Raw genomic sequence first — 144,179 nt, forward strand, 5'->3', positions numbered from 1 at the left:
TGATCAACTCTAGCCTTAGGATTATCCTTTGTCTTCCCATCTATGTTGAACAATGTACCAAAAATGGCCTCTCCGATATTATTTTCAGTGTGCATCATGTCGATGTAGTGTGGAAGAAGGAGGTCTTTGAAGTAAGGCAGATCCCACAAGCATAGCTTGTGAGTCCAGGCGTGTTCTGAATTATACCCCTTGAAATGGCCTAGACACTACAGGAATCTGAGACTTTGCCGTCTGCCATGGCTGACGATAAAGGGGGGAAACCCGGATGGCAAATGCTTTGCCGTCCTTCAGCTGATGGCAAACCAGACAGCAAAATATCTGGTGAAGAGGTTATTTGCCGTCTGCTTTTGGAGGGCGGACGGAAAAGAATCTTTGCCATGGCGGGGGGGGGGGGGCAGACGGCAAATAAAATGGGACGGCAGATCCGCAAACACTCTCCTTAAGTGCTAACGGTAGGCTGCTGGGCCCACCTTTTCTTTGCCGTCTGCCCTCCCCCCTTTGTCGTCTGCCCTCCCCTCTTTGCCGCCAGCAATGTTTGAGGCCGACGGCAAAGGGGGGCACCCAGCCCCTCTCTCCCTCCACCTTTGCTGTCAGCCCCTCCCACCTTTGCCGTCAGCCACTCCCCCCTTTGCCGCCAGCCGTGTTTGAGGCCAACGGCAAAGGGGCACTCCGAGCATGTTCCAGCCAGGGTGTGGAGCCTTTGCCGTCTACCGCAAGGCCTTTGCCGTCGGTGGGCGGACGACAAAGGCTCAAAACTGCACGTGTTTATTTTATTTTCTATTATATCCAGCAATTTTCACAATAATCAGGATATATATTTCACACAAATAATTTTGTTTCCATACTCATAACCATATTAATATAACTTTCAGCCATAATAGATACATATTATGCAACCTGCATCCGTACCAAACCATATATCACTACTGGAAAACAGTTTTTTGCCATCTGCCTAGTCTTTGTCGTCTGCTAGCTGGTGGAAAAACGTGTCTTTGCCGTCAGCTTCAGCAAAACAGACGACAAAGCACTGGCTAATGGCATAGAGTGTTTTTGCCATCAGTCACATATTTGTCGTCTGCTAGCGGACGGCAAAGAGTCCGGAGGCACACGGCAAAGATGTAGATGGGCCCACCTGACCGCGGGGTGGTTAGGTCAAACTGGAGTCCCTTCTTTGCCATCTGCTAGCGGACGGCAAAGAGTCCGGAGGCAGATGGCAAAGAGTCTAGACTCTTTGTCGTCCGCCGGCAGACGACAAAGCACTAACTCTGTTAACGGCTCCTTCCCCCCACCCCGCCCCTCTCTCTCTCTGTAACGGCTCACCCCGCGCGCCCCTCTCTCTCTCCCAATCCACGACGCCCACCGGCCGCTGCCACCACCGTACCGCCGCCGGCCCTGTCGCCCCCACCGTTCCCCTGTCGCCCCCGCTGCCACCGTCGCGCCACCACCACCGTCGCGCCGCCGCACCACCCCCAACACCCCGGCCCCTCCATAGCCGCCCCTCCAGGAGAGCCCCCACACCCCCACCCCCCACCTGCATTATTTTTTAGTAATTTTAGTAGTTTTAGTAGTTGTTATTGTTAGTAGTTTTAGTGGTAGATTTAGTTAGGTTAGTAGTATTAGTTAGGTTAGTGAGTTAGCTAGGTTAGTTAGGTGGAGGAGGAGAAGAGGAGAAGAGGACGAGGAGGAGGACGAGAAGAGGAGAAGAAGAAGAGGAGTAGGAGGAGGAGGAGGAGGAGGAGAAGAAAATGAAGAAGAAGAAGAAGAAAAAGAGGAGAAGAAAAAAATAAGAAGGAGAATAATAATAATAATAATAATAATAAGAAGAAGAAGAAGAAGAAGAGAAGAAAAAAATAAGAAGGAGAAGAAGTAAAGAAGAAGAGAAGAATAAGAGAAGAAGAGAATAAGAAAAAAATAAGAAGGAGAAGAAGAGAAAAAAGAAGAAGAAGTTGTTTTTTTATTGTTTGGTATTAGTGGTAGCTAGATTATTTTTTAGTTACTTAGTGGTAGATTCTGTTTTTGTTATAGTAGTAGATTCTGTGTTTCTTATTTTTTTGTTGTTTAGTGCTATCTATGTTTAGGATAGGTTTAGTTAGCTTGGTTAGTTAGGTTAGTTAGTTAGTTAGCTTAATAGAAAGAATAGGAAGAAGAAGAAGAGGAGGAGGAGAAGAGGAGAAGAGGAGGAGGAGAAGACGAAGAAGAAGAAGAAGAAGAAGATGATGAGGAGGATAAGAAAAAAATAAGAAGGAGAAGAAGAAAAGAAGAAGAAAAGAAGAAGAGAAGAAGAAGGGAAGAAGTGAAGAAGAATACCAACACTAGGATTTTCCTGGGAGCACTACCAGGCTGCGCAGGCCCCACCGGAGGAGATTATAGATGGTTTCTTGTGCCACACGAGGGCCAACATGGTGATCAAGAGCTTTTGGGTAAATTATCCTTTTACAGAATCTAAAATTAACAATATAGCTAATTATTGTACTAATCGGTGGTTTCACGTTTGATTGCAGACCTTCTATAGGTGTGAGGATGGATATGCGGAGGAGGCGGCCAGGGTTCTCGAGGCCGAGTGTAGACGGTTACTACAGAACTTACGCCACGAGGCTCGGCCGCAGGCTATTCGAGACTACTACGCCACGCGTGGTATTAAGAAGCAGAAGAAGGATTGCCGCGGAAAGTTTCTGAAGAAGGAGCAATACATGAAGGTAATTACCTATTCTTAAGTCCTTCTACGTAGTTTTCTTGATTTCATTCATAGGCGTAGCACTCAAAATTCTTTCTAATAACTTACAGGTGCCCCCGAGATGGTGTGCGGATAAGATGGATTGTTGGGAGGTGTTGGTTGATGAGTGGTGCACATGCAGCTGGCGAGCCGTCCACGAGAATGCGAAGGATCGGCGTAGCCAAATGGTTGGTGTGCCACACCATCAAGGCAGTGCCAACTTACTTCAGTTCGGACGAAACTGGGTATGTCATTTGCTTCATGATTCATGCAATTTATTCTTCATGCTAATATTTTGTTCCTCTCTTTTAGGCGCATCACAATAAGACGGAGATGCCACACTTATACGACCTTTATGGCATGGCCCATACTGCCTCGTACAAGAAGGCGAAGGCATTCTCTAGGTCTGACCTGGATGATCCCAATAACTTCACCAACATATCATCCCACCAGAAGCTCGTGGCATACAGGGACGCGGGGAAGGCTACGAAAGGGGATGACTTTAACCCTAGCCAGGAACCTTTGGATCCAAAGCTGGTGATGATATCTGGTGGCGGGAGGCCCCATGGATCGATAGCCATTGGAGATGAGATAATACGTTGTCCACTCACTCTCCCGGAGATCAAGGCACGCCAGTCGAGCAGCTGTCCTGAGATAACGAGTCGTCCACGGCAAGTTGATCTTGCCATCGAGGTTAGTTGTACGGACTAAGAACACTTTCATCCATTTCATTATGTGTGTCACCATAGATCATTACTGTGGTAACGAGGAATGGTGTTTCAGGCTGCTCTTCAGAAAGAGAGATTGGCAAACCAGGCTGCTCTTGAGAAAGAGAGATTGGCAAGCCAGGCTGCTCTTGACGCTGCTCTTGAGAAAGAGAAATTGGCAAGTTAGGCTGCTCTTGATGAGAGGGACCAGACCACGGCATGATTGATTGAGGAGGAGAGGTCCCGGAATGAGGCGGGTCAACAGGCCCTGTACGAGCATTTTGTGGTAAGTTTTTTTCACATTAGCCAAATCATGTGTGTAATGTCTGTTTCATTACTCACTAATAAGACCCACTCTTTAGGGTATGTGCAAGAAGAGCGGTCAAGTCCCTTCGCCGATGCCCGTCTTCTCTTCGATTGGCACGGTGACTTGCAAAATATCTATTCTGCAGAATAACTCCCGAGCGGCATCGCACGACCCTTCTCCAGGTGTTTCTCCTCGATGACCACTACGGTAAGTTTCTCTTATCCTCTTTCATATTCTCCTTGCCTTCATTTCCCACACAATGACATAATTAGCCCATTTAGCTCCAAAAAGACATAGTTAGCTAATTTAGCTCCAAGAAGAGGAGAAGAGGAGAAGAAATAGGGAAAATGAAAAGAAAGAAGAAGAAGAAAAAGAGAAGAAGGAGGAGGAGGAGGAGGAGGAGGAGGAGGAGAAGGAGGAGAAGGCCAAGGACCTTCTAGTCCTTCTCCTCCTCCTCCTCCTCCTCCTTCTTCTTTATTTCTTCTTCTTGTCCTCCTCCTCCTCTTTATTCTTCTCTTTCATATTCTCCTTGCATTAATTTCCCCAACAATGACATAATTAGCCTATTTAGCTCCAAAATGCCAAAATAAGCTCAAAATGGCATAAGAACCTTGGTTAGCTCATTAATATTATATACTTAGCTTGTTTTCCTCTAAACTGAGATAATTAGCCTATTTAGATGCAAAAAGACATAGTTAGCTAATTTATCTCAAAGAAGAGGAGAAGAGGAGAAGAAATAGGAAAAATGAAAAGAAAGAAGAAGAAGAAGAAGAAGAAGGAGAAGGAGGAGGAGGAGGAGGAGAAGGAGGAGAAGGCCAAGGACCTCCTAGTCCTTCTCCTCCTCCTCCTTCTCCTCCTTCTTCTTTATTTCTTATTCTTCTTCTCCTCCTCCTCTTTCTTCTCCTCTTTCATATTCTTCTTGCCTTAATTTCCCCAACAATGACATAATTAGCCCATTTAGCTCCAAAATGCCATAATAACCTCAAAATGGTATAAGAACCTTGGTTAGCTCATTAATATATATATATACTTAGCTTGTTTTCCTCTAAAATGAGATAATTCGCCCATTTAGCCCCAAAAATACATAGTTAGCTAATTTAGCTCCAAGAAGAGGAGAAGAGGAGAAGAAATAGGAAAAATGAAAAGAAGAAGAGAAAGAAAAGAAAAGGAGAAGAAGAAGAAGGAGGAGGAGAAGAACGAGGAGGAGGAGGAGGAGGAGGAGAAGGAGGAGAAGGCCAAGCACCTTCTAGTCCTTCTCCTCCTCCTCCTACTTCTCCTCCTTCTTCTTTATTTCTTCTTCTTCTCCTCCTCATCCTCTTTATTCTCCTCTTTCATATTCTCCTTGCCTTAATTTCCCCAACAATGACATATTTAGCCCGTTTAGCTCCAAAATGCCATAGTAACCTCAAAATGGCATAAGAACCTTGGTTAGCTCATTAATATTACTAGCAAAAAAGGCCGTGCGTTGCAATGGAAGAGAAAATAACACACGCTTTGAACATAATATATTTTCACATGGCATCACATTTGTGTTGTCGACGATGGCCTCAGTGCTCACCCAACGAAAACGCGTTTGAATTTACAATCACTCGGAATAAGATGAGAAATATGTTGTTTCTCCCCACGAGATTTTCCAAAGGTGTGCATGTGTGGTTAACGATGTTTTCTTTCCTCTCAATTTGGTTTTATTTTAATGGATATTTATTGCAATTCGTATGGTCGTCGGAAAGAGAGAAAAAAAAGACTATGCACTACAGATTAAGTTTGCACCAAAAATATTATTTAAGAAGTATTCAACAGCTCAAAATAAAATCTTATTTAGATTCTACACATTTTTTCAATCAAATTTCATATATAACATGTTAAAATCGGAGTTACGGTTTAAAAGATATGGATAATTTTGTTTTAGATAAAATATGGATTGATTAACTGAAAAGTCAGGGTTTTTTTGTTAAAACAAAAAAACGTTTCGACTGACTTAAATAGGGACGGCGGGTTGATTACCTGAAACATCAGGGAGTTTTCTATAAAATGCAAAAAAACGGTTCGGCTCTGACTAAAAGATGGACCGCGGGTTGATTATCTAAAATTGTGAGCACTTTTCTGCAAAACGATAGAAAACGGTTAGTTTTGACTTAAAGTTGGACTGCGGGTTAATTAACTAAAACGGCATAAGAACCTTGGTTATCTCATTAATATTATATACTTAGCTTGTTTTCCTCTATAATGACAAAATTAGACCATTTAGCTCCAAAAAGACATAGTTAGCTTATTTAGCTCCGAGAAGAGGAGAAGAGGAGAAACGAAAAGAAGGAAGAAGAAGAAGAAGAAGAGAAGGAGAAGGAGAAGGAGAAGAAGAAGAAGAAGGAGGACGAGAAGAAGAGAAGAAGAAGGAGAAGGAGGAGAAGAAGGAGAAGGAGCCCTCCTTCTTCTCCTTCTTATTATCTCCTCCTTCTTCTCCTCCTTCTCCTTCGTCTTTTCTTCTTCTTTTTTATTCTTCTCCTCCTCCTTCTCCTTCTCCTTCCCCTCCTCCTCCTCCTCCTCCTCCTCCTCCTTCTTGTTTTTCTTCTCGTTGTTCTCTTCTTGCTTCTTCTCTTTCTTCTTCAATTTAGCTTATTTGTCATATATATGTTGTTGTTGTTCTTCTTCTGACTTTCCTATTCCCATTTGGCAGATTGGATGTACCACATGCATGGAAGCTGGCATTGGAGTGCTTTAGTTTCCGCTTTTATTTGAGTTGATGAACAATGTGGAAATACATGTATATGTATATATGGATGAACAATATATGTGCAACTATATGTATGTATATATGGATGAAACTTTGTATGTGTTGGTTCTTTTGATATATGGGATGTACGTTGATGAACAAATGGCATTGATGAGCTTTATATGTATATCATATATTTGTTGTGACCTATTTATCATATATGTGGTATGAATTATATGTATTTGTGTTGTGAAATAGAAAAAATAAACAAAAATGTGACAATATAGGCTCTTTGCCGTCTGCCAGCAGATGGCAAAGGCCTTTGCCATCAGTTGGCCGACGGAAAAGGTGCCACGGCTTCCAGGGGGGCAGACGACAAAGAAGAGGGCACAGAGGAGGGGGTGGAGGAGCTGGAGGTTGACAACAAAGAAGAGGGGAGGCAGACGGCAAAGAAGAGGGGGGAGGCAGACGACAAAGCCTCCGTTAGCCCCTAACGGAGGCAACGCCTATAGGCTGCCGTCTCGACCACTTTGCCGACGGCTCCTATGAAAAGATGACGACAAAGCTCTTTGTCGTCCGCTTTGGGGAGACAGACGGCAAAGAAGCTACAATGCCGTCGTAGGCTGACGCAGAAATTTTTCCGGCCGTGAGATTCTTTGCCGTCTGTGATATTCTCTTTGCCGTCCGGGATTTACTCTTTGCTGTCTGTGATGGAAGACGGCAAAGAAGCTAATTCTTGTAGTGTATTACACCAGTTTCATCCATGCATACAAAGTTTCATATATATCCATACACTACAATAGTTTCAATCCAAGCTTCCACGACGCCATGGTAGAAGAAACTATATCCAAGCATTCCATCAATATAATCCAAGCTTCCCTTGAAGTGAATGTAATCTGCAAATTAGCAAATAAGAATGTTAGAAGAAGAAGACTAGATGAAGAAGAGAACTATAGGTAATTTCGGAGACTTAGCTAAGTATAGGCCATTTAATAGCTAAGTTAGGTGGAATAGGTCATCTTGGAGCTACATAGCCTTATTATGTCATTTAGGAGAGAACTTAGCTAAGTATAGGTCATTCTAGAGCTAACTTGGATAAAATATGTCATTTTGTAGCCAACTATGATTATTAAGCCATTTTGAACTTATTATGTCATTTTGGAGCTGAATTAGTCATTTTAATTAGCTAACCAAGGTTCTTATGATGTTTTTACCAAAATAAGCTAATTACGTCATTTTGGAGGATAATTCGCTACGTATGTCTTTGTTGGGGAAAATAAGCCACGTAGAAGAAGAAAGAGAAGAAGCAAGAACAGAAGAAGAAGGAGAAAAAAAGGAGGAGGAGGAGGAGGAGGAGAAGGAGAAGGAGAAGGAAGAGGAGAAGAAGAAGATAAGAAGAAGGAGAAGAAGAAGGAGAAGAAGGATGAGAAGAAGGAGAAGTAGCTTCTTTCCTCCTTCTTCTCCTTATTCTTCCTCCTTATCCTTCTTCTTCTCTTCTTCTTCTTCATTCTTTTCATTTTTTCGCTTTCTTCTCCTCCTGTTCTCTTCTTCGGGCTAAATTAGCTAATTATGCCTTTTTGGAGCTAATTATGTCATTTTGGAGGATATTTAGCTAAGTATGGGTCATTTTTTATTTAATAGGTCATTTTGGAGCTAACTAAGCTAATTACGTCATTTAGGTGGAAGCCAAGTTAAGTATAGGCCATTCTAGAGCTTACTTGGGTAAAATATGTCATTTTGGAGCCAACTATGATTATTAAGGCATTTTGGAGCTAAATTGGCTAATTATGTCATTTAGGTGGAAGCCAAGCTAAGTATATAATATTCATGAGCTAACCAAGGTTCTTATGCCATTTTGAGCTTATTATTTCACTTCAGAGCTAAACTAGTCATTTAAGTGAGCTAAACAAAGTTCTTATGATGTTTTCACCTAACTAAGCTAATTATGTCATCTTGTAGGATAATTAGCTAAGTATGTCTTTGTTGGATGAGTCTAAGCTACGTAGAAGAAGAAAGAGAAGATGCAAGAAGAGAACAAGAAGGAGAAGTAAAAGAAGAAGAAGGAGGAGGAGGATTAGGAGGAGGAGGAGAAGGAGAAGGAGAATGAAGAGGAGAAGAAGAAGAAGAGAAGAAGGACAAGAAGAAGGAGAATAAGGAGGAGAAGAAGGAGAAGGAGCTTCTCTCCTCCTTCTTCTCCTTCTTCTTCCTCCTCCTTCTCCTTCTCCTTCTCTTCCTCTTCTCTTGTTCTTCTTCTTCCTTCTTTTAATTTTTCCTCTATGTTCTCCTCTTGTCCTCTTCTTCGATCTAAATTAGCTAATTATGCCTTTTTGGAGCTAATTATGTCATTTTGGAGGATAATTAGGTAAGTATAGGTCATTTTCTATTTAATAGGCCATTTTTGAGCTAACTAAGCTAATTATGTCATTTAGGTGGAACCCAAGCTAAGTATAGGCCATGCTAGAGCTAATTTGGGTAAAATATGTCATTTTGGAGCCAACTATGATTATTAAGGCATTTTGGAGCTAAATTGGCTAATTATGTCATTTACGTGGAAGCCAAGCTAATTATATAATATTCATGAGCTACGAAGGTTCTTATGCCATTTTGAGCTTATTATTTTATTCATGAGCTACGAAGGTTCTTATGTCATTTTGTAGGATAATTAGCTAAATATGTCTTTGTTGGATGAGTCTAAGCTACGTAGAAGAAGAAAGAGAAGAAGCAAGAAGAGAAGAAGACGGAGAAGAAAAAGAAGAAGAAGGAGGAGGAGGATGAGGAGGAGGAAGAGAAGGAGAAGGAGAAGGAGAAGGAACAAGATAAGAAGAAGAAAAGAAGAAGGACAAGAAGAAGGATAAGAAGGAGGAGAAGAAGGAGAAGGAGCTTCTCTCCTCCTTCTTCTCCTTCTTGTCCTTCTTCTTCCTCCTTCTCCTTCTCCTTCTTCTTCTCTTCTTCTTCTTCTTCCTTCTTTTCATTGTTCCTCTATCTTCTCCTCTTGTCCTCTTTTTCGAGCTAAATTAGCCAACTATGCCTTTTTGGAGCTAATTATGTCATTTCGGAGGATAATTAGGTAAGTATAGGTCATTTTTTATTAAATAGGCCATTTTTGAGCTAACTAAGCTAATTATGTCATTTAGGTGGAACCAACCTAAGTATAGGCTATTCTAGAGCTAACTTGGGAAAAATATGTCATTTCGGAGCCAACTATGATTATTAAGGCATTTCGGTGCTAAATTGGCTAATTAGGATATTTAGGTCGAAGCCAAGCTAAGTATATAATATTCATGAGCTAACCAAGGTTCTTATGCCATTTTGAGCTTATTATTTCATTTTGGAGCTAAATTAGTCGTTTTAATGAGCTAACCAAGGTTCTTATGATGTTTTCACCTAACTAATCTAATTATATCATTTTGTAGGATAATTAGCTAAGTATGTCTTTGTTGGATGAGTCTAAGCTACGTAGAAGAAGAAAGAGAAGAAGGAAGAAGAGAAGAAGAAGGAGAGAAAAGAAGAAGGAGGAGGAGTAGGAGGCGGAGGAGAAGGAGAAGGAGACGAAAGAGGAGGAGAAGAAGAAAAGAAGAAGTACAAGAAGAAGGAGAGGGAGGAGAAGAAGGAGAAGGAGCTTCTCTCCTCCTCTTGCCTTCTTCTTCGTCTTCTCCTTCTCCTTCTTCTTCTCTTCTTCTCTTCTTCTTCTTCTTCCTTCTTTTCATTTTTCCTCTATCTTCTCCTCTTGTCCTCTTCTGCGAGTTAAATTAGCTAATTATGCCTTTTGGAGCTAATTATGTCATTTTGGAGGGTAATTATGTAAGTATAGGTCATTTTTATTAAATAGGTCATTTTAGAGCTAAATAAGCTAATTATGTCATTTAGGTGGAAGCCAAGCTAAGTATAGCCCATTCTAGAGCTAACTTGGGTAAAATATGTCATTTTGGAGTCAGCTATGATTATTAAGGTATTTTCGAGCTAAATTGGCTAATTATGTCATTCAGGTGGAAGCCAAGCTAAATATATAATATTCATGAGCTAACCAAGGCTCTTATGCCATTTTGAGCTTATTATTTCATTTTGGAGCTAAATTAGTCGTTTTAATGAGCTAACCATGGTTCTTATGATGTTTTTACCTAACTAAGCTAATTATGTCATTTTGTAGGATAATTAGCTAAGTATGTCTTTATTGGATGAATCTAAGCTACGTAGAAGAAGAAAGAGAAGAAGCAAGAAGAGAAGAAGAAGGAGAAGAAAAAGAAGAAGAAGGAGGAGGAGGAGAAGGAGAAGGAGAAGGAGACCATTATGGAGCTAACTTGGGTTAAATCTGTCATTTCGGAGCTAAGTATGCTTAATAAACCATATTGGGCCATTATGCAGTTGTTAAGCAAAACGCTAGAAATAACATACCATTATCGTCATCACAACGGTGAAGCACGATGAACCTAAAAACAATAAGAGCAGGAGGAGCCCACTGGGTATGCCAGCATCCCACTGGGTCTCTAGGGACGTACCCTCATGTCTGCATTGCTCCAGAGTCGCCTAGAACGAAGCCTCTCGGACACGAGGCTCGTTGACCTGAGGATCGCGAACCGGAGACCGTGTAGCCTATACCTCAGACGAATCCACCCTAGAAGTCATGTGCTCAGGTAACCGCTCCATGATTTGCGAGAAGCTCATACTCTTCGACGGAATCCTTTTCAATGACCGCTCCATCCGAGAATTCGGCGACGTATCGACTATATCAAATATCAAATAAGAGTAGTTGAAAGGAATTAGAAGTTTCAGAACGATAATTTACAGAGAACTCAGTGCCAGGTGCCAGTTTGTGTTTTTTCCGTGTTTTTGACCTTTTTCACAGAAGAATATTAAACGGAGTCCAAACGTAATAAAACCTGCGGAATGATTTTTTCCATAACAGAAGATACGCACTGGACTTGAGAACCAACGCAAAGTACCCCGGGGGAGGTCACAAGCCCCCTAGCCGCGACCTAGGGGGCGCGCCTAGCAGGCTTGTGGGCCCCCCGTGGCTCCTTTGCCCTACTTCTTCCGCCTATAAATTCTCTAAAAACCCAAAACTGCCAGAGAGAGAGCCACGAAAGTACTTTTCCGCCGCCGCAAGCTTCTGTCTCTGCAAGATCCCATCTGGGGCACGTTCTGGTGCCCTACCTGAGGGGGATTCGGACATGGAGGACTTCTTCGTTAACACCATTGCCTCTCCGATGATGCGTGAGTAGTTCACCACAGACCTTCGGGTCCATAGCTAGTAGCTAGATGGCTTCTTCTCTCTCTTGGATCTTCAATACAAAGTTCTCCATGATCTTCATGGAGATCTATCCAATGTAACCTTCTTTTGCGGTGTGTTTGTCGAGATCCGATGTATTGTGGATTCATGATCAGATTATCTATGAATATTACTTGAGTCTCCTCTGATCTCTTATATGCATGATTTCATATCCTTGTAATTCTCTTCGAGTTGTGGGTTTCGTTTGGCTAGCTTGATCTATAATTCTTGCAAGGGGAGAAGTTCTTGGTTTTGGGTTAATACCGTGCGGTGTCCTCACCCAGTGACAAAAGGGGTAGCGAGGCACGCATCGTGTTGTTGCCATCAAGTGTAAAAAGATGGGGTTTACATCTGTTGCATGAATTTATCCCTCGACATCATGTGATCTTGCTTAAGGCGTTACTCTGTTTGTTATGAACTCAATACACTAGATGCATGCTAGATAGTGGTCGATGTGTGGAGTAATAGTAGTAGACGCAGACAGTATCGGTCTACTTGTCTCGGACAAGATGCCTATATGTACGATCATTGCCTTAGATATCATCATGACTTTATGCCGTTCTATCAATTGCTCGACAGTAATTTGTTCACCCACCGTAATACTTGCTATCATGAGAGAAGCCTCTAGCAAACACTATGGCTCCGGGTCTACTTCACATCATATTTTCAGCTCTACACTTTTACTTTGTTGCACTTTCCACATTCAGATCTCACCTTGCAATTAATAGTGAAGGGATTGACAACCCCTTTATAGCGTTGGGCGCAAGTTTGTTTGTTTTTGCGCAGGTACATTGGTGACTTGTCTTGATACTCCTACTAGATTGATACCTTGGTTCTCAAACTGAGCGAAATACGTATTGCTACTGTGCTGCATCACCCTTTCCTCTTCAAGGGAAAAACCAACGCAATCTTAAGAGGTAGCACCGCACTTCTGTTAGGTTGGTGAAGATATACAATGAAATGGTCCGCCATTCTTCGACATCCAACGATTTCCCTTTCGAAGCACCGGATGGTGCGAGCTTCCCTTTGAATAGGCTTAGGTTGGATCGACCTTTTTTTGGATCGCCATCCTTGTACCGAGGCTTCGTGTTATGCAAATGATGATTTTTGGCTTCGTAGTGTGTTGTCATGAAGTTTGTCGCCTCCTCAGTAATGAATGCCTCGACCATCGATGCTTCAATTCTATGTTTATTTTTACACTTAGCTCGAAGCGTCTTCTGCATCCTCTCAGTTGAGTAGCACCATCGATTTTGAACGCCCCCCCCAATCTTGCCTCGGTCGCGAGATGCAAAACCAAATGCTGCATTGGATTAAAGAATCTAGGTGGCAAGATCTTTTCTAATTTTTAGATCCACTCCGCCGCCAACTCTTCCATTTCATCTAGCACGCCAGGCGATAGTTCTTTCGCACAAAGAGAATGGAAGAAATAGCTCATCTTTGCCAGTACTAGCCATTCATCCTCAAGGATAAAGCCACGCAACATCATCGGCATTACCCGCTCAATCCATATGTGTCAATCACGACTCTTGAGACCAAATATTTTCAATTTCTCAAGACTCGCTCCCCTCTTTAGATTCGCAGCATACCCATCGGGGAACATCAACCGCATTTTCACCCACAATAGCATTTCCCTGATAGCTGGCCTTTCAAGATTGAACCATGCCTTTGGCTTCGCTATGCTTTGCTTTCCTTTCCTCTGTCGCAAGTTATGTAATGGTCTATCACATAGAGCCTCCAGGTCCATTCTAGCCTTGGGATTATGTTTTGAATTCCCCTCTATGACGAACAATGTACCAATAATGGCCTCCGCAAGATTTTTTTCACTGTGCATCGCGTCGATGTTGTGTGGGCAAAGGAGGTCTTTGAAGTTAGACAGATCCCATAAGCATGACTTGTGAGTCCAGGCGTGTTCCGTATTATACCCAATGAAGTATCCTGGACACAAATAATCACGCTCGAGAGCATTTAATTGATCAAGGGTCTGTTGGCCTGTCAACGTAGCTGGTGCAGTGTTTTTGACAACTCTACCTTTGATGAAATTCTTCTTGTCTTTTCTGAACTTCGGGTCAGGATCCAGGTATTGTCTATGCATGTCGAAGCAAGAAAACTTCCGACCAGCCTGCAGCCAACGGAACTGACGAGCTGCCTTGCATGTGGTGCACGGGAACCTTCCATGCACACACCAGCCAGCGAATAGCGCAAACGCCGGATAATCAAGCGTCGTGTACGTGTACCACAAATGCATTTTGAAATTTGTTTTGGTAGCGGCATCGTAGGTCTTGATCCATTATCCCAGGCTTCTTGCAAATCATCCTTAAGCGCCTTCATGTACACAGTCATATTCTTCCTCGGATAGTTGGCCCCTGGAATTATCAACGTCAGGAAAATGTTCTTTCTTTTCATAATCTCTCCGGGTGGGAAATTGAGTGGAATGACAAATATAGGGCAACAACTGTATTGTGTTGCCATCATACCATACACATTGAACCCATTCGTGCTGATGGCAACTCTAGGATGCCTTGGATCTTCCGATTTATCCTTATGTAATGCATCGAAGTACCTCCATGCAAAACCATCTGAAGTGTGTACCAGCATTTTGTTCCCATCCGCATCTAGTTCAGTTCTTTTGCCCAATTTGTGCCATGTCATCTGTCTGGCCGTCTCCTTGACCATGAAAAGACATTGAAGTCTTGGAACGATTGGCAGATACCGAAGAACACTAATGGGGATTTTGGTCCGATTCTTGTCACCCATACCGTTGTCGACCACAATATACCTGGAAGAATTGCAAATGGGGCAATAGTTCAAGGCTGCATACTCAAGCCTAAATAAGGCACATCCATTCTCACAGGCATGTATCTTCTTATAGGGCATCTTAAGTACACGGAGGATTTTCTCTGATTGGTACAGGTTTGCAGGCAGTACATGGCCTTTGGGTAGAAAGCGTCCAAATATCGCCATCGTCGCGTCGTAGCATTCTCTGCCTAGGTTGAATTGAGCCTTCAGAGCCATTACTTGCGCGATGGCATCCAGCTGACAAAGCTTAGTATGCTCTTGGAGTGGATGTTTTGAAGACTCCAACATTTCATAGAAGGCCTTTGAAGATTCCGCCATCTCATCGTCCGAATCCCGAGCATCATCAAAGTCTTGCACCATGTCTTCGATCCCGGTACCATGCTCGTCGGTGCAACGATGAATCACCTCAGCTCTGGCACGTTGGTCAGACTCTCCATGAAAAGTCCACACCGTATAATTAGGCGTAAAACCCCACTTTTGCAGGTGTTTACCCGTTTCAGACTTTGTCTTCTTTTTCAAGTTGCCGCAGTTGGGACAGGGGCACCATGTTTTTTGCTCGGCATTTGCAAATGCGGCTCTCACAAACCCCTGGTTTTTGTTAACCATTCATTGGTCATTTATTTCTGACTAGGGTGACCAGTGTACATCCAAGCACGATCACTCATGTTGCCTAGCTACCTATGGGCGCACAAGAAATAAATATATAATTCATCATCTATATTCATCCGCTAATCAAGTTTGTCAGTTTTATTATGTCCATGCAACCTACACGCTAATAGGTAAAGATAGGTCCTAATCCCGCCCGAGTATGTGTAGATTGGGTTCGTTTTCCCATGCTCTGCTCTAGATGCGGCGCCGAATTTCAGCAGCACCTCCCCGCTGTTTTCCGGATACATGTCTCGGCAATAAGCAAAGAGGATGTGTACCCGGAGAACAACAGGGAGGCACTGACAAAATTCTGCATCCGATCCGGAGCACAACATGCGGGAAAACGAACCCAATCTACACATACTCGGGCTATCCATGGATAACGTTGGACAATTCGAAAGGATGGCAGTTATAAATATGCAAAGACATGCATATTTGTAGATGTCACCCTTTCGAACGGGAGACGCATACTGGTCACGCATACTCATGATTGAAGAAATCTATAGCTAGCAATTTTCATCGGCATGAAGACCGGAACAGAGCAAATTAAGGGGGTAGGAGGTGAAGTCATTTGTGCTCACCAACAAACGCAGGGGGGAGCTCGTCCAACGCACGTGGAGGTCTTCGAACAACTGCACATTGAAATTCACCCGATCAACACAAATATAATGTTTTTATAATTAACATAATCGGAAAATATGTGGCCTAACTCATAATTTACAAAACTATGACCCCGTCGGCCTCTAGAAGGCCGAAAAGCATCTTCTCGTTCAACAGTAGGCAGAAGAGGTGTCGGGGGTCGGGTCTTAGTGGCGTCGAGGTTCGGTGGTGTCGGGTGTCGGGTGTCGGTGGCGTCGGGGGTCAGTTGCGTCGGTGGTCGGGGGTCAGTGTCGTCGGGGGTCGAGGGTCACTAGCGTCGTGGGTTAGGGTCTTTTTGGTCAACAAGTGGCCGAATAGGTGTCGGGGGTCGGGGGTCGAGGGTCAGTGGCGTCGAGCATCGGGGGTCGGGGGTCAGTGGCGTTGTGGGTCGGGGGTCGATGGTCAGTGGCGTCAGGGGTCGAGGGTCGAGGGTCAGTGGCATCGGGCGTTAGTGGTCGGGGATCGAGGGTCAGTGTCGCGGTGTCGGGCTTCCTTTTTCCTCTTCTTTCTTTTTCTCATGTCTCTTCTTTTCCTTCTTCTTCTTGATCATTCTCTTCTTCTTATTCTTCTTCTTCTTCTTTTTTATCCTCCTCCTCTTCTTTTTCTTCTTTATTTTCTCTTTCTCCTCCTCTCCTCTTTCTTCTTCTTCTTCTTCTTTGTTCTTCTAGTTTATTTTATTCTATTATTTTCTTCTAAGTTTTTTATTTTCTGTCTATTTTTTTATTTTCTATCTACTTTATTCTACCTAATAAACTAACTATCTAATTTAACAGAAAAAGCCTAGCTATCTTACTTAAAAAACAGAAAATAGGGGTACCGAAGGCACTCACCGGATTTGGGGACGGCCGGTGAGGGGAGGGGCGTCGCCGGAAGCCGGTGAGGGGAGGGAGCGTCGATGGGAGCCGGTGAGGGGAGGGGCCAGCGCAGGGAGCCAGTAAGGGGAGGGGGCGGGGACGGGATCCCGTTAGGGGAGGGGGCGGCGCCTGCAGCCGGTGAGAGAGGGGCGGCGCCGGGAGAAGGTGAGGCGAGCGGGCGGCGCCGGGGGTGGGTGAGGGGAGTGGCGGCGCAGGGGTGGTACCCGCAGCCAGTGAGAGGAGCGGTGATGTCGGGTGGCGGTGAGGGAAGGGGGCGGTGTCGGGGGCGGGTGAGGGGAGGGGGCGGCGCAGGGGGCAGCACCGGGGGCGGTGGACGGGTGGCCGGCCGCCGATGGTGCTGGAGCGAGGCGCACACGGTGGAGAGAGAGACAATGGGGGAGTGGGGGTAGTGGAGCGAGGGGCCGGGGTAACGGCCGTTATATGCTCGTCCCCTTTTCCATTTGCCCCCGGACGGCAAAGAGGCCCATGGCGGACGGCAAAGAGCCCTTTCGTCGGACATGGCCAGGCCCAATGTCTACTGGGACCCATTTGTCCTCTTTGCCGTCTGCCATAGGTCTCTTTGTCGTCCGCTGGCAAACGACAAAGGACAGACCAATGGCAAATAGTCTGTTTGCCATCGCTCAGCCTTTACCGTCTGCTAGAAGTCAGCTGACGGCAAAGAGGTTCTTCTCCATCAGCCAGCAGACGGCAAAGAACTGGCTGATGGCAAATTACTGGATTCCAGTAGTGGGACGCTCTGGATCAGGCTCGAGGGTGTCTAACTGATCCAGGATCTATTGGCCTGTCAAGGTAGGTGGTGCCAAGGTTTTGATAACTTTACCTTTGGAAAAAATCTTCTTGTTTTTTCTGAACTGATGGTGAGGATCCACGAACTGTCTATGCAAGTCAAACCAAGAATAATTCCCACCCGCTTGCAATCAATGAAACGGAAGAGCTGCCTTGCACAAGGGGCACGGGAACCTCCCGTGCACACACCATGCAGAGAATAACGCATACGTCGACAAGTCATGCATTGAGTACATGTACCACACATGCATTTTGAAGTTTTCTTTTCTAGTGGCATCATAAATCTTAACCCCATTATCCCAAGCTTCTTGCAATTCATCCTTAAGCGCCTGCATGTACACATTCATATTCTTCCCCGGATAGTTGGGCCCTGGAATTATCAACATCAGGTATATGTTCTTTCTTTGCATAATCTGTTTAGGAGGGAGATTGAGTGGAATGACAAATACAGGCCAAGTACTGTTTTGGGTTGCCATCATGCCGAAGGGATTGAACCCATCCGTGGTGATGCACACTTGAGGATTCCTTGGATCTACCGCTTTATCCTGATGTAATCCATCAAAATCTGTCCATGCTTCCCCATCCGATGTGTATACCGCCATTTTATTCGCATCCGCATCTAGTTCTTTTCTTTTGTCCAATTTGTGCCATGTCATCTGTCTGGCTGTCTCTTCGACCATGAAAATATGTTCAAGCCTTGGTATGACTGGCATATACCGAAGAACATTAACTACGATTTTGGGTTGCCTCTTCTCACCCATACCGTTGTGTACCATAAGATACCTGCAAGACTTGCAATTTGGACAGTAGTCCAAGTGTGCACACTCCTTCCTAAATAAGACACATCCTTTCTCACAGGCATCTATATTCTCATAGGGCATCTTAAGTACACAAAGTATTTTGTCCGACTGGTACAGGTTTGCAGGCATGACATGGCCTTTGGGTAGAAAGCGTCCAAATAGTGTCATCTTCGCGTCGTAGCATTCTCTTCCCAAGCTGAACTGAGCCTTGAGAGCCATTACTTGTGCAATGGCATCCAACTAAGAAAGCAAAGTGTGCTCGTGCAGAGGATGTTTTGAAGACTCCAACATTTCAGAGAAGGCCTTTGCAGATTCCTCCGTCTCATCTTCCAAATCTCGAGCATCATCAAAGTGATGCACCATGTCTTCGATCCCAGTACCATGCTCATCGGTGCAACGATGAACCACCTCAGCTCTGGTGCGTTGCATAGACTCACCATGAAATGTACACACTTTATAATTAAGCTTAAAACCCCTGCTCTGTAGGTGTTTAATCATTACAACCCTTGTCCTCTTTTTATAGTTGTATAGACAGGGGCACCAGTTTGTTTCCTAGCCATTTGCAAATGTGGCTTTCACAAAGCTTGGTTTTTAGAAACCATTATTTCGTCATCTCTTTCTGACTACGATGAATGGTGTACATCCACGCACGATCACTCATCTTGCCTAGCTACTAAACACACAAGAAAAATATATATATAATTCATCATATATATTCATTAGTTAAACAAGTTCGCCAATTTTATTACACCCATGCAACCTACACGCTAATAGGTAAAGATAGGTCCTAATCCCACCCGAGTATGTGTAGATTGGGTTCGTTTTCCCATGCTCTGCTCCAGATCCAACGCAAAATTTTGGTAGCACCTCCCTACTATTCTCCTGATACACGTCTCACAAATAAACACAGTGGATGTGTATCCGGGGAACAACAGGGAGGCACTGATACAGAAGAAAGCATATGGGAAAACAAACCCAATCTACACATACTTGGGCTATCCATGGATAATGATGGACAATTCGGAAGAATCATGGTTATAAATATATGCTAATGCATGCATATTTATAACTATAACCTTTTCGAATGGGATGCACATACCGGTCACGCATACTGATAATTTAGTGTACCTATATCTAGCAAGTTTCATCCGAAGAGTGACCTAGAGCAAATTAAGGGGCGACGAGGAGATGTCATTTGTACTCACCCACGAACGCAGGGGCGGAGCTCGTCGAACACGCGGGGAGGTCTTCAAACAACATACCTCGCAGCGACAAGACAACTGCACATGTAAATCCACCCGATCAACACAAATATTTTGTTTTCATTAATAAAATCGAAAAATATACGACCAATATATATTTCATTTAGGGTTCCATCGATGTCGAGGAACCACCTAACTCGCTCGTCCTCGGCTCCCTCAGGTAGTGCCTACGATCCTTCATCACCTAAGGTAAACTTGTGTTTGACCTCTCTTCTTATATTCCATTCATGTTCTGTTATGGTTGCTATGCTGCATTTGATGCTCTATGAATGTAAATGAATCAGTAGGTGTGACAACATGAAGTGATAGTTTCCTTTTTTTTGGTTTACACTATAGTTTATTTTTGCTCCTTGACGCATGGATTTTTCTTATACAGGCTGCCATCGAGGAAACACAGCTCATGCAAATATCAAAGGTGGACAAAACAATAGAAAAATTAAGCGCAAAGTGTGTTGTAGCTAAATTATCTGCCCGAAGTGAACATGACAAAATTTGATTCTCCAGAGGCATTTGGATGATTCTTTGAGAGAGATATCTATGTTGCGCAGTAACATGATTCTGAAAGCACACCAAGAAAAACAGAACTCTAATACAAAGGTTTTTGAGGTATCCTCTATCTTTAATATTTTATCAGAAATATGTTTGGTTTGCCTCCATTTTCAGTTTGCTTCTCAGGCGTTTTTTCTTTCTTTAATGTTTTATATGGAGTGTATATTTTTGAGATGTCAGATTTGTTTACTAACTGGGTACTTCATGCATTCATGTGATAATTTCAAGCTTTCTTAATACTTTAGTCAGTGTGCATGATCTTAAATCATAATCTTACTTAGTTACTTCTGTTAAACCAGTTTTCTCAAGTTTCCAAAGAATATAGTCAAATCAATATCAAAGAAAAATTCGGTATTCAAAAATGAACTTAGCACAACGAAAAAAATAGTGATGATACGGAGAAACTGAAAGATGTGAAGGGAAAATGCTCCGTCTCTCCTGTATTGTCTTGTGCATTGTTTATTATTCCTTTATGAGCTTCCTGAGTCTTCATACTCACCCTTGTTGCTTTAATAATTTTAGGTAAACCGTGAGGACAACATCCATGTGAATTTTGGTAGTAGCACAATCACTTTCTTCACTACACAAATCTCATACATATTATCTTATCAGCACCATGTTTTGAGAAGTTAGTTTATCTTATACCTTCTATACGTCGTGGTTCAGTTTGGGAGTTTGAGAGTTAATATTTTGGTCATTGTGGTTTGATCAACGGTCAAGATTTACTTTATCACATATGGTTATCGGAGATGTTCTTCGTTGTGGTTGTATATATGTTTTCATAACTTCGTGGAGCATTGTGCTTCTATATGCTTGGGAATGTATTTGTACTAGGTAATTATATCGATTACATGTTGCAGATGACCTTTGAGTTATACTACAAGCGATATGGATTTCAATTGCTTTTTGATTATTGCAAACTATCTTTTTTATAAACATTGAAAATTTGATATGCATATATTTATATGTGCAATCAGAAAAATATATACATATGAAATTTGATATGCATTGTATTCATAGAGATAAGTAAAGAAAAAGATAAAACTCCCGTGGCAATGCACGGGCATTCTACTATTATTTTATAAAAATTATAATAAAACTATGAGAAGAAGTTTGACTTACGGGTGGCGGGTGGCGGGTGGCGGCAGGAGTCAGTGGGGGCGCCGGGCGGTGTCGGTGCACTAAAGACTGGGGGTCCGTAGTGCCCCAGACTTGAGCATGGGCGCAAAGAGCCCCTGCCGGCATGGCATGGCAGGACCCAGACAAGATGCATCCCCCAAGATAATTGAGGCCTCGGCAAGCCTGCCTTGTCGGGAAGATAATCAAGGTCTCGGCAAGCCTGCCTTGCGAGGAAGATGACCAAGGCCACACCCATTTGGTGGGCGTGATGAACTAACCGAGTACAAGACGTCAGCAAGCCTCCCTTGCCGGGATGACAACGGAAGCCCCCGGCAAGCTCCCATGCCGGGACAAAGGCCCAAGACCCCGGCAAGATCCCTTGCCGGGATGACGGGGCTAGGCATTGGAGGCCAACCGCCCTCGCCACAGTGCCACCGCCCCCCAAGTTCCAGCGTATCCCGCATGTGCCAGCGCAGCGTCCAGGTATCGAAACGCTTGGATACGTGTCTTCACCAGCACCTTGCTGACAAGGACAAGACATGCAATTAACGCACCTCACAGCGGTAGATGGATAAGCACCTCTCTAGGTTCACTATAACTTCTCGTGAACCTAGCACCGAGCACTATAGGTGACCCCTTTGTCTATAAAAGGAGGCCCTTAGCTCATTCACAAGGGGTTAGACTCTTTGGACATTGGCCCAGAAGAAGGTTATGGACAGTCACTGTACCAATCAACAACAAAATTCTTAATACAAACCAGAGAAGCAGGAAGTAGGGTTTTACGCGTAAGCGGCCCGAACCTGGGTCAAAAGGCTTGCCGGGTGCTGATCGTTAACCCTGCTCTTGACGTCACCTTTCCCCGCCCTACGATCATAAGGGTTTCACGTTGATTCCCATCGGTGTCGACCTAGCATGGCTGACATCTTCGGCACTCCAGGTAGGGGGTGCGGAGTTGTGCGTGAATCAAAGCAAACTCATACTCAGATTCTTCGAAGTTTGGGCGCTACGCCGCGTTCCCCCGTAAGCGGGGTACCGCGGCGGATGCTCTATTCTTCTATGGCTTCCCAAGGCCTGCATGAGCACATTGCTACGCAAGCGCGGGTCAGGGAGGCGGATGCTCCAAAGGCAGCGCCGTCAGGCCGATGCGTCGCTCGGGGCCAACACGCAGCTGTCGAGGGCGTGCCTAAGCGCTTCACACAGGCCTCGGCATATACTCCAGCGGATGCACCTTTGCGGATTGATGCATAGTCGATGAGGATCCGCCACACGGTCCCGAAGCCCCGGCGTGCGCCCAGTGTGGGTGTTGCGCGCCTGAGAGCGTTCGGGGGTTCCGCAAGCACACCCTAGCAAGAGAAAAGCAAAGGGGTTACATCCTGTCTAACTTTTCCTCCGAACGACGGTCGCCAACTGTCGGCAAGAAGACTTTGATAGAGCAAAAAGTCGCCATGAGCGGTGATTTCCTGCTTGCTGAGGGCTCCGACGCCTTTTCCTAATACTCAAGCACCATGCAACTGCGGCGTGAGCAGATAAGTTTTTAAATTTAAGGTTCAGATCTGAAGTAGATAGAAACTCTGCTTCCCCTTTGTAAGATCCCAATCTTTGTGTTTGGAGTTTGCGCATACTGGGACCTTTCCAAAGATCAGTGCACCTTGTCTTTGTTTCGAACTCGTTCAAACGACCTGAATGGCCACAGAGCGCCTTCAAACCGTTGTGAACCTGATCAATAGAGCAAGCGGCTATGGAGCACCCGATTTCGTCTCAAGCTGCGCTTGGTGATTTCTATGGTTGCACTGAGCGCGGCGAGGAGCCTTGCCGGTAGTTGCTGGCAAGCTCCCAGATTATGCAAAGACGAATCATACAAAGAACAGAATCACAAAAAGGGAAAACAGTCTTCTAATTCATTTGAATGGATACATTTGACTCCACTTAACCTATGTTATCCTAACCTAAAGACTCTATCTTTTGACGAGGATCAACCTATGTGGAGGAATTGGAGTTCATCAAGATTAGCCATGGCAAGGCCCGTGGTACATCCACGCTGGCTCCCCCAGCGCTGTACCAATGGAAGCGGGTTTGGCCTCGTCAAGCCGCAAGAAGGGGGCGACGGATCCGGTTGAGATCCCCCCTCCGAGGCGAGGAAGGGGCGTGACCGGGCCACGTCAGTGCAGGAAGCACTCAGTCCTAGCCAGGGGAATCGCCATCCAATCCAATTCCCCCGGGCTTGGGACTAGGCCCGGCACCGTCACTGCCGCTGCCCCCCCTCCCTGCCGTCGCTCGAAGCGAAGCACTCAATGCCACTCGAGCTGTCTTCGCAACAGCCGAGTTGCACACGTGGGCGCCCCTAAAGCAACATGGAGGAACGCCTCAGGAGAAAGCCCCGGGGAAGGCGGAGGCGCTCGAGTAGCGCTCTGCCTCCCCCGGCCTCAACCTCCATGACGAATTCAGTCCCTCGCCCTTCCTCCGCCACGGGCGCTCGGGCCGTCTTCCGTCGCGGCGCCCCTAGAAGTTGTGGCATGATCCAAACGGGATCCTCTCGCCGCCCTAGCATCCTACGTTGGCCGAACCAGTCCTCTAACCATGGTTAGGGGCGAGTGCCACCTGCAGACATAACAAGATTCTGAAGACCAAGGTTGAGTAGTTGGTGGACTCAGAAGGAGTTGGGTGAGCAAAACCCCTCGCAAACCCTCCCAATTTATCGGACGGGGCGCGGGGGGATAGCCTCCCTTACTCCATAAGCAACCACCCTTCCCGCCCAATCGCTCGAGCTCACGGGCGAACAGGGAACCACCCTTTTGCACCAATGCATGCACGGGCGGGCCCAGCCACTATAGCGCCTTTTATGGCCACGTCTACCACGTGTCTATCCATAACTGAGCATGCCACGTGTGTGGCAGAGGTGTCTCAGGAGGCGGAGAGGCCATGCCGTCCACGACCTCCCACTTCGCGCATCCAGCTATGAAGGCCCGTGCACCTCTTTGGGTCTGGCCCAACAACACTTCGCACACGTATGTGGCCCAGGCCCGGGGGCTCCTGTCGGTGCACTAAACACTAGGGTCCCTAGTGCCCCATACTTGTGCACGGGCGCAAAGAGCGCTTGCCGGCAGGGCATGGCAGGACCCAGACAAGAGGCATCCCCCGAGATAATCGAGGCCTCGGCAAGCCTGCCTTGGCGGGAACATAATCAAGGCCTCGGCAAGCCTGCCTTGCCGGGAAGATGACCAAGTCCACGCCCATTTGGTGGGCCTGAGGAACTCACCAAGTACAAGATCTCGCAATCCTCCCTTGCCGAGATGACAACCGAAGCCCCCAGCAATCTCTCTTGCCGGGATGACGGGGTTAGGCATTGGAGGGCAACCGCCCTCGCCAGAGTGCCAACGCCACCCAAGTTCCCGTGCATTCCGCATGCGCCAACGCAGCGTCCAGGTGTCGAAACGCCTGGATACGTGTATTCACCAGCACATCGCTGAGAAGGACAAGACGTGCATTTAATGCACCTTACAACGGTAGATGGATAAGCACCGCTATAGGTTCACTGTAACTTCTCGTGAACCAACCACCGAGCATTTTAGGTGACCCCTTTTCCTATAAAACGAGGCCCTTAGCTCGTTCACAAGGGGTTAGACTCCTTGGACATTGGCCCAGAAGAAGGTTATGAAAAGTCACTGTAACAATCAACAACAAAACGCTTAATACAAACCAGACAAGCAGGACGTAGTGTTTTACGCGTAAGCTGCCCGAACCTGGGTAAAAAAGCTTGTCGGGTGCTGATCGTTAGCTCTGCTCTTGACATCACCTTTCCTTGCCCTGCGATCATAAGGATTTCATGTTGATTCCCATAGGTGTCGACCTAGCATCGCCGACACGCGGTGGCAGAAGGCAGTGGGGACACCGTGCGGCGGCAGGGGCGCTCGCATGGGTAAGGAGGGATGAGTTGGGGTGGGTTGGGGTAGTGGCGCAGGGAGGAGGGACGGCAAGGGGTGGCCGGTTGTGGGGTGGAGTAGGTGGCGGGGGAGGGGTGGGGGCCGGAGCGGCAGCGGAGGTGCGGCGGCGGCGCTTGGGGTAGGCAGGGGCGAGAGAGATAGAGAGGCGGGTGCGCATGGGGTGGACAGAGTTGGAGAGAGAGTGGGGAGCGGGTGGGTGTCGCCGACCGTTATGGGGCGTCCCTTTGTCCTCTGCAGACAGACAACGAAGGTGTGGAGGGAGACGGCAATGGGGTGGGTGGGGTACGGTTGGCGCCGACCGTTAGGGTTGGCACCGTCCGTTCCCTTTGTCGTCTGCCTTCACCTTCTCTTTCGTCCACTAGCAGACAAAAAATGGTTGGGTGATGGCAAACATGTTCTTTGCGAACAGCCAACCCTTCGTCGTCTGCCTACACCTTCTCTGCCGTCTTCTCGCAGACGACAATTGAACGGCTGATGGCAAACATGATCTTTGCCAATAGCCATTACTTTGCCGTCTGTTCTTTGTCAGCTGATGGCAAAGAGGCTCTTTGCCATCAGCCAGCAGACGACAAAGAAGTGGCTGATGCCAAATTCCCAGATTCCAGTAGTGCTTCTTTAATTTTCTTTTTTCATGAAAAAATAAAAACTCTAAAAAGATTTAGTGTGTTTCTCTGAATTTATTTTACCTTCTTTGAGTTATACCCAAGGGGAATACCACGATGAATATATTGTGTCAGGGAAGGTTCCACTCGATCACCCATGGGACTATTGGCCCCTTCGTGGTTTGGCTGGGAGATCACGTTCCACAAAGAGAAGAAACTGTAAGGCAGCACGATGATGGGACTCGAGGCATTTACCTAGGTTCAAGCCACTGAGAAGCATAAAACCCTACTCCTGTTTGGTGGATTGATTTCGGTAATATGAAGCTCGCACGATGTTCTGCCCCAACAAGTTTCCGTGGAGAGCTACTATGTGCTTACAAATGCTCTAGGGTCTGAATCCTCTATGGGTCCGAATCCTCTCGTAGGTTGCCTTAGGCCCCCCTTTATAGCTCAAGGGGCGTCCACAGTGTCAAACATACATGATTAGATAGCTAACCATGCTATCATACCTAACTCTGCCACGTAAGAAAAAATGCCATAAATGTTGCCTTAGGTGGCGAGCTGGGGTGCATCCCCGGCAGGCTCATGCCACCACTTAGCTGGTTGTTGCTTGGTCTCAATTGGTCGTAATCTATATTCTGGTGCGTCAACATAGGTCTAGCGAGAGCCACTTAGCCATCTGGGAGCTTGACACCACAATGATGAGTCAGTGGTGTAGCGGTGAGGTGGAGCGGTGGCAGATAGGCTCGCACTTGTCGGATGGATGACTTGCCGGGTCTTCTTGAGAATGCATGTCCCTTATTCCTCGACAACTGTCGGGGGTTCTTGGCATGTCTTGGGTCTGTCTAGGTCTATTGTGTTGGTCTTGCCGCCGTCTGGTTCTGGATAATTGCTTGGGTTGGCGGTTACCTTCGACAGGTTATGCTCTTAATGCATGTGTATAAGTCAGGGGCACTGGGTACCCCATTACCGGTGCACCGATAGGAACCCCCGGGCCTGGCCCAGACACGCTTTCCCGGCACCGGTGGGCAGGCCCAAAGTTCATGCACATGCATGGAATTGCGAATGGGTAACTGCCAACCCGCTGTTCTGCACTGTCCCACCACTTCAAGCCGTATCCGCCAAGCGTGCCGCATGCATAGCGAGAATCTCGCAGTGGGTGCGCGTGTCTTAAGAGCCCGGTCATGGCAAGACTGTAGCGTCATAGATTGGGTTGATGGGGTGCTTACCTAAACGCCCGTGATGCCGGGCAACGACATACGTGCAGATGGGCGGCGACCCTTGGAGCGAAGGAGAGCCAGCCCCCCGCACCCTCCCTATAAAACCGGGAGGTGTGCGGTAGGGGATGCTCATCCATCATTCTCCTCTCCTCAAACCTAGGGTTTCCGGGCTTGCTCTTTTCTTGTTGCCTTCCCCTAATGATCAGGGGGACAGGTCTAGCAAATGTGTGTGGCACCATGACAACTTCCTCGAGTAACTATGCACTGGCCTTCTCCCGAATTGATGGCTCACGATTGAGAGTCGTTTGGAAGAGCTTCAGGTGGCGGAGCGGGTGGTCCAGTGGTTGTGTCAGGGACGATTGTGAGGGCACACCTGCTGCCGCATTTCCCGCTGTTTTGGTCTTGACGAAGCGCCATGTGGTCGGCGCCATGCTGATATCCATAAAGGAAATGCAGTACCGCAGTGTACCGTGGCTCGAGTGCTCCTTCTTCCAGGTGATGGAGAAAATCGTCGGCAAGGTTCTCGGTTACCTGCGGGTGGATATAGTGGCGATTCTGTTGGTACCGCGGTAGAGTCCCCTGCCCATGGCGCCATATTTAGTGCATTTGGGTAGGAGACTTTCTCCCGCATCTTCTTCTCAAGGACATGGGAATTCCCCACCTTTGGCCACTAGGGTCGACCATGCTCTCTGTGCGGCATCCCAGAGAGCATGGTGTCCACCTCGGCTATGCTGAGGGGCCAGACGGAGGCGGACGCACCCGCTCAAGTGGTGGAGATGATGGAGGCTGTGATGGCGGCGATCTTCATCACCCCAGGGGACGGGGGCGGCGACTTCGACTCGTTGTGATCGCCTGCAGCACCATCATCAACAGTTGCTCTTGACAGCGCCATCATCTGCACCTACCTTGTGGCGACTTCACCTCTGCCGGCTTTGTCCGCCCTTCCGGTGTGTAGTTCCCTTTTGGTTCTGGTGAGGAGACGTCCTTCTGGTCCTGGCGCGGAGGCACCGAATCCCAATCAGGCACTCCTCTTTTCCTCTTTTTTCCTCCATCTAATCCTTAAGACGAGAGGGACATGAAAGGCATTACGGGGCACTTATCTCTTTATAAAGCAAAAAAATGTAGGCTCTTGCCATTTTTTACTTGTGGAAATGTAATTTTGTTATCCATTTTGTACTGAAGAATCAATAAAATAAGCGCCATTCGTCCTTCTTGAGTACTGTCCTTTGGTCCTTCTTCTTGTATTGTGTTGTATGTATGCTCTCGCCGTACAGGACTCCTTGCCGGGTTGGTGGAGGACGTGACTGTTGAAGGGGGTGCGACCCCCCTGACAACGGATGGTAACCACCCCCCGGCAAAGCCCCTTGTCAGTATCAGCATAGTCCCCCCCAAGGCTAATAAGCGACAAGAGATGAAGGGTGGCTCATCCCGACAAGGATTGATGCCGTGTGGAGAATTCCATTGTACACAATCGAGAAGGAGTGGCAAGGATTTCTTTAAGGAAAGGAATGAAACCGAGCTTATGATAAGGTGCTTCTCTGTTGTCTCCTGTTAACCTAGAGGTCAACCATACAGAGCAAAAAAGAGGCTCTGTCCTCTGGAAAGAGGGAAGATGCGATAACAAGGATCATAAGTCTATGAAGCACTCTTAGTAACTTGTAAACTAAGGCAATAGTGACACCATAACACAAGTAGATGCATAATCCACATGCGAATGATGATATGATGCAATGCCTAGCTTTATTTACGCACAAGGTCTGCGCCTGGCTTTGTACAAAGGGCTAGATGCACTACGACAAAGCTGTACAAAAGGTGGTTGCCGGGGGCTAGGCCCGGCAACCGCGCCTTACGGGTAGAACTTACGAAGATACTCAATGTTCCATCAGTTAATCATTTTGATGCCATCTTCGGTCTCCCGATGGACTGCGCCCAGTCTGGTGACTTGTACTACCCGGTAAGGGCCTTCCCATTTCAGCGCCAACCTGTTAGAACCCTTGGTGGATTGAACGCGCCTAAGGAGAAGGTCGCCTTCCTCAAAGCTCTGGGCCGGACCCTACGGCTATGATAGCGGCGCAGGGCCTGCTGATAGCGTGCGACTTGCACAGCAGCCCAGAGACGATCTTCCTCGAGGAGAATGGCATCGTCATGCGGTAGTTGTTGTTGCTCTACTTCATCATAGGAAAGCACCCAAGCTGATCCGTATATGATTTCCTTGGGGAGAACTAGTTCTGCCCCATCTACTAGGGAGAAAGGTGTCTTCCGGTAGCTCGATTTAGTGTCGTTTTGAGGGACCAAAGAAACACCGACAACTCATCAAGCTAGCGCTTGCTGCATCTTCGCAATCTATCAAAAGTTCTTGTTCCGAGTCCTCGTAACACTTCAGCATTCATCCCCTCGACTTGCCATTTGCTCCTTGGGTGTGCAACACAGGCGAAGGAGACCTTGGTTCCGAGGTTTCAGATGTACTGCATGAATATGCGGCTTGTGAATTGGGTGCTGTTATCACTGATTACTCTGTTGGGCACTCGAAAGCAGCACATTGGTCCTTTCATGAAATTGATAGCTGACTGCACAGTCACCTTTGTCACTGGCTCCACCTCAGGCCATTTCGTGAACGTGTCGATTGTTGCGTACAAGAACTTGAAACCCGGGGCAGCGTGGGGAATGGGGCCCAGAAAATTGAGCCCCCAGATCGAGAATGTCCAGCATAAAGGGATCTTCTGGAGGGCTGGCGCTCACAGATGAATATTCTTGGAATGGAACTGGCAGGCCTCACACTTGGTGACCAGCTCAGTTGCATCTTGCAGGGTTGTGGGCCGATAGAAACCCTGTCGGAATGCTTTTCCGGCAAGTGCCCTTGATCCTATATGTGACCCACATATGCCTCCGTGAATCTCTGTCAATAGCTTTAGTCCCTCCTCCGTGTAGATGTACCTTAATTTCACGTCATTGGGTCTCCTTCTGTAGAGAGTGTTGTCAACAATTGGTACATACTAGACCGATGGGCTACTTTTTCGGCCTCTTCTTGCTCTTCCGGATGTTATCTTGTTTGAACGAATCGGACATTGTGTTGTGCCCAAGCTAGAGCATGTATCTCGACAAGAAGGACTAAAGGCATCTGCTTGTTCGTGGGAGCCCATACCTCTACCGCGAGAACCTAAGGTTCCGTGGGGGGGAGCGGCTCAATAGGTGAAACGGAACCGCCTCCAACAACTTCTCTACCGGGGGTTTCTGGAAGCTCTGTTGGGAAATCTTTGCCGGAGTTCTGCTTTCTTCACTTCCTGGTCATCGTTGAAGGGGTATAGACGATTGAGTGAGGTGAAGGACAACAATTCTTGGTGCCATAGGAAAATTCTGTGCGGCACACTTTGATAGGTGATCGGCAACAATGTTCTCTACACGTGGCACATGTTGTGCATGCAATCTGTCAAAGCGTTCCTCCAACTTCCGCACTTCGTGTATGTAATCCTCCATCCACAGACTATGATAGTCTTTGTTAATCTGCTTTACAATGAGATGGCAGTCTCCTCTGATGTCCAGCTTCTTCATTCCTAACTCTACAGCGATTCTGAGTCCTACAAGGATTCTTCATATTCTGCGGTGTTGTTGGTAACTTCCTTTGGGGGAAAGTGCATTTGGACCACATATTTGAGGTGCTCTATGGTGGGGGCGATGAGGAGCACGGCTGCCCCAGCATCTACGAGTGAGAAAGCACCGTCAAAATACATGACCCGTTCCTTAGGTGCTTCCCTACCGGGGAGGATTGTTTCTTGGACTTCTTCGTTTGGTGTGGGTGTCCATTCAACGATGAATCCTACCAACACTCTGCTTTGAATTGTGGAAATGATTGCGTACTTCAATCCAAAAATTGATAGCTCTAGTACCGAGTCAACTATCCCGCTAGTGGTTTCGGGGTTCCTCGGGATATGTTGTAATGAAAAATGGGTGACAAAGTGTGATATCATGGGCTTGGAAGTAGTGGCGCGGCTTCCTTGAGACCATGACGAGTTCGAGTATTAGCTTTTGCACTCCATAGTACCTGGACCTATCCCCTTGTAACAAGGAGCTGACAAAGTACACGGGCCGCTATACCACTTTCTGCTTCGCTATCTCCTTAGAACTCCCTTTGGTAGCATGCTGGGGTTCTTCTAAGGTCCTCATGGATACCTGTACTTCATCCCCGACAGCATATTCTGAAGTGGCTGCATCTTCATCTACTTCCTGCTATGACACTAGGGCTACGCTAACTACTTGATTCGTTGCTACCAAGTCCAGCAGCAATGGCTCTTGTGTCCTAGAAGCGACCAAGGTGGGAGCGGAAGAAAGATATGTTTTCAGATCCCGTAGCACTATTCGTGCTTCCGAGGTCCACTTCATCAGGCCGGCCTTCTTTAGTATTTTGAAGAACAACAAGGCATGTTCAGCGGATTTGCAGTTGAATGTGCTCAATAGCCTTGACTGTCTTTGGGTGTTTGTATCTGCTCGATAGCCTTGATCTTGTCGGGATTGGCTTCTATTACATGCTGAGACAGAAAGAATCAGAGTAGCTTGCCAGACGAAACACCAAACACACATTTTTTTAGGGTTCAGCTTCAGGTTGATCTTGTGCACGTTTGCAAAGGTGTCTTCCAAGTATGGTACAAGGGTAGCTTCCTCTCTGGTTTTGACCACTATGTTATCCATGTAAGCTTCCACATTTCTGTGCAATTGGGGTCCAAATCCAATCTGTACGACCCTGGCAAAGGTAGAACCAGTGCCCTTTAACCCGAAAGGCATACGTACAAATTAGTACATTCCACATGGAGTTATGAATGCGGTCTTTTCCTAGTCTTCTTTGCCCATGAAAATATGATGGTATCCGGAATACATATCCAGGAAGGAAAGCCGATCGCATCCAGAAGTGACATCAACTATCTGATTAATGCGCGTCAACGGAAATGGGTCCTTCGGGCATGCTTTGTTTAAGTTATTGAAACCAATGCAAAGCCTCCATTTCCCAGTTGCCTTGCGCACCACTATCGGGTTACCTAACCATGTTGGATGCAGTACTCCTCGAACTAAACAAGCTGCTTTTAGCTTCTTGATTTCCTCGGCAATAAACTATTGTTTCTCCAAGGCATGTTTCCTAACTTTCTGCTTGACTGGTCTGGCATGAGGGAAGATAGCAAGGTGGTGCTCAATTACCTCTCTGGGAACACCAGGGACGTCATAAGATTGCCAGGCAAACACATCGACATTCGCCCGCAGAAAGGCAATGAGCGCGCTTTCCTATTTGATGTTACGGGTGGCACTCATGGTAAACGTACCTTCAGAGCCATCCTCCCTTGCTGTGACTTTCTTTGTTGCAGGGTAGGAGACCTTGGATTTACTTCTAGTGGAACTCTCCGAAAGGTCATCGACAGGCGCAGCGAACTCCATGGAGGTGCGCTTCCCGGAGTCCTTGTTGGTGTTCCTTCTAGATTTACTTTCCATCCTTAGGCTTCTGGTAGGAGTGGGACCTTCTGTAGCCTCAGTTGCTGCCGCATCTCGATACATCTGGTCTACGCAAATAATTGCATCTTTATTGTCAGACTGGATGGAGATTACTCCCATGGGACTTGGCATCTTCTGAATGTTGTAAGCATAGTGGGATGCTACCATGATTTTTGCAAAGCCTCAGCGACCAAGAATTCTATTGTACGGTAGGGAGAGTTCGACCACGTCAAATACGACATTCTCGGTACGGTAGTTGAACTCGCCGCTAAATGTGAGAGGCCAAGTTATTTTCCCCTTGGGCTGGCCTCTACTAGGGTTAATTCCTGGGAATTAACCCGTAGGCTTGAGCTCGTCGTCATGGATTTGCTATCTCTTAACCACCTAGGGGGAAATGAGGTTCAACCGTGCCCCACCGTCAACTATCATCTTACTAACTTTGAGGTTGCAGACTGTCAGAGAAACCAACAGCGGCAGACACCCGACCATATTATGTGATCAGGTGATCCTCTCCGTCAAAGATGATAGGCGTGCGGGACCATTAGAGCGGTCTCCTGGACTCCTCCGTTGGCTCCATGGCCTTAACTTTTCGCACCCACTATTTGTGCTGGCGGCGAGAGGAGTGCAAGGATGCAGCCCCATCTGGAATTCTTTATCACTGGAATCCTCTCCATCATCTTTATCAGCCCTCATCTCATCTTCTTCTTTCTTATTACGCCTTGAGGTAAGCTTTTCCTTTTGCCGCGGTGGCCTCCTCTTCCACCAAGGACTTTCCCGGTAGCACCATCTTGGCCGTTCTCCTTGTCGCGCTTCTCGTACTCTGTTTTTTGCTTTTCAGCAAGCTTCTCAACTTGGAAGCATTCGTGGAGATCATGGACCTTGGTGTGATGGATCTTGCAATATGGCCTATCGGAATTTCGAGTCTTCACTGCCGTTGTGGCCTCCCAGCAATCAGCGCACGAGGCAGATCCCTTATCAGGGGTCTCTGATTTCACCAGATCCTTTGACGGACAATACTACCTTTCCCTTGCATTTTTTGTTCCTCCCCTTTGGTCCACGGGTATCTTGTCTTCATCATAATCGACTCTGACACGCGCCTCCTCTCTGGGGAATCACCTTCCTTCTTAAGCTTGAGCACACTTGTCTGCCAACGTGTACAACTCGTTGACGGTCTTGGGGAGTTTGACATTCATCTTGGCCCGCATCCTCATGTTGCGCACATTCGAATGGAACGCGGAAATCACGACCACGTGGTGTATCTCAGCAATGTTGTGGTGCACTCTCCTAAACCTCTTGATGTACTTCCGTCAGGTTTCCCCTCCTTCCGTGGGAGGACGTGCAAGTCGTTGGACTATCCTGGCTCCTGGTGACCACCTATGAATCTGCCAACAAAATCGTTGCACAAGTCAGCCCATGACGAAATGGATTTCTCCAGCAGGTGCATTAGCCACAATCTTACATTTGGCTTGAGTGCCAAAGCGAAATAGTTGGAGAACACCTTCTCATCCCTTCCTCCGGCAGCTTGGATGGCTATTGTGTAGATGCCCATGAATTCTGCCAGGTTGAAATTTCCACCATATGTCTTCGTTAGTTCAGGCTTGATAGCTTGGCTCGGCGGACGGCAGACCTGTCCCATCTCCCAAGTGAAGGCAGAACACCCGGCCTCATAAGGTAGGTATCCTGCAGCACTTGGCGCGGGGTTGCCAGCATCTATGTCGTTGCGCCTCTCAGATTGATGGTGTGTGTCGGGACCCCGATCCTTAGCCATAGGAATCCAGCCTGTAACACATCGCATCCCTTTGTGGTCTCACGCATGGTTAACTCCACGGCTGCAGCCTTACCTTAGCCGGGACCGTTTGCGTCTTTTGACTCACGTATGCGATAGTGTTTCTAGCAATCCAATGTCAAAGAACCCGGATCAACATGTCTAGTCATAAACAAAAGTGGCAGTACCGCACAAGGACAGGCATACATGACCCAACAAAGCAGGTGTCGGTCATCAGCGAATGTAGACGAGTCGTAGCAAGCTACAAGGACTCTCTTACATCGCGTGACATTTCCCCAAAGAGGACAGACGTAGCAGCTAAGAAGGACACATGCCGGTCAACCAAGGTGTCCGGAGCAGTAGCGAACTACCAAGGGTCGTTGGATCACAAAGGGGCATTTCCTTCTAAGGAGTGCTACACGTAATCGAACCCCATACATATCAAGCATGACACACGTACGCATGGCATACCAATATGTATAGATACATCGATGGCATCACAACATAACCATAAACATACAAGCATTATTTAAGAGGCTCGGAAGAGCCACACACATAATATTACACATTAAGGGTCTCACGAGCCATAATAGGAGTCATTCAGTTACAAGTCAGTGGAAGAGTTATAAACTATCTGAGTACAGACAGGGCAACTAGAAGGCACATGGCCTAACTATACTATAGATCCAACGTAGGGCCAGATCGTAGCTGGGACACCAGCTACTCGTCGTCGTCGATGTCTACGAAGAACCCTCCATTAGGGTCATTAGCAACCTCTGCAACATTTGGTAAACAAACATGAGTACGAAGGTACTCAGCAAGACTTTAGGATAACTAACTACTCATGCAAGGTATCAAAAGGGTATTGTGGGGTTTCATGCGGAAAGCGAGCATTTGACTCGTGGCTAGACAACTTGCATTTTGAAATTATTTTTGACAACTTGATTTCTAGCACACGAGTCCACTAACACCACAACAATACACTATCGTGGAATCATTCCGTCTCCATACGGAAATGCCGTCCACGACACTCACGCTTATCTTGACAATTTTATGAGTAGCCATTGAGGTTATCTATGAGCAACATATGTCTCCAAGTAGTCCATATCCGCGGACGCGGCTATTCGAATAGATCATAACCCTGCAGGGGTGTACTTCGTCACACACATCTCGCCACTTATCGCCATGTGCACGTCATGCACCTCGGCAACCTTCAAGCGGAAGCCCCGCGAGGGAGTCGGCCACGACCGCTAACCACACTAGTACCTAGTCCAGGTTTATCGCCTATCTAAGAGTAACCCGTACGGAAGTCCGGCCGGGGTTTCCGCCACGGCCTCAAATGATGTGCGCAGGGTTCCCAAGCCCACCATCCGGGTGCCACTTGGTACACCGTGCCACTACCTACCGCATCACAGCCCACCTCTCAGGTCAGCACCATGCACGGCCTCCAGCATTACTATAAACACCAGAAACTACTTGCAACTCCTGGACCGAGTACTACGCGATTAATAGGCCGAGCGGGGTCATATTTCAGGGCCCAGCATGTGGTAGTATCTAGTCTTGGATTACATACACGGAACTCAGTTCCTAAGAACGGTTCCAATGAAACAACCCGCCATGTACTCCTACACAGCCTTTCACCGGTACCTTTACCAAATCAGGTTCAACACACAACCTTTACTTACCGAACACATTCTCACAATTCTGTTCATCTCCCAGATGACAGACCATACACAACTCTAAGCATAGCATGCATAGTAGGATAAGGCACATCATAGCTCAGGCAACTACCAGGTATGCTAGGTTGCAAGGTTCGGCTATTTATTGTGACAAGGTTAGGTTATGCAAAGGAAGTGGGTTCAACTAAAGTGGCAAAAGGAGTTATAGCATTTGTCCTAATGCAATAAATAAGTGCAGGAGCAAGAACATGGGAATTATCGGCATGATCAAAAGGGTTGCTTGCCTTGTTGCTCAGAGGAGGAACGATATCCGTCAGACGGATATTCGGTGGAATCCGAGGGTGCGGAGCCTACCGAGATGAATGGCAACAATTAAATAACAATCATATGCAATCAAAATGATGCATGAGCATGGTATGAGAATGCAAGGTGATAAATATTATAATCAACATGTATTAGGTTTAGAGTTGATTTGAATCACAATCGAATATCAATTCAAACGGGGTATTCTCGGATATCGGTTTAATTGATTCGACCTGATGCTCAGATCAACTTCATGTTAGCATGCATGAGATGTCATGTTAATGTACTGATTTGTAATTAGGACAGTGTGTGATCATGGCATTCATAATGAAATTTGGATATTTTCCAAATTCCATTTAAAAAGTAATTATAAGGGTTGAATTATTCCTTATTCTACATGTTAGGGTTCTGTAACTTTTTCAAACATGATTGAAAATAGCATATTCAGATTCCTTGAATTTTTGTGATACTTTTTCATATATAAATTATTTTCATTGGAGTTACAGATTAATTTCTATGATTTTTACAAGTTTTAGCAATTTCCTGGATTTATTTCTATAGTGGAAATTCTCTTTATTGCATCAGCCTGACGTCAGCAGGTCAACCGACCTGTTCAGGTCAAACCTGACAGGGGGGACCCACTGGTGAGCCTCTCTGGGACTAATCCCGCGCTGACCAGTCCCTTAACTATGTTGACTTGGCCTTGGGCCCACTGTCAGCGAGTGATTAAGCCCCTAAGCTGCTGGGTTAACTTGGCCACGTCGGCCCCCACCGGAGCATGGCCGGCGGCGACCACGGGCGCGGCGGAGGGCTCGCCGGAGAGAGCTAGACAGCACATCGGCCGTCGGTTTTGGGCGCAGAAAGGAGCTACGGGTAGCTAGTGCAACGCCGCATCTAGTAGGGCCATCAGGGGAGGCTAGGGTCGCCGGGAGAGGCGCCGGTGACGAGCCGAAGCGGCGGCCGAAGCTCGGCCTTCTGTGAGTGATGGCTCTAGGGCAAGCGGAGGGCAGCTGAAGGGCTCACCACACTCCTCGAGGCTCCAGGAGCTCGATCCCTAGCTCGAGCGCGTGGAACAGACACCACAACGACGACGATGACATGACCGGCGGCGAGGAGCTCTCGGCCTTGGTGGGGAACGGGGCTACGGTGCACGGAAGAGCGTGGGGCGAGAGGGGAAATGACGACGAGATCACGGCGGTTCCGATGGTGTTGTTGAGGGGCTCGGGGGTACGCCGGAGGGAGCGAATCGACGGGAGAGGTCCGGCGGCCGGAGGTGGAAGACGATGGCGTTGGGGCGATGCAGAGCTCGGGGAAGCTTCGGCTTCTGCAGAGAGGACCAGACCAACGAGGCGAAGCTGCTGGACTACTCGGGGGAAGGTTCCCATGGCTAGAAGCGCTGCCGCTCGAGCTCGAGCTCGTGGTAATGGCGGCAGCAGCAGGGAGGAAAAGATCCGAGAGGAGGGGGAAACCGGTGCTGGGGAATGGATAGAGGAGGACTCGGGGAGCTTATCCCCGTTGTCGCGCTGTCCCGGGGGCTCTGGGGCATGCCACGGCGAAGCAAGAGGTGGAGGGGCCGTCGTGGTCGATCTCCCCTCTGCCAAAAGGCAGAGGAAGAAGACGACCCTGCCCCTGGTGGGCTGGGCCTCCTCAGGCGTCAGGTAAGGTTTTTCTTCCTCTTATTTCTTTTCTGTTTTGTTCTGTTTTGCTAACTAATGTTTTGCTATTTATTTCAGCTCCAAAATGGTGGTAAAAACTATTTTAAACACACCTGAATATTTGTTATAATATTCCCAACCATTTCCAAAGTTCTCAACATTTTTGAAAATTTAAAGTTTCTGTTTTCAAATTTAAAACTTGAAACTAGTAGCTTTTTGCATTTATTTAAAATGCTTAAAGTGTCAAGAAAATAGTTTTCTCCAATGCTCATTTACTTTCATGATTTATCAGAAAGTTTGAACATTTCTTGAGGCCATTTTGGGTTCATTGATTTTAACCACTTTGAGTTTTCCTTTATTTAAAGTAGTGGCTAGGGTTTTGAGTTTTTCCTTTGCCACTTTCTTGTTCTTGATGGAGAATTATTAGATGCAAATGCAAAGAAGACATGAGCACAAGACTAACTTGCTTAAGGTGTCAGGGATGTGACAGTGTGCTTCCTATCATCGATCATTGGTGATACACGCGTCCTCCTTCCTCCAGTCTTCGAGGACACGCCGCTGGTCTGGCTAGTCGCGTGGGCCGGACGAGGCCATGGATGCCTCGTCAGGCCCATCAACACACAGAGGGTGTTGCGGCTTCCCTTGGGTTTGCTGTCGAGGAGGGGACTGCATCATTGGTGTGGCCCCCTCAACACGACCATCAGTCCAGGACACCATCGTCATCTATGGATGACGGGACGGTCCTGCATGATGTGCTCTGCTTGCTTCGGCAAAGCCAATCAAATTCTGGGTGGACGCCCTCCACTTGTCCATCTTGCCAGCCGCTGGTGGAAAACATAACAACAATTGAGCCCACGCCATTCCCTCCATGACTATGTCCGGCATGGGCAGAGAGGCGGACTGCGACGTTGTTCGACATCTGGTGGAACCAAGAGATGCATCATGACGCCCTTGTCATCGTGCACCGGTGGTTGTGGCAGTCTGATGTAGGGGAGGGTGAGATCGTGGATCCGCGGCTCCGCTCAGCACTCCGTCTTGCTCTGGAAGATGCACGTGCCCAACAGACGCGCCTGTGACAGGTGCAGCCGGTGGATCGTGTCTTGCTTCAGATTGGGCGCCGCTATTGTGATTGTGTCCACTGATGCGGTGGAAGCATGGAGTTTGGATGTCCCTTCCGTTTGCAGCACCAGGGCCAAGCTCACTAGGACATCACTGTTGTTCTTATCCTGCGCTCGTTGTTCTGGCTTCGGCCGTAGGGGACACGAGGTGGCACCTCCTGTGTTGATCGCAGCAACCGTGGTGCCTGCGTCACGTGATACCGCAGCGGTGCAAGCAGCGTCCACAGTTGCAAGTGTCATGGCCTTCGAACTAGAAGGATGGGCGGTTGTGTTGGTCTTCTTCTTGGGAGCCATGAGAAAAAAGAACAATGATGAGGACCAGTAGGTTGCTCGTAATCTCAGGTTTGCGCAAACGATTCCCCCTACCTGGCGCGCCAAAGATGTCGGGGCAGGTTGCGCTCAATCACCTATGGGACCATTGGCCCCTTCGTGGTTCGGCATGTAGATCACTTTGCACAAAGAGCAGAAACTACGAGGCAGCAAAACGATCGGACTCGAGGCATTTACCCATGTTAGGTCCACTGAGAAACATAAAATCCTACTCCTGCTTCGGTGGATGGATTTGGGGAAGACGAATCTCGCATAGTGTTCTACCCCAGCAAGGGTTGCCGTGGAGAGATACTATGTGCTTACAAATTGTCTAGGGTCCGAATCCTCTGGGGTCTAAATCCTCTGGTAGGTTGCCTTGGGCCTCCTTTTATAGCTCAAGGGGCCTCGATAGTGGTAAACACACATGATTAGATAGCTAACAGTGTTGTCATACCTAACTATGGCACTTAAGACAAAAATGCCATAAATGCTGCCAAAGGTGGCGTGCGGGGGTTGCGTTCCCGGCAGGCTCCTGCCACCGCTTAGCTGGATGTTGCTTGGGGTCTTGACACGCCTCTGGACGGGTGTCAACAGGTCATAATATTTATTCTGGCGCCCTGCCACGTGTATAGCGAGAGCCACCTAGCCATCTGGGAGCTCGACACCTCATAAGTGATAGGTGTAGCGATGAGGTGGAGCGATGGTAGATTGGCTCGCACTTCCCGGAAGGATGACTTACCCGGTCTTCTTGAGGATGCATGTGCCTTGTTCCACGACAGGTGTAGGGTGTTCTTGGCGTGTCTTGGTACCGTCCTAGGATGTTTTGTTGGCCTTACTGGTGTCTGGTTCCTGATACTTGCTTGGGTTGGCGGTTCCCTTCGAGGGATTATGCTCTTAATTCTTGTGCATAAGTTAGGGGCACTTGGTACCCCATTACTAGTGCACCGGCCTATTGAGTGGCTCTCATATGCATTCTTATTGATCTAATGAAGAGCCCATATTACTTTTTCTTCCCCTCTTGAATAAAATGTTGCAGATTCCAGCCTATTCCATGGAACTCTTTCACTACTATTAGTTTCATATTGTTCGGTCGTGCAAGTGAAAGATAATTATGACGATATTTGGTGAAGTGACTCTCAAAAAGAGAAGAGGGTATGATCAAACTTGTTTTTGTTTTTGTAAAAATGTTTAGATTAGTATCGATGATTCATCCTATTATGATCAAACATGTTTGCAATGGCAATTAGATATTATAGTTTTTCATGCCATGTTTAAGTAGCAAGGAGTGAAGAATGAATTATCTTGGATGTCAACATGCATTAAAATGGTTGTGATGTAGTATGATGACGTGGTATCCTCCTCTGAATGTTTGAGCGGCTTGACTGGGCACATGGTTATTCATGTAGTTGAATCAAAACCAACATAGCCTCCATGATATTTATGTTCATGGTGTTTATATCCTACTCATGCTAGTATGCAACAATGATTATTCATAAAGCATCTTCATGATCGTCTCCGCTCTCTAGCTAGTGGCTTCCCAATCTATTTGCTAGCCTTCGCCTGTATTAAGAGGGAGTACTGCTTGTGCATCAAAACCCTTGAATTTTTTTAATTCTAGATGAGTCCAATATACCTACCTATATGCGGTATTACCGTGCCGTTCCAAGTTAATTTTCAGGTTCCACCTCTAATATTACAAATGAACTTCTGTTTTGTGTGGCTGGACCGCTCATGGAGCGACACAGGGTAGTCAGTATATTCCATGCTAAGTGGGTTATTCTCAAGATGAGTGTTTATTCACTCGTCCTTGCACGAGATGGGCTGGTGAAAAGGGACTCCCAATCCCGAATCATAAATTTCAAATAATTAGAAAAAACTCCCCATGGATTGTTGTTGGTATGGACGGCACCAATGGATTCCGCTAGCCTTGGAACTCATTTGATTGGTGGAGGGGTAGTAAACCTTTACATTTACCGCATGGGAACCACTGCTAATTTGTTTAGCATGGAAGATATCGATAACTCTTGGTCGTAGCTTTGACACGAAGGGTGCACCTCCCAAAAATAATTTATCTCTTACTTTCACTTTGAGCTCTGGCACCTCTACAAATCCTACTTCCCTTTGCAAGGCTACTTTCTATTTACTTTCATGTTATTTTATTTTTACTTTGAGTCATCACCTTCTCAAATAAGCACCAGACGTGGGAGCACTGTTGTCATCCTCATGATTTGTGTCTAGTAATCGGTCTTTGTAGCATGACTTGATCTCTTTTACCATGAATTACAATGTGTAGTCTCTACTTGAACTTTGGAGGTGCTCTGCATTAATGATTTGCGGTGTGAGAAATGGCTAGCGAGATACCATTATTGTCATATTGTATCATGATTGCTTTGAAAAAGTGTTGATATTTGAGCTATCCTATTATTCCTTCTTAGTTGATTATGACATTGATTTGAGCTCATATAGTTTTGAAGCGTTATTGTTGATATGATTAGTCATGATTTATGCTAAGAACCTGGGTGCTCTCTAATCATGTATATGTAAACAAGAACAAAAGAGTTCGTAAAAGTTTTTCTTTATCACTTTAAGTTTGTCAACTGAATTGCCTGAGGATAAGCAATGGGTTAATCTTGGGGGAGTTCATACGTCTAAATTCTATCTACTTTTCCTAATGCTTTTGCTCTTGTTTTGGAGTCTAATTTGCATGATTCGAATGAAACTAGCCCGTAGTGACGATGTTTTTCAGCAGCACTACCATGGTGTTGTTTTTGTGCAAACATAAAAGTTCGCGGAATGGAACAAAACTTTTTGCAGATTTTTTCTGGAATATAAAATGAATAGTAGAACCAAGATCCACCAGAGGGGAGGCCACAACAGCTCACTAGACATCAAGGCGCGTCAGGCCCCCCTAGCGCGACCTATTGTCTAGTGGGGCCCACGTGGCTCTACTGAACCTAATTCCAGCACTATAAATTCCTATTTTCGGAGAAAAATCAAAGAGGAAGTTTCATTGCGTTTCATGATACGAGGCCGCCGCCATCTCTTGTTCTTCATCGGGGGCCTAATGTGGAGTCCGTATGGTGCTCCGAAAACGGGAATCTTCGGTCTTCGTAATCACCAACCCTCCTCCATCGCTAATTCCATGATGCTCTCCATAGGGAGTGCGTAATCCCTTCGTAGGCTTGCTGGTCGGTGAAGAGCTGTATGATATTCATCATGTAATCGAGTTAGTTTTGTTACGGGTTCATCCCTAATATAAAATATGTTCAGACATTGATGTTGCTATGACTTTACTATGTTTAATGCTTGTCACGAGGGCCCGAGTGCCATGATTTCAGATCTGAACTTTTTATTTTTTTTCACCATTATATCTATGTTTCCGATCTGATTTTGCAAGTTATATCCACCTACTACGTGTTAGGATCCGCATACCCCAAAGTGAGACTAATTGGGATTCTTTTCGGTGATTACCATAGTTTGAGGAGTTCATGTATACACTATGTGTTAATGCTTTGTTCTTGTTCTCTATTTAAAGGAGGCTTTAATATCCCTTAGTTTCCGTACGGACCTTGCTGCCACGGGAGGGTAGGACAAAAGATGTCATGAAAGTTCTTTCGTATAAGAACGTATGACTATTTATGGAATACATGTCTATATTACATTGATGAACCGGAGCTAGTTCTATGTCACAATATGTTTTGACTGCTATATGATGAATATTATCCAGCAATATCACCGACCTAGTGCCAATGAGTTTTCCACATATTGTGCTTGCTAAGTTACTATTGTTTCTACTGCTGTTACAACTGCTACAAAACTGTTATCAGTATTACCGTTACTGATGCAACTGTTACCACTACTATCAGAACTATCATATTACCGTGCTACTGATCACTGTGATGCAGATACTAAATATCCAAGTGTGGTTGAATTGACAACTCAGCTGCTAATACCTGAAAATATTCTTCTTCTCCCCTTGTGTCCAATCTATAAATTTGGGTTGAAGACTCTACCCTAAAAAACTATCACGTTCTCATATACTTGTGTTTTATAAGGATATTAACATCAATCGGTAGTACGTCATCAAGAACATTTTCCATCCTAGACAAGTTATCTTCTAGAGGGTTATCAGCTCCCTTTTTATCAACAATATGCAAATCAAATTCATGGAGTAGTAACACCCATCTAATGAGTCTAGGTTTAGCATCTTTCTTATCCATAAGGGACTACATAGCAGCATGATCGGTGTGAATAGTTACTTTAGAATCAACAATGTTAGGTCTAAACTTATCACATGGAAACACAACTGCTAAGTATTCCTTTTCTGTAGTAGAATAGTTCCTTTAAGCAGTGTCTATGTTCTTACTAGCATAATGAATAACATTCAATTTCTTGTCTACTCTTTGACCTAGAACAGTTCCAACAGCATAATCACTAGCATCATACATAATTTCAAATGGTAGGTTCCAATAAGGTGGTCGGACAATTGGTGCATAAATTAAGGCTTTCTTAAGTATTTTAAAGGCTTCTACACAATCATCATTTGAGATAAAAGGAACATCTTTTTCGAGAAGATTAGTTAATGACCTAGAAATCTTTGAGAAATCTTTAATGAAGCGCCTATACCTTTGTTATAGTTTGGGCAAGGCATTTTCTCTATTGCATCATCTTTGGCTTTACCCACCTCAATACCTAGTTCGGAGATTTTATGCCCAAGCACTATACCTTCACTCACCATAAAGTGGCAATTCTCGAAATTCAAGACAAGATTAGTTTCTTCACATCTCTCCAAAATTCGATCAAGGTTGTTCAAGCAGTCATCAAAGGATGTTCCATAATCGGAAAAATCATCCATGAAGACCTCAACAATCTTTCCACAAAATTCATAGAATATAGGAGTCATACATATTTGAAAAGTAGCAGGTGCATTACATAGACCAAAAGGAATATGCCTATAAGAATAAGTTCCAAAAGGGTAAGTAAAGGTTGTTTTCTCATGGTCCTCTTTTAACATAGGTATTTGAGAAAATCCAGAGTAAGCATCAAGAAAGAAAAAGTGTGTGTGCTTAGATAATGTTTCTAACATCTCATCAAGAAAAGGCAAAGGGTAGTGATCTTTCCTAGTTGCTTTATTCGCTTTCATAAAATCAATCACTAACCTATAACCAGTTACTATCCTTTGTGTATTGAGTTTATTTTTATCGTTGGGAACAAAAGTTAAACCACCTTTCTTAGGAACACAATGAACATGACATACCCATCTACTATCAACAATAGGGTAAATTATACCTACTTCGAGAAGTTTTAATATTTCAGTTCTTACCACCTTTAAGATTGAGGTGGCGTTGATGATCAACAACTGGTTTGGCATTTGGTTCCATATTAATTTTATGCACTAACAATATTCAATAAAGTTCTACCAAATATTTTGGGGCAAAAGTTATCTTGTTCTAAACCAAGTACTAAGAAATCAGTGGGATATTTGACTTTTCCACACAATAATAGTAACATCTATGTCTTCAATTGAAATGGGTGCTACATCATGAATAATTTCTTTATATAATGTGAAAGGTGTAACATTAATTCTAGCACCTAGATCACATAGGCCATGGTAACAATGTTCTTTAATCTTAACCGAGATAACAGGTGTGCCTACCACTGGTTTATTTTTATCAAGTTCGTCTTGTTTATTTCTAACATGCTTTGCAATTCGAGCATCTTCATCACACATTAAATAACTTATCCATCAATGTTATCATCTAAGAGATCTTTAAACATGGAAACCTTAGGCTCAACATTTATTTCCACAAAAGGTTGATGTGTCCAAATATGACTTATTTTAACGACTATTGCACCCCTAGCATGCTCTCTAATCTTAACAAGAAAAGGGGGGGTTCAATGTAAGTAGTAGGAACAACTGGATCTACATGGTTAATAATTAATTCCTCCTTCCATATTTCAACAAGTTCATCTAGTATTTTTTCGGTAGGAAGATAGAATTTAAGCCACTTCTCCTTAGGGAGATGAACTTAAGTGGCGAAAGTTTCACAAAAGGTAGCTACTATCTCAGGATCAAGAGCTTATTTATTACTATACACATGAAAAGGTCCATGGAAGACAATCAAAATTAAATTTTATACCTCATGCCTTACCTCTATCAGGTTCGCAATCTTCAGAATTGCATTTAACCTTTTCGAGAAGATTCCGTCTAAATTGAGTATAATCCTTCATGTAAGAACCAACCGCACAAGCGACGAGCAATGTTTGATCATCATGAGAAAGTCGAGCATTAAAATTTTTGTATGATCAATTCTCTTAAGAGATCATGATTGGGGCAAGTGTGCATCATAGATTTAAACCTCCCCCGAGCTTGAGTGAAGCTGTCTACTTCACGAGTCCAGCAATTATAAATAAAATTCCGATCATGATGAATCAAATGCATAGGAGAAAACCTATGATGAAATTCCAGTTTCATGCGATTCCAATCCCATGATCCAATATCATCCAATAGCTTCTACCACAATAATGCTTTTCCCTCCAAAGATAAAGGGGATTTTTTTTCTTGACTATGTCTCAAGGTAAACCTGAAAGCTTAAAAAATCCACAAATCCAATTGACATATATTAAATGATAACTAGGATGAGTTGAACTGTTACAAGGATTAGCCAACAGTTTCTCTACCATATCCGAAGGAATCTCATAACAAATATTTTTAGTAGGTTCAGCAGGTTGAGATATAATTTTCTCAACTTCCGTTCGAGGCGAAGATGCCCCTAACAAGCCACTCAGAGGGTGACCGTTCATAGTGATAAGCAATAGTAAATTTCAGCATGTACCAAAAATGGTTTCTTACCAATTTCCACTTACCAAAGACGCTTCACTCCGAGGAAACGGTGCCAGAAAAGAGTCTTGATGACCCACAAGTATAGGGGATCAATCGTAGTCCTTTCAATAAGTAATAGGGTCGAACCCAACGAGGAGAAGAAGGAAATGATAAGTAGCTTTCAGCAAGGTTATCTCTACAAGTGTTGTAAGTAACAACGATAGATAGTTTTGTAGCAACGTAATTCATAACGAGTGACAAGTAAAAATAGTATCAAAGGTGCAGCAATGTAGCCAAATCCTTTTGATAGCAAAGGACAGGATTGAAAGTACTCTTATATAAAGCATGTGCTCCCGAGGACACATGGGGATATCTGTCTAGTCATGTTCATCGTATTGAGTCGATTCACGTTCGCTACTTTGATAATTTGATATGTGGATGGATTGGCACTAAGGCGATGTTCTTACTTGAACTAACATCCTACTTATGATTAACCCCTCTCGCAAGCATCTGTATCTATGAAAGAAGAATTAAGATAAATCTAACCATAACATGAAACATGTGGATCCAAATCAGCCCTTATGAAGCAACACATAAACTGGGGTTTAAGCTTGTGTCACTCTCGCAACCCATCATCTATTTGGTACTCCACAATGACTTCTCTTAGGGCCACAACATGGTCAAGTTTCACGTAGTCGATGTTCACATGACACCACTAATGGAAGTAACAACATACATATCATCAAAATATAGAACAAATACCAACTTTATATGATTACTTATAACCAGATTTCGCCCATGTCCTCAGGAACAATAGTACCAACTCACACCTCACCAACATGTTCAACATCGGAGGTATAACAATAATGATTAACAATCTGAACATTATGTGTTCCACCAAGTAATCCAACTAGCATCAACTAAAAGATGTAACTAACACAACTAGCAACCCACATGTAGAAATCAAAGGTTTTGAGACAAAGATTGAATACACGAGATGAACTAGGGATGGAGATGAGATGGTGCTGGTGAAGATGTTGATTAATATTGTCCTCCCAAAGAGGAAGCATTGGTGATGACGATGGCTTTGATTTCCCCCTCCTAGAGAGGAATTCCTACGACAAAATCGCTCTGCGGGTGAGCAAAAGGGCGCATGCCTAGGTTTTCATGTCGACATGATGGTGCTTCATCACGAAAGTTATGTCTTGATTATTTCAGGGTCAAATACACCATATAGGGGAAGGGAGCCGTCGGAGGGCCATCAGGGGCCACATAAGCTATCAGGGTGCTGCCTGGGGGTGGGGGCGCCTTGTTGGCTTGTGCCCACGTTGTTTCCCCTCTCCTATGTATTACCAGTCACATAATTATGATATATTCCAGAAAAATCCTCTCTGTAGCTTCAGGTCATTTGGAGCAACTTGATGTTTCTGCCTTTCTCTCGATTTGCAGTCCAGAATTCCAGTTTCCGAATACTTCCCACTTTGTAATATACCTTGCATATTCAAAGAGAAAAGACATAAGAATTACATAATAATTGGGAATAATGGACAATAATAAGACAAATAACAATAAATATTGATGATGCAAAATGGACGTATCACAGTTCTATCTCGATACAAAGTTAAGAAGAAGGTTTTCCCTTTATCTTTGGAGGGAAAAGCACTGATGTGGTGCACGCTATTGGATGATATTGGATCATGGGACTGTAATTGTTTGAAGCTGGAATTTCATGAGAAGTTTTATCCCATGCATCTAGTTCATCGTGATCGATACTTTATATATAATTGTTGTCTTCATGAAGGAGAAAGCATCGCCCAATCTTGGGGAGGCTTAAATCAATGATGCACTCTTGTCCCAAAAATAAGCTCTCGACAGAAATGATTATGCAAAAACATTATGCTTGACTTTCTCATAATGATCAATTACAACTGGATTATTCTTCTAATGGTTCCTACATGAAGAGGACTATTAAATTCAAATGGGATCTTCTGGAAAGACTGAAAGGCAAATCTGAAGATTGGGAATTCGACAAAGGTAAAGAGTAAGGTATAAATCTCAAGTTCAATTGTGTTCAATCTTTTATGGAAAAGAATGATTTTCATGAGTTTAGCAATAAATATGGTCTTTATCATTAGATAGTAGCTTCTTTTTGTGAATCATTCGCTACTCATGTTAATATCCCTAGGGGAAGTGGTTTAAATATTGTCCACCCATTGAAAAACCAGAAGAATAACGTGTTATAGTTAGGAAGGAAGTAATAATTGTTAGCCTTGTTGATCTGGTTGTTCCGACGAGTTACATTGAGAAACCACCTTTTCCTGTTTGAATTAAGGAGCATGCTAAAGCCACAATTGTGGTTAATAAAAGTTGTGTTAGAACAACCAAACCTTTTGAACAAACTAATATTGAGCTAAATGTTGCTATGGTTAAAGATCTCCTAATTGATAATATTGATGGTCAGGTTATTTACTTTTGCGTTGAAGCTAATATAATTGCCAAACCAATTGGAAACAAGCGGTATGAGTTAGACAAAAATAAATTAATTGTTGGAATGTCCGTTGTTTCCTCTAAAATTGGAGATCATTGTTATCACGTCCTGTGTGATACTGGTGATAGTGTTAATGCAATACCTTTCACCTTATACCAAGAAATTATGCATGGTATAACACCCATGAGATTGAAGATATTGATGTCACTATGAAAGTTGCAAATAGGGAAACTATTTCATCGCTTGGGATTGTTAGAGATGTTGATACTAATTTCTTAGTACTTGGTTCACAACAAGATAACTTCTGTCCTATTATATTTGTAGACCTTTCTTGAGTACCACATGACCAAGGATTACCTAGTAAGGATGAAATTAGTGGTGTTGCTTCTATTGAAGTGCCTCCTACTGATCCATTAGAACAATATTCGCTAGACCATGAAAATGATATGCATATGAATGAAAGAAACGAGATAGATGATATATTTCTTAGACAAAAACCTATTCTTAAACACAACTTACCAGTTGATATCTTTGGGCATCCTCCTCCACCCAAGGGAGATCCCATGTTTGACCTAAAGAAATAACATGATACTTTCAAATATGCTTATATTGATGAAAAGAAGAGATATCCTATTATTATCAGTGCTAACCTTTCAGAGTATGAAGAAAAGAGATTACTTAAAAATCCCAAGAAGACTAGGGATGCCATTGGATACACTCTTGATGATCTTAAGGGCATAAGCCCCACTTCTTGTCAGCACAAGATTAATGTGGAACGAGATGCTATACGTGTCATTGATCATCGATGCTGCTTTAATCCTAGAATGAAGAAATTGATAAGAACTGAAATACTAAAGCTTCTCGAGGTAGGTATAATTTATCCTATTGATCATAGTAGATGGGTAAGTCATGTTCATCATGTTCCTAAGAAAGGAGGTAAAACCGTTGTTCCTAAAGAAAAAAATGAACGTATTCCACAAAGAATCGTAACTTGTTATAGGATGGTAATTGATTTAACGTAATTAAACAAAGCTATTAGAAAATATTGTTGCCCCTTGCCTTCTATTGATCAAATGTTAGAAAGGTTATGTAAGCACACACAATTTTGTTTTTTTATGGATATTTTGGTTTCTCTACAATACCTGTCTCAAAAGAGGATCAAGAGAAAAGTACTTTCATATGCCCCTTTGGAACTTATGCTATAAACGTGTGCCTTTTAGTTTATGCAATGGATCTGATACCTTTGAAAGATGTATGACACTTATATTCTATCACTTTTGTGAAAAAATTCTTGAGGTTTTCATGGATTACTTTTTCGTATACAATACTTCTTTGATGATTGCTTGAGCAACCTTGATCGAGTTTTGCACAGATATAAGGAAACTAACCTATTCTTGAATTGGGAGAAGTGCCACTTTATGGTGAATGAAGGTATAGTACTTGGGCATATTATCCCTGAATGAGGCATCGAGTTAGACCAATCTAAAATTTATTTAATAGAGAAAATACCATGTCCTAAAGATATCAAAGGTATAATAAGTTTGCATTGACATGGTGGTTTTTATAGGAGATTCATTAAAGATTTCTCAAAGATTTCTAGGCCACTAACTAATCTTCTTCAAAAATATATTCCTTTTATTTTTTATGATGATTGTGTACAAGACTTTGAAATACTTAACAAAGCCTTGATTTCTGCACCTATTGACAAATGTAGGTGTCAAAACCGGCTGATCTCGAGTACGGGGTCCCAACTGTGGATATAAGGTCGATGAGTAACAAGAGACGATGAAGACGGTGTTTTACCCTGGTTCGGGCCCTCTTGATGGAGGTAAAACCCTATGTCCTGCTCTTGTTGTTACAGATGGAACCTCCAGCGAGGTCCGATGTTGTGGTCTAAACCCTAATCGTAATGAGCTTAATATGTCCTACGAATTATGCCCCTGGCTTATATAGATGCCAAGGGTACTAGGGTTACACAAGGTCGGTTACAATAGAGAAGGAATATGATGATTACTGCCCCGCCTTGGATTGCACGTCAAGTCTTCGGAAGAGTCCATCCTGAGTCCAATGCTTCTACTAAGGGATCTATAGAAGATATCTCTAGAGGGGGGTGAATAGACTACTTGTCAAGATAAAATTTCTATCCTAACCCAATTCCAAGGAAGTTAGAAATCCAGTAGTTATAACAAGTCAAGTACACCCTACACAGGTTGTTCCAAGAGTATAGCAGCGTAATGTAAAACATGCAAGTGTAATGTAGAGGAGTAAGGTAGGAAGATCAATTGCATGAGGCTGACACAACGATTTTTGGCATGGTTATGATAGGTGCCGCTATCGTACGTCCATGTTAGTGGAGACTTCAACCCATGGAGGGTAACGGCTGCGAGAGTCCACGGAGGGTCCACAAAGAAGGGCCTTGTCTATTCCACCATGACTTCCGTCCACGGAGGACTAGCCTTACTCACGATAGATCTTCACGAATTAGGCAATCTCCTTGCCCTTACAACCATCTTGGTTCAACTCCACAACACGAAGTAGGAGGCTCCCAAGTGACACCTAACCAATCTAGGAGGCACCACCCTCCAAAAGGTAAAAGATGTGGTAGATAATTGAACTCCTTGCTTTTGTGCTTCTAAAGATAGTCTGCTCAACACAAATCACTCTCTCATAGAATATGCATGGGTAGGAGATGTTGATTTGGTGGAAAGCAGTTTGGGGAGGCTAGAGATCAAGTTTGAAATGATAGAATTGGAATATCTTGGTTTGAACACATGAGTAGGTGGTTCTCTCTCAGAAAATGGATCTGGCAATGAAGTGTGTGTTTTGAGTGCTTCCCCCACAAACGAGAGGTGGGTGAAGGGGTATATATAGGAAGCAGCCGAAATCCAACCGGTACACACAAAAGGGAAAACTCGGTGACACGAATGTTGAAAACTCGGTGGTACCGATTAGCACAAAGGTGTGAACTTTTGAATCTCGGTGTGACCGATATATGAAACTCGGTGGCACCGAAAAGGTGATTAACGGTCAGATGGCCTAACTCGGTGGAACTCATACTCAAACTCGAAAATTCTGATTTTGCGTATCTTGGCAACAAAATGTTGGTCACACTGAACTTGGTAGCACTGACTTGGTTTCAGTTGCACCGATTTGGTGGGAATGCCTAGGGTTTCTGTCTGAGGTAATGTTCGGTGGGGCCTATATGGAATTGTTGGTGATACCGAATTTGTGAATGTGGAACTTAACAGAGTGGATATGTGGGAAAAATGTTTGAGTGTGTTGGTGGCTATCTTTGAGCATTTGAGTCATCAGTTCATTTTACTACCTCACCCCCTTTTCATAGTATTGGCTTTCCTATGGACTCAAAAGTGATTCCTCACAAATATAAAATGAAGAGTATTCTAGCTTGAAGCTCGAGCCAACATTGTTCCTTTCTTTCATCCAGGGACGTATCCACATAAACCTTAAGCCATAGCTCTCCATGGACTTTTCCTAAAATATCTAGGTCAAAGTGTTGGTCGAAGAGACAATGTATGTTGTCATGAATTATCAATATCACCATGGAAGAATATGTTCTTTCAATCTCCCCCTTTTTCGTAGTTGATGACAACATACAATAAAAGCTTCAAATAAATATAATCATAAGGATATGTCAGCTTCGAAAGAAATATGACTAGTACAAGCTCCCCCTAAAAGTGTGCAATCCATTTTAAAGGATAGTTGCTTTCGAATGCATGGGCACACACAAGGTAGAAGGACAAGATAATTCATAGACATCCTAGCTACATGCATCAAACATATGTAAATGAAGAAGTTCCATCTTCAAGACTCCCTCTTGCAAAGAGTATGTGCAAGATACAAGAGGTCATCATGAACAAGGATATGATGCATATACTTACCTTGAGGATCTTGAGCGTTTTGACATAGGAGTACACTTGGGAAGACAAATTGTAAAGGTGCAAAGAGCGTCAAAAATACCAAGAAATTGAAGACATATTGAAGATAGGTTTTGATAAAAGGATATGTCTCCAAAGAACAAGAACTTTTCTCCCCTAAAGATGAATATGTAAAGTTTCCTCCCCCTCCCCTTGAATCACAGCATGTAGATATTGGGAGCAGGAAGGGAAAATAAGTTCAAACCAGTAAAGCCATATTTATCTCTCAACCCCTTAATGTGTAAGGTTTTATACATCTCCCTTTAGGAACAAATATCTGACCTTAGTGTTGTTTCTCCCTCTTTGTATAAGCTTCTTGGTGATATTTCTCCCCTATAATAGGTTCATTGAATGGAAGATTCGATACTTTTATATGATATTTCTCCCCCTTTGGCATAAATTACCAAAAATAAGGTCGGAGGGTAAGGGCTCGTTGAGAGAAAGGGATCCTCGATACTTCTCTTTTTTCCAGGGCTCCTTGAATTTATCTTTTCTTCCCCTTTGGTATGTATAAGAGTTCCTTTAATTATCTCCTCCTATGTTAGGGATCCTAGATGATTCTCCCTCTTATATAAAGTGGAATCAATGAGGTGTTCTCCCCCTAAAATTTTCTTTCCGAAGAAATATTCGGAGCAATAATTTTGGTTAGAACTATCGGCGTCACCAAGGCAAAATTGTTTGGTAGAATCGAGTATGATATTGATCCCTCTTGGGTGAATTCGGTTGGACCGAGTTTCCCAATTCGGTGAAACCGAGTTACAATGATAGTCAACTCTTTAATAGAAAATTAGGCTAGTCGAAAGATTTGTTTCAAGATTCCAATTGTAAAAGAATGTACTAATTGAGAAAGAGAAACAAAAGTAAAAGAAAAAAAATATTTTTTTGTGTTGCTTTTTAGAAATATAAGATATATACATACATGTAGATGAGAGTTGAATGGTTTGAAGAGAGTGAAAGGTCAAATGTGAACCATACAATGATCTCCATCTAGATGTGGGGTAGTGAAAATGTCACCTATATTAGAGTATTTGACATGAGGAGTAAAGCAAGGATTCTTGATCTTAGGTCATACTCATCGTTAAGCACGAAATGGGGTTTCCATTTTTCGATTAAGCTTTTCAATGTCTTCATATCACTTGACTTGCTATACTCCATGAATTGGTGTAGAGCTTTATCAAGGATATGAGTACATACCTTTCAATGATGTTGATGACGTGGCATGTAGATGAACTTGTTGTCGGTGCTCAAAGTTGATGAAGATCATCTTGAGTTGGGAGCAATCCATGTCGTTTTGGTTCACTTTTCACCAAAAATGGTTAGTCATGCAAGGAGGACCATAATATATCCAAATGACCAGAGTGAATAAGTTCATGAAATGATAGTCAAGGATATGATTTTGTTGTCTTCTTCCTTCATCCTCGAAGATGGGTTGTTGATACTTGGCCATGTCAAGATTTATGTTGATTGGAATTGATGGCAATCTTGTGGTGTGTATTTCTTCCAAGTACCAACAAAAGGTTAGATGAAATACAAGGGAGCATAGTTTCCAAGATATAAGATAATCAAATCAATGGCATCAAGGAATAGGAAGTCAAGCTCGTGCCCTTGCATGCTTCCGAGTGAGTCTAGATCAAGTTTGAAGCATCTATGATGTTCAACTCACTCCTAAAATGACATAACACTTTCTCATCAAGTGGTTTGGTAAAGATATCAGCTAGTTTTTTTTGTCAGTATGAACATGCTTGAGATCGATATCTCCTTTAGCAACATGATCACGAATGAAATGATGTCGCACTTAGATGTGTTTTGCTCTTGAATGTTGCACATGATTATAGGAAATATTAATAGAAATTTCATTGTCACACAACAATGGAACTTTTATAACATGAATGCCATAATCCTTAAGCGTTTGAGTCATCCATAGTAATTGAGCACAACATGATCCTGGGGCAATGTATTCAGCTTCGACACTTGACAAGGGTATCGAGTTTTCTTTCTTGGATGTCCAAGAGACAAGAGATCTCCCAAGAAATTGACATGTACCCGAGGTGGATTTTCTATCAACCTTGTCTCCAGCATAGTTCATGTCGGAATAGCCAACAAGATTAAAAGAAGATCCCTTGGGATACCATATGCCAAAGTTTGGTGTACGTATAAGGTATCTCACTATCCTTTTCACAGCCAAAAGATAACACTCTTCCGGTGTTGCTTGATAGCGGGCACACATGCAAACACTTAGCATGTTGTCAGGACGGGAGGCACATAGATATAAAACTTATCCAATCATTGATCGATAAACATTTTGATCAACAGGTTTGTCCTCCTTAGTGAGGTCAAGATGTCCACTAGTAGGCATGGGGGTTCTCGTACCGTTGTATTCTTGCATGTTGAACTTCCTGATCAAGTCCTTGGTGTACTTGGTTCGCGTGATAAACATACCTTCCCTCGATTGTTTGATTTGTAATCCAAGGAAGTACTTCAGTTCACTCATCATAGACATCTCATACTTCTCTCACATCAGCTTTCCAAACTTTTCACTAAGATGTGGGTTAGTGGCACCAAAGATAACATCATCCACATATATTTGACAAACAAATAGTTCTCCATTAACTCTTTTAGTGAATAAGGTTGCATCAATTTTACCAATCTCAAAAACCTTTTCAATGAGAAAGTTCGTTAGGCATTTGTACCAAGCTCTAGGTGCTTGTTTAAGACCATATTATGCTTTACGAAGTTTGTAAACATGATCAGGTTTCTTAGGGTTCACAAAACCAGGAGGTTGTTTAACATAAACCGTCTCTTAAATTTCTCCATTGAGAAAGGCACTATTAATATCCATATGGTAAAGAGTTATATGATGGTGATTGGCATAAGCTAGAAGAATATGAATGGCTTCAAGTCTAGCAACAGGAGCATAAGTCTCACTATAGTCCATACCTTCGACTTGTGTGTATCCTTGGGCTATGAGACATGCTTTGTTGCATACAACTTGTCTGTCTTCATCTTGCTTGTTCCGAAACACCCATCTTGTACAAATGATATTCTGCTCGCCTTTAAGTTTTTCAACGAGTGTCCATACTTGGTTCCTCTCGAAGTTGTGTAGCTCTTCGCGCATAGCATTCGCACAATCTGGATCTCGAAGAGCTTATTCTACCTTCAAGGGTTCAATATTAGATATGAAATAATAATGCTCACATAAGTTAGCTAATCGATATTTAGAGCGAGTGATTGTCCTGTTTTTCATGTCACCGTAGATTTGTTTCAACGAATGATCTATGTCCACTCTTGCTCTAATTCTTGACAAATTCTTCTTGTTGGATGGAGGAGCTTCTTATTCATCATCTTCATCATCTTGAGTGTTGTCGTTGACGTCATCATCTCCTTGGGGTGGTGGTGAGGAATGTTGAGGTGGATCATCACGATGTACTTTTTCCTCTTCTTCATCATGTCGTGTACCGCTTGTGGAATCTTCCATGTCATTTTGTGGTTCACCTTGACGCGAAGAGGGAGCTTCCATTTGAGTTGATGAAGTACTTTCCTTCACCTCCATGGGACGAATCTTGCCAATAGACAAATATTGGCACGACTTGCAAACTATTAGTCTCATCAAACTTTACATCTACCGTCTCTTCAACTTTTTGAGTGAAGTTGTTGTAGACATGGTAAGCGTGAGAGTTTGATGTGTAACCAAGAAGGAAACCTTCATAAGATTTATGTGCAAATTTGGACCGACAATGCTTATCTAGAATATAGCACTTAGAGTCGAATACCCGAAAGTATCCAACTTGGGGTTTGTTACCGGTGAGTAGCTCGTATGCTGTTTTACCGAGAAGCTTGTGCAGGTAGAGTCGGTTTATGGCATGGCAAGCTGTTTCCACGGCTTTTGGCCAAAAGTGTTTTGGAGTCTTCTATTCATCAAGCATCGTTCTCGCCATCTCTATGAGTGTCCGGTTTTTCCTCTCAACAAATCCATTTTGTTGAGGTGTGTACGTCACCGAGAACACATGTAAGATACCTTCTTCATCAAGAAAAGTATACACATTAGTGTTCTTGAACTCCATTCCGTTGTTGCTCCGAACCTTCTTGATCTTCACATCAAACTTGTTTTGAGCTTTCCGAGCAAAGTACTTGAAGATCTATGTACCTGTGACTTATCATTGAGAAAAAACACCAACGTAAATCTGGAAAAATCATCAACAACGACTAAACCATAAGAATTTCTACCGAGATTGTTGTTAGTAGTGGGACCAAAGAGATCCATATGAAGCAACTTGAAGGATCTTCTTGTGGTCATGATGTTCTTCACGGGATGACTTCCACCAACTTGCTTTCCTGCTTGACAAGCACTACAAAGTCTATCTTTGTCAAAGATAACATCTTTAGCACCAAGAATATGATCACCTTTGATAAGTTTGTCAAGATTACGCATACCAACATGTCCAAGCCTTCTATGCCATACCAACCTTTAGAAGATTTTGCGATTAGACATGTACGGGGTTTGGATATCTTAGAGAAATCAACAATTTATAGATCACCCCTACGGAATGAAGTAAAGACGATGTTATGATTGCCTCTACGAAACACTCGCCATTCAATTTTCGGAAATAGCACATTGAAACCAAAGTCTGCTAGTCTAGATATGGAAAGAATATTGTAGCCAAGGGATTCTACAAGCATGACATTCTGAATGGAACTGTCATGCGATACGACCACCTTACCAAGACCAAGTACCTTACCTTTGGAGTTGTCTCCAAAAGTCACATACTTCCAAGGTCCACGGTTTGGTGTAATCTCGTGAAACATGTCTTTATCTCCGGTCAAATGATCGGTTCATCCACTAGCGAGAACCCACTCCTTTGTACCGATCATGTAGTCTTTAAGGTTAGCCATAAGACTAAGGTTCCTCATGGTCTTCTCATATTCGATGCCAAGCTATTCATCTTCATTGTACTAGCCATTCGCCACATTGTCATCATAGGATGAAGTTCCCTCATCATAAGAAAAAAGAATTTCATCAGAAATTTGACTATGACAATGTTCATGTTTATGCATTCGAATGGCTTCAACAATGTTATTGTTAATAGTAATGACAACTCCTTTAGCACGCATGAGGTCACGAAGCTCAAATATGACTTCATTGAAGTTAGGATCGGTCGGCTTCATTTTGTGAAAAGCAATGTATTTGTGGAATAAGATATGACGATTTCTCAAGGAATATTCTGGATATCTTTTCTGTAAGACTTTACACAAGGTATGAGAACATTTCTTAGTAAACCTCTAATGACAAGATTGATAGTGTTAAGGTTACCAAGCATATTAACTTCATCATCATGACAAGGACGTATGGGGTAAATGTGTCGGATTTCGGGCTTCGCAAAACCCTAAAGATTTGAACTCGGTGGCGAGTATGAAGATCTCTCTAGGCTCGCCCCACCTAACTCGCTACTCGCCGGGGATGGCAAAGAAATCACTCGATGGTGAGGAAGACACAGAACACGATAGTTTACCCAGGTTCGGGCCACTGGGAAGCATAATACCCGAGTCCTGCTTTGGTGTATGACCTCTCGTGGAGGTTGGTGGATGAACTAGTAGAGTTTTTGAGGGCCTTCGGAGGCTAGGTGGCCTATGTGCGGTGTTGGTGGGCAAAATGAATCAATCGGGGTGGATCAGATTAGATCCCCCTCTACAAAGTATCTGATCCTCTATATATAGTGGCAGTCCGGGTCCTCTTCCCTTTTTGTTTCGGTGGGAAGGGATCCCACAATGGCCAATTTTGAAGGGTAACACGGGAACATGCTCCCCCTGCCCAAACGTGGTCTTCGCTTGCAAAGTGACTGTCAGCGCAGCAGGGTCGGCTCCAGGGATGACGTTCGTCCTGCTGGCGGGTGGCGACGGCTTTGTTACACCAAGGAGGGAAACCTTTGGAAGATGCCTTGGGAACCCTGGTATGTCCTTGCCTGTTTTTCACTAAAGGGGAAACTGCTCCGCCCTGCAGCATGTTGCTCGCCTGTCCTTCCTACACGTCATCCTTGACTCCTCAGGCTGGGCCTCACCTCGGAATAGCCGCCGCTCCGGAGTGGTCCTGAGGAGCCCCCCGCGCGTCTTGAAGCTCCTCCTCCTTGCGAGCTTGGACCCTCGCGGGGCTTGGACCCTCGCGAGGGCCTTGCCTTGAGGGTTGCCGATGAAGTGGGCCAGCCATGGCCATAGGCAGGCAGGTCTGGGTACACCCATTCTTAGAACACCGATAGTAGCCCCCACGCCCAAGGTGCGCCTGGGCTAGCCTCCCAGCGAAGCCTTGAGGGCGGCCCGAAGCGCCGCAGGCCCATAACGCCTGCGGGCCAGGTCTGGCGCGCATCACGTGGCTGATGTCGGGTTCCCCTTGCCTTTTGTCTCTGCTAGAGTAATCAGGAGTCTGACTTGTTGCGCTGGTCCATTATTGCTTTCTTTCTCCCAGACTCTCTCTTTATCCTTGGTCTCCAACTCCAACCGGCGTCTCCCAGATCCAGCGCAGCGCTGCTCCCTTGCCAGTTCGGTGATGGCGCCCGCCGGCAAGAAGAAGCAAGAGGCGCAAGGTCCTGCCCCGGCTCCTCCGCTCCTGGAGTGCGCCCTCTCCAAGGATGTGGATCTCGCCCCCGTGCTTCCATCGACTGCGGCCGAGTCCAACAAGCACGGGCGGACCCTGATCTAGCCTGGCGCCATAGAGAGGTGGCCCGCGTCAGAGGTGGTGTAACCCTTCTTCCTCCATAGCGTCTTCGTCTGGCTGGTGCCGCCTTTCTCCTCAGTCTTCACCGCCATCCTGATTCACTACGGGATTGAGGCCCTTCATCTCCAGCCCAACTCCATTTTGCTCCTGTCCATCTTTGCTTTCTACTGCGAGGCCTTCGTGGGCGCACGACCTTCAGTTGCCCTCTTCCGTCATTTCTTCAGCCTGCGCCAGCACGACGGCGCCTATCTGTCGGCTTGCGTCGACTTTGTAGTGGCCTAGAGCGGCAATTTGCTCCTGAAGGCCAGGAAGAAGGTGGAAAACTTCATGCACTACTGGGTTCTCATGGGTCTCAGGGATGCCAAACCTCGGCTTGAGGAGCTGAAGGGGCTGGGGGATAAGACTTCAGCGTGGATCTCGGTGAAGCTCTCTGACCCTCGGGCCGGTGACGATGAGCTCATGCTTTGGTCCCACGACTTTTCCACCGAGGAGATGAATAGGGTCGTGGCGATCTTGCTGGGCGGTGACCCTGGAGACCTGCCCGAGGCTCTGGGTCCGCTGTACCGTCATGATGAACGGGCCGATATGATCGCCGCGTTGCTTGTCTTCGATGAGCGGGGGCTCCTCCCGGCCGAGGGCTCAGGTCCGTCGGAGGTATGGTCAGATGACGCCTCCAGCGGGGAGGACTCGAAGAAGACCGTCGAAGACTGCCCCGCGAATGCGCCTCCCTTGTCGTAGGCCAAGCTTTTGTGCGAGCATGAAGATGATGATGCCACCCGCGAGGTCTTCGTGGTGACCTCCTCGCGCCCACCAGGATCTCCAGGGGACACGCGTCGGCCCCGCGCGCCACGTGGTCTGTATGCGTGCTCGCCCCCACAGGCACGGGGCTGAGCCGTCCTTGGCGCGTCTCGCCTCTGCCGGTAGTGGATCCGAGGCGCCGGGCTCACCCCCCTCCATGGGGGGCCTGTCTCCCCTGCCATCGCCGGCGCGGTGAGGAGGAAGAGGTGGCGTGATGTCGGAGTGTAAGTGACTCGTGTTGGCACGCCCCGCGCGCTCGTCAGTCGTGTATGGCTAATCCTCTTTTCCTCTGATGTCCAGGGACGTTGTTTTGCGGGGGGCGAAGAAGAAGAAGGCGGGCGTCAAGCCGAAGGCGACTCTTGACATACCGCCGGCTTCGCCCAATGCGTCGTAGCCTATCGATGAAGAAGGGGGCTCACAGGGCGACCTCTCTGGCCTTGGTCGTCGAGCCCAGAAGCGTCCTGAGGTGGTGGCGTCACCGTTGCCTGATGGGTAGGCTCTTGAGGCCCCTCGATCTACCGATGCGCCAATTCTTGCAATCTCCGAGCAGCCTCCGGAGCCCCCTGTCCTTCGTGACGATGCCTCCCTAACGGCACCACCCGTGGCACCACTGGAGGCTCCTCAGGAGGAGATCCTGAAGACTTTTATATACACCCAGGGTGTCCTGAACAACGCCTTCACCTCCCAGAGCGAGGTTGCGGTCGCGATGGCGAAGGGCGAGAAGGAGGCCAAGGCCGTTCACGCTGCGTGCGAGGAGGTGCTAGAGAAAGCCGCGGTAGCTGCCAAACGCTGCGAAGGGGTGGAGGCTCACCTGAAGGCCTTCCAAGCGGAACAAGCTAAACTAACCGAGTTGCTTTGCCTATGGGAGCGCAACTTGTGGCCCATGAGACCAAGCTCGCCGCCCGGGAAGAGGAGTTGTCGCAGGAGAAAAATCGCCTAAGCGCGAAGCAAGCGCGCTTGGACGAGTAGGAGAAGGAGATGGCCTCGAGGAAGACCCTTCTCGATGCCAAGGAGGAAGCCATTGCCGCGGCCGAGAGGTAGAAGGCCGCCGAGTTGGTTGGCGTCCCGGATGTGGTGCTCAGGCTCCGAATGGCTCTCCACACCCTCTGCCGGGACGGGCTCGGCGAGCCTCTGGCCACCCAAGGAGCGGCTAGGCCGCGCTCGTGGCGGAGCTCCTCGTGGCTTTGGAGGAAGCCGTCGTCCAGGTGGACAAGATCTTGGAGAGCGAGTGGCGCGACCTCTTCTTCGAGGCCGAGACACGCGTCTTCGGTCACCTCCATCTTTGCGAGCCGGGGTTTGACTTCGTCTTCATGATCCTGCCGGTCTCCACTGAGGTCCGCTACAGCGCTGCGGAGGCAGTGAAGGGCCCCGTGGAGGCGTTGGTGAACAGGGTCGCCCGCGTCGCAGCCCCTTCATCTCCGGATGCCGCTGAAGCCGTCGGTGGGGAAGACGACACTTTTGACGCCGACAACAAGACTCTTGAAGATGGGGCGGCCGGCGGTGGCGGCTCCTCCTGATTTTTCTCCTTGTTTTTTCCGTGCAATGCACATTGTGCCTCGTGGAGGCGTCAAACTTATTTGCGTTTCAAGAATTTGTTGAGGCTTGTAATAACTGGCTAACAGCTTGAATGGTCTCTTCGCCTCATTTCTTTCATGTTTGATGAGATACTCTGCGTCGGCACGGTCTGCCCCGCGCATACCTTTGCCGCCAGTGAACCAACCGGAAACCAGGACGACCCAAAGGGGGAGGGGCTACGATCATAGTTAGGCCCCTAAGCCACGATGCTCAGGGGTCCGCTTGATGTATGAGCAACCCTCATCAGGGGAACGCGGTGAGGATTTTGAAACATCAGAACACCATCACCGCTCTGCGTTGACAAGGCCCACCCGGCGCATACCTCCGCCGCGATTGGACCGACCGGAAACCAGGACGGCCTAAAGGGGGAAGGGGCTACGAGCACAGTTCAGGCCCCTGAGTCACGATGTTCAGGAGTCCCCCTTGACGTTTGAGAGACTCCAATGTGCCTCCTAAGAAAATGACAATTTGAGATTCCGGAACTCCTTCAGCACTCTGCGTCGGCAGGGCCTGCCCCGTGCGTACCTCCACCACGATTGAACCAACGGGAAACCAGAACGGCCCAAAGGGGGAAGGAGCTACGAGCATAGTTCCGGCTCCTGAGTCGCGATGCTCAGGAGTTCCCCTTCACGTACGAGTGACTCCAGCAATCTCCTTGAGAGATTTTAAGTGGTTTGTTGAGCGCACTAGGCTCTGCGTCGGTAGGGCCCGCCCCACGCGTACCTCCACCGCCGTTAAACCAATCGGAAACCAGGACGGCCCAAGAGGGAAGGGGCTACGGGCACAGTTAGGCCCCTGAGTCGCGATGCTCAGGGGTCCCCCTTGACGTACGAGCGGCTCCGTACCTCCAGTTGTCTAACCCCCACGTTGGGCATGGGTGGATTGGGTTGACTTCCTCGCCAGCTGTGGGCATAACCATTGGTGGACTATCTTGGTTTCCTGGCCAGCTGTGGGCTTAGTCATTGGTGGACAGTGCTGATATCCTGGCCAGCTATGGGCTGAGTCATTGATGGACTATGTTGATTGCCTTTGTCTTTTCCCCAGCGCGGGCGTAGGGCTGCCACTAGGCGTGGTATGGATCCCTCCGCGTCCTTGGGGGGCCCTAGGCACATACGGCCTCGGCTCGTTATTACGTGAGAGTGTCACGGTGGGGTGTAATTGGGAGGTCGCGAGGATGCTTTGGCCTCGCGGGTGTCCCTACACCCGACTCATTGGTGGACTGAGCTTCTCCCCAGTGCGGAGCATAGGGCTTCCACTAGGCGTGCGATGGACCCCTACGCGTCCTCAGGGGGCCCTAGGCGTATACAGCCTTCACTCGTTATTACGTGAGAGTGTCACGGTGGGGGTGTATTTGGGAGGTCATGAGGACGCTTCGGCCTCGCAAGTGTCCCAACCCCCGAGTCATTGTTGGACTGAGCTTCCCTTGGGTCATTGGTAAACCCTGCTCACTTCATATTCTTCGGGAGTGAAACAGGGTGTATGCTGCCTCAGGTGGCCTGCAAGGACAAGCTTTGACCGGAGCCCCCAAGTGGGGGTCGTCCGCCCAAAGACGCAAGTAAGGTAGAATTTTAGGGTTCGAAGTGGGTGCGATAGAAACAACTTAAATGAAAGTGGCGGTTGGGGAATGCCCTGAACTCATGGAGCCACATGGCCCTGTGGGTGCCCTCAGATGGAGTGGGCCAAAAAGTTACATGGCAGCAGCCAACCAAAAGTCACCTGGCGGCAATGCCGCTGAAGTGCCGAGGGTGCCGCCTTCTCCCGATCTCGTGCTTCCACGATCGCGACCCTAACGGGTCCGCATTCCCCCGAGGCTCGGGACCTTCGCTAGACCCGACCATCTCCTCCTCTTCCTGCCCACGCCCAAGCAGGAAAGTCATGAGCATGGCCCACTGGAGGCTCCGGTAGGTGGCAGTCGCGTTCCCCAGCCCGAAGGGCATGGGGGTGTCGGCGCCCGGGCACGCCGACCGATGGTCAGCTCGCGCAGGCCAAAAGGGGCCTTGTGTCGTGGCTCTGTCGATTGCGAGGGCATTGATGCAGATGCGAGGCCAATCGATCGTGCCGACGACGGGGACTGCAATTGGTGATGCAGGGCAATCCCCGCCTCACACAGCCTGAGCCTCTCGAAGTTCTTCGATTTCTCTGATGGCGGACTCACACGGACTAGAGTGCGCCCTCGGGTTTTGCTCGAGCGCCACCCTCACCTCATGGGTCAGGCCGGGGACCTCCCCGGTGGGGCTGCCGAGTGCGCCTTCCTATGGGATGGGAGGCATGACCCCGTCCCCGCACACGGAGCCTGATGCCCCGGGGCACCCCATGGGGAGGAGCTACTTCTTCTTCATGTATGGGTCCTCGCAAGGTACCTCGTCTTCTTCGTCGTATGAGTGTTCCGCCGATGTTGCGCGGTAGGTGTGCTCGAGTGTACAGACGACATTCTTCTTGTCGCAGGCGATGGTGATGACGCCACTGCTCCTTGGCATCTTGAGGATGTTGTCGCCATGGTGGGTCAGTGCCATGAACTTGGCGAGTGTCGGGTACCCAAGGATCGAGTTGTATGGCAGGTGGATGTACGCGATGTCAAAGAAGATGATCTCAGTGTGGTAGTTCTTGCGCTCGCCGAATGTGACTGGCACGTGCACCTCGCCGATGGGCACGGTGGACCATTCCGTAACTCCTGAGAAGGGCTTGGTCGGCATGAGTTGTTCGTACGGCAACTGGAGTTTCTTGAAGGTCTCTACCGAGAGGATGTTGAGCCCCGCTCCACTGTCGATAAGGGTCTTGGTGACGAGGACGTTGCTGATGGTCGGGGTGCACATCATGGGGAGCTTGCCGACCATGAACAAGCACCTGAGATGATCGCTTGGGTCGAATTTCATGGTGGTCTGGGACCAGTTGAGGGGGTGAATCTCTTCAGGCTTTGGGAGAGCGGCATTCACCTCCCGTGCGAACTGCTTGAAGGCGCGGTTGGAAGCCGGGGTCTGGGAGCCGCCTAGGATGGAGGCCACTGCCCTGACCTCCTGGAAGCTTCCATCCCCATCGTCCTGCCTGTCTTCATCCCTCCTTTTGGGTGGCGGAGGCAGCGGAGGTAGCCCGGTCTCATGAGGGCGAACATCATGAGGCTGACCGCGTCGTTGCCCCTCCCGATGATCGCCGCGCTAGCGATCCTCCTGAGCCGGGCCATGCCAATGATCCTCCTGAGGCTGGCCGCGCCAATGGGCTTCATGAGGCTATTCACGCCACCCCTGACGCGGCTCCCAGTCATCCCAGCGGCCCCCGATGCAACCACCGTCGTGCGCGGGGCCTCTGGCTCCCCGTTCTGGGCGCCTGCTGAAGTGCTCGGCACGGGCCAGTCGGAGCTCTTGGCACTCGGAGGTATCATGGCCGACGGTGCCATGCAAGATGCACATTGGCCCCCTCCTATCGGACGCTCTCCTCCTCGGCCGTACTTCACCTCGGGCTCGGCTGTGAGCACTACAGGAGCCTTGCGCTTCACCTCCTTGGCCTTGGCCTTCTTCTCTTCTGGTTCTGTCGCCTGAGGGCTGAGGAGTGAGAGGCGACCTTCTTCCGCACTGTCGCACTTTTTTGCCAGGTTGAACATCTCGAGTACAGTTCTCATTTCATCACTCATGGCGAGCTACTCCTTCATCTTGAGGTCGGTGACTCTGTCGGAGAAGGCCTATATGACGGACTCGTCCGACGCCTTGGGGATCTTGAGGCGCATGACCAGGAAGCGCTGTATGAACTTGTGCAGGGTCTCCCCCTCATTCTACTTGATGCGCCGCAGGTCGTGCACGGTGGGAGCGCGGTCGCGGTTGCCCTCGAAGTTGGGGATGAAGCGTTCGCGCAGGCCATCCCAGGAGGTGATGGACGCCTTTGGGAGGTTGAGGTGCCAAGAGAGCACACCGCCCTTGAGCGCTATGGGGAACCAGCACGCCATGAGCTTGTCGCCTCCTCCTGCCGCCATGATGCCCAGCGTGTAGAGTAGCAGGAACTCTTCCGGGTCCAGGGCGCCATTGTAGCGCGGGGGTAGGTAAGGCTTGAACTTGCAGGGACAGAAAGTTGGGTAGAGCTCAGGGGTGATGGCAAGGCACCCCACCGGCCCGACGAGTGCAGCGGGTGTGGGGGCGACCCGGTCCAGATGCTTCATTGGGTCTGCTTCGAGCGGGTCACGCTCACGGCGCGGGAATTGTTGGGTTGGGAGCGTGCGCATGTCGGCGCCCAGCCGAGGAACCACCTCACAGCTTGCTTCATCTCCCGGCCCCGCCCTGGGTTCGTGAGGCTGGTCACGGGGACGCTCTTCCTGCCTTGGCTTGGGGTTCGCGCCATGCCATGGATGTGGGGGTGGCGCGTCTTGCTCCTCGTCGTTCGCCAGGGACGGTTGGGGTCGAAGTGAGCAGTTGCACCCAGCGGAGTCACCGGTAGTGGAGATGAGCTCCTCGATGCATTGGAGCCAGTCGTTGTGGCGGTCAGGGGCGGGGCGCTAACGGAGCAGCTCGGTGGCCATGGCAAGCGTGCGCCGGCCATGCAGCATCTCTGGCCGGGCGCGTGAGGCCGACCCGAAAGCCTGGGCAAGCGACGGAGCGGTGGTGCGGCCGTAGGCCTGCTCGATAGCCGGCTGGGAGGAACCTTATTAATTGTTCTTGAGCGTCGGGGCCCGTGGTAGCGTTCACCACCGGCGATGGTGATTGGTGCGCGCCGACAAGGCCTACAGCCGCCGTCTAATCAACACAAGTGGTGCGGTGCTCGGGCGAGCCCGGGGAGCGTCAGCCATAGGAGCAGCGAAGCTAGGTGAAGGCGGAGCTTGGAGGAAACCTTGACACACACCCTACCTGGCGCACAAAATGTCGGATTTCGTGCTCGGCATAACCGTAAAGCTTCGAACCTAGTGCGTGAGCGAAGATCTCTCGTAGGTCACCTCACCTAACTCGCTACTCGTCGGGGACGACAAAGAACTCACTCGATGGTGAGGAAGACACGGAACACGGAAGTTAACCCAGGTTCGGGCCGCTGGGAAGCATAATACCCTACTCCTGCTTTGGTGGATTGCCTCTCGTGTAGGTTGCTGTATGAACTAGTATAATGTTCGAGGGCCTCTATAGGCTAGGTGGCCTATGTGCGGCGTTGGTGGGCAAAATGAATCAATCGGGGTGGATCAGATCGGATCCCCCTCTACGATGTATCCTATCCTCTATATAGAGTGGCGGCTCGGGTCCTCTTCCCTTATCATTTAAGCGGGAAGGGATCCCACAATGGACAATTTTGAAGGGGAACAAGGCAACATGCTCCCGCTGCCCAAAGGTGGTCTTCGCCTACAAAGTGACTGTCAGCGCAGCAAGGTCGGGTCCAGGGATGACGTCCGTCCTACTGGCAGGCGGCGACGGATTTGTTACACCATAAGGGAAACCTTCGGAAGATGCCTTGGGAACCCTGATACGTCCTTTCCCCCTTTGCACTAAAGGGGAAACTGCAGCGCCCTGCAGCCTACTGCTTGTGTATGCTTCCTACACGTCATCCTTGATTCTTGAGGCTGGGCCTCGCCTCGGAAAATCCGCCGTTCCGGAGGGGTCCGGAGGAGGCCCCCGGCAGGTCTTGAAGCGGCTCCTCTTCGCGAGGCTTGGACCCTCGCGAGGGCTTGCCTTGAGGGATGTCGGGCACGTTGGTTTTGGTCGATGAAGTGGGCCAGCCCTGGGCCATCGGCACGCAGGTCTGGGTGCCCCCATTCCCAGAACGCTGACACAATGGGAGACCGATATATGAAACTCGATGGCACTGAAAAGGTGACTAATGGTCAGATGGCCAAACTCAGTGGCCCGATACTCAAACTCGGCAATTCCGATTTTGTGTATCTTGGCAACAGAATGTTGGTCACACTGAACTCAGTAGCACCGACTTGGTTTCGGTTGCACCAGTTTGGTGGGAATAGCTAGAGTTTCTATCTGAGGTCAAACTCGGTGTGTCCGATATCGAAATGTTGCTGACACCGAATTTGTGAATGTGGAACTTGACAAAGTGGGTATGTGGGAAAAATGATTGAGTGTTTTGGTGGCTACCTTTGAGAATTTGAGCAATCAGTTCATTTTACTACCTCACCCCCTTTTAATAGTATTGGCTTTCCTATGGACTCAAAAGTGATTTCTCACAATTATAAAATGAAGAGTCCTCTAGCTTGAAGCTTGAGCCAACATTGTTCCTTTCTTGCTTCCACGGGCATATCCACATAAACCTTAAGCCATAGCTCTCCATGGACTTTTCCTAAAATATCTAGGTAAAAGTGTTAGTACAAGAGACAATGTATGTTGTCATAAATTTGAAAATCATCAAGGGAGCATATGTGCTTTCATCTACCCAAGGGCCCCTTAATCCTGGACTCCTGTAGTAGCCGCCGAACTAGCCTCCCAGGCTTGCAAGGCGAGTTCCTCTCTCCCTTTAACTCATCATAGGTCGGCTACTCATGTCTTACTCTCCTTTAAATGCATAGAAAAAAGATGTATATAGACAAATTATAAGTTCCTGGCTCGCCATATGACAATGAATAGTGTCTCTCCTTATTCGAGAGGCCGCGGTTAGCCAGGGCACGTATATTTTATGAAAGAGCGATTCGAGGCCGTTTTACTAAACACGTTCCATCATGGCGATCGTGAACCTCTTTTAGAGTGTTATTGTTTATGGTTTGTGTTGATCCCATGCGACCATAATCTCACGATTTTTTTGGGAAGTGGCAAGGTTTACGGCACAGTGGCGGGTCCTTCGGTATTCTCGTGAGCCATAAAAGGGAAAAGCCATCACATCGGCCTCCTCGCGAACCTCAGATCTCACACACCATCCCCATTCCCTGCTCCCAAAGCCCCAGCACCACAACTCCCCTTCTCCTCCCAGCCTTTCAAATCCCTGCACCAGTTCGGCAATGACAAGAGCCGGTTCCAAGGGAAAGTGGGAGATCTACTATGTCAGTAAGAAGGACATTTTGGAGCTGAAGAGCTGCAGCGATCTTCCGGAGAACATAGCCCTGCATGCTTACGTTTCATTCGATGCATAAATTTGCCCATTCACCCATTTTTTAGGGGGTCATGTTCTACTATGGGCTTGACTTCCACGATCTCCCCCCGAACTCCATCACCCATCTTTCTGCCTTCATCACGGTCTGCAAGGCCTACTTGCGGGTCCAACTCCACTTCGTCCTGTGGGTGAAGGTTCTTAATGTCAAGCCCAAGGTCGTTAATGGAGAGCAGGCTGACTGCGGAGGGGCGATGATCGGCAAGCTCAACGGGGCCACATGGCCAAAGGGAACATTCATCGACACCATCAAGTCCTGGCAGAAGGAGTGGTTCTATATCACCGAGCCGCACAACATAGGCGATGCAGCTCCTCACACATTTAGATCTGGCCCTCCCACACGTCTCCTATCCTAGACGGAAAAGACCCTAGATTTGGGGGAGGCCTTCCATGGAGGTGAAGGAGCTTACGAAGAGGATCTTTGATCTAATTAAGAAAATCGACCTCATCAATGTGATCCGGGTGATGCTGCATCACGGCCTTATCCCCTGCCAGCACCGACCTGTACCAATGTTGGAATATGATCCGGAGAATCCACTTGCGGCTGGCCTTGTACGAAGCTTTGTCTACACTACTCGCTAGAAGATGAGGAAGATGAAGGTCTTTCCCTCCTCAACCCTATGAGACTGGTAAGGTTTTCACCATACTATTTATATTTCATCCCTTGCTATTTGAACAAGGAACTCACTCCTTCCTTCCATAATAACCGTAGATCTCGCTGAAAAATCTGGACGGATTAACCGTTCGGCACCTCTGCCCGAGGACGTCATGACCCCTCTGCTAGCAATGATGTTAGAAGAGAATTTCTAAACAGCTCTAAGGCAGAAGGACAAAGAGAACAAGGCTAAGAAGAAGATCCAGGAGGGACTTCGGTCGAAGAGTCCCCCCGGACACTAAGACCGAAGAGGCATTAGCTCTCTCCAATCTGGAGGGAGAGGAAGTAGAGGATGAGGAGGAGGTGAGTGACTCCGCCCACTTAACGAAAAAGGGTGGCGCCCGAAGATGTCGAGGGATATCAAGCTCCCATTGCTCTCAAGAAGCAATGTAGGCCCCCCATGGCCCTATTTGAGGATATTCCGGACTAAGACGAGGCGTTCGAGGATGAAGCACCGGTCCCTTGAAGGACCCTTAGGGTGAAACCCCGAGCACCAAGATATTTATTGAAAATCCAAATACATAATAACTCTAGGTGCCATGGTTCTAACCAGGCTCATTTTTCGTATTACAACCCGCAGTGCGACTTCCCCACCGATTAAATTTCGGCGGAGGATTCCTTGCCAGCCATTCTGGCTGAAAGATGGACCGACTCGCCCACACACCTCCCTTAGAGCCGACGAGACCTGGGAGGTGGTATCCAGGGAGGTCCCCCCACCCCCGCGCTGGAGACTACGGTCGGGGTGGGGATACTATGGCCGAGGTTAACACTTCGGGCACAAAGGACCAGGAGGATGAATTCCCCTGGCAACAAAGGAGGGAGGGGCCGAACGTTCTGGGCCTCCTACAAATACAACTCCCAAGGGTCCTCCCTCTCAGGCACCATCAGTAGTAGTCTTTCCATGAAGGGAGACTACTACAGCGCACCCAAAGCCATCGACGATGGAGCCACTCTGAACTGGATCGCCTAACATAAGGGAGGAAGGTGTGAACGATCCTTCCATTCCTAAAGAATGCCACACTCATTTGAGTGTCGCTTTGCAAAGCATTCAGTCTATTGATAATGTTCTAAAAGGAGCTTTAGACTCACTGCCAGTAGGAATCAAGGTAATCTACGTACTTTTCTGTTTATAATTATGCATTGTCTAAAAGTTTTATTATGCCTAGTTGCCCCAAGCCTTGTGTGAGATTCAAAGACTCATGCGGGGGTTAAAATAGTTCAAAAAAGTGTGTGTAGCCCCCAAGGCTTCGGTGGGTTCATGAGAACACACCCTAGCGAAAGATTTCAAAAAAAATCAGAAAACTTACAAAATATCTTCTTATGCAGGCTTCAACATTAGACGCAACCCCCAAACCATTAGAATTGGCGGAAATGAATCGGAAACTAAAAGTTTCCAACAAGGAGTTGGATGGCATCAACAACCATTTTGAAGATCCTCAATGTAACTGGGCAATCCTTTGCTCTCTTATTGATATGTCTCTAAATGCATGTTGTACAAATGACTGTCACACCTGTTGCTGCTGACGTTGATCGGCTCAAAGCTGAATTGGACGAGGCCAAACAAGAAGCCGCTGAACATAGGGTGGTAGACGCACATGTCAAAGCTGTTAGCAACAAATCCGAGGCTCGGGTGAGCGGAGTTCAACAAGAACTTCAAAAGGCCATCACGTAGAATGAGGCCCTTGAGCCAGAAAAAAGAGAAAAAAAAGACCGAACTAACATCGGTCACCGTCACACTCCAAGAAGTGCCAAAGGAGGCAAACAATCTTTGGAAACAGGTCCATCAAATTATGCAAATTGCACTTGGTATGCGATGGTTACTACAATTTACATTTGGTGGACGAAGATTGGTATTCCTTACTTGAATATGGAGTTCTTTAAGTGCAACTACCGATCTTCCGAAGATTGCAAAATAAGTTGAGAAGTACCATTGCCCAATAGCTACTTTGGCTTGGTTCAAAAGTTGATTGTTGCTTCGCCTCGTATCGACATCCTGAAGCGTTTGTTGTACATTGAAGGTGCTCGTATGGCCTTTGTTAAGACAATGACTCACTTGCCAAAGTTAGAGCCCTCTAAATTGGCCATCGCACCTCTGCCGCCTCGGAAGGAGCACAGACGCCCCAATCTGTATTTATCTACCGCTATGGAAGGTGCCCGAGCTATAGAGGCACAACGCTCTAAAGACATAGTCTTTGAGTAAAACATACTATCCTATAAAAGTGGTCGAATAATACGATGCCTTTTAATTTTTGAATGGTAGACCATGTATTTTTAATTGCAACTCTTGTTTTGATATTGAAAGTTTCCAGTCGTCGGCTTCAGCCCTCCGCCACATTCTCACATGTGTGTTTTCAGCTTCCGCATATTTACCTTTACCCGATGTCTTAGCACCCTAAGGCGGTAATGTGGGACAAAACCAGTCAATCGGAATATTTGGCTTTAAAGCTTCCTTTAACATTAAGAGCTTGACTGCAGGTGCTTTACGTGTCTTGAATGACATTGGTATTTCCCCAAAGAGGAAGAGATGATGCAACACAACTACGGTAGGTATTCCCCTGAGTGATGAGGCCGAGGTTATCAAAAACGTAGGCGAACCACGCAACACTATGTAAATTTTACCTGCACACAAATAACAAATACTTGCAACCCAACGTATAAGAGGAGTCGTCAATCCCTCTCAGTTAAAAAGATAGATAGATTTGTGGTAGATTGGAAAAATAGATCTCGATAAAACGTGAAATAAAACCAGTAATAAAAAAGTGCAGCAAGGTATTTTTGAGTTTTTGATAATATAGATCTGAAAATAAAAATTGCAAATAGAGGCAAAAACAAATAGCAATACAGATTTGAAAGTATATGATAGGAAAATAGACCAGGGGGTCATAGATTTTACTAGTGGCTTTTCTCGAGCAATAGAAAACAGTGGGTAAACAAATTACTGTTGGGCAATTGATAGAAAAGTGAATAATCCCGACGATATCCAAGACAATGATAATGTATATAGGCATCACATCCAAGATTAGTAGACCGACTCCTGCCTGCATCTACTACTATTACTCCACACATCGACCGCTGTCTAGCATGCATCTATAGTACTAAGTTCATGGAAAAATGGAGTAATGCAATAATAACGATGACATGATGTAGACAAGATCTATTCATGTAGGAATAGACCCAATCCTTTTATTCTTAATAGCAATGATACATGCATGCCTTGTTGCCCCTTCTATCACTGGTAAAGGACACCGCAAGATCGAACCCATCACAACGCACCTCTTCCCATTGCAAGATAAATATATCTAGTTGGCCAAACAAAATCCAAATAATGGAGAAGAAATACGAGGCTATAATAGTCAAGAATGGATATTAAGTCAAGGCAAATTTGATCATAAACTCATAGTTCATCGGATCCCAGCAAACGCACCACAAAAAGTCATTATATCAAATAGATCTCCAAGAGACCATTGTATTGAGAAACAAAGATAGAAGATTCCATCTAGCTACTGCCTTTGGACCCGTAGGTCTCAATTGAAGTTCTCACGCATCATTAGAGAGGTAACAATGAGGATGATGAACCCCTCTGTGATCGTGTTCCCCTCTGACGGAGTGCCGAAAAAGAGGTCTAGATTGGATTTCGTGGTTCTGGAACTTGCGGCGGCTGGAACAATTTTTCAATGACTCCCCTAGGGTTTTTGTAATATCTGGGTATTATAGAGCGACGAGGCGGTGCGGGAGGCCACCGACGTGGGCACAACCCACCAGGGCATGCATGGGCTCCTGGGTGCAAACTCGTGGGTTGTGCTCTCCTCGGAGCACCCCCAGTTACTTCGTTGGCACATCCTGTCTCTTCTGGCACAGAAAAATTCTCCAAAAAGTTCCACTGCATTTGGACTCCATTTGGTATTGTTTTTCTGCCAAGTAAAAAACAAGCAAAAAACAACAACTGGCACTCGACACTATTTCAATAGGTTAATTCCAAAAATGATATAAAGTTGCTACAAAATTATTAGAACGCATAAAACAATGATAATATAACAGCGTGGATCAAAAATTATATATAAGTTAGAGACGTATCAGCATCCCCAAGCTTAATTCCTGCTCATCCTTGAGTAGGTAAATGATAAATACAGAATTATTGATGTGGAATGCTACATAACATATTCATCACATTTTCTTTTGTTTTTGTAGCACGGACATTTGGACTTTTATATGGTTCAAAGCAATAGACTAGTTTTGACATGAAGACTTTAATACTCAAGCATATCAACAAGCAACCATGTCTTTAAGAATATCAATACTAAAGCAAGTTATCCTTAGCCCATCATGCTCAATCATTGATGCATTCATGAAACACACTCGCATATTAGCTACAACCAATGCTCAAGTAAGATCATAGTTCCACTTAGTTGTTGTTTTATAAGAGAAGATGGAGACTCAAAATAAAAATAAATATTGCATAAAGTAAATAGAAAGGCCCTTCGTAGAGGGAGGTAGGGATTTCTAGAGCTTCCAGAGCTCAAAGCAAAAAATTAGAGATAATGTTTTTTGGGAGGTACACTTTTCCCGTCAACGAGAACGACAAGGAGTTCCCAATACTTTCCATGCTAGATACATCATAGGCGGTTCCCAAGCAGAAAATCAAGTTTATTCCTTTTTCCACTATTCATTCACAATCCATGGCAAGTCGTATCCACGGGTGCCTTCCATACCAACACTTTCCAAGGAACTTATTATTTGGCAACACAAAATAAATTTCATTTCATTTCGGGACTGGCATCCCTAATACCGCCATACTCTCGTGCAATGACAAGTGAATAAACACTCATCTTGAGAATAACATATCTAGCATGAAAAAATATAGGCCACCCCTCACCACCTCATGAGCGGTACGGGCACACAAAACAGGATTTTATTTTGAATTTTAGAGATGGCACATACAAATTTTGTTAGAACGACAACGAGATACCGCATATAGGTAGGTATCATGGACTCATATGGGAAAACTGGGTTTAAGGAGTTTGGATGCACATGTAGTATCTCTACTTAGTACAAGTGGAGGATAGCAAATAGATTGAGAAGCAACCAACCAAGAAACATAAAATCACATATGCGAGCATTGAGCATAACTAACACTGAATAACGCACCATAAGTAGGATGTAATTTCATTGCATCACTATTGACTTTCATGCTTGCATAGGGAATCACAAGCCATAACACCAATATTCTTAGTAAAGCATAATTACTCATCAACATGATTCACATATCACTATCATCATATCTCAAAACTATTACAAACAATCAAGTTAAATTTGTCCAATGATCTTCATGAAAGTTTTAATTATACCCCTCTTAAATATCTATCACTTTGGGACAAGTATCATATGTTGCAATTGTTTTTGACAATCTCAAACAAATTTAAGTGAAGAACATGAGCATAACATTTTCATCTCCCAAAACAGTCTAAGTGATGCATGAGAGAATTTCGTCAAAATTGCTAACTCTCAAATAAATCTATGTGAAGCATGAGAGCATTTCTTCAAACATATTAAAGCACACGATGATCAAAAAGATATAAGTGAATCACTAGAGCAATTCCATAGCTCTAATTTTTTTTAAGTGAAGCATAAATAGGAAAGATCATAGCATAATTTTGGCTTTCTCAAATAGTGTATCCAGCAAAGATCATTGTGGCAAACTAACAAGCAAAACAAGCAAATACTCATATCATACAAGACGCTCCAAGCAAAACACATAATATGTGACGTATAAAAATATAGTCTCAAGTAAAATACCGATGGTCGTTAGAAGAAAGAGGGGATGCCACTCGGGGCATCCCCCAGCTTAGTTGCTTGATACTTCTTCAATATTATCTTGGGGTGCCATGGGCATCTCCAACCTTAGGATTTCATTACTCCTTATTCCTTCATCCATCCCGATCTCACTCAAAACATGAAAACTTCAATCACACAAAACTTAACAAAACCTTCGTGAGATCCGTTAGTATAAGAAAATCAATCACTACTTTAAGTACTGATGCAAACCCATTCGTATTTTAATATTGCATTATATCCACTGTATTGCAACTTTTCCATGGCAAAAAACCCTTCAATAAAAACCATAGATTCATGGAAACAAGCACATAACAAAACGTAAACAAAATCTTTCAACAAATAGAATGGTGTGTAGAGACGCGAGTTTTCCTCATACTTCTGTAACTCCAAAAATTCTGAAAAATTAGGAGAACATAAGAATATAAGTTTTTGTCGCTTCTGTGAATTTCCAAAATTCTTCTACTGGATGCAAAAGTTTCTCCTATCTAACAAGATCAAGTCAACTATCACCTAGCATGATCCTATAGGATTAGCTTGGCACAAAAACTAATTAAAAGATAAAAACACAATCATAACAGTATCATAATTGGTAAAGCACTCAAAAAAAGAAAGAAAAGGGGAAAAATAAATTTTATTCATTGCATTGCCTCCCAACAAGCGCTATCGTTTTACGACCCTAGCTAGGCATAACACATAGATTCAAGTATTGTCATCTTTGGTTTTTTATTAGGAACTTGATAGATGTTGCTGATGTCTCCCCGGCTATGGTGCGTGGAATTCCTTTTGATATCGCTTGAACTACGTCCGTATTTCCCAAAGAGGAATGGATGATGCAGCACAACTACGGTAGTTAGTTTCCTTAGTGATGAGACCGAGGATATCGAACTAGTAGGAGAACCATGCAATACTATGTAAACAGGACATCCACACAAATAACAAATACTTCCAACCCGACATATAAGAGGGGTCGTCAATCCCTCTCGGGTAAAAAGATAGATATATTTGTGGTAGATTGGATAAATAGATCTCGACAAACGCGAAATAAAACAAGTAATAAAAAAGTGCAGCAAGGTACTTTTGTGTTTTTGATAATATAGATCTGAAAATAATAGTTGCAAATAAAGGAAAAAGCAAATAACAATATAGATCTGAAATTATATCATAGGAAATAGACCCGTAGGCCGTAGATTTCACTAGTGGTTCTCTCAAGAAATAGAGAACGGTGGGTAAACCAATTACTGTTGGACAATTGATAGAAAAGCGAATAATCATGACGATATCCAAGACAATGATCATGTATATAGGCATCACATCCAATATTAGTAGACCGACTCCTAGTTGCATCTACTACTATTACTCCACACATCGACCGCTATCCAGCGTGCATGTAGTGTATTAAGTTCATGGAAAAATGTAGTAGTGCAATAAGAACGATGACATGATGTAGACAAGATATATTCATGTAGGAATAGACCCCATATTTTTATCCTTAATAGCAATGAGACATGCGTGCCTTCTGCCCCTTCTGTCACTTGGAAAGGACAACGCAAGATCGAACCCATCACAAATCACCTCTTCCTATTGCAAGATAAAAACATCAAGTTGGCCAAACTAAGCATAAATATAGAAGAAGATATACGAGGCTATAATAATCAAGAATGGATATTAAATCAAGGAAAAAGTGATCATAAACACGCAGCTCATCGGATCCCAACAAACATACCGCGCGAAGTCGTTACATCAAATAGATCTCCAAGAGACCGTTGTATTAGAAACAAAGAGAGAAGAAGCCATCTAGCTACTGCCTATGGTCATGTAGTTCTGAAGTGAACTACTCACGCATCATCGGTGGGGCACCAATGAGGATGATGAACCTCTCCATGATCGTGTTCCCCTCCGGCGGAGTGCCGGAAAAGGGCTCTAGATGTGATCTCGTGGTTCTAGAACTTGGGGCAGCTGGAATTGTTCGTCGACTCCCTTAGGGTTTCTGGAATATCTGGGTATTTATATCGTGAAGAGGAGGTGCGGGAGGCCACCGAGGTGGGCACAACCCACCAGGGTGCGCCCTGGAGGGTTCCCCTTGTAGCACCCCCCACGTACTTCTATGGCCCATCTCGTGTCTTCTACCCCAGAAAAATTCTCCAAAAAGGTTCGCTCCATTTGGACTACATTTGGTATTGATTTTCTGCAAAGTAAAAAACAAGCAAAAAACAGCAAGTGGCACTGGGCACTAAATCAATAGGTTAGTCCCAAAAATTATAGAACATCCAATGATTGTAAAATTATTGATACGTTTGGACTACGTTTGGTATTGATATAAACTTTGGACTACGTTTTGTATCGATATAGAGTTTCTATAAAATGATGGTAGAACATCCAATAATGATAATATAATAGCATGGAACAACCGAAAATTACGGATACGTTTGAGGCGTATCATGCTAAGTAGAATCCTTTCAAAAATTGTGATATTCCTCTTACGTTGTGGTGTAAAAACATGTAATCACTCGGTCTAAATGACTTCAAAACTTCCACAGAACGCGATGAAACCCTAATAGTTCTTTAGTTAACACTTGACATCGGATCGCGGACTAGTTCTTGCTCATCATGCCGGCCAGTTTTCGGCTTTCTCCACTGAGGTACTTAACCATAATAGCTTGAAATACAATCGCAGTGGTTCTCCCATTGCCCTTTTAGACGAACACGTGGAAAGTAAATGGGTAAACACAAGAGCAGGGCAACCCATCATTTGACCAAAGAACTAATATGGAACTGTGGGGACCCCGAGTTGTAAGTCTAGATCGCCGAATGCCTGTGTACAGTGATCCCAGAGATCAATGCTCACTGAACACACATACTGAATAACAAGAGTCTTACATCCATACATAACGCCTGATACAAATAGGGTCATTAGGGCGAAGTCATTAGATAAATACAGGCTCGAAGGCCGACACACCAACACACTACTGAATGCGGATAACTTGGAGGATAATGTGAACCCATGCCATCTGCCTAAACCTATAGGCATTCTAACTGGGAAGCATCCTAGATCGCATGTTTGTCCCTAACGAACTCTTCTCCGAACATCGGTTCTTACATCCCTGGCCAATGAAATAACCACTAGCAAGCTAATGAGTACTTTAAAGGTAAGCCCAAGTAACCCATGATGTGGAACAAGGCAATAATGGAGTATGGCATAATACTAGTATGCTGATCTTGCGGAAAGCGGGTTTTATCCTAGTGCAACAACATAATCAAATTCTGGGGCTACATGCACCACAAGGCATAGCGGTAACCCAATGAACAGGTTACAAATATCACCATCATGCCAAGTGACCTGACATAGCTCGAGCATCATGTTTTCCCCATGTCACCATATTTTCCTTATACCCCCCCCCACACACACACTTGGTTTGTGCGGAAACAACTAGATGTAGTTTAGGCAGCACCACCCAACTGTCATTGAACGTGGACACGATTATTCGAATAGTTTTGCACTCTACAGAGGTTGCACATTGTACCCACAAGACTCGGGGAACTTCCATGTCATCCACGACTCCTGGTATATAACATCCAAGAGGTAAGCACCCGAACAATGCCTTTCCCCTGGCGACACTAAACAAAGATTCCACTCATTTTGTACACAGCCCGCATGATGAACATTTTACGAGCCTCGCTCTAGATAGTACCATCCATGCAGGGACCTCACGGTGTGCCCAGAACCTGTAAAAAAAACATAGTCGTCCTTCCTAGAACGACCCCTTCTCGAGAACGACCATGTCACTCCCGTCACTAGTAATGCGGGCTCACTACTAGCATCAACCAAAGTAATCAACAAAGCCCTGTCCCGTAAGCGGTATCGTGGTCGCACATGTAAGGTTGGGACGGTCGACAAATCTTAAATCTAATCCAATTTCCGAAACCACACACACACAATCTTCCTTGGTACACCACTTCTTTCTCAAGTGGTCATCCATCTCAACACCATCACCCTGAGGCATTAGTGGCACCCGACGGGGTTTTTGAAAAACCTTTGTAAACACTCCCCTCATCGTCACCATTCATTTTCCCATCCCTTTTTGCGTAGCAACTACTTACAACTAACTACATCCCACATGCACAACCCTCATTACAGGTTTCAATGAGGTATTCTTCGGGGACAACCCAACAAGGTGGTCTCCGATCCAACATGAATATATGCATAACTAAGGTACCACATGACATGCAATAAAAGGTTCTCAGGCATGGTCAAAGGGCTGATTGCCTTGCTTAAATAGTTATTCGGGGTCTTTGAGGTTTTCCGGTCCAACTCCGAGTACTCGGTTTAGTTTGCCAACTATCGTCAAAAACAACAATGATAAGCCACACAACAAGCAGAAACACCAAGTGCTTTATAAATAGGAATTTTATTTCTCTTGGACATCTCTGGTCATAAGAAAAATGACTAAAGTTGTTCTAAGGGATTTGGATCACCAGAGATTTTTGAATGTTGGAAATGGAGGCATCACTAGCCCCACAAGAAGTCTACAGAAAATATTCTGCTAAAAATGAGTGGAGGCACCCATTTAATAGGGCATGATTTTAGAAATATTTAGGAAGTGGTTTCACTGGATTTGGACTTGCACTACTGGAATCCAGAAATTTGCCGTCATCCAGTTCTTTACCGTCTGCTGGCTGACGGCAAAGAACCTCTTTGCCATCAGTTGACACAATACAGACGGCAAAGAACTGACACATGGCAAAAATACTATTTGCCATGTGTGGGTCCTTTGCCGTCTGCCAGCAGACGGCAAAGGGGACGCGTGGGTCCCATGCCTGCCGTGTCCGAAATCTGGGGGCCTTTGCCGTCCGCGGGCCTTTGCCGTCTGCCATACGGCCCTTTGCCGTCTGCCATACGGCCCATTGCCGTCGGGGGGCGGACGGCAAAGGGGCAGCCCTATAACGGCCGTTACCCCCCCCCTCGCTCACTGTCTCTCTCTCTCTCTCTCACCCCGACCACTCTCTCTCTCCACGGCGGCGACCCCCTCCCCGCGAGATCCCCTCCCCGCGGCGAGCCCACCCCCCCCCCCCCCCCGGCGACCCCCTCCCCATGGGATCCCCTCCCCGAGAGGGCACCTCCCCTGCGGCGCGCCCCCTACCGCCGCCGCCCCCTGCCGCCGCCCCCTGCCGCGCGCCCGCGCCACCTGCATTGCGCCCCCTGCCGTCGCCGCCCCCTGCCGCCGCCGCCACCTGCATTGCGCCCCCTGCCGTCGCCGCCCCCTGCCGTCGACGCCCCCTGCGGCGAGCCCCCAGCCGCGCGCCACCTGCCGCCGCCGCCCCCTGCCGCCGCCCCCTGCCGGTGAGTTTTTCCTGTTTTTCTTTTTAAAAAAGTTAATTACTTTAGTTAGTTTATTAGGTTAGTTTTTTTATTATATATAGGGTAATTTAGTTAGTTTATTTGGTTAGATTATTAGGCTAATTAGGTTAGTTAGTTAGGTTAGAAGAAAAAAGCAGAAGGAAAAAAAGCAGGAGAAGAAGAAGAAGAAGAAGAAGAAGAGGAGGAGGAGGAGGAGAAAAAAGAAGAAGAAGAAGAAGAAGAAGAAGAAGAAGAAGAAGAAGAAGAAGAAGAAGAAGAAGAAGAAGAGGAGAGGAGGAGGAGGAGAAAGAGGAGGAGAAAGAAGAAGAAGAAGAAGAAGAAGAAGAAGAAAAAGAATAGAAGGAGAAAAAGAGGAGGGGGAGTAGGAGGAGAAAAAAGAAGAAGAAGAAGAAGAAGAAGAAGAAGAAGAAGAAAAAGAGGAGAGAGGAGAAGAAGAAAGAAGAGGAAAAGGGAACCCCGGCACCCCGAAACTGACCCTCGACACCCGACCCCTGACGCCCGACGCCACTGACCCCCGACCATCGACCTCCGACGCCACTGACCCCCGACCCCCGACCCCCGACGCCACTGACCCCCGACGCCACTAACCCTCGACCCCCGACGCCACTGCCCTCGACCCAGACCCTCGGCCCACGACTCCCGACCCCCGACGCTCGACGCCACCAACCCCCGACCCCCGACGCCACTGACACCCGACGTCACTGACCCTGGACCCCGACACCACTGACCCTGGACCCCCGACGCCACTGACCCCCCACAACCGACGCCACTAACCCCCCGAGCCCCGATGCCACCGACCCTCGACGGCACTGACTCCCGACGCCACTAAGCCCCGACACCCGACACCTCTTCTGCCTTCTTTTGAACGAGAAGGTGCTTTTCGGCCTTCCAGAGGCCCACGGGGTCATAGTTTTGTAAATTATGAGTTAGGTCACATATTTTCCGATCATGTTAATTATAAAAACATCGTATTTGTGTTGATCGGGTGAATTTCAATATGCAGTTGTTCGACGACCTCCACGTGCGTTGGACGAGCTCCGCCCTTGCGTTTGTTGGTGAGCACAAATGACTTCTCCTCCTACCCCCTTAATTTGCTCTGTCCCGGTCTTCGTGTCGATGAAACTTGCTAGCTATAGGTTTCTTCAATCATGAGTATGCGTGACCAGTATGCGTCTCCCGTTCGAAAGGGCGACATCTATAAATATGCATTTCTTTGCATATTTATAACTGCCATCCTTTCGAATTGTCCAACATTATCCATGGACAGCCCGAGTATGTGTAGATTGGGTTTGTTTTCCCGTATGCTGTGCTCCGGATCCGATGCGGAATTTCGTCACTGCCTCCCCTGTTGTTCTCCGGGTACACATCCTCTCTGCTTATTGCCGAGACGTGTATCAGGAGAACAGCGGGGAGGTGCTGCCGAAATTCTGCGTCGCATCTGGAGCAGAGCATGGCAAAATGAACCCAGTCTACACATACTCGGGTGGGATTAGGACCTATCTTTACCTATTAGCGTGTAGGTTGCATGGACGTAATAAAACTGACAAAGCTCCTCCCACGACAAGCTCGTGAAGTACAGAGATCACGGGAAGGCGAGGAAAGGGGAGGACTTTAACCCGAGCGAGGGGCCTATTGATCCAGAGCTGGTGATGATAGCTGGCAACGGGAGGCCCCATGGCTCGATCGCCATTGGAGACGGCCTTATACGTTGTCCTAGCACTCTCCGGCAGATAAAGGCACGCCAAACGAGCTCTTGTCCGGAGATAACACGTTGTCCACGGCCAGTCGAGCTCACCAACGAGGTTAGTTTAATGGACTCAACTATCTGTCCGCATTATGTTGTGCGTTGGAACCAATATGATTACATTGCTAACAATGAGTTGTGTTGCAGGCTGCTATTCAGAAAGAGAGAGCGGCAATGCAGGCGGCTATGGCGGAGAAGGATAAGGAAATTAGGGAGCTGGAGGAGAGGACGACTGCATTGGTGGAGGCGGAGAGGGCACGGAATAAAGCGTCTACCAGGGCCATATACGAGCTCTTCGTGGTAAGTTTCTTCTTCATGTTATTTCAAATCTTGCATTTGAATGTCCGTTTCATTAATAAATAAAAAGTTTGACTTGTCGAAACCAAATGTACAGTCTATGTGCGAGAAGAACGGCCAAGTCCCTCCGCCGATGCCAGTCATTAACGTGGCGGGGACGGTGAGTTTCATTTCAGTGGAGTGATCTTAAGAGTGTCCTCATGCTAACTACACATTGCAAACGATGTTTGGTGCAGAATATGTCCCGAAACGCATCGCACGACCCTTCTACAGTCGAGCCTTCTCCAGGGCAGCCTTCTCTAGGTGAAACAAGCCAGAGCCACCGTGCTTCACCCTAACTTAGGTATGTTATTTCTAGTGTTTTAATAAAAAATAGCTAGACTTCCATCTAATGACATAATTAGCTTAGTTAGCTCCAAAATAGCTAGACTTCCATCTAATGACATAATTAGCTTAGTTAGCTCCAAAATGGCCTATTTAATAAAAAATGACCTATACTTAGCTAATTATCCTCGAAATGACATAATTAGCTCCAAAAAGGCATTCTTAGCCAATTTAGCCCGAAGAAGGGGACAAGAAGAGAAAAGGAGGAAAAATGAAAGGAGGGAAGAGGAAAAATGAGGAGAAGAAGGAGGAGAGGGAGGAGGAGAAGAAGAAGGAGAAGAAGGAGAAGAAGGAGGAGAAGGAGAAGGAGCTCCTCCTACTCCTTCTTCTTCCTCCTTCTCCTTCTCCTTCTCCTTCTTCTTCTCCTTCTCCTTCTTCTTTTCTTCTTCTTCTCCTCTTCCTTCTTCTTCTCCTCCTCCTCCTCCTCCTCCTCCTCCTTATTTTGCTTCTTCTTCTCTATCTCTTCTTCTACGTAGCTTAGACTCATCCAAGAAAGGCTAAATTAGCCAATTGTCCTACGAAATGACATAATTAGCTTAGTTAGCTCCAAAATGTCCTATTTAATAAAAAATGACCTATACTTAGCTAATTATCCTCGAAATGACATAATTAGCTCCAAAAAGGCATTCTTAGCCAATTTAGCCCGAAGAAGGGGACCAGAAGAGAAAAAGAGGAAAAATGAAAGGAAGGAAGAGGAAAAATGAGGAGAAGGAGGAGAGGGAGGAGGAGAAGAAGAAGGAGAAGGAGGAGAAGGAGAAGGAGCTCCTCCTTCCCCTTCTTCTTCCTCCTTCTTCCTCCTTCTCCTTCTCCTTCTTCTTCTCCTTCTCCTTCTTCTTTTCTTCTTCTTCTCCTCTTCCTTCTTCTTCTCCTCCTCCTCCTCCTCCTCCTCCTTATTTTACTTCTTCTTCTCTATCTCTTCTTCTACGTAGCTTAGACTTATCCAAGAAAGGCTAAATTGGCTAATTATCCTACGAAATGACATAATTAGCTTAGTTAGCTCCAAAATGTCCTATTTAATAAAAAATGACCTATACTTAGCGAATTATCCTCGAAATGACATAATTAGCTCCAAAAAGGCATTCTTAGCCAATTTAGCCCGAAGAAGGGGACAAGAAGAGAAAAAGAGGAAAATGAAAGGAAGGAAGAGGAAAAAGGAGAAGAAGAAGAAGGAGGAGAGGGAGGAGGAGAAGAAGAAGGAGGAGAAGGAGGAGAAGGAGAAGGAGCTCCTCCTTCCCCTTCTTCTTCCTCCTTCTCCTTCTCCTTCTTCTTCTCCTTCTCCTTCTTCTTTTCTTCTTCTTCTCCTCTTCCTTCTTCTTCTCCTCCTCCTCCTCCTCCTCCTCCTTATTTTACTTCTTCTTCTCTATCTCTTCTTCTACGTAGCTTAGACTTATCCAAGAAAGGCTAAATTGGCTAATTATCCTACGAAATGACATAATTAGCTTAGTTAGCTCCAAAATGGCCTATTTAATAAAAAATGACCTATACTTAGCTAATTATCCTCGAAATGACATAATTAGCTCCAAAAAGGCATTCTTAGCCAATTTAGCCTGAAGAAGGGGACCAGAAGAGAAAAAGAGGAAAATGAAAGGAAGGAAGAGGAAAAAGGAGAAGAAGGAGGAGAGGGAGGAGGAGAAGAAGAAGGAGAAGAAGGAGGAGAAGGAGAAGGAGCTCCTCCTTCCCCTTCTTCCTCCTTCTTCCTCCTTCTCCTTCTCCTTCTTCTTCTCCTTCTCCTTCTTCTTTTCTTCTTCTTCTCCTCTTCCTTCTTCTCCTCCTCCTCCTCCTCCTCCTCCTTATTTTACTTCTTCTTCTCTATCTCTTCTTCTACGTAGCTTAGACTTATCCAAGAAAGGCTAAATTGGCTAATTATCCTACGAAATGACATAATTAGCTTAGTTAGCTCGAAAATGTCCTATTTAATAAAAAATGACCTATACTTAGCTAATTATCCTCGAAATGACATAAGTAGCTCCAAAAAGGCATTCTTAGCCAATTTAGCCCGAAGATGGGGACAAGAAGAGAAAAAGAGGAAAATGAAAGGAAGGAAGAGGAAAAAGGAGAAGAAGAAGGAGGCGAGGGAGGAGGAGAAGAAGAAGGAGAAGAAGGAGGAGAAGGACAAGGAGCTCCTCCTTCCCCTTCTTCTTCCTCCTTCTTCCTCCTTCTCCTTCTCCTTCTTCTTCTCCTTCTCCTTCTTCTTTTCTTCTTCTTCTCCTCTTCCTTCTTGTTCTCCTCCTCCTCCTCCTCCTCCTTATTTTACTTCTTCTTCTCTATCTCTTCTTCTACGTAGCTTAGACTTATCCAAGAAAGGCTAAATTCGCTAATTATCCTACGAAATGACATAATTAGCTTAGTTAGCTCCAAAATGGCCTATTTAACAAAAAATGACCTATACTTAGCTAATTATCCTCGAAATGACATAATTAGCTCCAAAAAGGCATTCTTAGCCAATTTAGCCCGAAGAAGGGGACCGGAAGAGAAAAAGAGGAAAATGAAAGGAAGGAAGAGGAAAAAGGAGAAGAAGAAGGAGGAGAGGGAGGAGGAGAAGAAGAAGGAGAAGAAGGAGGAGAAGGAGAAGGAGCTCCTCCTTCCCCTTCTTCTTCCTCCTTCTTCCTCCTTCTCCTTCTCCTTCTTCTTCTCCTTCTCCTTCTTCTTTTCTTCTTCTTCTCCTCTTCCTTCTTCTTCTCCTCCTCCTCCTCCTCCTCCTCCTTATTTTACTTGTTCTTCTCTATCTCTTCTTCTACGTAGCTTAGACTTATCCAAGAAAGGCTATATTGGCTAATTATCCTACGAAATGACATAATTATTTTAGTTAGCTCCAAAATGTCCTATTTAATAAAAAATGACCTATACTTAGCGAATTATCCTCGAGATGACATAATTAGCTTCAAAAAGGCATTCTTAGCCAATTTAGCCCGAAGAAGGGGACCAGAAGAGAAAAAGAGGAAAAATGAAAGGAAGGAAGAGGAAAAATGAGGAGAAGGAGGAGAGGGAGGAGGAGAAGAAGAAGGAGAAGGAGGAGAAGGAGAAGGAGCTCCTCCTTCCCCTTCTTCTTCCTCCTTCTTCCTCCTTCTCCTTCTCCTTCTTCTTCTCCTTCTCCTTCTTCTTTTCTTCTTCTTCTCCTCTTCCTTCTTCTTCTCCTCCTCCTCCTCCTCCTCCTCCTTATTTTACTTCTTCTTCTCTATCTCTTCTTCTACGTAGCTTAGACTTATCCAAGAAAGGCTAAATTGGCTAATTATCCTACGAAATGACATAATTAGCTTAGTTAGCTCCAAAATGTCCTATTTAATAAAAAATGACCTATACTTAGCGAATTATCCTCGAAATGACATAATTAGCTCCAAAAAGGCATTCTTAGCCAATTTAGCCCGAAGAAGGGGACAAGAAGAGAAAAAGAGGAAAATGAAAGGAAGGAAGAGGAAAAAGGAGAAGAAGAAGAAGGAGGAGAGGGAGGAGGAGAAGAAGAAGGAGGAGAAGGAGGAGAAGGAGAAGGAGCTCCTCCTTCCCCTTCTTCTTCCTCCTTCTTCCTCCTTCTCCTTCTCCTTCTTCTTCTCCTTCTCCTTCTTCTTTTCTTCTTCTTCTCCTCTTCCTTCTTCTTCTCCTCCTCCTCCTCCTCCTCCTCCTTATTTTACTTCTTCTTCTCTATCTCTTCTTCTACGTAGCTTAGACTTATCCAAGAAAGGCTAAATTGGCTAATTATCCTACGAAATGACATAATTAGCTTAGTTAGCTCCAAAATGGCCTATTTAATAAAAAATGACCTATACTTAGCTAATTATCCTCGAAATGACATAATTAGCTCCAAAAAGGCATTCTTAGCCAATTTAGCCTGAAGAAGGGGACCAGAAGAGAAAAAGAGGAAAATGAAAGGAAGGAAGAGGAAAAAGGAGAAGAAGGAGGAGAGGGAGGAGGAGAAGAAGAAGGAGAAGAAGGAGGAGAAGGAGAAGGAGCTCCTCCTTCCCCTTCTTCCTCCTTCTTCCTCCTTCTCCTTCTCCTTCTTCTTCTCCTTCTCCTTCTTCTTTTCTTCTTCTTCTCCTCTTCCTTCTTCTCCTCCTCCTCCTCCTCCTCCTCCTTATTTTACTTCTTCTTCTCTATCTCTTCTTCTACGTAGCTTAGACTTATCCAAGAAAGGCTAAATTGGCTAATTATCCTACGAAATGACATAATTAGCTTAGTTAGCTCGAAAATGTCCTATTTAATAAAAAATGACCTATACTTAGCTAATTATCCTCGAAATGACATAAGTAGCTCCAAAAAGGCATTCTTAGCCAATTTAGCCCGAAGATGGGGACAAGAAGAGAAAAAGAGGAAAATGAAAGGAAGGAAGAGGAAAAAGGAGAAGAAGAAGGAGGCGAGGGAGGAGGAGAAGAAGAAGGAGAAGAAGGAGGAGAAGGACAAGGAGCTCCTCCTTCCCCTTCTTCTTCCTCCTTCTTCCTCCTTCTCCTTCTCCTTCTTCTTCTCCTTCTCCTTCTTCTTTTCTTCTTCTTCTCCTCTTCCTTCTTGTTCTCCTCCTCCTCCTCCTCCTCCTTATTTTACTTCTTCTTCTCTATCTCTTCTTCTACGTAGCTTAGACTTATCCAAGAAAGGCTAAATTCGCTAATTATCCTACGAAATGACATAATTAGCTTAGTTAGCTCCAAAATGGCCTATTTAATAAAAAATGACCTATACTTAGCTAATTATCCTCGAAATGACATAATTAGCTCCAAAAAGGCATTCTTAGCCAATTTAGCCCGAAGAAGGGGACCGGAAGAGAAAAAGAGGAAAATGAAAGGAAGGAAGAGGAAAAAGGAGAAGAAGAAGGAGGAGAGGGAGGAGGAGAAGAAGAAGGAGAAGAAGGAGGAGAAGGAGAAGGAGCTCCTCCTTCCCCTTCTTCTTCCTCCTTCTTCCTCCTTCTCCTTCTCCTTCTTCTTCTCCTTCTCCTTCTTCTTTTCTTCTTCTTCTCCTCTTCCTTCTTCTTCTCCTCCTCCTCCTCCTCCTCCTCCTTATTTTACTTGTTCTTCTCTATCTCTTCTTCTACGTAGCTTAGACTTATCCAAGAAAGGCTATATTGGCTAATTATCCTACGAAATGACATAATTATTTTAGTTAGCTCCAAAATGTCCTATTTAATAAAAAATGACCTATACTTAGCGAATTATCCTCGAGATGACATAATTAGCTTCAAAAAGGCATTCTTAGCCAATTTAGCCCGAAGAAGGGGACAAGAAGAGAAAAAGATGAAAATGAAAGGAAGGAAGAGGAAAAAGGAGAAGAAGAAGGAGGAGAGGGAGGAGGAGAAAAAGAAGGAGAAGAAGGAGGAGAAGGAGAAGGAGCTCCTCCTTACCCTTCTTCTTCCTCCTTCTCCTTCTCCTTCTTCTTCTCCTTCTCATTCTTCTTTTCTTCTTCTTCTCCTCTTCCTTCTTCTTCTCCTCCTCCTCCTCCTCCTCCTCCTTATTTTACTTCTTCTAGTCTATCTCTTCTTCTACATAGCTTAGACTTATCCAAGAAAGGCTAAATTGGCTAATTATCCTAGGTAATGACAAAATTAGGTTAGTTAGCTCCAAAATGGCCTATTTAATAAAAAATTACCTATACTTAGCTAATTATCCTCGAAATGACATAATTAGCTCCAAAAAGGCTTTCTTAGCCAATTTAGCCCGAAGAAGGGGACCAGAAGAGAAAAAGAGGAAAATGAAAGGAAGGAAGAGGAAAAAGGAGAAGAAGAAGGAGGAGAGGGAGGAGGAGAAGAAGAAGGAGAAGAAGGAGGAGAAGGAGAAGGAGCTCCTCCTTCCACTTCTTCTTCCTCCTTCTTCCTCCTTCTCCTTCTCCTTCTTCTTCTCCTTCTCCTTCTTCTTTTCTTCTTCTTCTCCTCTTCCTTCTTCTTCCTGTCCTCCTCCTCCTCCTCCTTATTTTACTTCTTCTTCTCTATCTCTTCTTCTACGTAGCTTAGACTTATCCAAGAAAGGCTAAATTGGCTGATTATCCTACGAAATGACATAATTAGCTTAGTTAGCTCCAAAATGTCCTATTTAATAAAAAATGACCTACACTTAGCTAATTATCCTCGAAATGACATAATTAGCTCCAAAAAGGCATTCTTAGCCAATTTAGCCCGAAGAAGGGGACAAGAAGAGAAAAAGAGGAAAATGAAAGGAATGAAGAGGAAAATGGAGAAGAAGAAGGAGGAGTGGGAGGAGGAGAAGAAGAAGGAGAAGAAGGAGGAGAAGGAGAAGGAGCTCCTCCTTCCCCTTCTTCTTCCTCCTTCTTCCTCCTTATCCTTCTCCTTCTTCTTCTCCTTCTCCTTCTTCTTTTCTTCTTCTTCTCCTCTTCCTTCTTCTTCTCCTCCTCCTCCTCCTCCTCCTCCTTATTTTACTTCTTCTTCTCTATCTCTTCTTCTACGTAGCTTAGACTTATCCAAGAAAGGCTAAATTTGCTAATTATCCTATGAAATGACATAATTAGCTTAGTTAGCTCCAAAATGGCCTATTTAATAAAAAATGACCTATACTTAGCTAATTATCCTCGAAATGACATAATTAGCTCCAAAAAGGCATTCTTAGCCAATTTAGCCCGAAGAAGGGGACAAGAAGAGAAAAATAGGAAAATGAAAGGAAGGAAGTGGAAAAAGGAGAAGAAGAAGGAGGAGAGGGAGGAGGAGAAGAAGAAGGGGACAAAAGGATAAGAAGAAGAAGGAGAAGGAGAAGAAGAAGAAGGAGAAGGAGCTCCCGCTCCTTCTCCTTCTTCTCCTTCTTCTTCTTCTCCTCTTCCTTCTCCTTCTCCACCTCCTCCTCCTCCTCCTTTTTCTTCTTCTTCTCCTCTTCCTTCTCCTTCTCCTCCTCCTCCTCCTTCTTTTACTTCTTCTTCTCTTTCTCTTCTCCTATAGTTAGCTAGGGTTCCACCTAAATGACATAATTAGCTTAGTTAGCTCCTAAATAGTCTATACTTAGCTAATTTCTCTCTGAAATAACCTATATATACACTACTTCATCTAGTATTATTTTTCTAACTTTCTTATTTGTCATTTTGCAGATTACCTTCACTTCACGGGAAGCTTGGTTCATGGAATGCTTGAAGATGACTTCTTGTACCATGGGTTGTATTGAAACTATTGTAGTATATGAATATCTGAAACTTTGTATGCGCGTGGATGAAACTGGTGTAATATATGGTTTGGTACGGATGTAACTTCCATAATATGTATGCACTATGGATGAGAGTTATTTTAATATGGTTATGAGTACGAAAAGAAATTTATTTATGTCAAATATATATATATATATCCTGATTATTGTTAAAAATGCTGGATATAACAAAAAATAAATAAAAAAGGGGCTGGTTCCCCTCTTTGCCGTCTGCCACCACATGGCAAAGGGGTGGAGGCAGACGGCAAAGGGGGAATCTGCCCCCTCTCTCTCCCCTCTTTGCCGTCTGCCCCCACATGGCAAAGGGGCGGAGGCAGACGGCAAAGGGGGAATCTGCCCCCTCTCTCTCCCCTCTTTGTCGTCTGCCCCCACATGGCAAAAGGGGGGAGGCAGACGGCAAAGAGAGAATCTGCCGCCTCTCTCTCCCCTCTTTGCCGTCTGCCCCCACATGGCAAAGGGGGGGAGGTAGACGGCAAAGAGAGAATCTGCCCCCTCTCTCTCCCCTCTTTGCCGTCTGCCCCCACATGGCAAAGGGGGGGAGGCAGACGGCAAAGAGAGGAGGCCTGCCGTTAACACTTAACGGGGACGTTGCAATATATGCCGTCCCACTTATTTTGCCGTCTGCCCCCTCATGGCAAAGATTCTTTGCCGTCCGCTTTGTGAAAGAAGACGACAAAGAGCCTCTTCACCGGATTTTTTTTACCGTCTACTTTGCCATGAGGGGGCAGATGGCAAAGCCTTTGCAGTCCGTGGTTGCCCCCTTTGCCGTCCGCCTTGGCAGACGGCAAATTTCTGAATTTCAGTAGTGTTGGTATGAATTTCCTATAGATATTCTAACATGGAATAAATGGAAATAGGTGCTATTTATTTGATCCAATAAAAATATGGCAGACAAAAATGTTGACTAATTCTAGAAAAATAATGCTTGATATTCTAACTCTATGGAAATTGGAATCACTCAATTTGGAGTTGATTTGAGTGGTGCAAGAATTTACAAAGGTGGAGTTTCAAATATTCAAATTTGTATTTGAATATAAATACTACAAAAAAGCTTATTGGAAAAATGTGCAATGTACATATCTCGATAGGTTCTTATTTTTGGAGTCTGTAGGAATTTGAATCGATGGGTTTGGAGTTTATTTGAATTTATTAAGGATTTAATAGTTCATCTAGAAAAAGGAAACAAAGAGGAATTACCAAGGCAACCGGGCTATATAGCGCTCTGGGCAATACATAGCTGCTGGGATGACCCAGCAGCTCAGTCGGGGCGCAGGGGCTATGCTGAAGACTTACTATGCTGAGTATGCTTCCTGCCCGGGCAAGCACATCCAGTGGAAGCTGCCTCCACTTAACAGAGGCCCTGGCCGGCGGGTGGCTTATATGCGGGGCTTGTCTGTCCGGTACATCTCCCACCTAAGAGCAAGTCTAGTAGAACCCTCAAACCCTTAAAATAAAAACCAGTTTTAAGGGTTGAGAATTGCACATTTTTGACACTTTTAAGGGTTGAAAAACAGGGGCAAAGACTAGAACCCTCAAACCCAACCCTTATAACAGAATATTCCGTTATAAGGGTTGGGTTTGAGGGTTCTTGTCTTTGCCCCAACCCCAAACCTTAAAAATGTCATTTGGCATTGCATAATTTTCACAAAGAGAAACATAATAAACCTTCAAACAAACACGGAAATAAAGATCATTGATGCATGGTTTAATAGTTTTTACATCACACAATCATCATCTGCTCCCTCTCATCGGCACCATCACCAAAAAGTTGCACTTGGCGCCATTTCCTAGACCACCTGCACATCCATCAAGCACCTCCATTGGAGTCATCCACACCGCCATCGCCACCACCACTCATCGGAGTGTCACCTCGAAAAGTAGAGGACGCACCACGGAATATCCTCTTCCTCCCTGCGATGTCCTCCTGGTAGTCCTTCCACCATTGCAGTTGTTCTTCATCCATGTCCTTCTTGGACATCATCATGTGCTCCTTCTCTTCCACCATGAGTTATTTCCATACCTTTGCCTCTTTCACCTTGATCATCCTCTCCTCCAAGTCGGCCTTGCGCTTTGCTTCTTCACGTTTTGCTTCAACTTGTGCAAGCTTGACCTCTTTCTTCTTCTCGGTGATAAGAATCTTGGTCTCCAATATCATCCTAGTCAATTCCTCTCTTGCCTTCATCATTTGCTCCATCTTCTCCCTTAGGCTTGATGCCTCTCCTTCCATCTTCACCCTTTGCTTGCCCTTCTTGGTTCCCTCAGGCTTGCCCAAGTTCCTCTCCTTCTCCTCATCTTCACTATCATCCATCCTAAGCATTGCCGACTTCTTGGGTGCGGTCTCTTGATCCCTCAACTTCCACTTGTCAAAGGTTTGAAGAATTGCCCAAGCATGCTTAAATGGGAATGGCTTGCCCTTGGAAGCGGCCATCTCCTTGTACCTCATGCCAGCAATTGTCTCCTATCAAGCACACGTAATCACATAAGAACCCACATAGTACACACACATAATGAAAATAGTGAAGATATATGTACTCACATAGTCACTCTCCACGGTTCCACTAGGTGGTGCATCCCTCACTTGGTCCATGGCCGCACTCCAACGAGCACAAGAGGGCTTCATCAAATCCCACCAGCCTTGAAGCGACCGGTAACTGCGAGAGAGGAACCCACAATTCTTCAGCTTGATCCTACAATAGTTGTCCTCGATCCTCTGCCAATACCTTTTACCGGTTTGATCGGTGCCGGTGGTTGCATCCATCCCCACAGATGCCCAGGCACGAACCAAGAGGATATCTTCCGCTTCGGTGTAGTTAGTCGACCGCGCGTGTGGGCGGGAAGCGGCGGTGAATGCCTCCTCCCCTATCTCGGCCACCTCCTCCTCGTCATCCCCTTCATCCTCCTCATCTTCTCCAACCTCCTCACCAAAGGGTTCTTGAGGCGGAGCCCCGAGGTCCACCTCCGCGTCTTGAAGGCGGTGCATGAACGAGGTTGGGTTTGCCATTTCCTTGAACACCTCGTGCATGGCGGGAGGAGATTCGGTGACGGCAATGACCGGGGGCGCGGGCTTCTTCCGCGCCGTGACCTTCTTCCGCTTCGGAGATGCGCCGGCGGCCTTCGAGGTAGCCCCTCGCGGCCCACGCGAGGAGACCTTCGAACGGCTCTTCTTCGCGGGGGCGTGCTGGACGGTGGCCGGGGCAGCCGGGGCGGGAGGAGGCGGTGCGTGGCCCGTCCGCCGCCGCTTGGCCCCGACGTGGGTCGCCGCCACCACATCGGCCACGGTGGCCGGGCCGTGCGGGGCGAGGGCGGCGGCGGCCTGGGCGGGCGGGGCCGGCGAGGGGTGGGCGAGGCGTGCGCGGCGGCGGCCTGGGCGGGCGAGACGGCTGGTGCGGCGGCGGGTGGGGGCGAGGCGGCGGTCGGGGGATCCATGGCGGCGGGACGAGCTAGGGATGGGCGGTTTTCCCTCCCATGCTGGAGATGAAAAGGAGTGCGGGTTGGGATTGGGTTTTCCCTCCCAACCCTCACTTCTACAGGCTGGGATTCGGTTTGGAGGTTCGACCTTTAAATTTTTTTATGGGTTTAAGGGTTTAAGGGTTCTAGTCTACGTCGTTTTGTCGACGAAAACTGTAAAAAAGCGGTTATTTTGATGGATTTGAGGGTTTGAGGGTTCTACTAGACTTGCTCTAACGCTCGGACAGGTGAGGAACAGAGGGGGCGGGGCCGAGGGGCACCGACATCCATACCGGTGACTCCGGCCACCTCTGGTGCAACCCAGGGCATTACCGGATGCGGGAGGCCACGGTGGATCCATCCTGCACCGAACGGAAGCCTAGACCGATGGGGGAGCGCTCACGATGTCGGTCGGTGGAGGGCCATGTCGGTGGGCATGGGCAAAGCCGCGCAGTTAAACATAGGAGGCCAGAGGCCGAGGGGAAGCTACATGGGTTGCCCCGGGCACCTTACCCTGGATAGAATGAAAGGAGGGGGGATGGGTGGCTCCAATTTAAAGAAGTTCCGCCGGTGATGCTTTGGCCGTTGTCATCAATGGAGAGGTTGAGAGGGAGAATGGGAAGCTTTGGGGGGTTTCACATGAGGGAGAGAGAGCCAACGGGAGCAAGGGGAGCCGAGGGGGGCTTAAATGGCGAGGCAACTGAGAGGGGAGCTGGGGTGGCCTCGGATGCCCTCGGGCTTGGAGAGCACGTGCGCCAGAGGTATTTTGGAGGCAAGCTGGTGTCGGGCCAGAGGCACGGGGGCTGAGAGAGAATCTCTCGCATGCTGGACATGCTGCCAGAGCCGGACACGAGCTGCAAGTCAACGACAAGGTGCGGAGCACCGTTTCTGCATGCCACGGAGGTGGTCAGCATGTGCATTCATGCTTACATTGGCATTTTGGTCAGTCAAAGCCGACTGGCATGCAAGGCATGCATGTAGGAGTGTGATTGAGGAGTTTGGCCTCATATGGGGTAATGTAGTTGGGTCTTCGTCTCTGATTAAGTTTGCAACGACAAATTTTAGGCTAGCACAAAGTGTTTTTATTGGGATAAATTTGAAATGAAACCTTTTCTAGCAGTCCTAGGCATGGAATGACTACAAGTATACTAAGTTTGAGGTTAGGGAGATGAGAATAGCTAGCACTTGTAGTTGAAGGCTACATTTCTGCCAAAAATCAAGTTTCAGAAGGGCTGCTTATATTTTCCACATGAGCATGCCATATCTTTGCTTGAAATAGTGCATTGGCATACTAGAGATGCTCTAGAAGGATGTGGGGGCATTGGCTTGAACAGGATTATTGGGAGAGAGTAAAAGAGGGACTACCATGGTAAAAGGAGGGGTAAGGAGAGGGAGTCACCCTCCAGTAATTAACCAGGGGCATGGAAAAGTTACTCGAGATAAAATAGGGTCATAGAATAATGTTGTAGAAATTTGAGCTCAAGGAGAATAGCAGAAGGGGCCAAAGCAATATATTTGGCAAGTGAGCAAAAGGTGTTTGATGGGTGTTAGGGCTAGTAAATGGATTCCAATTTCCATGAAACTTAACGAGATCACATTTCGGTGAAAATAATATTGGACACCAAATTTAGGATTTGTTGAAGAAAGGTTCCAATGTAGACTTGAAAACCCCAAGAAATGGGCACAAATGGCTTTCTCGAGATAAATCCATGCAAACCAATTCCCACTAATGCACTACTTCGTGTGGTGGCACTATTTGGGTATTAAAGCATGCCTAAAAATTTGGGATCAATTGGAGAAACTTCACAATGTAAAGTTTCCCAATTCTAGAAATGAACAGAGAAGGTTTTGAGGGGATTAGGACAAGTTCATATATTCTCCTTCATGCACCACTTGGAGCACAATTGGAGACACTTCACAATGTTGAGTTGCTCAAATTTGGTTCTGGACAGATAGAGTTTTGGAATATTTAGGTGAATCAAATAAATTTTGATTGAGATGAAACTTGTCAAGATCATCATATATAGCATGTGTGACATGGTATAATTTTAATGGAATTTATTGAGATATTGTCATGGAAATATTCCAAAAGCGTGAAATAGGGAGAAAGTGTTTGAAGGTGTTTTGTCCAATATTTTGAACATGACCATGTGTTTAAACTCTTTGTATGGAATATATATCCACTCAGTTTCCCTAAATTTCCTCAAATTTTTTGAATGTAGGAAAATTAACCTTTCCTCAATGAAGACCATTTCTAGCCTCAAAAGAATGTATTTAATTAAAATAGTAAAATATATTTAAAATAATAATCTTGTGGTTTCGGGAAGTCTTTTAGATAATGGGACTTAAATAAAATGTTGGGCGCAAAACAACTTCCCTAGTTTGAGGACTTGTAGTACAAATACCAACTCGGTGGTTTTTGAAAGCTTAAATTAAATAAAAGATTTGTGGTAAAAATAGTATTTGGTAAAAATAGTTGCTGGTCCTATACACATGCACAATCATTGGCAAGGGTTTGGGTCAAGGAGCTAAGACTAGAGACTAGTAGGAACTTTGTGACTTAAAACACAAGCAAACAATCACGCAAGCAACAATGACATCAAGCATCACAAGAACTAAAAAAATTTAACTGGTCCTAATTTTTAAGATAAGTTTATTTAGTGAGGAGGCCAAAACATATGGTGTTACAGGAGCCGATGTATATAACGCAAATCCAAGATGCCGCACATGTGAAATGCCAAAATAGTAATGTAACGGTTCAAAATGGATGGTCGTGATGGCCAAGCCCTCGTTAATTCAGCCAATATGTGCATAAAAAATTGTGTAAGTGTTCGAGAAACAGTTGGGAAAAGTAGGAAGCAAAAAGTCATTGCAAAGCTCCTAAATCACAAAGAGCGTTCCGTACTTATGAAAAAAAAATTATCGTATAATTCGAACTCAATAAGCACATGTTCATAGACGAATAAAAGTGTAGAGAGTAGATATTTACATAGGGTTTGGTGTAACTAGCTTGATATTCCTGTAAGCACCCTTCTACACGTCCATGCCTTTACTCTTCGGAGAATACTCCGTGAACAAGGGATAACTTCAACGAACTTATCTTGTGAACAATGGTGGTCTTGAGAAGCCGCCATTGTGTAGGTGTGCTCAACGCAGATATCGGTCCTTGATGGTACATGTATATGTCCAAATACTGTAGTGGCCATGATTCGGTTTATCTAGACAATAAGCCTTGTATTATCAATCCCCATAACTGGCCATGGTATCTTGAGTGCAAGTTGTGTCTTCGAGGTACATACTTTGTTGGTCGCAAGGTGCTGCTATGAGGAGCGTATGGATATTTAGCTGCCGTGGTATGTGACTGTGATGGGGCACGAGCCTGTTTTTGCCCCTTGACGGATAACTTTGGTCTCGCAGTTATGTCAGCAGCCTGTACTTCAGTTGGTAAAGCCGTAGTTTGTTGCTTTGTCTGAAGGGATTGCTCGGTGTTACCATTGACTATAATAACACATTTACGTCCTGGCATCTTCCGCTTGAGGTATGCATAATGGGGGACAACATTAAAACGAGTGAATGTCGTACGACCAAGGTGTCCATGGTACCCGCTATGGAAAGGGTCAATGTTGAAGATAAAATCTTCACTCTGAAAGTTTTAGGGTGAGCCAACAGTACCTCTAGGGTTATCATGCCCGAGCAGCAAGCTTCGACGTGAGGTATTACTACTTTGAGTGTGGTCTTGCTAGGTTTGATTCTTGATGGATCAATACCTATTTTCTGCATTGTATCGTCATAAATAAGATTAAGGCTACTACCTCCATCCATGAGGACTCGTGTGAGGTGGTACCCGTCAATGATGGGATGGAGTACCAAGGCCGCTGACCCCCTCCCCCCGCCCCATGCCGAATACTGGTATAGGTGGTCCATGCGATCATATGTGATCAGCCATACTGACCATGGATTGTACTTTGGGGCTACTGGCTCTTATCATATACATCCTAAAGCACACGCTTCGTCTCCTTTTTGGGCAAGTGGGTGACATAGATCATCTTCACTGTTTTTACCTAAGGGGGGAAACTGCTTTTGGCCTCCCTTATTCGGCGAGAAGGCTCTTCGCCATCCTTGCTGCAGGGGCTCTTGGCCTGGTCTTAAGCCATGATTTTGCCCGCTGCCTTCATCACCAAACATTTACGGTTACTATAATTGGCGGGCTTATTTTGAGTCTCGTGTATCTCACAGGGCCTCTCGAGTATTTTTTTCCAACATGGTCGGCCCATCCCGGTTTCTCTTGAAAGGTTTAAACTTGGGTCCAAGCATGGAGTTGTTGAATCCGACATTGACCGCCATGTCATGGGCATCACTGACTTTCCACTACTGTCCCGGATTGTAGATGTGTTGGGGCTTGAGGGAGAGTTGTTCCGTCGGGCTAGCCAAGTATCCTCACCCGCGAAGTGGTGGATCATGAGAAAAGTGAGGGCGGCCATTATACTCAACCTTTCCTGTCCAAGCATCCGGGCGAGCCATTCATCCCGTATGTTGTTGTAGAAAGAAGCTAGTGCCTCAGCATCCGAACAATCAACAATCTGATTTTTCTTGGTGAGGAATCTGTTCCACAGTTTCTGAGATGACTCATCGGGCTGCTGCATTATATGGCTTAAGTCAGCGGACCACGTGGTCGAACATAAGTGCCTTGAAAGTTTTATCGAAAGGCGTCTTCAAGATCCTCCCAACTCCTCATGGAGTTCTCTGGAGGTTGTTCAGCTAGTGCCTAGTCAGGCCATTAAACTTAAGTGGTAGGTATTTGATGGCGTGGAGATCATCTCTGCGAGCCATTGGAATGTGAAGGAGGAAATCTTTGATCCATATGATCGGATCTATCGACCCATCGTATTGTTCGATATTTATGAGTTTAAACCCTTCGAGGAACTGATGCCGCATTACTTCATCTGTGAAGCACATTGGGTGAGCAACACCCCTTATCCGAGTTGTGTCATGCTAGAGATCACACAAGGTTATACTACACTGCGTATCCTGAACTTCATTGTTCTGACTATGTCGATCTTGGTACTGTCTTGTCTTGCGGGATCTGTAAATGGATTTGGTTTGTTATGCTTTAGACTTAATTTTCTACCGCAGATCATACTGGTCTTTTGGTTGGACTGGTTCCTTTTGCTTCTTGATCGTCTTGTTCAAATCTGGGTGGTGCGGGATCGAAGGCCTCGTCTTCAAACTCTGGTAACAAGCGTCAACATGGGTAAATTTTGGTTTTCCCTTGTGTCTCCTGTCCGTACCTCTTCGGCAATCAATCTTTAGTCCATGATTCATTGATGGAATCTTGTTCGGCTTTGAGTTGTCTCTGCTTTATCATGAGGCCCCGAGAAGTGGAGATGAGCTATTGCCTGAATACTTCCTTATCCAGCGGGTCTTCAGGGACGATAAAATGTTCGGATCCCAGGCTTGCCTCCTCCTCTGTCAGAGGGACATAGTTGCGGTCTTCGGAATCGCCGAGATCTTCAGGCTAGTTTGTATCCATGTATCCCAATAGGTCGGGGTCATATGCACGGTTCGAAGGTTTTGGGGATCCAGCAAGATTTCCCGTATCCTCAAGATCTGGATTTTCCAATATGCTTGCAGTGCTTTCCTTTCTCTTATGAACTTTAGAATTTTTATGCTGGTTGTGGCGCTTGACGGGTTCATCGCCGCTCTTTTTGGCTGCAGTGCCATCATTGCTTTTCGCCGTATCACCTTCGTCCCTTGGGGTGTCCATCATGTAGATGTCGTACGTGGATGTGGCGGTCCATTGTCCCGTTACGGGAGGACCTGGTGATTGAATAGCCATGTCCGTATCTTTGCCCTCTTCAGAAGAGAAGTCTAACAGGTCAGTTACATATTCGATGGTGGCTGAAGTGGGTGGTGGGTGGGGAATAAAGTTCCCTCCACCTTGTTCCAGGGCCGGAAAGGTCCTAGATGGGGGCCAACTCATCCAAATAGTCATCGGTTTATGCTAGGGTTTTCATTTCATTTGATAATGAGAGATTTGCCAAACTGGACCTCGGAGCCCTAACGGAATAGTATTCCGAGTTGACTTGCATTTCATAGATAGGAAGGGAGCTAAAAACCTATAGCGAGTTGGAATTCATTGCAAACACCCGGGGCAACCTGATCCTCTCCGAGGTTCCGGCTCATGGAAAACAACGATGCTAAGTATAAACTTATAAGGTGGGTAATTTTACTTCATGTATTTGATTTGCATATCGTAGATTCGAAGGGATGTGAAAACCATGTAGCGAATGACTTGTCTAGGATGCAAAATGTTCTTGATGGCCCACTTTCTATTGATGATAATTTTCCTAAAGAGCAACTCGATGTTACCAACAACAACAAAAGTTTTTCTTTGATTTAAGAAATTACTTTTGGGACGAACCACATTGTTATAAAGGAGTAGATGGCGTTATTAGACATTATGTACCTGAGCATGAACTTGGAGAGATCCTATGGAAATGTCACTCCAAGGTATAGAGAGGACACCATGCTGGTGTCGCGAGTATAAGCCTGACACTAGATGTGTAGGGTACGAAAGGATGGGCAGAGTCTTAGCTACGACGAGGTTGTATGAGTTCAGGCCCCTCTACGGTGGAGGTAATAGCCCTACGTCTCAGTGCTCTTGGGAACTTGTTGTCGAGTGGAATATGGATTACAGTAAATTGCTAATCCTTGCACCAGTGGGGAAGGGTGGCTTATATAGAGTGCGCTACCCTTCACAACGGTTCGGTGAACAGGGGTGGAGTAGTGGTGAATAAATGCCTACATTACAGGTAACGTATGTCTTAAATGCTAATAAAGGCACATGGAAACGTATGACTGTTTCCCTCCAGGGGAGTTACGATGCACAGAGTGGAATCCAGTCGGTTACTTTGATACACTCCGAATGCTCATCTAACACTGGATGGTGGAGGATTCGTTACCGACTGGATGATGGGAAGTCCTTGATACAGTCGGAACTGACTAAGGGCCTTATCCCTTATGAAGGGTAGTCCTTGGGTAGGACTTATGGGGAAGGCCTATATCCCTACCCTAGGACTATAACCCCATCATTAGTCCCCGAATGGATTGGGGTTGGAACGGCGAAGCGATGCTTGGAGTACGGATCCGACTGGTACGGATGCGACTTTGGCGATGCTTGCCTCGATCCATTTTATCTTCTTTGACCAACGATCCGAGTGGATGAATTTGCGAAACGAACTGTCGGGGACCGAGTGCTTCGTGGTATCTTTTGACGTGACCAGTCAACTGACAGCGGCGGATTTCCCAGGATCCTCAAATTTCGGTTGCCGCGCGCTCAACGGGGATGACGACATCGCACTCGAGTAGTACCTGATGCCTCGATTCCCGCGCCTTCATCTTCTCCATTGATATCGCCGCCACCGGTCGGGGGATAAGATTTCGAGGCCACTTGCTAGTGACTCAGTCGGAACCTTATTTAAACCTTTGTGGCGAGGGTTTTTTCGTTACACTCGCCGGATAGCTTGCCTTTGCTCCGCTTCTCTCGCCATCCTCTCCGCATCGCAAGCTCCTTCCCTCTCCTTCTCCCTCGCGAATCCGCAGCCTCCGCCATGACAAAGGGGCAGACTAGCAAGCTAGAGGCGCGGAAGAAGAAGGGGAAGGCGGCGGCTCCTGCTCAGCGGAGGCAGCGAACGCTACCGGCGGGGTGGATCCAGGGGGATTTCCTCCCCTCCACGGTGACGGAGGAGAACTTGCTAGAGTTGGTGGAGCACGGGATGCTTGCGCACAAGTCATGGAGGTTGCCGGCGGAGGACGAGACCGAGCTGGCGCCCCGGGAGGGGGAGCGCGTCCTGCTGCTCAGCCACGTGCACCGAGGTTTCTCTCTGCCCCCACATCCCTTCTTCAAAGGCATAATGAACCACTTCGGGGCGCAGCTCCACCATTTTCCCCCAAATGCCATAGCTCATCTCTCTGCCTTCGTAGTCTTGTGCGAGTGTTTCATCGGTTGTCCTCCCCATTGGGGGCTTTTCAAACACATCTTCTCTGCTAGATCCCAAACCATCAAACGACTTAACCAGTCTGATGATAAAACTCACCTTCTCCAGCTCTACGGAGGCTTAGGCTTCCAAAAGAAGAGTAAAATTAGTTATCCCGCTCTTTAGCTGAGTGAATCTGTTAGGAACTGGCAGTCGACATGGTTCTACTGCTAGGATGTTGCTTGCCCGAATGCCACGACAGGATTGCCTCCTTTTAGCTTAGATCGACCGGCTCCGCCTAAGCATCTCGCGCTCACGAAGGCGGAGAAGATACATATCCAGCCTCTGGTCGACGCACTCGTAGATGTCGTCCGAAGGGGAGTCACCTGCATAGATTTGCTGGAGGTTTTCCTGGGCCGGCGCATCCAGCCTCTGCAGGCTTGCCACCACGCCATGTGGCACTACACGGGGCCTGAGAACTCCACTCGGACCAACATCGAGTGCGTGACCGGGGAGACGGTGGCGTCGTGGGGGCTCAACATCACAGGCGCCTATGAAAACCCCAGAGGGGCCCCGCGAGTGAAGGGCTTCCGCACGGACAACCCTCGTCCGAACGAGGTGAGTACGACTTGTCGAGTGCACACAATTGTCTTAGATTTATCGCTTTCTTGAATCACTGTCTGACGTGTGAGGTCGTCGACTTTATCTTGTGCAGACGTGGACCAACTGGTTCTCTCCTGTCTCGAATGGGAATCTGGCCGAGGAGGAGGAAGGCAGCCAGGAGGGCAGCGTGGAGAGCGTTGAGTACGTCTCCGATAGTGGGGAGACGGAGGAGGAGTCCGACGAAGAGGAGGAGGAAGATGAAGAGCAGAACTCGCCACCCCCGCCGCCAGAGCTTTGAACCAAACGCCGACATGAACCCGCGGCTCCTTCGGCCCCTCCAGCATCCTCGAGTGCCCCGCCAGCCGCTCTTGTGGTTCCGAGCGCCCCGCCAATCGCTCCCGTGGTTCCGATTGCTCGGAGCACCAAGAGGACCACGGACGCTGCTGCTGATCCTAGGGGCCTCAGAAGGCTTTGCCGTGGATGAGGGTCACAGTTCCCGTCACCTCAACGTAAGTGCATTGTTCTTCTAACTTCTTCCGGTATTCGATTGAACTCCTGCTTATTGGTCAAATGAATTTCACTCGACAGAGTTGCCACCTCCGCCACCTCTCCGACACGCCAGGGGGATGATCCCATGGACATGGACAGCGTTGTCACATCCCAGCCAGGTGCGTCGTAGCGATTCCGAGAGTTTACATTATTGCATCACAAATTCTGTCTTTGGTCTTGCCTTTTTTCCTCTGATCTCACACCGTTCGGTCGGGTTTCCCTCAGGGGGGATTTATGTGGAGGAGCGTGACCAGGGGAGGTCTGAGCAAGCTGTGGTGCCTGTCCTTGGGGCTGTTCTGCCGGTTACGACTCTCTCCATGGACGCGCCGCCGACTGAGGCGATGCCGTCGACTGAAATGGTGCTGGTTGCTGCTGGACCGACTGGAGCAGGCCTTGGGATGCCCAAGTAGCCTCCTACGATACCAGGCTCGTGGACTGTCGAGTACAACGTCCAGCGCCTCCCGGAAGATCACGTGGGAGCTACCAAGGGAGCCATGGTGCAGGCGGAGCTGATGGCGGGAGAGGCCAAGAAAGCGTACGACTCCATCGCGTCCGTGTACAAGCGAAGCTTGGAACTGCGGGACGATATCCGAGTAAGTGGGCTAGTAAGTATTTACTTTCCTCCTGTAACCCACTGGGTGTTCGATCAATGCACTCGAATATTTGTATGATTGTTTTCCAATGGGTTCACTCTTAGTGAACCCAGTGGGTGTAGTCCCCGAGACTTCTGTCGAGTGCTTGCACCGGCAGATGTCTTTATACATTCTCTTTAACTTGATCAGATCAAAAACTGATCTGGTCGAATGTTAGCAGCGGGGGCACTCCGAGTGCACCTACTGGATGAGTCCCCGAGAGTAATTTTACTCAGGTCGGGTAGTAGTAAACTCATAGGCTTGTTTGTTGTCATGTATCTCAATAGGGAGGACCTGTTTGAGCTTCATGCCAGTGGGGTCACTCTTAGTGAACCCACTGGGTGTACTCCCCGAGACCGCTGTCGACTGCTTGCGTCGGCAGGGGTCCGAAGAACTTAGAATGTATATTGTTGTCCTTGTTGAATTTGTGTGATCTTCTCTTGGCGCTGAGTTGCAGAAAACTTGCGAGATGGGAGCAGCGTACGAGACTCTGAGGGCGGAAAAGTTTCAGTTCGCTGGGGAACTGGATGCGGCGATGGTTGCAATGGCTGGTATGAAGGATGTTCTGGCGGAACGAGAAAAGTCCTTCGAGCAGGCTCGTGAGGCAAACAAGGCATTGACTGCTGAAGTGGAGAAAATGGGGAAACAAAGGACTGAGCTGATGGGACAAATGAAAGTGTTGAACAGGCGGTGTATAGCACAGGAAAAATACGTCAGTGACTAGGCCCAGAAGATGATAGCGCTTCTGGGTGGTAAGTTCTGTTTTTCTGAGTGCTTGTGGACTGTGCATTTCATTAGGCGCTTATTGTTTGCTCGTCATGTCTTTGCAGATTTTTGCATGGACGCTGAGGTTGAAGCAGCTGACGTTGAGCGGTTGATTCTTGAGAACGTTCCACTCGGCAAGGATGCCAATCGAGATCTTCTCCGAGCGCACATTCGCCTGGGCAAAGTTGGACCTTTCATCGGTCGACTGAGAGAAGTCGCCGGCCAAATCGACAAGGAGCTTTGGCCTGAACACGAGTTTCGGCAGGAGATGGAAGGCTTGATGACTCGGCTGGAGGAGGTCCCAAACCGAGTGCAGGCGTGGAAGAAGTCTGCGGCTCGCTGTGGTGCGGACGTCGCTCTGTCTTTGGTCCGAGTGCACTGCAAGGAGGATCGCGAAGAGAAGCTGAAGGCGTTGCAGGTCGCCAACATGAAAAAGCTTCAATTCAAAGACTTCATGGAGACCTTCCTTGACAGCGCCACCCGCATCGCCGACGGGATCGACCTCGACACATTCGTAGAGCCTACCAGTCCCAGCGCCAGTCCTGACGACGTTTGAGAAAACTTTTACCTCGGTATGCCGAGTGTTGGTCGTAAGAAACTTTGGCCACTGCTCTTGGCCGTCACATTCTTGGTTCAGTGTGGATAAGCTTGATCTACACCGAGCCAACTATCTTTAGGTGAACTTTGAATTTGAATCGAATCTTTTGCTCTTCTTTTGCCAAAGAGTTGTTGATACGATTTTGGCTCGTGTTTTTTGTTTGGCGTTTCTTGGTGAAGCCAATGGCAAACATGCGGAGCATGTAATTGTGAGTTATCTTGACATCTGCATGAGCTTCACTGAGGGTGTGCTGAGTCTCCGAGTGGATCTGTAGGATACAGTCGAAGGTAATAGAATACTTAGGCGATTCGTGATCGCAGCTAAGTCTTCGAGTGCGACTGTCAGGTCGCACTCGGAGCGAGTTGTTACTCATGTAATTGCCAGTAGTCTTGACATCTATATGAGCCACAATGAGGTTCTGCTACTCATGTAATTGTCAGTGGTCTTGGCATCTAGATGAGCCTCAATGAGGGTCTGCTAAGCCTCCGAGTGGATCTGTAGGATACACTTTAAAGCAATAGAGTACTTAGGTGATTCGGGATCGCGGCTAAGTCTTCGGGTGCGACTGTGAGGTCGTACTTGGATCGAGTTGTTACTCATGTAATTGTCAATGGTCTTGACATCTACATGAGCCTCAATGAGGTTCTGCTACTCATGTAATTGTTAGTGGTCTTGACATCTACATGAGCCTCAATGAGGGTCTCCTACTCATGTAATTGTCAGTGGTCTTGACATCTACATGAGCCTCAATGAGGGTCTACTAAGCCTCCGAGTGGATCTGAGAGATACACTCGAAGGAAGCTTTCTATTTAAGCGATTCTTGATCGCAGACAAGTCCTCGAGTGTAATGTTAAGTGCACACTCAGAGAAAGTGTGTAGTTAGGCGATTCGTGATCGCAGCTAAGTCCCCGAGTGCGACGTTTAGAGCACACTCGAAGAAAGTTTGTACTTAGGGGATTCTTGATCGCAACTAAGTCCCCGAGTGCCACGTTTGGTGCACACTCGAAGAAAGTTTGTACTTAGGCGAGTCTGGATCGCAACTAAGTCTTCGAATGCGGCGTTAAGTGCACACCCGGATAAAGTTAGTACTTAGGCGATTTTGGATCGCAGCTAAGTCTCCGAGTGCGACGTTAAGTGCACACTCGGAGAAAGTCAGTACTTAGGCGATTCTGGATCGCAGGTAAGTCCCCGAGTGCGACGTTAAGTGCACACTCGGAGGAAGTTAGTACTTAGGCGATTCTGGATCGCAGCTAAGTCCCCGAGTGCGACGTTAAGTGCACACTCGGAGGAAGTTAGTACTTACGCGATTCTGGATGGCAACTAAGTCCTCGAGTGCGACGTTAAGTGCACACTCGGAGGAAGTTAGTACTTAGGCGATTCTGGATCGCAGCTAATTCCCCGAGTGTGACGTTAAGTGCACACTCGGAGGAAGTTAGTACTTAGGCGATTTTGGATCGCAGCTAAGTCCCCGAGTGCGACGTTAAGTGCACACTCAGAGGAAGTTAGTACTTAGGCGATTCTCGATCGCAGCTAAGGCCCCGAGTGCGAAGTTTAGTGCACACTCGAAGAAAGTTTGTACTTAGGCGATTCTGGATCGCAGCTAAGTCCCCGAGTGTGACGTTTAGTGCACACTCAAAGAAAGTTAGTACTTAGGCGATTCTGGATCGCAGCTAAGTCCCCGAGTGCGACGTTTAGTGCTCACTCGGAGAAAGTTAATACTTAGGCGATTCGTGATCGCAGCTAAGTTTTTTTTTTTGAGACCGGAGTCTGCGACCGCGGAAGAATTTTGAATCTGCAAAAACACAATCTGCTTTGTATTATTTCACCAATACTTGTTCTTTACATTGCTTCAGTCGACGGTCACGTGTAGAAGCGCTTCAGGAGATCTCCGTTCCATGCTCGCGGCTCATCCGTTTCCCTGTCGATGTTGTAGAGTCAGTATGCTCCGTTGTTCAGCACCTTGGACATGATGAAGGGTCCTTCCCAGGTGGGAGCCAACTTATGAGGTCTCTGCTGGTCCACTCGGAGCACCAGGTCGCCTGCTTGGAATGTACGACTCCTGACGTGTCGCGCGTGAAAGTGCAGCAGATCTTGTTGATAAATTGTTGAGCGAGTCAGTGCCATCTCGCACTCCTCCTCTAGAAGATCCACTCTGTCTTGCCTTGCTTGTTCTGCTTCAGCTTCGGAGAAGAGTTCAACTCGTGGAGCGTTGTGCAACAAGTCACTCGGAAGGACTGCCTCTGCTCCGTAAACGAGGAAGAACCGGGATCACCCTGTAGATCTATTTGGGGTTGTGCGGAGACCCCAGAGCACCGAAGGTAGCTCGGTGACCCATGCACCAGCCGCATGTCCCACCTCTCGTAGTAGTCGAGGCTTCAAACCTTGCAGAATAAGTCCATTCGCCCGCTCTGCTTGCCCGTTTGTTTGGGGATGCGCCACAGATGCAAGATCCACTCGGATACCTTGGCCTGTACAGAAACCTTTGAATCTGTCCAAGTCAAAGTTTGTTCCTTTGTCAGTGATTATGCTGTGAGGTACCCCGAATCTGGAGATGATGTCCCTGACAAACTTGATGGTCGTTAGGGCGTCGAGCTTCTTGATGGGCTTGGCTTCGATCCACTTTGTGAACTTGTCGACTGCCACCAACAGATGTGCGAATCCCCCTTGGCCTGTCCTGAATGGACCGACTATATCCAATCCCCATACCGCAAACGGAAAAACAAGAGGGATTGTCTTCAACGCAGATGTTGGTTTGTGGGATTTGTGAGAGTAGAACTAACAGCCTTCACATCGGTCGACCATATCTTTCGCCATTTCATTCGCCTGCAGCCAGAAGAAACCAGCTCTGAATGCTTTGGCAACGATTGCTCTTGAAGAGGCGTGATGACCGCAGGTTCCCGAGTGAATTTCTTCTAGGATCAACTGTCCCTCCTCAGGGGAGATGCATCGTTGAAGGACGCCTAAAATGCTTTCCTTGTACAACTGGTCGTCAATGACAGTGAACGACTTTGACCTGCGGACGATCTGTCTGGCTTGGACTTCGTCTTCCGGTAATTCTTGCCTCGGGATGTATGCAATGAATGGCACAGTCCACTCGGGGATGACAGCAAGAATCTCCATGATCAAATCAACCACGGCAGGTACATCAACTTCAGTCGGGTCTGTCGAGCTCTTTGGTTGTACTGGTTCCTCTGTGAAGGGATCTTCTTTAACTAAGGGAAGGTGGAGGTGCTCGAGGCAGACGTCACTTGGGACTTGTCTCCGAGTAGATCCGAGTTTTGCCAACTCATCATCTGCTTGGTTTTTGAGTCGCGGAACGTGGTGGAGTTCCAAACCTTCAAACTTTTTCTCGAGCTTCCTCACTGCATTGCAGTACGTGGTCATGGTGGGGTTCCTGACGTCCCACTCCTTCATCACTTGATTGACCACCAAATCCAAATCGCCATAGACCATCAGGCGACGGACGCCGAGTGAGATGGCCATGCACAATCCGTAAAGGAGAGCTTCATACTCTGCCTCGTTGTTGGACAAATCAAAGTGTATCTGCAGCACATACTTGAGTTTGTCGCCCTTTGGCGATATGATCACAACGCCAGCGCCGGAGCCGTTCAACATCTTGGACCCATCGAAGAACATTGTCCAATGAGCCGAGTAGATGTGGGTCAGTTGCTGTTGTTCTACCCATTCTGCTATGAAGTCAGCCAGAGCTTGAGACTTTATAGCTTTATTGGCCTCGAACTTCATGTCGCAGTACAACATCTACATTTCCCACTTCGCTACTCGGCCTGATGCGTCCCGATTGTGGAGGATTTCCGACAACGGAGCATCAGAAACGACGGACACCGAGTGGTCTTGGAAATAGTGAGCCACCTTCTTCGCAGTCATGTAAATCCCGTAGATAAGTTTTTGATAGTGGGGATACCTCTGCTTGGAAGGAGTCAGGACTTCGGAGACGTAATACACTGGCCGCTGAACTTTGTATGCTTTGCCTTCTTCTTCTCGTTCGACTGTGAGAACAGTGCTGACGAATTGATTTGTAGCCGCGATGTACAGAAGAAGGGGCTCTTTACTGAGCGGAGCAGTAAGAACCGGCTTGGTGGAAAGTAGGACTTTGATGTCGTCTGTCCACTCGAAGGTATCTGATTTTTTCATGAGTCGGTATAGAGGAAGTGCCTTCTTGCCGAGTCGACTGATAAACCTGCTCAAAGCCGCTAGGCAACCTGTGAGCCTTTGAACATCGTGTATTCTGACCGGCCGATCCATTCGGACGATGGTCCCGATCTTTTCGGGGTTTACGTCGATCCCTCGTTCGGAAACGAAGAAACCGAGTAACTTTCCGCTGGGAACACCGAATGAACACTTGGCTGGGTTGAGCTTGATATCCTACCTACGAAGGTTGCCGAATGTTTCTACCAAGTCAGTCAGCAGGTTAGAACCTTTCCGTGACTTGACTACGATATCATCCATATACGCTTCGACATTCCGACCGATCTAGTCGAGAAGGCATTTTTGGATCATGCTCATAAAGGTTGCTCCTGCATTCTTCAAACCAAATGGCATAGTGATGTAGTAGAAGCACCCGAACGAGGTGATGAAGGCTGTTTTTAATAATCGGGGCCATACAGACGGATCTGATGATAGCCCGAGTAGGCATCAACAAATGACAAACGCTCGCAACCCGCAGTCGAATCGACAATTTGATCGATGCGGGGGAGCGGAAAATGGTCTTTCGGGCAGACCTTATTGAGATGCTTGAAGTCGATGCACATTCGGAGCGACTTGTCCTTCTTGGGCACCATGACAACATTGGCGAGCCACTCGGAGTGATGTACCTCACGAATGAAGTTGGCTGCCAAAAGCTTGGGCACCTCTTCTTCGATTGCCTTCCTCTTGTGCGCAGCGGACCGGCGCAGGCGGTCTCGGACAGACCGAGCGGCGGGATCCACGTGCAGGCGGTGCTCAGCCAACTCCCTGGGTACACCTGGCATGTCAGAGGGCTTCCATGCGAATATGTCCCAGTTCTCACGGAGGAATTGGATGAGCTCGGCTTCCTATTTAGGATCGAGGGTGGTGGAGATGTTCGTCGGGGCAGCGGTGTCGTCCGTAGGGTGGATGCTGACCTTCTTCGTCTCACCTGCCGACTGGAATGCGGACTCCAAAGCTGGCTTCTTCGCACGCATCAAATCAGCAGGGTCGACTGTTTTCTTGTATTCGTCAAGCTCGAGGACAACCATCTGTTGATCGGCGATTCTTGATCCCTGCTGCAAACACTCCTCGGCCCGCTCTCTATTGCCTGTGATAGTGATCACACCTTTCGGGCCTGGCAACTTCAGCTTCAGGTACACGTAACATGGACGGGCCATGAAACGCGCATACGCCGGGCGGCCCAGAATTGCGTGGTAAGCGCTCTGGAAGTCCACCACCTCGAACGTCAGCTTTTCCTTACGGAAGTTCTTGTCGGAGCCGAAGACAACGTCCAACGCGATCTGGCCGAGTGACTTGGCCTTTCGTCCGGGGACGAATCCGTGGAACTGCATGCTGCTCTTGCTAAGTTTGTACATCGGAATGCCCATCCCCTTGAGAGTGTGAGCGTACATGATGTTCAAACCACTGCCGCCGTCCATGAGGACTTTGCGCAGTCGGACTCCTTCCACCACCGGGTCGACGACCAGAGCCTGCCTCCCTGGGGTGGGTACGTGTGCTGGATGATCCGACTGGTCAAAGGTGATCGCAGTCTGAGACCATTTGAGGAACGTGGGGTTGGTCGGCGTGGCCATGTTCACCTCCCTGTCCACCATCTTCTGTCGACTCTTAATCTCAACGTCAGCAAAAATCATCAGTGTTGCATGGACTTGGGGGAACGGATCCTCCTTGTCCTCCTCATCCTGCTCATTGCCCTTTTCACTCGGTTGCCCTTCGCCGAACCCCTGGATCAGGAGGCGACATTGCCGAGTGGTATGCTTCGGATATATGGCGTTGCCCTCTTCATCCATCTTTGTGTGAATTGGACATGGCTGGTCCAGGATGGGGTTGTTGAACTGCTTCTTCTTGGGGGTGAACTGAGCCTTAACCTTGCCCTTGAACTTGGCATTGGTAACAGCTGCGGCTTCTGCCTGCGGACTGGACGGAGCTTTCTGCATCTGCTTCCGAGTGTTATTCCCATCCCCATCGGCGACTGCTTTGAGCTTGCCGCTACGGATGCGGTCCTCTTCTTCGCCATTTTCATAGCGTGCTCCTATCTCCATCATCTTTCTCATGGAGATGTCGCCTGTTCGACCGAACTTCAGGTAAAAACCCCTGTACCGCACGCCTGCCTTGAAGGCGCAGACTACTTGATGTTTTGTGACGTTCTCCACCGTGTGGTAGAGGGTCGTCCAACGCTGAATGAAACCACGCAGGGGCTCTTTTTGTTTCTAGACACAATGCCGGAGCTCCACGAGGCCAGCAGGGCGTTTGCACGTCCCTTCGAAGGTCCTGATGAAGACTCGGGCCAGATCTGCCTAGCTGTAGATGCTTGAAGGGGCCAATTGGTTCAGCCACGCTCGCGCCAAGCCGTTTAGCATCAGAGGGAGGTGCTTCATGGTGACGTGGTCGTCCCCTCCTCCGATCTGGACTGCCACTCGTTAGTCGTCTAGCCACGTTTCTGGCTTGGATTCTCTTGTAAACTTGTTGATCCCCGTCGCCAATCGGAAGTTGGGAGGGATGTCGGCCGAACGGATGGCTCGACTGAAACACTCGGGACCAGAAACGATGGTCCTGCTTCCACTCGGACGGTCCATATCGTGACCATCGTGGTGGGCTCGGCCCCTGTCGACCCTCCGCTGGGCGATATGCCCTCTCGCGTCGGGCCTTGGATCGTAGGTGTCACCGACTGAATGTCGATCATCATGATGTCGGGGCCCATAGGACCCACCCCGCAGAGGGGTGCGTGAACGGCGACGATCTTAGGGATTTATGGAACGGCTGCCTCCCCTGTGTCGCTGATGAGAACCAGGGCTGTGAACTGACCGATGCGTGTTCGCATGAACAGAACTATTGTGGATCCAGTTGTGCGACTAGGAGACCGCCGAATTTTGCTGCTGCGCCGTGTGCAACAGGGCGCGGATTTGCTCGATCCTCCTGCCAGCCTGTGACTCAGTCGGCTGAAGGGAATCAGCTATCTTGGCGGCGGCAGCCAAGTTGAGTATGGGTGTGCGGTACAACTCCACGTTGCTCCGCCGAGTGTGCCGACTAGCAGAACGGCGAGGTGGACGGCGAGCGCCGGATGTTTCACCGATATCGCGCTCGTTCCGGCCAGTTTGGCGGGGACTTTCATGGGAGTTGGCCATGTGTACTTCTGCTGCAGGCCCGCGGCTCAAGTACTCGGAAGGAAACTCAGTCGGAACCGAGTCCGAGCGCTGGTTCGGCGGGGCAACCACAACCGACTCTAGGACCACCGCTTGTGAAGACGCGTTCTGGCGCGCCTGGGCGTGTTGCACCCAACGCTGGAGCCGCGGACGGCGGGACCGCTTGTTGCGGCGCGTGACGGCGGTGTAGGTCGACACCGGAGCCGACTGCTGGAGAAGAAGAATGCCGCGGGCGCCGGCACGGAAGTGCGTAGCTCCGCGACGGGGGAGCGCCTTAACATCAAGAGGGGTGTCCCAAAGCCATGCCGAATCGTCAACGATGAAGGAAAGAGCGCCGAAGAGGATCTCGTGACCCATGCTCGAATCTCCACCGGATGACATGGCGAAAAGATGTAGTCGCAAACTCGCCGGAAGTCGCTTGGACGCCTGCCCCACGGTGGGCGCCAACTGTCGTGGGTATAAGCCTGACAGTAGATGTGTAGGGTACGAAAGGATGGGCAGAGTCTTAGCTACGACGAGGTTGTATGAGTTCAGGCCCCTCTACGGTGGAGGTAATAGCCCTTGGGAGCTTGTTGTCGAGTGGAATATGGATTACAGTGAATTGCTAACCCTCGCTCCAGTGGGGAAGGGTGGCTTATATAGAGTGCGCTGCCCTTCACAACGGTTCGGTGCACACGGGTGGAGTAGTGGCGAATAAATGCCTATGTTACAGGTAAAGTATGTCTTAAATGCTAATAAAGGCACATGGAAACGTATGACCGTTTCCCTCCAGGGGAGTTACGATGCACAGAGTGGAATCCAGTCGGTTACTTTGATACACTCCGAATGCTCATCTCCGACTGGATGGTGGAGGATTCGTTACCGACTCGATGATGGGAAGTCCTTGCTTCAGTCGGAACTAACTAAGGACCTTATCCCTTATGAAGGGTAGTCCTTGGGTAGGACTTATGGGGCAGGCCTATGACCCTACCCTAGGACTATAACCCCATCAGCTGGTGACAGAACTGCACACAAGGTACTACAATCTGATTTTTATTGGCCTACTCTTTGCAAATATGCTCGTAAGTATGTCCTCTCTTGGGATGAATGTCAAAGAATTGGTAACATTGGTAGACGTCAGCAAATGCCTATGAATTATTCACTTCCTATCGAACCATTTGATGTTTGGGGTTTTGATTATATGAAACCTTTTCCTTCTTCTAATGGGTATACTCATATTTTAGTTGCAATTGATTATGTTAGTAAGTGGGTAGAAGTTATTCCAATTAGTGGTGTTGATCATAACACTTCTATTAAAATGCTGAAAGTTATTATTTTCCTAAGGTTTGGAGTTCCTAGATATTTAAATACTGATGGTGGTTCATATTTTATTCATGGTGCTTTCCGTAAACTTCTAGCAAAATATGATGTTGACCATAGAATTGCATCACCTTATCATCCTCAGTCCAGTGGTCAACTTGAGTTGAGCAATCGAGAAATAAAATTAATTTTGCAAAATACTATTAATAGCTCTAAACATTTGGTCTAAGAAACTTGATGATGCTTTATGGGATTATAGAACTACTGATGAAAATCCTGTGAGAGTGCCCCCTTATAAAATGGTCTATGGGAAAGCATGCCATTTACCTCTTGAGTTAGAACGGGAAGCTTATTGGGCAATCGGAGAAATTAACTATGACTTTAAACTTGCATGTGATAAGAGGTTATTTGATATTAGTTCATTAGACGAACGGAGGACACAAGCTTATGAAAATGCCAAGTTGTTTAAGGACAAAGATGGCACGACAAAAAATACAAAAACGGGAATTCAAGGTAGGAGACCTAGTTCTTTTGAACAATTCCTGTTTCAATTTTTTTGCACGTAAGCTTTCCTCGAAATGGGAAGGCCCTTATGTCGCTGAGGTGGTCTATAGCTCCGGTGCTATAAAGATTAACAACTTCGAAGGAAAAAATTTGAGAGTGCTAAACCGGCAAAGAATTTAACACTATATCTCATGTATGTCCATGCATGTTGACACTAATATTATTCAAGTTATGACTCCGGAAGGACACATAAACGAGACCTTCCGAAACAGTCCAAAAAGTTGAAAAAGGGTAATTATGTGATACGAAAAGTAAAGCGACTCCAAACATTGCAAAAATATATTTTATGTTGGTTTTGGTATTTTGGAAAAGTTCCAAAAATAAAAAGGATTCAGGGGACCCACAAGGGAGGCACAAGCCAACAGGGCGCGCCCTGCTAGCTTGCGGGGTCCTCGTGTGCCTCCTGGACTCCGTTTCTCCCACAACACGTATTCTGACCTAGAAAATTCATTATATATACTGCCATCTGTTTTGACCACCGCATCGCGAGTATCTCCTCTGTTCTTGTTTCGAGCTTTTTTTGGACACATCTAGATCGCCATGACAACATCAAGCTCCTCTAAGGACAAGTTCTTCGACATGGTCATCCAACCTTATCTCCGGGAGGTGATGAAACACCCTCAAACCATTTAGATGCATGAGGGGCTGCTTCACTGGGGGGCCCACACGTATAGGGATCTATCGTGGTCCTCTTAATAAGTAAGAGTGTCGATCCCAACAACGAGCAGAAGGAAATGATAAGCAGTTTTCTCGAAGGTATTCTCTACAAGTGTTGTGAGTAACAATGATAGATAATTTTGTAGCAAGATAATTTTTAGTAAGTGACAAGTAACAATAGTAACAAGTATGCAGGAAGATCCCTAAGGCACTGTCATATTCATCATGTTAAGTTACCTTGATAATTTGATATGTGTGTGGACTAGTGCTAAGGCGTTGTTCTTACTTGAACAAGCAACCCACGTATGACTACCCCCTCTCGCAAGCATCTTCAAATACCAAAAAATAACTAAGATAATTCTAACCATGGCATCAAACATGTTGATCCAAATTAGCCCTTCATGACACAATGCATAAATTGGGGTTTAAGCTTCTGTCACTCTTGCAACGCATCATCTACTTGTTACTCCATAATGCATACCCTTAGGCCCATAATATGGTGAAGTGTCATGTAGTCGATGTTCACACGGCACCGCTAAGAGAAGCAATAACATACACATCATCAAAATATCGAAAGAATGCTAAGTTCACATGATTAATTATAACAAGACTTCTCCCATGTCCTGAGGAACAATAGTAACTACTCACAACTCATCAGCATGTTCAAGATAACAGGTATAATAATAATTAAGGATCTGAACATAATATCATCGACCAACTAAACTAATTAGCATCAACTACAAGATGTAATCAACACTACTAGTAACCCACATCTACCAATATGAGGTTTTGAGACAAAGATTGAATACAAGAGATGAAATAGGGTTTGATATGAGATGGTGCTGGTGAAGATGGTTATGACGATTGGTCCATGTACAAAGGAGGAAGCGTTGGTGATGACGATCGCTTCGATTCTCCCCTCCCGGAGGCAATTTTCCCTAGCAGAATCTCTCTGCCCGAGAGCAAAAGGTCCTCGGCCCAGGTTTCGATACGGCGGGGCTTCCTCCCAAAACTATCATTATGTTTTTTCTAGATCAAAACACACCATATATGAGAAAAGGGGGGGTCGGGAGACCTGCTTGGGTTCCACAAGGCAACAGGGCATGCTGAGGGGGGTGGACGCGCCCTGTTGGCTTGTGGCGAGCAGATGGGCCCCCTCTAGTATATTTTTGGCCTCATAATTCTTAAAATACCATAAAATTTCCGAGTGAAATTTCAGGTCATTTGGAGTTTAGTAAATTTTCAGTCCTTTTCTTGGTTTTTAGGTCCAGAATTCTAGTTTCAAGTAATTTTCCTCTTTGTGATGTACCTTGCATATTCATAGAGAAAAGACATAATAATTGTCTAATAATGAGGAGTAATGGACAAGAATATCATAAATATAAATAATAATTGATGATTCAAAATGGACGTATCAAATCCCCCAGGGTTAGACCTCACTTGTCCTCAAGCGAAAGTCGAACTCGATAATAATGACTTTATAATTTGAGAGGGAGGTGCCAATAAAAACATAATATGGACATGAGAGCATCATGAATATTAACATAGAAGCAAGTTTTTCATCGTATAGCTTCTCATAAACAAGTAACAATCTATCCACAATTGTTTAAGTATGAAGCATAATTTCTATTGGCATGCAACAAACTATGTTCTCAGTCATTGAGACAATTACCATTCATCTTATTTCATAGGAGAGTATATGTAGGAGCTTTTATATTAGCGAATTCACATACTCAACTATCATTTAGTCTTCTATGCTTGCTGCCACTCAGTACATATTTTTGGAGCTAATGTTTTCATCAGACACATAGGAAGATAGGGTCTTCATTGTTTTGGCACCCGACTTATTTACCTCAAGGATAATGTCAACAATAATGGTTCATGATCTCCTACATTCAACCGGATATATATATATCTCGACCTATCCCCATCACATGATGCTTGCTAACTAAAGAGTCAGGGGTTGGAGTAGGGATAAACTTTATTAACTCTAGCATAAAGGTAAACTCATGAAGATACAAGATTGACCCTTTATAGAGGGAAGCAGAGGTTGTTATGGGCTTTTAGGTTGGATGTGCGAACTCTTAAAGCAAAGAAACAGCAATTTATATTGCTTCTTACGATAGCAAACTTTATTATGCACTCTGTCACTTTTATTTCTTTGCCATCACAATATCTTACAAAGCTTATTTTCCCTTGCAATAAAATATCATACATGTTTAGGAGCATTTTTTTATTGCTCGGTGCACCAATGACAACTTACTTGAAGGAACTTACTCAATCCATAGGTAGATATGGTGGACTCTCATGGCTAGAAACTGGGTATAAGGGTTACGGATGCACAAGTAGTATCTCTACTTAGTGCAAAAAAATTGGCTAGCAAAAGATGTAAAGCACGCACCACATGGTAGACGATCCATGACGAAATAACTTCTTTGTGAATGTAAACTATCATGATCATTATGTTGTCTTCCATGTCCAATATTAACACTTGCTCATTGTATAATATTTGGTGAGACATTGCAGTCACATAAGATGTCCAAGATAGTTTATTCATATGTGAGTCTCCTCTCCTCTATCATAATCTTGCATAGATTGTAACAATGACTAATGCGATGTTTTTTTATTACCAACAACTTCGATCACTAATACTTTTTGTATGTGAAGTCATCACTCCTCATGGGATTAGCATATGATATTTTTATTTCTTTAATTTTATTTCTATAATGATAGATGCATGATAAGAAAGCACAGAAACTCAACGAATCTTCATTATATAACTCTCATTCTCGATTACAAGGATACATAGATATCAACACAAAAAATCTAAGCAAAGAAAATCTGAAATTTTGTTTCTCGAAATCATGACATAACTATGGATGAAACTAAGATAGATGGTAATGATAAAAGTGATGGTGATACGATACCGGGGCACCATTCCCAAGGTTGGAACAAGCTAAGGGTGGTGCCCGTACCCATATACTCAGGCGTCCATCTTGGGTGGTGGTAATTATGTTGTAGGTTGGTCCTACATCTTCCAAAGGATTGGCTCACCATCATAGAAAGAGGATTTTATCTCCAGAATCCTAAAATCAGCGGCAATTCTCATCCTCTCAAACCTTGATTCATACTCACAGTTTTGGTTTTGTAGGTCAAATATTTGAGCTTGGAGACGTTTGATCCGCTCTTGAAGCTTGAAGACAGCCTATCCCACGTTCCTAGCGTCCAGCTTGTTCTTTGGGATGAAGTTCGTGATCATAGAGTGATTAGCACTGAAACAACATTCAACCATCCGTTGGCACTTTAAGATATCCTGCTCCGCTGCTGCAAGCCTGGCCTTCTCGCTCCGATCCTTTTGGGGACCTTGGATGTCCCTGACGTGGAGCACCACCACACACATCTCTATCGCTTGAGGGTGCTTCCTCACATGCGGCCGGTTGGGGTTGATGACCTTCTCGTAGAACTTGACCTTGGTGAAACTCGACGATGTCATGGCGATCTTGCTGTGTAAGAAAAACAGCCCAAAACAAGAACAATGGAGAAACTCGCGATGCGCTGGTCAAAATAGATGGGAGTATATATAATGATTTTTTCTGGGTTAGAATACATGTTGAGGAAAAAACGGAGTCCGAGAGGCACACGAGGTCCCCACATGCTATCAGGGCACGCCTAGGGGGTGGGCGTGCCGTATTGTCTTGTGCCTCCCTCATGGGTCCCCGTGACTCCTTTTTATTTTTGGAATTTTTACAAAATACCAAAACCTAACACTTTTAAGCTTTCTGGAGCATTCCGAAAGGTCTCTCTTATGTGTTCTTTTGAAGTCATAACTTGAATAATATTAGTTTCAACATTGATGGGCATACCTGAGATATAGTGTTTAACTCTTAGCCCATTTACCACTCTCAGATTTTTTTGCTTCAAAGTTGTTAATCTTTATAGCATCAGAGCGATAAACCTCCTTGACAACATTAGGGCGTTCCCATTTGGAGAGAAGCTTACCTACGATTAATCTGAAACGAGAATTCTACGAAACAACTAGGTCTCTCACATTGAATTCTCGTTTTTGGATTCTTGTCTCATGCCATCTTTTAATTTCTTCCTTAAACAACTTGAAATTTTCATAAGCTTGTGTCCTCCATTCATCTAATGAATTAATCTCAAATAACATATTTTCACCAGCAAGCTTAAAGTCATAATTAAGTTCTCTAATTTTCCAATAAGCTTTATGTTCTAAGTCAAGAGGTAAAGGACATGATTTCCCATAGACCATTTTATAAGGGGACATTCCCGTGGGATTTTTATAAGCGGTTGTAAGCCTATAAAGCATCATCATGTTGTTTAGACGAATTCTTTCTAGACCTATTAACAGTCTTTTGCAAAATTAACTTTATTTCTCAATTTCTCAACTCAACTTGACCACTAGACCGAGGATGATAAGGTGATGCAATTCTATGGTTAACATCATATTTAGCTAGAAGTTCACAGAAAACACCATGAATAAAATGTGAACCACCATCAATCATTAAATATCTACGGAGTACAAACCTTGGGAAAATAATATCTTTAAGCAATAGAAGTGTTGTGATCATCACTACTAGTTGGAATAGCTTCTACCCACTTAGTAATAATCAACAACAACTAGAATATGAGTGTGCCCCTTAGATGAAGGAAAAGTTCCCATATAATAAAAGCCCTAAACATCAAATAGTTCAAAAGCAAGTGAATAATTCATAGGAATTTCTTGATGTCTACCAATGCTACCAATTCTTTGACATTCATCACAAGAGAGGACATACTTACGAGCATCTTTGAAAAGAGTAGGCCAATAAAAAACGGACTGTAGTACCTTGTGTGCAGACCTAGCACTGACATGGTGTCGTCTATATACCTCAGAGTGACACTTCCATAGAAACTGTCCCTGTACATACTCAGGTACAAAACATCTATTAATTCCATTCACTCCCTCTTTATTTGTGTAATCCCAAAAGTAATGCCTCAAATCATAGAAAAACATTTTCTTTTGTTGGTATTTTAAACTTGGTGGTATATATTTAGCAACAATGTATTTAACATAGCATGCATACAAAGGACTACTGTGTGAGGCATTAATAACAGCGAGTTTCTCATGAGGAAAATTATCATCAATAGGTAGTGGATTATCAAGAACATTTTCATACTAGGAAAGTTACCTGCTACATGGTTTTCAACTCCCTTCCTATCTACGATATGCAAGTCAAATTCTTGAAGTAAAAGCACCCACCTAATAAGTCCAGGTTTAACATCTTTGTTTTCCATGAGGTATTTAATAACAACATGATTAGTGTGAATAGTAACTTCTAAATCAACAATGTAAGGTCTAAACTTTTCACATGCAATTAAAACTCCTACAAATTCCTTCTCACTAGTAGCATTGTCTAGCGTTTTACTAGCATAATGAATAACATACAATTTCTTGTCTACTCTTTTCCCTACAGCAACACGAAGGCTAATCAATAGCACCACACATAACCTCAAATGGTATATTTCTATTAGGTGGTTGTACAATAGGTGCAGAAATCAAGGCATTCTTAAGTATTTCAAAGGCTTGTAAACAAACATCATCAAAAACAAAAGGAATATCTTTTTGAACAAGATTAGTAAGTGGCCTAGAAATGTTTAAGAAATCTTTAATGAAACGCCTATAAAAACCACCATGACCATGAAAACTTCTTATACCTTTGATATCTTTAGGACATGCCAGTTTTTCAATTGCATCTACTTCAGCTTGGTCTACCTTAATACCTCGTTCAGAGATTTTATGCTCAAGTACTATACCTTCATTCACCATAAAGTGGCACTTTTCCCAATTCAAGACAATGTTAGTTTCCTTGCATCTATGCAAAACTCGATCAAGGTTGCTTAATCAATCATCAAAAGAAGTCATGTATACAAAAAAATCACCCATAAAAACCTCAACAATCTTTTCACAAAATTCAAAGAATATAGCTGTCATACATCTTCAAAGGTAGCACATGCATTGCATAAACCAAAAGGCATACATCTATAAGCATAAGTTGCAAAGGGTCATGTGAAAGTAGTTTACTATTGATCCTCTTTTGAGACATATATTGGAGAGAAACTAGAATATCCATCAAGAAAACAAAAGTGTCTGCTTAAAAAACCTTTCTAAAATTCAATCAATAAAAGGCAAGGGGTAATGATCTTTTCTAGTAGATTTTTTTAATTTACTGAAAGCAATTACCAACCTATAGCGAGTTACGATTCTTTGTGGAACAAGTTCATTTTTATCATCAGGAACAACAGTTCTACCTCCTTACTTAGGAACAGAATGAATATGACTTACCCATCTACTATCAGCAATAGGATAAATTATATGTGCCTCCAGAAGCTTTAGTATTTCAGTTCTTACCACTTCCTTCATCTTACGATTTAAGCGGTGTTGATGATAAACAATAGGTTTAGCATATAGTTCCGTATTAATCTTGTGCTGTCATAGAGTGGGTCTTATGCCCTTAAGATCATCAAGAGTATATCCAATGGCTTCACTATGCTTCTTTATAGTTTTAAGTCATATATTTTCTTCATGCTCTCAAAGGTTAGGAGTGATAATAACATGATATATCTTATTTTCATCAAACATGGGATTTCCCTTGGGTGGGGGAGGATGCCCTAAGCAATCAACCGGTAGGTTATGTTTTAGAATAAGTGTTTGTCTAAGAAATATCTCATCTATCATGTTTCTTTCATTCATATGGATATCATTTTGATGGTCTAGCAAATATTGTTCTGAAAGATCAGTAGGAGGCATGACAATAGAAGAAAGACCAATAATTTCATCCTTACTGGGCAATTCTTTCTCATGTGGTTGTATACCAAACTAAGAGAAATTAAATTGACCTTCTCAGTAGCATAATTAATTTCAGCATTAACGGTAGTCAAGAAAGGTTTACCAAATATAATGGGACAATAGTTATCGTGTTGTGAACCAATTACTAAGAAATTAGTAGGGCACTTACCTTTTCCACACAATACTTCAACATCTCTAACAATCTAAAATGGTGAAATAGTATCTTTGTTTGCAAGTTAAATGGTGACATCTATATCAAAAATCACAGTGGGTGCTATGTGATTGATATGTTATTGATATACAGTAAAAGTTATAGCACTAACATCAGCATCCATGTCACAAAAGCCATGATAACAATGATCTCCAATTTTAACAGAAACAACAGGCATGCCAACGACAGGTTAATTTTTGTCTAACTTATCTTGAAGATTTATAACCGCTTTTGCAATTCTAGAAGCTTCATCATAGAAATAAATAACAGGTCCATCAATCTTGTCAACTTGGAGATATTTGACCATAGCAATATTAGGCTCAACATTTATTTGTTTAGAAGGTTGAGCTATTGTAATGTAACTTTTATTAACCATAGTTGTAGCCTTAGCATGTCCCTTAATTCTAACAAGAAAAAGTGGTTTCTCAATGTAAGTAGTAGGAATAACTGGATCAATATGGTTAACAATTATTTCTTCCTTCTTAGTTTTAACAGGTTCATCTAATGGTTCTTTAATGGGTGGATGATATTTAAATCACTTCTCCTTACGGAGATAAACATGAGTATAAAATGATTCGCAAAAACAAGCTACTATCTCAGAGTCAAGACCATATTTATTATTAAACTTATGAAAAGTATCAGCTTCCTTAAAAGATTTAACACAAACCAATTTTATGATTTTTACCTGACTCTTTACCTTTGTCGGATTCCCAATCTTCAGACATGCATTTAATTCTTTCAAGAATTATTATTGATATTTATGATATTATTGTCCATTATTCCTCAATATGATACAATTCTTATATTTTTTTCCTCTCTGAATATGCAAGGTACATTACAAGGTGGGAAATTACTAGAAACTAGAATTTTGGATCTGAAAACCAAGAAAAAGGGTGAAATATCACCGGACTCCAAATGACATGAAATTTCATGGAGAAAGTTTATGGAATATATGTAAATTGTTGGGCCAAAAATATACAAGAGGGGGCCACCTACTGGGCACAAGTCAACAGGGCGCGCCTACCCCCCTAGGCACGCCTTGATGGTTTGTGGGGCCGCATAAAGTCTATAAGCCACCCTATTCACTTATATGGTGTGTTTTACCCTAGAAAAAGTCATAAGGATACTTGTGGGATGAAGCACCGTCGTCTCGAGGGGGAAACCTAGGCAGACGCCCTTTTGCTCTTCGACGGAGAGATTTTGCCAGGGAAACTTCCATCCGGGAGGGGGAAATCGAACCCATCATCATCACCAACGCTTCCTCGTTCGTGGAGGATCAATCTTCATCAACATCTTCACCATCACCATCTAATCTTATACCATAGTTCATCTCTTGTATTCAATCTTTTTCTCAAAACCTCATATTGGTACCTATGGGTTACTAGTAGTCTTGATTAAATATTATTGTTGATGCTAATTGGTTCACTTGTTGAAAGATATTATGTTCAGATCCTTGTTCATCATTATTATACCTTTGATCTTGAACATGTTGATGAGGTATGAGTAGTTACTATGGTTCCTGAGGACATGGGAGAAGACTTGTTATAAGTAATCATGTGAAGTTGGTATTCGTTCTGTATTTTGATGATGTGTATGTTGTTGCTTCTCTTAGGGGTTTCGTGTGAACATCTACCACACGACACATCACCATGTATGGGCCTAAGGGACGACATTGTGGAGTAACAAGTATATGATGGGTTGCGAGAGTGACAGAAGCTTAAAGCCCAGTTTATGTGTTGCTTCATGACGGGTTGATTCCGATCCACATGTTTAATGCTATGGTTAGTATTATCATAATTCTTCTATAGTAGTTGTGGTTTCTTGAGAGAGGGTGTAATCATAAGTGTGTTTCTTTTTCAAGTAAGAACAACATGTCAGCACTGGTCCACCCATATATCGAATTGTCAAGGTAATGAATACAAATCAACTCAACATGATGAACATGACTAGACAGAAATTCCCACGTGTCCTCGGGAGCGCTTGCCACATATAAGAGTACTTTCAGGCCTGCCCTTTGCTATAAAAAGGATTGGGCTATCTTGTTTCACACTTGCTACTATTTTTACTTTCCACTTGTTATGAATTAGTATCTTGCTACAAAACTACCTATCACAGTTACTCATAGCACTTGCAGAGCATACCTTGTTGAAGCTGCTTATTATTTCCTTCTGCTCCTCATTGTGTTCAAAACTATTATTTATCGAAAGGACTACAATTGATCCCTATACTTGTGGGTCACCAACTCTCATTGTCGCAGTAGAGTGGTGCTTTCTTCTTGTTGATGTTGTAGTCCTTGAGTGTTTGCTTCATCCAGAGAAGCTGAGTGCAGCAAGCGGTAGCAACAATATATTCAACTTCAGAAGTGGAGAGTGATACACAGTTTCGCTTCTTCAAAGATAAGCATAGAAGAGATCGACCTAGAAAGTGACAAATACTTGGTTTAGACTTGCAATCAACTCTGTCACCAGAAAAATATGAATCTGAATAGCCAATGAGCCAAATACCGAAGTATTTGCTTCCCATCAAGGTGATGTGAATTCTTTGGTTCCTCTTGAAATTGGGCATACATGCAAACACTAAGCATTATATATGTCCTAGATGCAAATGGGTACAGTAAAGATCCAATCATGGAACGATATACCTTCCGATCGAAATCTTTACTATTTTTGTTTGTGCAGAGGTGACCATTTGTTGGAATTGGTGTCTTTTATCCCTTGAGGAAGTCCTTAAGGTATTTCTCCTAATATATGAAGATGCCATTTGGTTGCTATCGAATCTAAATCCCTAGAAAAGACTTAGTTCTCCCATCATCGACATCTGATATTTCTCTTAGATCATGAAGCTAAACCCATCACTATATCGATTGTTAGTACAATCGAAGATAATGTCATCCACATAGATTTGACATATGAATAATTCACCATCATATAATTTGGTGAAGAGAGTAGGATCAAGTGAACTAGGTTTGAAGTCTTTCTCCTCGAGAATTCCTTGATTGTGTCGTACCAAGCCATTGATACTTGCTAGAGGCCATACAATGTAGTGTTGAGCCAGTAGACCATGTAAGGATATTTTGGGTCTTGAAACCCTGGTGGTTGAGAAACATATACTTCTTCCTCAACCTTACCATTAAGGAATGCAATTTTGACATCCATTTGGTATAAGAATATATCATAGTGGTTAGCATAGCAAGCAATATACCTATGGCCTCAAGTATAACAACATGTGAAGAAGTATCATCGAAATCAATACCCTTGACCTGTGTATAGCCTTGAGCTACAATTCGAGCCTTGTTTCTGACCACTTGGCCAGATTCATCTTGCTTGTTGCGGTAGATCCACTTTGCACCAGTGATGTTTTGCTTGCGTGGATCTGGTCGCTTGAAGAGTTCCTTATGTTTTTGATCTTGAATCAATGAAGCTCTTCTTACATAGCTTGAATCCATTTAGATTCCATGAAGGCTTTGTCTACCTGGTGGTCTCTGAGATAGACACAATGGCAAAGTGCCCACAAAAGTTAGACAATTTGTTATCTCTTGAGGGAGTAAGGGGACGTGGTGCACTGATGTTTTCTAGCATCTTCTCGATTTGAACTTCACTAGCCACATGAGGATGAGAAATGCGAAGACTTTGTTCCTCCTGCTGAGCATTGTCTTTGTCAGCAACATTATCTTCAGGAGTAGTATTGTCGTCACATTGAGTAGATGGATGAATAATGAGTTCTTCAACTTCAGGTTCCCCATGCATGATTTCTCTAGTATATATTAACCTAATAGCTTCTTCAAGTGGAATTTCATCTAGCACAGGTGGCAGGTGCTTTCTGTGCGAGCCATTAGATTGATCAAATCACACATCTATAGTTTCAACAATCTTATTATGGTAAGTGTTGAAGACTTTGTAGGTATGCGAATCCTTTACATAACCAAATATCAAACCCTCATTTGTTTTTGGTGCAAATTGTGATGTGTGGTGCGGATCCCTAATCCAATATCTTGCACTGAAGACTTTGAAATAACTTACATTGGGCTTCTTACCAGTGAGGAGATATGAAGTTGTCCTGAAGAACTTGTGAAGATATACCCATATGATGATGTGGCAAGCAGTGTGAATGGCTTCAGGCCATAGTCTTTGAGGTGTCTTGTATTCATCAAGCATAGTGCGAGCCATCTCTATGAGAGTCCTATTCTTGCGTTCCATAATGCCATTCTACTATGGTGTGTATGGAGAAGAGAACTCATGTGTATACCAAGATTGTCAAGATAAGTGTCGACACTTGTGTTCTTGATCTATGTGACATTTTCACTCCTGATATGCTTGATCTTGATGTTATAGTTTGTCATCCACCTATTTGCAAAGAGCCTGAAGACATCAAACACTTCAGTATTGTAAAGTAAGATGTGCAACCAGCTTTATTGAGAATAGTTATCAACATCACAAAGGCATATAAGTTTGCGGTGGAAGAAAAAGTGGAATAGTGAGTATGGCCGACTAATTCCATATGGAGCACGTCGAAGGGACTAGAATTCATCATGATTGTCTTTGAGGGATGCTTGGCCCTATTCATCTTCCTGTCTTCACATGCACCGCACATGTTATCCTTATTGAAATTGAATCCCTCGACACGAATGATAAACTTCTTCTTCGAGAGTGTGTCCAAGTTCCTCATGCCAGGATGTCCAAATCTTCTATGCCACAGACATCACTCTAAAGCCTTTGCTAGCAACATGTGCCAACCTAAGGTATTAGAAAGAAGTCTACCGTGTATAGGTCACCACTTCGAAAACCTTCGAAGACTTTGGTTTTGTCAGAGGCAATTTGTACAATGCATGAGAATTTGCCAAATATGACAAGCATGTCTAGATCACACAGCATTGAGACAAACATTAAGTTGTATCCAAGGGATTCGACAATCATCACATTGTCCATGTGATGATCCCTTGTGATAACAAGTCTACCTAGTCCCATAACTGTTCTTCTACTTTTGTCAGCAAAGACGATGACATCTTTGATTGGAGGTCAAAGATTTGACTCCATCAGTAGGCTTCGATCACGAGTCAAGCGACTAGTGCATGCACTGTCCATGATCCATTCACTAGTGTTGGACTTGTCTTGCCACATTGAGAATTAGTATTGTTCACCAAAACATGCAGATGTATCATGAATTGATCAAGACATTGCAGTACGCACTGATAAGTAAATTGGATGATTTAAATGGTAAAATCCATTTTCATTGTTTATCTTGCATCGAGACAACAGAGTTTTTGGGTCTCCACAGCTAATCGTCGAGTTAAGCTTTATCATTTCTAGAGACCCGATGCGGCATGAACAAGTTAGTTCTTCTTAACCACCCACATGTGAAGTGGTGTCTTATAAAAATGATATGTAAACAAACATCAGAGGATTTGGGCAGTGTTTCCCTAATAGAATGTTTACAGGAGTGTTAGTATACTCAAATGAATATGCAGAAAAGTTCTTACTTGAATGAACATAATGGTTCATGCCATGGTGCTTATATTCATGAGTTTTTTCGGTCCTTCCGTGCGAAACATAGTTTTTAGTGTGATCATATAAAGATCTTCGTCTTCTCGAAGACTTTGAGCTGGGATATATCTTCTTCCTAAGAGATGTCATCATGACATTCACAAGCAGCTTCTCAAGAAAATATTTGGGAACCCATATCCTCTTCATAGTAGAACCATTCCTACAGTTAGTTCCAATAAAACTAGCAAACACTTCACATTTTTATTTTTGAACAGTTTATACGAAAGATTCATCAATAATGATAGGATAAGCACAATCAAAGCCCAGCAGTGTCGATGGATCAATTGAAGGGTCCTTTGCAGCAACCCATGTAGCTTTGGGGTACTTCTTAGGTTTCTAGTAGGATCCATCGACATTGATGTTCATTTCAAACCCAACACCCTCTTTTCTAGAGTTTTTGTTCAAGGTTGTCTTCTTGAGGAGATCATACCAAATCAGATGTCCCTTCAGACTTTTGTAGATGCCTGTTTCAAGCAATGTTTTCAACCTGTCATTGTCATCAGTGATAGCATTGGCTTCCTCAGTTGAGGGGTTAGATACCACAAATACAGTTGAAGATAGTGCATTTTTAGAAGCATTTGAACATTCAGCAGTTGAATCATTAGCTTCACGAGCAAGGCATTCTAAGCATGGATCATTATATTAATACCGAGTGGTACTCATCTTTTCTGCTAGGAGTGATTCATTTTCCTTATATAGGTCTTCATGAGCTTCTCTCAACTTTTCTAGATCTAGGTTTTTTGAAGGTATTCATAAGAAAGCTTCTCATCATCAGTTGTGAGAATATCATGACGACTTTGGAGATCCACAAACCTTTAATGAAGACTTTGCATGTCTTCTGCCATAGTTTTGTTGAGACTCATCTCGTCGCATAACATGTCATCGCTTTTCTCTAGAGATTTTTGCATTTTCTCCATGGCAATTTGTTACTTAGTGGCAAACTTGACAAGTTTAGAATAGCTAGGTTTCAAGTCATCATCAGATTCATCTTTTTTATTACAGTCATGTCACGAAGATTTTGAGGATACCTTGGATCCCTTTTCCATGAAGTAGTAGGTTGGAGCATCACTACAAGAAATATGCTCCTACATGAAGTTTTTTAAGATGTCGTTGATGAATTCGTCATAAATCTATGTGAGATCATCGTAAACCGTTTGAGGGGATCAAATCGAAATATAAATTACGACGATGTGAGTCAAAAACGTCGTAAGCGCATAAGATGAGATCGACATAACTGTTACGACGATTATAAAAATGTCGTAACATGTTCTAACTATGTTGACAAGTCACTCGTGGGTCCATTCTATCCCACCTCATCCAAGTTTGTGAAGAACCTACTATTCTGTCATTCCAAAAATTATCGAAAAATTCTCATAAATACTTTGAATCGTATATTCCTCAAATATATGAAAACCCTTCCTTCCATAGTTCAAAAATAATTCTGCAATATTCATTTTCCTATTCTCTTCAGAATAGCACTTTGTGAAGGAAGTGCTATTTCTATTTCTTTGATTACCCTCATATTTTTTGGGCACTCTTTCATATCCATATCATTGACTCATGAAAACTTTTGTAACGATTTACCTAGTAAATCTTTCTCAGCAAATTTCCAAAGTTTGTGTTCAGCTAATAGCTTTGTGAAGGAAGTACCAAATAGGAATATCCTAATGAGTTAATTTTTTTCTACATCTTCTATGTGCCCAAAACACAGCTCTCCACAAAATGTTAGCCCCATCTAACAATCCATGTGAGCTCATCATCCAATCTTTGTTTGTGGTAATATTTTCATTTGGTGAAGCAACTACATATTATGTTGCTTTATAGTTGATGAAAATTTACCACGGGATGAAACTGACCATATAACCTCACTCCACCAAGTTTTAGCTCATTTAATTCAGCCAGTTTCCCTCAATAGTTTTCCCAATATTCTGTTCAGTAGAGAGCATTGTGAAGGAAGTACAATTTTTGTTTATCCAAATTTTATGAAATTTTAGAGTGCGTTAATGTGCCCAAATTATCAAGCTCCTCCAAATTTCAGCTCAATCCAATCATCTATGTGAGCCCAGTTTCAATTATCATTTTCAATCCATATTGGCACATTGTGAAGGAAGTGTCACTTTGGCATGTCCAAATGGTATATTTTTTTACAGTGCCTTCGTATTCCCAAATTAACATCATACACCAAATTTTAGCTGAATCCATTCATTCATTTGATCCGAGCTTCAACATCCATATTTCTGCACAGTGTGTTACTTTGCAAAGGAAGTGCCACCCAGGTTCATCCATTTGAGCTAAAATTTTTCCAAGAGAGTCTCCTTACTAGATGATCATCCTCAGCCAAAACTTACGCCCATTGTCTATGTGTATTACCCGCACTGCTAATCAAACACTTGGTTGCTAATTCATGTTCGAGCTTAGTTCAGTCTCCTCGTGATTTTATTATATTGTATTCTTCTTCCTAGCACCTACCTAGAGATTGTCCAACCCACCAGACATGCCTATTCCATCTAGAACACGTGGCAACACAACGGTGAGGCAGTGACCATGCGGCTGACATGCAAGTTCACGCGCTCTGCAGTTGGGGCCCTCGACGACCATCCAAACCTCGACGTCAAGACACCACACCATGTATTTATGATTAAATAGATACTTATGTACCTATAAATTATTTTTGAAAAAAAAGAGAGCAAACTATAATGCAGCTGTGGTTCAAATTTAACCCCCTTCCTACTAAATGGACATAAATTTGTCTTTTTCACGAGAGGTGGATAAAAGGTTTTAAAACCCAACCATTGTGTCAATTGTATATTAAATATGTCCTAGTATTTTAGGAAAATTATTTGGCCCAATTTTGAAACAAATATATGGTAGGTCCTTCACAAAAAAAATCAATTTGGGCACTTGAAAAATGAAAAATGATTTTTACATACAAGGAAAATGAAAACTTCCTTAATCAACATTGTTTGGCATTCCAATATGCACCCTTGTGCATAATATTATATCATTTCAACAAACTATGTCTTGAATGTGGCCATAAGGTTGATCATTTGGCTTGAAGGCCATGAATCTTCACACATGATAGCCCATTTCTAAGAACACTTTAAAAAAATTGTATTACAAGTTTATTTTTTTCCTCATAACTTTGTCACATATAACGACACAATGCAATGGTTTTCCATTTTTTCGATTGTTTTTGAATTTTTCATGGCCATTTCAAAATGCGGTCAAAACAACGGGTATGACCGTTCCTACCTAGTGGTTGAATCTTTGAAATATTTTGGTGTTTCTCTGATTAAATAGATACTTGTGTACCTATAAATAAGTTTTTGGATAAATAAAGATCAAATTATAACGTAGTTTTAGTTCAAATTTGACGTGCTTCCAACTGATTCAACGAAAATTTGTCTTATTATGTTAGAAAAATGATTTGGTACAATTTTGCAACAAATATATGGTAGGTCCTTAACAAAAAAAGTTATTTTAGGTACTTGAAAAATGGAAAATTGAATTTTCTGTCCAAAGAAAATGAAAATTTTCTTAGGCAACATTGTTTGTCATTCCAATATGCACCCTTGTGCACAATATTAGATCATTTCAACAAACTATGTCATGAATGTGGCCATAAGATTGATCATTTGGCTTGAAAGCCATATATCTTCACACATGATAGCTCATTTCTAAGAACAATATTTAAAAATAATTGACATATCACAAGTTTATTATTTTACCTGGTAACTTTATCACATATAATGACACAATGCGAAGGTTTTCCAATTTCTTAGTTTTTTTGAATTTTTCATGCCCATTTCAAAATACGGTTAAAACGGCGGGTACGAGCGTTCGTAGCTAGGGCTTGATTTTTGAAAATATTTTGTAGTATCTATGAAGAAATGGATACTTTTGTACCTAGAAATTATTTTGGAAAAAATAGCAAACTATGAGGCAGGTGCAGTTCAAATTTGACCTGCTTCCAGCTGAATCGGTAGAAATTTTTCTTTTTCATGAGAGGTGGATAAAAGTTTTTGACACCCAACCATTTGGTCAATTGTATATTAAATATGTACTAGTATTTTAGAACATTGATGGAGCTCAATTTTGCAACAAATATTTGGTAGGTTCTTCACAAAAAAACCAAATTTTGCCACTCGAAAAATAATTAAAAATAGCTAGAAAGATCAGAAATGCATACAAATTGGTCCTCGTCCGTAAAGTGTGGTCTAACTTTAGTGAAAAATTTGTGTGGTGCCCATTCGAAAAATATTTTTGATAGATGTTTCACAAAATAACCTCTATTTATAGTATTTGCAAACTATTTTAAATCACTGATTTTCCGAACCAATCAAAACCCTTCCCATGGATCGATGACATGGCTCCCATCCATCCATCCATCCATCTCTCCATCCCACATCCACCCATCCATCTATCTACAGAAAAAAAACACTAAAAAAGTAGCTCAAACCCTAGCTCAAATCCTCGCATCCCACCCTTCCTCCCTCGTCCCCATCTCGTCGCCGCCGCCGCCACCTCCTCCCCGTCCCTGCCCTCCTCCCGATCCCCACCTCCTCCCTAGCACACCCCATTCCAATCTTCCCAGTCCGCAGCCGCCCCAAACCCCCATCCCTCCCTCCCTCCCTCCTTCCCAGATCCGAACCCTCCCGAAGAACCCTAGCTAGCCCATGGCGCCGCCAAGCTCGCCCCCGTCGGCCGCCGCACCGTCGCGGGGCTCCTCGCGAAAGCGCACGGCCTCCGACAAGGCCGCGCCCGAGGCCGACCAGGAGGCCTGTGTCACCAAGCGCCCCCGCAAGGGCACCTCCTCCAGCAAGAAGAAGCCAATGCCCAAGGCCGCCAAGAAACAGCAGAAGGCCACCAAGGCGCCGCGGGAGAAGAAGGATAAGGCAGAGGAGAAGCCGGCGGCGGAGGACTAGGTGTGCGGGGAGGAGCCCGACGAGGAGGAGCTGGCTCTCGGGGAGGAGGACGAGATGGCCGCCTCTGGGGAGCAGTAGCAGGAGACGGCGGTGGCGTCCAATAGGCGTGTGGCGCAGCCGACCAAGAAGGCCCGGAACGTGGGCACCAACGACAGTGAGCCATAGTTCCTCGGCGAGCCCGTCCCCGCCAACGAGGCCCGCAACAAGTGGCTGCAGCGCTTCCAGCGTGGCTCCCCCAAGCGGTGCATCGCGGATCTCATCTATTTCCTACTTTTCTTTCTGCCGGTTGGTTGCTTACATATATTACGGGGAGAGATGAGACTTGATCCGTGATTAACCGGGAATTAAGGGAATGGACCCTGACCGGCACCAGATTCTCAAAACAAAACGGTTGTTTTCGGCTCTTTGCAATGCCATCTCGCTTTGTTTCTACTCACACCGCATGCCAGGAGAGATCGATTAACCTGTTGATTATAGTAGATGAGTAGCACTGGTAACGCGATAGAGTATGTACAACTAGCTATGTTATGCTATCTATGGCTGGAAATGTGGAGAGTGCTAGATAGAGGAGGTGGTAGGCATGCGCGGGTGATGATGATGTAATAGTTAGAGTCTCAAGGCAATCGATCGATGCATTTCTCTTTCTCTTTCCTCATGTGTGCCCTACGCAAGCTAAACTAGAAGCTAGCTAGAGCCTCCCTTGCTGCTTTTTTAACGGGCAAGCTTGCTGATTCCTGCTTGATTGACAACAATTTTGTATATATCAACAACCGGTCCTAAACTACCATTTTCATCTACGAGTGGGGTGATTCCCGCTCAACATCCTCATGTACTGTAACACCCCAGATATAACCTTTCCTATTTTGGAGTACCATGTTGTGGATGTTATAAGAGTTATCATTTCATGTTGCTTTATTTTGTGTCTTCATCTTGCATCATGGCATTCATTACATTCATGGCAATCCCATTGTGTTGATGTTGCTTGATCATCATGAGTGCCAATGTGATTATGAATGCTAGTGTGCTTGTGTTGATGTTGTGGTGTTTTCAAAACAGTGGTGTTTCAAACAAGGTTTCAAAAACCCCTTCTCCATTAATATTTGAACTTATGAATTAACTTTGTTTAAACCTGTTTTAAAAATGTTGGTCATTTAGTGTTTTATCTTGTGATTGAAGGGGTGTTGTCTTGGGGTTTTTAAACTTACCTCATATAGGGTTTTTACTAACAAAACATCATAAAAAATACTATCTTGAATATAATTTAGTTGCTCCAAAAATCAGTTTTGTATTTTATTTAAATGGAGCATAATTATCTTATGCCCTAAGTATTTTTATTTTATTTTCTTCAAACCCCTTTGTGGCTATGGGTATTTTTGTTTGAGTGTTGTTTATTTTAAAAAGAGAAAACCTTTTGTTTCTTATTCAGAGAGGCCCACGTGGTCTGGCTCCCTCCTCTTACCTGGGCCTTGCCCTTTTCTTGTTTCCCTCGCGCAGAGGCCCGCTCGGCGTTCCTCTTCTTCCCGTGACCCCATCCCTTCCCCCCTCCTTTCTGTCACAGAGGGTCGTAGCCAGAGAGAGAGCTCCCGACGTCGTGCCCTCATGGATGTCGACACCCTATATAACCCCTCGGCGTGCGTGCCCCTCCTCCTAGGGTTCCTCCCCTTCCTTCTGCTCTGCCGCCAGTACCTTCTTATCCCTCCATCTCTCCCTCGTCATGTAAGTTCACAGAAAGCAGTAGTTCAGAGAGTGCGCCGCTCGTCGCCGTCGTCCCTCCCCTCGTCCCCGGCGCGTCCCCAGGGAATCCGAGTGCAGGGAGGATGTTGGATCCTCCCTCGCTCCATTCCCGGCACTAGGAGGATGGATCCCCTCCTTTGTCGACCCCTCCTCGCCGTCGTCGTCTCGGGCGGAGCACAGCAGCTCGTCGTCGTCGCCTCGCCTCTTCTTCCTCTTCTCGGCAGCGGGAGCGCCTCCAAGCAGCCCTAGGTGAGCGCCCCGACCCATTCCTTCCATTTCCCGCGCCATCGGCTCGCCCTATCATCGTAGCTTGCACCGCTGTCGTGTCCCACGCGGCCGGTTGTGCAGCGGCGTCGAGCCACCGTCCTAGGGTCCCTCCGGATGGGTTAGCCACGGGAATGGGTTCCCCAATCCTCCCGCGTCACGAGTCGTAGGAGCCGTTCAGCTTAGATCACTGGAGCGTCGCCGAAGGACCTCCCCTGTTCCGACCGTCGTGGTTGTGTGCAGCAGGTGCAGAGGGGGCTGCTCAAAAGAGCATCTCCCCCCTCTGTGCTAAGTTCCTTTCCCATAGCGCAGTGGCAACCGAGCGAGCGCATGCGCAGCGCGTCGCTGGTTCGATCCCCCGGAGGCCCCCTTTTTTCATTTTCTGTTGTTTCTATAGTAGCAGTGAAGTGCAGGGAGGTTACCCTGCTTCCTTCCTCTCCTCTGTCCAGATCCAAAATGGTAGCCAAGTGGTGCATAGGAGTGTAGTGGTGCACGAGGTTGTGGGTTCGAAACCCAGGGCCTCCCCTTTTGTTTTTCACTTGTTTTATTTTTCCTTTTCTTTTCTTTTGCTGCAATTTACTGTTTTGTTTCTTTTAAAAAACCAGGGGGTGTTTTATTCCTTCTAAGGCATATCTTGCATGTAGGTGTATGTTTGTGCACATGAGTGCATGTGTATGTGCATGATAGTGTGTATGTGTGTGTGCACATTTGTATTTTTGTGTGTGCAGATGAGTGAATGTGCACACATATGTGAGTGTGTGTGTGTGTGCATGGGGGTGCACATACCATGTGCAAGAGGGCCTAGTCTCTCATATGGCACCTATTCTTGTAATGTTTGTGTGAGTGTATGCACTTGAGTGTGTGTGAGCACATGTATGTGTGTGTGTGCTCATGTAGGTGTATGTGTGTGCATGGGTGCATATGCACTTGTGCATGAGGGTCTAACCCCTCATGCTTGACACTATGAAGTGTTGTTGTGGTGTATAGATCTTGTGTGTGTGCATGTGTAGGGGTAGATGTGCAATGTGTGATAGTTTTATATGTGATGTTGTTTGTTTTTAGCATATTGGATTCTATGGGATATTTTTCGAGCTAGCTTTGTGCCTTGATGTTACATGCAAGTACCCATATATTATATATAATTCTGGGGTAGAATCATCCCAGGAATCCATTGGTGCAATCATATATCACTTTAGAGCAACTTCATAAAACTGTTATTTTCTGTCTTGATGCCACGTTTAGTGCCTTGTATTAGGTGGTGCCTTGACCCTTTGAGGATGAATCCTTGATGTAGTGGTAGTGGGTGAACCCCTTTACAGCAAGGGGTCTTTGTTTTGTTCTTAGGAATTTGTATGCACCTAGTGTGCCCTGTCAAAGTTGACACTTGGCTGAAACTAACAGATTTGTGAAAAACCTTGTGATATTCACCAAGTCTGGAATCTGATGTTATTTTCTTCCCCTGTTGTCTTGGATGAATTAGCTCCTATGTTGGGAATCAGCCCATGCAACAAACTAAAGTTTGTGAGATTTTATGTTTGTCTAGCTCCCTGTTAAATTTCATGCTTATACACTTCCTGTAGATATCATTTTAGAGGCTGCCAAAATGCTTCAGAGCATAAGCAGTTGGTGAAAATCTATGATTTTCACTAAGTCCGAGAATCTATGATATTTTGTCCAAGTTAGTGCGTGTAGATCTGCTCATAGGTGATTCCTTGGCATTAGATTCTTTTTCAGGGTTGTAGAGCTTTTGGATGGATTCTGCCTCATATCTTGTTTGGATCATTTAGATGGCTCTAGCTACTTTAAATTTTGTAGACAAACTGCTATGATGCTGTTGAAAACAGTTTGCATGTTTTTGTTGATTGGAAGCTTGTTGGGCATTGTTGATGGTGTGGTGTATTTCCATGCACCACCCCACTTATATTTTGTTGCTTGATCATGTAGCAACCTGTTAACACTAGGAGAGTGCCACTGGAGTGTGTTTGTGGCTGATTTGAACCGTAGGTCTCCATAACTTGTTTCGTAGTTTCCGGTTGATCCGTAACACTGTTCTCTACGATCCTTAAATATTTTTGCATCGTTTTCTCGTGATGCACATGTTCATGCCATATTCATGCATGTCTAGATAACTTAATATGAGGTTCTGTCCAGAATTCTAGTAACTCAACTAATGCATATGAAAGTGACTAGAATAGTGATGCCTGCTTCCTTCTTCACACATGCATCATATTGGTTGTAGCATCATGTTGTGTTGGTGTTCATTGTATGTTATCTTATCTTGGGTTGCATCGGGATCGGAGAGCGAGTACGTTGATTCTGGAGAGTACGTGCAGGAAGATCAAGAGCAGTTCCAAGGTGAAGACATCACAGGCAAGATGACCATGACCTTGATACCATTTCTAGATTTGTTATGCTTAGAATCACGTTTCCTTCGATACATGCTCGCGGCCTACCACTTGATATAAATGCCACGTGTCTTTGCCATGAACCCCAAACACCTCACTCACCTAGGAAATGTTGTTTGGCTAAGTAGGCTTGCTCAACTTCTAATGAGTAGCTTTGCTAGTTGGAGGTGCCAGCTGTCTCATGTGATAACATGAGTATATTGATATCATTATGTTTAAACTGCTATTTAATTAATGCACCTATATACATGGTAAATGACGGAAGGCCTAGCCTTTTGTCGGGTGATTTGTTCCTTTGTTGCCACCTTAGTATCGGCTACCGGTGTTTGATTCCATAACTAATCGCTCCTAACACGTTCAGGGTTGTTATCGGGACCCCCTTGATACATCGTGTAGTGTTAAGGCTCGTCTAGGAGCACCCAACATTGGTTTTAATCTGCTAATAACCTAATAATAATTTTCATAGGGAATAGCTATCCCGAGGATTTAATCAACAACCCGGGCCATGCTCCTCATGAGTGTTGGTCCAAACTAGAGACGTGTGCGGGGCCAACCCGGGGTAACTCGGGAGATTTATATCAGGCCACTCTATGCTACGCTCATCTCACCGTGTCCTGAGAATGAGATACGCGGCTCCTATCGGGTTCGTCGACACGTCGGGAGGTCTTGCCAGATTTGTCTTACGATAGCGATATATCTTGCGTATAGGGATTCCGGTGAAACTTTGGGTCTCCTCAAAGTTGAGGTTTTCCTCTAAGGAATCCGACGAGATCACGAGTTTCGTGATAGAGGATTACTTTGCGGCCCATGGTAGTTTTTCATGGACTAGTTGGAGCACCCCTCCAGGGTTTAATCTTTCGGAAAGCCGTGCCCGCGGTTATGTGGCAAACATGGATAATTTGTTAACATCTGGTTCTAGACAACTTGAAGTAACTCTAATAAAACTGCCAATTGTGTGCGTAATCGTGACTGTCTCCTTTGGAGATCGCTCTTCGATCGAGAACACGGTGGGGTTATGTTTGACGTAAGTAGGTGTATAGGATCACTTGGTGATCAATTTAGACTTCGAACGCTTGCGTAGACCACCATATGATGCTCTGATCAATGTAAGTTAGCCACCATATATGCTTAGGTTGCTGCAAACCCATACACTAAACCTTCCTCACCTAATAACTTGACTAGATTATGTACCAAGGTCATTAGATTGCTGAGTCCCCGTGACTCACAGATTACTACAAGCCCCAACAGGTACATGTACGCCCGACGTAGGAGATCCTGATGACAACCAGCTGAAGTGGGAGTTCGATGAGGACTATGGCCATGTGTATGTGAACTATCTGGAAGACTGAGGTCGTGGTCGTGATCGTGGGCTAGCATACGGGATGTGTTAGATCATCTGTTTTTCTGTTTATGTCCATAGCTGGACTTCCTCCTACTATGAATAATGTGGGTATGTAAGCTATATGATATATTCTTAACAGATGGCAAGTGTATGCCCTACTTGTTAATCTTTACTTATGTATTGTGATGATTATCCTGTTTGCGTAACGCATAGATGCGTGCTACGACAAGAGAAGTCCTTCCTCGACAACGCCAGAAATTCTTCTTGCTTCTTCTCTTGTTTGCGTCGTTTTTTCCCTTGAAGAGGAAAGGGTGATGCAGCACAGGAGCAGTAAGTATTTCCCCCAGTTTGAGAACCAAGGTATCAATCCAGTAGGAGAATCTTGTCAAGTCCAAAGTACATGCACAAACACAAAGAGCCTACACCCAACGCTATAAAGGGCTTGTCAATCCCTTCAAATTACAAAGTGAGATCTGAAGGCGGAAAGTGCAACGAAGTAAAAGTGTAAGGCTAAAAATATGGTGTGGAGTAGACCCGGGGGCCATAGTGTTCACTAGGGGCTTCTCTCAAAATAGCAAATATTACGGTGGGTGAACAAATTACTGTCGAGCAATTAATAGAACCGCGCAAAGTCATGACGATATCTAAGGCAATGATCATACATATTGGCATCACGTTCGAGACAAGTAGACCGATACTTTCTACATCTACTACTATTACTCCACACATCGACCGCTAACCAGCATGCATCTAGTGTGTTGAGTTCATGACGAACAGAGTAACACTTTAAGCAAGATGACATGATGTAGAGGGATAATCTCAAACCAATGATGAAAACCCCATCTTTTTACCCTTGATGGCGACAACACGATGCGTGCCTCGCTACCCCTTCTGTCACTGGGTGAGGTAAACGCACGATATGAACCCAAAACCAAGCACTTCTCCCATTGCAAGACATAGATATAGTTGGACAAACAAAACCCACAACTCGAAGAGAATTACAAGGATATGAAATCATGCATAAGAGAGATCAGAAGAAACTCAAATAAGATTCACAGATAGCTGATCATAAATCCACAATTCATCGGATCTCGACAAACACACCGCAAAAGAAGATTACATCGGATAGATCTCCATGAAGATCATGGAGAACTTTGTATTGAAGATCCAAGAGAGAGAAGAAGCCATCTAGCTACTAGCTATGGACCCATAGGTCTATGGTGAACTACTCACGCATCATCGGAGAGGTCATGGTGTTGATGAATAAGCCCTTCGTGTCCGAATCCCCCCTCCGGCAGGGCACCATAACGTGCCCCAGATGGGATCTTGCGGAGATAGAAGCTTGCGGCGGCGGAAAAGTACTTTCGAAGATCTGCTGATTTGTTTTGGAAATTTAGGGAATACATAGGCGAAAACCTAGGGCAAATGTGGCCCAGGGAGCCCACAAGCCAGGGAGGCGCCCCCTGGCCGCGCCATGAGGTCTTATGGGGTCCCTGCAGGCCCCCTGCCCTGCTTCTCTGGCTTCGTGATCTTTTTCTATGTCGGAAAAAATCTTTTTGGCAGTTTCATTCCGTTTGGACTCTGTTCGAAATCTTCCTCTGAAAGGGGTCAAAAACATGGAGAAAACAGGAACTGACACTTCGCACTGAGTTAATAAGTTAGTCCCAAAAAATATATAAAAGGCATGCAAAACATCCAAGTTTGACAAGATAATAGCATGAAACCATGAAAAATTATATATACGTTGGAGACGTATCAAGCATCCCCAAGCTTAACTCCTGCTCGTCATCTAGTAGGGAAGTGATAAAGACTGAATTTTTGATGTGGAATGCTACCTAGCATAGTTGTCCTTTGCAACTTCTTTCACGTGACATGAATGCTCCGATCCATAAGATTCAAAACAATAGTTTTCTATTGACATGAAAACAATAATACTTCAAGCAAACTAGCAAGGTAATAATGAACTTTCAAAATAATAAGGCCAATGAAAGTTATCCCCACAAAATCATAAAGTCTAGCTATGCTCCATCATCCCCACACAACTAATGTAAGTCATGCGCAACCCCGGTATTGGCCAAGTAATTGTTTTCGCACTCTTACTTTCTCAAACTTTTTATAACATCATGTAATACATGAACGTGAGCCATGGATATAGCACTATAGGTGGAATAGAGTGTGGTGGTGGTTGTGAGACAAAAAGCAGGAGATGGTCACATTGACTCGGCGTATCAAAGGGCTATGGAGACGCCCATTAATAGATATCAATGGGAATGAGTAGGGATTGCCATACAAGGGATGCACTAGAGCTATAAGTATGTGAAAGCTCAAAAGGAGAACTAGTGGGTGTGCATCCAACTTGCTTGCTCACAAAGACCTAGGGCAATTTTGAGGAATCCCATCATTGGAGTATACAAGCCAAGTTATATAATAGAGATTCCCACTAGCATATGGTAGTGACAAAGCTAGAAGCTCTCAATCATGAAGAACATGGTGCTATTATGACGCAAAAGTGTGGAAAAAGATAGTAGCATTGTCCCTTCTCGCTTTTTCTCTTTTTTTATTTGGGCTCTTAGGCCGCTTTTTTTTCTCTTTTATTTTTTATTTTTGGGCTCTTTGGCCTCTTTTCTCCCTCACATGGGACAATGCTCTAATAATGATGATCATCACACTTCTATTTACTCACGGCTCAAAGCTTAGAATGATGATGACTCTATCGGAAATGCCTCCGGCACTGTACCGGGATGTGCAACGATCTAGCTTGGCGTATGACGTTGAAACATCTCGCTAGCTATATTACGATCATGCAATGGCAATATGAGAGTGACGGCACAAGTCATGAGACGGAACACTGGGAGTTGCATGGCAATATATCTCGGAATGGCTATGAAAATGCCATAGTAGGTAGGTATGGTGGCTGTTTTGAGGAAGGCATATAGTGGGTTTGTGTACCGGTGAAAGTTGCGCGTCACTAGAGAGGCTAGCCATGGTGGAAGGTGAAAGTGCATCTATACCATGGACTCACATTAGTCATGAAGAACTCACATACTCGTTGCGAAAGTTTTTATTAGTAATTGAAACAAAGTGCTAAACGCATACTCCTAGGGGAAGGGTCGCGAGGGTACTGATGTTCCACCACCACTCCCTCCGCCAGCTCCGCCGCCGCCTCCTCCTGCAGAGGATTGGCAAGCGGTGATGGCTGCAACAAATGCTAAGACCCAGATGTTAATCCAACTATTGCATGAGAGGACATATTAGCAGCAGGGCAATTTCAACCATGGGGGTAATCAGTTTGCATGTCTGAATCAATTCCTGGCAAACCAGCCGGAGACCTTCACGTCGTGTGATCAGCCGTTTGACGCTGAGGACTGGATACGGGACATGAACAAACACTTTGAGTGCAGCAATGTCCGTCCAAAGGACTTCGTCAAGTTTGCAACGTTTCAGCTCAAGGGGCAGGCAGCAGTTGAAAGACTCCAGTGGTGGCAGATTGATCAGTTGGGATGAGTTCTGCAGAGATTTCAGGTCTCACTATATCCCGTCTAGCTTTGTGGAAGAGATGCGTTAGAAGTTCATATGCTTGAAGCAAGGTGGTTCCTCTGTGTACACGTACAACGTCGAGTTCCATGAGCTGGCTCGATATGCTTTGCACGACATTCGAGATCAGAAGAGCAAGATCTATCAGCTCAGAGGTGGTCTGAGAGAGGACTTGTAGCTAGGCCTCGCCTTGCACGATCCCGATGAGTTTGATAAGTTATATAACTTGGTTCTCAGGGCTGAGGCAGCTTTGCTCAAGGTGGAGAATTCAAGGAAGCGTTTCAGAGAAACAAATTCGTCGCGCTCAACTCAGGTGGTTCCGAAGCATTAGAAATATTTGGTGTCTCCTCCTCCTCCTCGGCAGACTCAGCAGTTCAAGCAATCAGGTGGTCGTGGTTCTTCCCACCCACCAACCTAGCTTTCCAGCAGAGGTTTCAGCAACAGAAGCAAGGGAATCCTCAGGTGCAGTTTCGTCAACCGGTAGATGTTATTGTCACAAGTGTGGGCAGAAAGGTCACTATGCCATCAAGTGCACCTCTCAGCTGCGTCTTCTGCCCCCTCCTCCAGGGAAGCCTCCAAGCAATGATATAGTGAAGTTCAACCCCAGGTCTGCGAGAGTCAATATGGTGAATGCAGCTGAAGCAGACAACTCCTCAGACGTGATTATGGGTAAACTGCTCGTTAATGATTCTACTGCAAAAGTCTTGTTTGATTCTGGTGCTTCGCATTGCTTTATGTCAAAGTCATTTTTCGTCAAGCATGAGTTTCATTATCAAGATTCTCCTAAACCGATGTCGGTGGTCTCTCCTGGTTTGATTTTGAATTCTAGTAGCATAGTTTCTGATGTCTTTGTCAAGATGGGTAATTATGCCTTTTTGGCTTCTCCTATTGTCCTTGGCAAATCTGATATTGATTTGATCCTTGGAATGGATTGGTTGGCTATGAACAAGGCCTTTATTGATTGTAAAGCTAAAGAAGTGAAGCTAACTCATTCTTTGGAGGACGTGGTTATCTTCGCAACGCGTGATGACACGGTCCATCTGTTTTCCTTTAATGAGAAGGGTGAGATCTCTCCAATTTCACATGTCCCAGTGGTCTGCGTGTATGAAAATGTTTTTCCGGAGGAACTACCAGGAATGCCTCCGCACCGAGCAGTTAAGTTCGTAATTGAGCTTGAATCGTGTACTGAGCCTGTATGCATATGGTCGTACAAACTGGGTCCAGAAGAGTTGAAGGAGCTGAAGAAACAACTTGATGAGTAAGAGCGTGTGGGTCTGATCAGACCAAGCTAATCTCCTTGCGGTTGTGGAGTTCTTTTCGTGAAGAAGAAGGATGGTACGAAACGACTCTGTGTCGATTACCGTCCATTCAATAAGAAGACGATTAAAAACAAGTATCCACTTCCAAACATCAACGAGTTGTTTAAGCAATTGAAAGCGGCTAAGATCTTCTCGAAGCTTGATCGCAGGATGGTTATCATCAGATTCACATTCGCGAAGAATACATTCCAAAGACTGCGTTTAGAACAAGCTTTGGCTCGTATGAGTACATGTTGGTGTCTTTCGGGCTGGCCAATGCTCCACCGACCTTCTGTCGGATGATGAATTATGTCTTCATCCCATTCAAGAATGAATTCGTCTTGTTGTACCTTGATGATATTCTGGTCTTTTTGGAAACTGAGGAAGAGCATGAAGAACATCTCAGGCTTGTGCTTGATAAGCTAAGAGAGCATAAGTTCTATGCTAAGTTTTCCAAATGTGAGTTCTGGTTGAAAGAAGTTATCTACAACGGGCACATCATCTCTGCCGAGGGCATCAAAGTTGATCCGTCGAAGGTGTAGGCCATTGTTGAGTGGGAACCTCCGCAAAATGTGAAGCAGCTTTGAAGCTTTCTTGGGATTGCAAGCTATTGTAGAAGATTCGTTGAGAATTTCTCCAAGATTGCTAAGCCTCTCTCAAGTCTTCTTTAGAAGGGTGTGAAGTATGTCTGGTCTTCAGAGTGTCAGTTGGCTTTCTACACACTCAAAAAGAAGCTCACTTCTACTCCAGTCTTGGTTCCTCCTGATGACTCCAAACCTTATAAAGTGTTCTGCGATGCCTTTCGTCAAGGTCTTGGTGTAGTGTTGATGCAAGACAAGAAAGTGGTAGCTTATACCTCAAGGCAGTTGAAGCCAAGTGGGAAGAATTACCCCACTCATGATCTTGAGTTGGCGGCAGCGGTACATGTTCTGATGACTTGGAGACACGTGTTGTTGGAGAGAAAGGTTGAAGTGTTCACCGATCACAAGAGTCTCAAGTACATCTTCACCCAGCCTAACCTCAATCTTCGGAAAACTCGTTGGGTGGAAATGCTCAAAGATTTTAATCCAAGTTTTGAGTACACTCCAGGCAAAGCTAATGTTGTGGCAGATGCTTTGAGCAGGAAGGCTTACCACAATAGTCTCATTCTGAAGCCTCTCCAGCCTGATCTGTGTGAAACTTTCAGAAAGTTCAACATTCAGTTAGTACCTCAGGGATTTCTTGCTAATCTTCAGATTTCTCCTACCTAGGAAGACCAGGTCCGACAAGCTCAACTTCTTGATGCAATGGTGAATAAAGTTAAGATTGGCTTGGCAAAGGGAGTTCCCAAATATAAGTGCTTCAGTGTTGATGCCAGAGATACATTATTCTTGAGGATCATCTTGTCGTTTGAAAGTGGATCTCAGAAAGGTTATCATGGAAGAAGGTCATAACTCTCTTCTCTCGATACATCCAGGAAGTTCCAAGATGTATGAGGATTTGAAAGAAACCTTCAGGTGGACTCGCATGAAGCGTGAGATTTCTCAGTTCGTAAATGAATGTGATGTATGACAAAGGGTGAAAGCAGAGCATCAACGTCCAGCATGTGTTTTGCATCCCTTGCCCATTCCCGAGTGCAAGTTTGACCATATTGAGATGGATTTC

The sequence above is a fragment of the Hordeum vulgare genome, chromosome 6H (genome assembly GCF_904849725.1).
Source record: "Hordeum vulgare subsp. vulgare chromosome 6H, MorexV3_pseudomolecules_assembly, whole genome shotgun sequence".
NCBI lineage: Eukaryota > Viridiplantae > Streptophyta > Magnoliopsida > Poales > Poaceae > Hordeum > Hordeum vulgare.